This window comes from Cyprinus carpio, chromosome B8 (genome assembly GCF_018340385.1).
Source record: "Cyprinus carpio isolate SPL01 chromosome B8, ASM1834038v1, whole genome shotgun sequence".
NCBI lineage: Eukaryota > Metazoa > Chordata > Actinopteri > Cypriniformes > Cyprinidae > Cyprinus > Cyprinus carpio.
This window is the reverse complement of record NC_056604.1, coordinates 24,941,572-25,063,467: the sequence shown is the minus strand read 5'-3', so window position 1 is coordinate 25,063,467 and position 121,896 is coordinate 24,941,572. Positions and strand designations below refer to the sequence as shown.

Below are 121,896 nucleotides of genomic sequence, written 5' to 3'. Positions count from 1 at the left end.
CAAAAAGTGCTAGTTTTAGATGAGTGTCTGTCCATAAGAAACCCACCACCAGTGAAAGCTGGTGCCATATGAGAGCGAGTCATCAGAGGAGTTAACGAGGGCAGATTAAAAAAAATAAGCTTCATGGTACCGCTGTGAACACCAGAGATGGATCATCGCAGGTCTAGCATTGATACAGTGCTTTCTGTGATTCTAATGTGGTTGCCACCCTGAAGGGGGAAAAAAAAACAAGACAAAAACTATTTATCATATATGACTCATGAAACATAATGCTTATGTCCTTTCAAAACACAGGTAAATAACAGGTTGATGTCACTTACAGTAAAAGGAGGTTCTTTGGGGTGCGGATGAAAGCCTTTCTGAGTGCAGGTTGAGATTTCCTCCATGCCATAGTCTGTCAGCCTTAAGTATCCCGTCCTGAACAGGTGCACACGTATTGTAAAGATATTGACATCCTTTAATATACAGGTCCTTCTCAAAAAATTAGCATATTGTGAAAAAGTTCATTATTTTCCATAATGTAATGATAAAAATTAAACTTTCATATATTTTAGATTCATTGCACACCAACTGAAATATTTCAGGTCTTTTATTGTTTTAATACTGATGATTTTTGGCATACAGCTCATGAAAAACCCAAAATTCCTATCTAAAAAAAAATTAGCATATTTCATCCGGCCAATAAAAGAAAAGTGTTTTTAATACAAAAAAAGTTAACCTTCAAATAATTATGTTCAGTTATGCACTCAATACTTGGTCGGGAATCCTTTTTTTTGCAGAAATGACTGCTTCAATGCGGTGTGGCATGGAGGCAATCAGCCTGTGGGCACTGCTGAGGTGTTATGGAGGCCCAGGATGCTTCGATAGGGGGCGATAGCATAATCCAGAGTGTTGGGTCTTGCGTCTCTCAACTTTCTCTTCACAATATCCCACAGATTCTCTATGGGGTTCAGGTCAGGAGAGTTGGCAGGCCAGTTGAGCACAGTAATACCATGGTCAGTAAACCATTTACCAGTGGTTGTTGGCACTGTGAACAGGTGCCAGGTCGTGCTGAAAAACGAAATCTTCATCTCCATAAAGCTTTTCAGCAGATGGAAGCATGAAGTGCTCCAAAATCTCCTGATAGCTAGCTGCATTGACCCTGCCCTTGATAAAACACAGTGGACCAACACCAGCAGCTGACATGGCACCCCCAGACCATCACTGACTGTGGGTACTTGACACTGGACTTCAGGCATTTTGGCATTTCTTTCTCCCCAGTCTTCCTCCAGACTCTGGCACCTTGATTTTCCGAATGACATGCAAAATTTGCTTTCATCCGAAAAAAGGGCTTTGGGACCACTGAGCAACAGTCCAGTGCTGCTTCTCTGTAGCCCAGGTCAGGCGCTTATGCCGCTGTTTCCTTGGTTCAAAAGCACATGCCTGTGCACGGTGGCTCTGGATGTTTCTACTCCAGACTCAGTCCACTGCTTCCGCAGGTCCCCCAAGGTCTGGAATCGGTCCTTCTCCACAATCTTCCTCAGGGTCCGGTCACCTCTTCTCGTTGTGCAGTGTTTTTTGCCACACTTTTTTCCCTTCCCACAGACTTCCCACTGAGGTGCCTTGATACAGCACTCTGGGGAACAGCCTATTCGTTCAGAAATTTCTTTCTGTGTCTTACCCCTCTCGCTTGAGGGTGTCAAATGATGGCCTTCTGGACAGCAGTCAGGTCGGCAGTCTTACCCATGATTGCGGTTTTGAGTAATGAACCAGGCTGGGAGTTTTTAAAAGCCTCAGGAATCTTTTGCAGGTGTTTAGAGTTAATTAGTTGATTCAGATGATTAGGTTAATAGCTCGTTTAGAGAACCTTTTCATGATATGCTAATTTTTGAGATAGGGAATTTTGGGTTTTCATGAGCTGTATGCCAAAAATCATCAGTATTAAAACAATAAAAGACCTGAAATATTTCAGTTGGTGTGCAATGAATCTAAAATATATGAAAGTTTAATTTTTATCATTACATTATGGAAAATAATGAACTTTTTCACAATATGCTAATTTTTTGAGAAGGACCTGTATATACTCAATATAGGATTATTAACTTAAATGACTTTTCCAACTTTAAAAATCACAGACAACCTAATATATTTATATTTAAGATGTAAAAGATGTATCTTTAAGATGTAAAATTCCATGGACTTCCAGTGGGATGCCACGTGTTCGATCGGCATGGTAAAAACTGACTCTGATTTAGAGATTTGCGATTTGTTGAGGTGGAAGAAAAACAGCAGCTCTCAGCGCAAGCTGTAAGCTTTCTTATACAACAAAACAAATTGCTGCGCTAAAGTACTGATTATCTAGAAAATAAATCTTGGTAAAATAATATACAGATCTACTGGATAAGAGAAGGAACCGACTTCATGGGATTTGTGGAAAGGCTTTTGAAAGAGGCCTGCAGTATCACTGAACACCTGACAACAGTACAAGCGTATCGTACTTTATCAACAAAAATCCCCAATGAAATCACAACTAAGGTCCATTGTGGTCAGATTTTTGACACGGAACATGAAACAACGAGTGTTAAGGCTGATTTATACTTCTGCGTCAGACCTATGCCGCAGCCTTTACATCGTAGGCTATGCATCAGTTTTCATTCATACTTCTGCGTCGTTGGCTGCGTCGGCGTGCAGTACACATGCAGACCGCTAGTCTACAGTGTCCACGGGCATGTTGCTGGTGTAACTGCAGTACCACGACAAAAGCCAAAGATGGAGCGGCTTGTTGGAGAAGCCTTATAGCCGTGATGGCGGCAAATAAATATCAAATCATTAAATCGTTATTTAAAACTACAAAAAGGAGACATCAACGGAATAGGAGAGGATATGGCATTCTTTCAATCTCCACAAGGACTTGTACCACGGCAGACCAACGTCGTTTGTCACATTTAACTACTGATTTATTATGTTATGAAGTATAATAAATTATAAGACACTTGTTCTTTGCTTTGTTTTAATAGGATATAAGAAGGTGTGTAACATTAAAATATATTAAAGTGCACATTATAAACACACACCGAACTCAAGTACATACGGAGGAAGGGGTTCTAGCAGACCAATCACAGCGCTTGCGGTCCGCGTAGGATTGACGCGCGTGCACATTATAAACACACACCGAACTCAAGTACATACGGAGGAAGGGGTTCGGGCTACAGCATAGGGTGTGCATCTATGCTTAGGCTACGGCGTAGGTCCGATGCAGAAATATAAATCAGCCTTTACAGGCTGTCTGGACAAAGAAAGAGATAACTTACAGGGGGGCAGAGTATATTTTGATCAAGACTTTACAACAAAAATCATAGAACAGTGGAACTCTTTCAGATGGATGCACCAAAAGCTTAAAAAAAAATAATAATACAACAAAAATCATAGAACAGTGGAACTCTTTCAGATGGATGCACCAATTGCTTAAACTAAAATATGTTTATGTGAGGAAGTCCTTTTGGAATGTGGGAAGTTGACCTTTAGTTCAGTTCCGTTTGTTATGATACAAATTATTTTAAATGTGTATATTTCAACTGTGTATGTATGTTATTTTATTTTGGTGAATTGGTTCTGAAGATGAACGAGGGTATCTTATGGGTATTTTGAAGTATCTTATTATGACAGAGAAGATGAACGAAGGTCTTATGGGTTTGAGTAATTAATGACAGAATGTTGATTTTTGGGTGAACTACCCCTTTAAGTGTCCATTGCATCTCATTTTGGAGAGCAGACGATGGCAATGGACTCCGGCAGCATCATCTGTTATGAGCAGTGAGTATGCAGGTCAGCGCTGGACAGGAAGGCTGTTTGAGTGGGGTGAGTCTGTGGAGCAGAGCGACAGCGATATCTGAATGATGACTGCAGTAAGACAACTGTATTCTCCAGTCAGATGTCTTAATGCACTGTATTGGTAAAACTTATCCAAGAACTGTATTAAACTGTATTAAACTGTACCTATCTATCTATCTACCTACCTATCTATCTATCTTATTAGGGTAGCAAATATCAAGTCTTTCTGTGACAGGTCTCATAAGTACTAAACTGCTATGCATCTTCTCTATGTTCCTTTCTATTGTAACACTTTAGATTCTATATAGATTAAATGTTGTTTAAAAAACAAACAAACAGGAGAAGAATAAGAATGTATTGGATGAACCAGTTCACCAAATCGGATTGAACCGTCTTAAACATTTGGTTATATATAGATTAGAATTCTGATTTAGTAAGTAATTTTAGTAGATAAAGATTCACTTTCGGACGCCTGACAGTCACTCCGACTCGACATGAGCCGAAATACCGGTGTATGATCCTGTGATGCCGGGTTTTGCCAACTCATTCAGCGCTCCAGTTCCTCCAAAAGTCACTGAATTGAAGAAACAGTTTAGACTGAAGGACTGATAAGCTGCTGTTACGAGCATGTATAAACATGCCTGATATGCTTTTTTGACTCTCAAAGTGCTGGTAGCTGCTGACCTACATATTATGAATCACCAAATTTTGACTCTCAAAGGAAAATGGTTTCAGCGAAAATTTTTTTTTACTGTTATTTTGTTTGCTGTTCTCGAAGAAATTGGTTTAAGTCTTGGATGGCCTGAGCGTGAGTGCTGGTAGCTGCTGACCTACATATAAAGTTTAATGTTTTGGGGTGAACTACTGCCTCAGAAACAGCTGGGATTTATTCAAGCTTAAATCAAAGTCTCTGTTTATGGAAGTTTTTTTTTTATGGAAATTATTCTTTGTTTGTCTGTGTTTTTGGGAGATAATTTTTTATGGAATTTTTTATTGTTGGTATTAATATTGTTTTGACAAGCCTTTAGCGAATCATCCAGGTAGACCAGCCAGTGTCACATCATAATAAAGGAATGATGAATCATGTTTTTGCTGATAAACTCATAAAAGCATGTGATTGGGGAAAAATGGTTTTCATATCTCCTCATGTAAATGTTTTCTTTAGCTGCTCTGCTTGAGGATGAACATCAGCAATTCGGTCATACATCTCCTTTAGCTTCTGTGCTTGAGGAGGAACAACAGCTAAATTGAGGAAACACTAACTTTAGACAACCAATCAAGGTATCCTTTAGCTTCTGTGTGAGGAACAACAGCTAAATTTAGACAACCAACAAGGTATGATGAAAACTTGAGATTATCGATACACATACACAGCTTATATTCTGGGTGGTTTTTGAGTTTTTAGATTGGTGGGTTTGGTAGTTAAAAGGGTTTAGAGTTTTATAATTTTATAAGTAAAATATATATCAACACTACACACACAACGGAGACTCCCATTAAAGAGATAACCCACCCAAAAATAATTATAGCAATTTACAAGTAATTTACAACTTGTTCCCAACCCATTTTAATTTCTTTCTTTTGCAGAAAAACACTTTTTCAAGTCTCAGAATAAGTAGACAGACAAGTTTGGAACGACATAAAGGTCAGTAAATGATAAAAGAGCTTTCATTTTCAGTTTAGTGTCTGTTTAAAATGCAACAGATGGAGCGAGAGCATCATTCAGGTCTTCTTACGTGATGTATATGTTGTAGAGGACAAAGGCGTGCTCTGTGTTGCCCTCCTCGGCGTACACGTGGGGAGTGTGTTTGAAATGCATGAGATGGAGAAGTACCTTCACTCATGTCCACCGTGCTGCTCTTCTGGGTCAAGGCTCGCACCCGTTCATCTGGAGTCAAACTCACATCGGCGTAGTCCAACATCATGTGGCCAACGTCTTCAACCTACGCCTCCAACCCTGTGATATAAACGAGGACATGTCACAAACAAAACTGGATTTCTCTTGCACTTGTGAATGAAATAATTCAGTGTTACACAGATTTACTATGCAACTATATCAACTTAATGAAGGACACATTCGTTTACATATAAGTCTTAAAGGTACAGTAAAAATAAAAAAAAGTATTCTTACTTATTAGTGAGTATAATATAAACTACTAAGTAGTGAACAAGTAATACTATTGACTGTGCTGACAAATTAAATCACACAGAGATAAAATAAAGTGTTACATCTCCAAACAAGTGATATATCACATTCAAACTCACTTTACATTATTTTCTATCATATCACAAAATAACCAACAGCTAGGGCCGCCTTTATTGATTAATTTTTTTTTAATGGTGAATCGTTATGATACAGTATGATGAGTGTGAACTTGTGCAGTTAGTTGGCTAATGTTAGATTATAAAGCTTTATAAAGTCTTACCGTGGTAATAACGACAGTCTGTGTTTTCCAGATCACGAACACATTAGCTGGGGAAACTCGTCCATCGCCTTTAACTCTAGTTCATTGAAATAAAGGCGCGTTAAATTGCGTTATATGGCTCTGTTTCCATCCTTTTCGCTTTAATCTCCAGCACTCACTCACTTCTTCTTCCTGTATGACGCTCTCAGATCAGTTTGGTCTCCTTCTGCTGTTTCCACCATCGATCAGATTCAAGGTGTGTATAAACTTTTTACTGTTTACTTACGGCCAATAACCTATGAAGCATTCTTAAATAAATAATTTATATTGTTGTTGTTACTATTAGTAGTAGTAGTAGAATTAATGGGGTTGTTGCTGTTTAAAAAATATATATATAATTAATTAATTTATTATTATTATTATTATGTTACAATTAATGTTGTATTGGCGGACTTTCTCGGGTTTTTAAGGCCCCATTGTAGTAAATATGACTATTCTATGACAGTAAGTGATTATACGCCTGTGTTGCTGCAAAAGATTCTGTTCATGGATATTTAATGATCAGATCCGTTTTTATCAAATGACAGAATGCAGTAAATTATTGTTAAACTATTATTTATTTATTTTTACATTTTAGGGTTTTTCATTATTATTTGAACGTTTACATTCAGGTCAATCAATGCAAATTTAGTGTCATCGAGTGTCATTATAGTTTTTGTTAATAATTTTAATTTTATTTTATATTTCGTGTATTCATTCAAAATTTTAGTTTTAGAAATTTTGTGTGCTTTTGTAATTTATTTATTTATTTATTTTAAATACACTACCAGTCAAAAGTTTTTAAAAAGTAAGTTTTTTAATGATTTTTCTGGCCTTCCAGTACATTCAATGTGCTTACTCCACAGGAACACATTACACTGTGCGTTCACAGTTACACTGGCTTTCAGTGCTATGTATTAATTTTAAAAATTCTCATTTTAACATACAAAGCACTGCATGGGACTGCACTAGTGTATCTTTGCTCTTTATAAGTTCATGAGCTCGTTCTCGCTCCCTCCACTCTGCCAGTTCTCTTTTACTTTATCAGCCCTCATGCAAACTTAAGACTATGGGGAAAAGAGCTTTTTCATGCAAAGCCCCTAAATTATGGAATACACTTCCTTGCAGAAATGCACCAAATCTGGATTGCTTTAAAAATTTGATTAAGATGCATTTATTTAAGGTTGTTTTTAATTACTTCTTGTATTTTTGAATTGTTCTTTTATGTGTTTTAGTTTTACTGTAGCACTTTGGGTTTTAGAAAAAAACACATTACAAATAAAATGCATTATTATTATTATTATTATTATTATTAATGTTTTTTAAAGAATTCTCATCTGCTCACCAAGCCTGCACTTATTTGATCCAAAGTACAGCAAAAACAGTAAAAGTTTTCTATGAATATATTTTTAAATGTAATTTGTTCCTGTGATTTCAAAGCTGAATTTTAAGCATCATTACTCCAGTCACATGATCCTTCAGAAATCATTCTAATATTCTGATTTGCTGCTCAAAAAACATTATTATGTTGAAAACAGCAGAGTACAATTTTTTTTAAGTTTCTTTAACAGAATTTTCAGAAGAACAGCTTTTATCTCAAATAGAAACCTTTTGTAACATTTTGTGACACTTTTGATCAATTTAAAGCATCTTTGCTAAATAAAAGTATTTGTTTCTATAATTTCTTTTAAAAAATAATAATAATTATACTGACTCCAAGTTTTGAATGGTATAGTGTGTGACCACCCCACATATAGTCTGAATAACAAATTAAATTTTTGTATATATTTAATTTATATTTATGTTTATTTCTATTTCTATTTATATACAGTGGGTAAAATAAGTATTAAACACATCACCATTTTTCTCAGCAAATATATTTCTAAATGTGCTGTTGACATGAAATGTTCACCAGATGTCTGTAACAAGCCATGTATTGAAAACAATACAAATACGTTCAGAAATTAAGTTCTGTATAATAAAATGGAATAACCCAGGGAAAAAGTACTGAACACATGAAGAAAGGGAGTGGCAAAAGGGCATAGAAAGCCAAGACACCAGCTGACATCTATCAGTAATTAGAAAGCAATGTATTAGAAAGTTCATTTATTAAGCAAAAGAAGCCTGTTACCCATGAGAGGGCTTCAATGGGAAGCATCACAACTACTTTTCCTCTTGAACTCATTTCCATAGATTACAGAATTGCAAGTGAAAACAGCAGACTGTCAAGTGAAAAAGGAAAAAAATATTATGACCTTTGGTTAAAGGGAATCACTCTGTATCCTGGAGATAGAGGGCTTGTCCAGAATATGACGAGAAAGGTGGACCAGAAAAACTTAAAGTAAGTCTTACTGGGAGAAACAAATATAGGTCATTAAAGAACAACTAAATGATGGCAGAAAACTGCCCGGGACCTGTAACAAGTGTATAATGTTACTAAAGCTTTTTATTTCAGATAAATGCTGATCTTTGGATGTTTCTATTCATCAAAAAATCCTGAAACAAAATGTTAAAATAATAATAAAAAAAAAAAAATTCTTGAGCAGCAAATCAGCAGAATGATTTCTGAAGGATCGTGTGACACTGAAGACTGGAGTAATGATGCTGAAAATGCAGCTTTGATCACAGGAATAAATTACATTTATAAATATATTCAAATAGAAAACAGTTATTTTAAATACTAAAAATATTTCACAATATTACTGATTTTGCTGTATTTTGGATCAAATAAATGCAGGCTTGGCCAGCAGAAGAGAATTCTTAAAAAAAATAAAAAAAAAAAACAGTAAAAATATTACTGTTAACTGTTCAACTTTTGACTGGTAGTTTACATATTAGTTTTTATTTGTAGTCTATTTAATTTTAAATAAACTTAAGAGGATTATTTAGTTTTATTTTAGTACTTCAACCTACAATGTTGAATTAAAAAAAATGTATTTATTTTTTATTTCAGGTAATGTTTATTGAAGTTTTTAGTTGTTTTAGTTGTTTAGTCTTAGTTCACAATAATAACCAAGAAGAGACCAGTCAGAGGGAAAATCTAACCTTTATTCCATCTCTTTTCAGTGTAGAAAGAGTATCACTTGTGAAAAAGATTAAATAGTGATAAAAGATTGACCACAGTAAATAGGTAAGTTAAACCCCCCTCATATATTTCTACCCACGTAATAATTCAAAATAGGTCCAGAATTTCAAGAAAAATGGTTGTGCAAAGCCACTGGTTCAATGTCAAATCATCAATCACAGGCTTAACGGAGAATACAGCAGGAATCACAGTAGGGACAACGGTCTTTGAAATCACACCAAATAAAACATCCACAATATTTCCCACTTTTAGGATAAGAGGGGAGTATGAATATATATCCGTTTGTTTCTCATTCCTGGGCATCATCTAGATTTGGCACAGAAATCTTGCTTCATAAATCAATTATAATCCTACTGTACACCAAAAACAATCATATTTCAAATGCATCATTGAACTGGATGGCTTCTTTCAACATTAAAGTCACTTGAGCAGAACCTTTTAAAAGAATGAAAAGTGGAACTTGTCAAAATCAGGGCTGTAGTGTAGTGTCCAAATGCAGAAAACCACAACCGAACCACTTGACTGATAAATTCAAATACAATATAAACGGACTCAAACACCTCACAGCATAGATGGCCTGCACACTGTATGCAATTAAATTTGCAGTTAATTTCTGGCTTTTATTGCTTTAAACCCTAATAATTTACAGTATGTTTTGGTAAAGAACAATTTAATAAAAATAAAAAAAAATTATATATAGGGCCAGTGAAAGGGGCAATTATAAATCTGAACTACTGGTCTAACTGGGCCAGCAAATAAAATCCTTTTTGTTGAGCCTTTCAAAGCTAATTTAGCATTCATAGAGCAGTTAAGTTGCTTTCACTGTGTTTTGAACATATTTAACATAAGAACAAAAGCTTGCCACTTCTTTTTTAATCCACACCTGTAGAAAGAATTACCCTGTCCCAAAAAATGTGTTCGATCAGCTTCAAGAAGTGGTACAACAGCCCTCAGAACATTTCAAACCTCAATCATTCCCAGTCTCCCATAAAACGCCATTCATCATCTGCATGAAAAAGCAGTCAACATATACATATCGGTTCCTTCTGTATTACACATTTCGGCCAGCAATAAATCGAGAAAAAGGCAAAACAAAGACAACTACGTAACTCTACCAAAAAAGGCTCGGAAATCAAATAGAACGAGAGGCCACAGAACCAACATCTTCAATATGTACCGCTGTGTTCGTATTTCTAAACCTGACTGAAGATCCTGATGCCAGAAATTTTAGAACTACAAGAGACATTGTTTTCAACATACCCGACATGCTACGGATGGATGAGAATTTGTCACTATTAATATCATTTTGGACAAGTTGGAGACAGTCTCTGTGAGTGGTGATATATGCCTCATTATGGATAATTCAAGTTTCAAAATCACAGTTCAAATATTTAGATTCATCCACCGCTGACTCATCTGACTGGGTTTTCTCACTGGAAAACAAAACACAGAACACACAATTCAATTTCAATTCAAATGTAAGAGAATTGATTGGTTTAACAACTAAATTTCTACTGTAGTAAAAACTGTTACTTAATGTAATGTAATAGAGTGGCAATAACTGTTTTCCACAATCGGCTGAACGGGTTCGAAGAACGATAAGAACGTCTGCAGTTATATTTCAGAACGGGACAGTTTGGCTGATGGTGGACAAGGTGCAAAACCAGAGTGTTGTTCTCATGATTTCAATTGTGTATTTTGTCGCAGCTCAACATAATTAGGTTACATTCTATTAGCAAGCTTTTTGTTTAGCTGCATAACCGAGTTTAACTTGCATTTGGGTTAATGACAAATAAGCGTGTAACTGATAAAGAGAAAACATAGCTTAAAACATATCCTCGTCACATTATTTTCAAAACCTTTCATAACATTAAGAAACTTGCAATTTTCTAAAATTCCACATTCTCTCAAAATGTCATGTGGTGTGACCAAGTAAAACGTGAAAACTAATCATAATAACGACATATGTTCCTTGAACACCTTGAATATATGTGAGAATACATTTAAGTTTTTTTAATAAATCCGTTTTTTTTACAAATATAATAAAAGTTTCGGGGAGTTTTCACACTACATGATATTTTACTTTCTGAACTAACTTTGTCTTGTCATAAAAAGTCAAAGGAGGGTCTACACAGCTCCTCTCTATGAAATCATTTCCTGTTTTATGTTTTTCATTTTCATCCATGCATGTTGGTCGCAAAACATGACTGATTTAGCATACTTAAAGGGTTACTCCACCCCAAAAAGAATTTTTTGTCATTAATCACTTACCCCCATGTCGTTCCAAACACGTAAAAAAAAAAAAAAAAAAAAAAAAACCCTTCGGAACACAATTTAAGATATTTTGGATGAAAACCGGGAGGCTTGTGACTGTCCCATAGACTGCCAAATAAATAACAGTGTCAAGGTCCAGGAAAGTATGAAAAGCATTGTCAGAATACTCCATCTGCCATCAGTGATTCAACCGTAATGTTATGAAGCAACAAAAATACTTTTTTGTACACAGAGAAAACAAAAATAACGACTTTATTCAACAATTCCTCAGAAGAGCATAACACAGAAGAGCATAAGCTGGCTGCGTACTGCTCAGATTTGTTAAAATGGCGCTATGCTGATTTGGAGAGAAACAGAGGAGAGGAATAGTTGAATAAAGTCGTTCTTTTTGTTTTCTTCGTGTACAAAAAGTATTCTCATCACTTCATAACGTTACGATTGAACCACTGATGGCAGATGGAGTAGTCTGATGATGCTTTTACTTTTCTGGACCTTGACACTGTTATTTATTTGTCAGTCTATGGGACAGTCACAAGCCTCCCGGTTTTCATCCAAAATATCTTAAATTGTGTTCCGAAGACAAACAAAGCTTTTATGGGTTTGGAACGACATGAGGGTAAGTGATTAATGACAACATTTTCATTTTGGGGTGGAGTATCCTGTTAAGTTTTTAAAACACTACAATGTGGTTTTGTTAAACGTATAAAAGCTTTATTAAAGTGGTCATGAACTTAGAAATCAAAATTCCCTTGATCGTTTGACACATAAGATGATGAGGTTTGTGTTATAAAAACATTCTGTAAGTTTCAAAACTCAACAAACGCAGGTCTACGCAGAAACCAGACGATAATTTTTATGTGATGAACTTCCAGACCGTGTCAGTAAGAACGTCGTCCTTTGTTCACTTCATTTTACAGCATATCTGTTTACAAACAAGGCACAATTCGACGCAGGATTTTCAGAAAGATTGAAACTTAAAGACGTTGCTATGCTGACTATATTGCAACACACAAGTGTGAGTAACTGTTTTTATTACGTAATCACGATTGCTTTTCCTGTCGTTACAGATGGTTCAAAATCTATATAACATAAGTGGACCTCAGAGAACAGTATAAAATTAAAAACTAAGATGGTTTATGACCTAACTTTACATTTTTCCTTCAATATGATATTAAGACAGATTTATCAGATTTATTTTTACTTTATGCTTAATAAAAACATTATTTATAGGAATTTTAATTTAGAGTTTTTTTTTTGTCTTTTTCAAAAAAAATTTAATAAAATGAATAGATAAGAGTCTTAACTCGCTATGTGTGTGTGTGTGTGTGTGTGTGTGTGTGTGTGTGTGTGTGTGTGTGTACGTAATGCTATTTACATTCTGGTCGAGTTTGTGGTAATCAGATGTCTTGGGTCTCCGTGTGCCTCTTGATCGCCGGCCCTCAACGACGAAGGCAATGATCTGCAAGCAAAGGCGAAAGAAATGACTGTCATTTAATTGCTATTTGACATCTTTAATATACAGCAGCGAAAAACTAAAAACACAAAGTCTCCAGGATGGAAGATGGTGCATGTACAAACAGACCCACTAACCTTGCGCTTGTTGTGACTGGCGATATACAGCACAGCCACCAGTATAACAGCGCAGACCAGATAGGCAAAGAAGTGGCTGTTCTCTGCACTCTCCTCTTGTTGATAAGTGTTCACTTTATTGTCCTTCTTTTCGGTTTTGCTGTTAGATGTATCCTGTTCATTTGAAAGTTCATCAGCAGTATCGTCACCATCTTCATCTTCAGTGTCATTTACTGAATCACCATTTTGTACGCCTTCGTCTGCAGGGGTCTCAGGTCCAGGTGACTGCTCTTCACTCTTGCCATCTGTTTCATCTCCACCCTCTTCATTTTGTTCAGCTGTGGTCGGCTTCTTGTCACCCTTTTCACCACTTGTTTCACCTACAACGTCTTTATGCTCCTGTTGACCGGTTTCATCGTCTTGTGGTTGTCCTCCACCACCTTCAGCGGGTTTAGAGCCTGCTTGTCCATCATCTGCTATATTTTGTTCAGCTGTGGTCGTCTTCTTGTCACCCTTTTCACCACTTGTTTCACCTACAACGTCTTTATGCTCCTGTTGACCGGTTTCATCGTCTTTTGTTTGTCCTCCACCACCTTCAGCAGGTTTAGAGCCTGCTTGTCCATCATCTGCTATATTTTGTGCAGCTGTGGTCGCCTTCTCTTTAGGCTCTTTTTTTGGTGCAGCTTCATTTTTGTTTTTTGGATTGTTTGTTTCATTTTGGGAAAGTGCGTGCTGCTTGTCTTTAACATTTCCTTCATTTTTTGACTCCGTTTCATCTTTTTTAGCATTTTCCGGGGGGGTGTTTTCATTAACATCTTCAGTTTGGGTTTTACTCTTTGGATCGTTTGCTTTATTATTTTTGCTTTGAGTTTCTTCAGGAGTTTGAGGGGGATTTTCCTTATTGTCTTTATTGCTTTCAGATGGGTTCTTCTGTTCTGCTTTTGGTTTTTCACCAATGTTGTTATCTGGATCATTATTATTTGAAGCGTCTACGTCATTACTTTTTGGCCCATTTGCAGCTGTGCTCGGTAAAACACTTGTACCGTCTTCTGCATCATGTGGTCCAGAATTTTCTCCTGAAACTTTACTTAGCAGTGCTTTGGAGCCAACTGGAAAATATCACAAAACAGAAACATCACAATAAAATTTTAGGCATAACACACAGTTTAAGTTTATCTTATTATCAAAATCTCAAATGAAGGAATCGTGTCCCATGTCCTTAGCAGGGCTCGACAGTGCAAGCAGTTCACTCGCATTTGCGACTAAAAATAGGAAAAAGTATTTAGGAGCATGAGTGCGAATGCAATTTCTTAAACAGCCTAACTTACACAGTAGCCTATAGCAAACATATTAATTTCTTCAATTTATTTATGGAAAAACAGCAATACAGCCTCATATGGTTACTGAACTTAAAAAAAAAAAAATACTTAATTCAAATGAGCACAGATCAAGGTGGAGCGAGGGAAGGAGATTCACTGAATGAAAACCCCAGTAACCATGTAAACAATTGTTGAATAAAGTCGTTCTTTTTGTTTTCTTAGTGTACAAAAGTATTCTCATCACTTCATAATGTTACGGTTGAACCACTGATGGCAGATGGAGTATTCTGACGATACTTTTTATACCTTTTATGGACCTTGACACTGTTATTTACTTGGCAGTCTATGGGAGTCTCAAGCCTCCTGGTTTTCATCCAAAATATCTTAAATTGTGTTCCGAAGACAAACAAAGCTTTTATGGGTTTGGAACGACATGGAGGTAAGTGATTAATGACAAAATTTTCATTTTGGGGTGGAGTATCCCTTTAAGTTTTTAAAACACTACAATGAGGTTTTGTTAAACGTATAAAAGCTTTATTAAAGTGGTCATGAACTTAGAAATCAAAATTCCCTTGATCGTTTAGAGGCTGAGGTTTGTGTTATAAAAACATTCTGTAAGTTTCAAAACTCAACAAACGCAGGTCTACGCAGAAACCAGACGATAATTTTTATGTGATGAACTTCCAGACCGTGTCAGTAAGAACGTTGTCCTTTGTTCACTTCATTTTACAGCATATCTGTTTACAAACAAGGCACAATTCGACGCAGGATTTTCAGAAAGATTGAAACTTAAAGACGTTGCTATGCTGACTATATTGCAACACACAAGTGTGAGTAACTGTTTTTATTACGTAATCACGATTGCTTTGCCTGTCATTACAGATGGTTTAAAATCATCAAAAGCAGCTGCTACTTTCTGAACTGTGTAAATGGTTCACAGTCATTCAGATATTTATATTCACTTAATCTAACCTAAAACATGGCCTATCTAACCGATTTGTTATTATTTGGTAACACTTAAAGGGTTAGTTCACCCAAAAATTAAAATTATGTCATTAACGACCCTCATGTCGTTCCAAACCCGTAAGACCTCCGTTCATCTTCAGAACACAGTTTAAGATATTTTAGATTTAGTCCGAGAGCTTTCAGTCCCTCCATTGAAAATGTATGTACGGTATACTGTCCACGTCCAGAAAGGTAATAAAAACATCATCAAAGTAGTCCATGTGACATCAGAGGGTCAGTTAGAATTTGTTGAAGCATTGAAAATACATTTTGGTCCAAAAATAAAAATAAATACGACTTTATTCAGCATTTTCTTCTCTTCCGGGTCTGTTGTGAGTGCGTTCACAATACTGCATTTTGTAGTGAAATAGATGTAGTGTTCGACTTTATTCAGCATTTTATCTAATTGGGCCCCCTCTGCGCAGCTGTTGTCCCCACATCTCTAGGACCTAACAGTCCCATCAAAAGCTTTACATAACTCTAATCAAAGGCTTGCAACTGTCTTGCTTCTTGTAGTTCAATACTAGTACTAGCACAATACAAGTCTGCATACAGTATGCAGTTCACTATTTGATGCAAGATTAAAAGCCACCATAAAAATGTTCTTAAAGCAACACTATGTAAAAATTTTTACCTTAAAATAATGTTTCCAAAATTGTTTCAGTGGTTCATCAAGTCATAACAGGGTGAAAGGCACTTATGCCTCTGCTTTACGTCCCTATATCTGCTATTACCACACTATGTAAGATTGCCAGATCGGGTTGCGTTTCTGTAGTTCTAATGAGACATAAGAAACTACACATTTGACTTGCTTTACGTCAAACGTTACAATAGTCATTATTTTGTTTTTCTTCGTTTCTGATGTCGCAATACATCATACTTTTATAAAATCATGCAACATACTCTACCTTGTCTGTGCACATCATTCATTCGAAAGCCAGAGCTGGATAAACAGTCATATACACAGTATATTAAAATATGCCATATTCCAATAAATGACACTAACACTACAGAACATTGACACAAATTACCTATAGTTCTGTATTACCACCACTTGATTACGTATATTAGATACAATAGATTTGTGTGTGTGTGTGTGTGTGTGTAAGCTTCTCAAATAAATTGCCCTTCATGATGGGAATAATAAAGTCTGTATCTATGTCATTTAACGGCCAAAATTCAGTCTAAATGAACACATCCAGCTGGATTATTTTAATATTGTCTGTAACTTACATGCAGGTTGAGGTAAGCTACTCATTGTTTCTAACTGCATCCAGTACAGACAGGAGGTTGTTTTATTATTTATTTATTTTTTATTTATGTCATAATGGTCATTATGTGAGAAAATAATTTGTGTTTGATTTCTGTCATTAATAAATATTTCATTTTCTTTTTTGTTATGGTAAAAAAGAGCAAGAGAGACAGAGAACCCCACACAGACTCCCGGGAATGAAGCTAAGTCATTAACACAGTGTTGCTCCCCTTCTTCACTGGGACAGGGAGAGGTGCAGTTATGGGGAGACTGGGGTGCTGCTGACTCATCTGTTGTTAAGTCTGCTAAAAGTGGCATGGACAATGATTTAATATGAATATCTTGCTAAACGTTTCCCTGCACTGATTAAATGTTGATGAAATGCAGGCTAACACTAGCCTGCATATAGCTAGCTTATTTCACTCTGGACAACAGGTTAATAACACTCACAGACTAAAGGCTAACGTTACCCACCTTTCTTGGTGAAAAACTGGGATACAGAACGACACCCTTTCTTTTGTCTTTCCTCTTCCTCTTTTCTCTCTTTCCTTTTCTGAAAACCAGATTTAATTTTACTACTCAAAATTATGGTCTCTGAATTTCTAGCGCGCTGTGCATTGATTGACTGTCTGCAACTAACTAAACACCGTCACTGATGAGTGCGCTAAGGCAGGACCAAACCATTTCATGCAGATACAGGGGGGTGGTCGGTCAATATGGATGGTTTATTTTTTGGTCAATGGTGATATTTAACTTTTATTGCCAAAATAAGTAAAATCAAAGACATCATTCATTTTATTATTATTTGAAATATACTCAATGATGGTTTATATAGTGTATAATATAATAAAAATTTTAAATTAGTTTTTACCTATTTGTTGGGGCCCCTGTCAGTCAGGGGCCCTTGGAATTGTCCTAACTTTTCCCCCCTCATACGGCGCCCATGATCTTTGTTATTGGGAGCACCAGAAAACACGTCAGCAGCGTTGTGAACGCGCTCACAACAGACCCGGAAGAGAAGACAATGCTGAATAAAGTCGTAATTTTTGTTATTTTTGGACCAAAATGTATTTTCGATGCTTCAATAAATTCTAACTGACCCTCTGATGTCACATGGACTACTTTGATGGTGTTTTTATTACCTTTCTGGACATGGACAGTATACCGTACATACATTCTCAATGGAGGGACAGAAAGCTCTCGGACTAAATCTAAAAATATCTTAAACTGTGTTCTGAAGATGAACGGAGGTCTTACGGGTTTGGAACGACATGAGGGTGAGTCATTAATGACATAATTTAGATTTTTGGGTGAACTAACCCTTTAACAGGTTCCATTAACATTAGTTAACATGAATTAACAACGACTGCTTTTATTAATCATAGTTCATCTTAATTTCAACTTTCAATGATACATTATAAAATCAAAAGTTGTGTCTGCTAATATTATTCAATGGCGCTAACATTAACTATTTTTATTTAGTCAACATTAACTACTAGCTACTGCATATTGTTAGTCAATGTTAACCTGCTTTAACTAATATTAACAAATGGGACCTTATTGTAAAGTATTATTCTTTCGTTCATTTGAACGTTAATCTCTAATCTTGAAACACTTGTTTACTTTATATTTGTGTATGTGTGTTTTTTTAAACAAAGTCTTTCTTTAATAAAATGTCTTTAATAAAGTTATTTAACCTGTTAGGAGGACAACACTTTTTTTTCACTTACTAAATTATATATTGTGATACCGTGACAAACACTTCAACGTATATCGTGAAAACCGCCACATACCTAATGTGAGCTACATGTAATTTAATAGGACTAAACATAATTACATAAATAGCCTATTAAATAAAGTCTTGAAAAAAAAATATTTAACCTTGTGTACTTTCTGTATTCTGATTAATTCAATAATTGTGCTTGTAAATGTCTCCTTATATACCTATATGAAGCTAAAACACATAATTAGAAAAATTTGCATTGCGCCACTTAATTTTGTTTTTAAATATGTTTTTATTAGAATTTTTCAGTTTAGGAGCACATGTGCTCTTTGGGGGAAAGGTTAGCGTCAAGCCCTGCTTAGACTTGCAGAATCATTGCCAAGACGCATTTAAGCTGTTCTGGTGGCCTACACCTAACTAATAGTCTTCAAGTTGGTTTTCGCCTTATTTTGTTCATCTGTCTGTATATTTTTTTTTTTACCTATTTTTTAAGAGAATACTATAGGGAACGCGCACGCATATGGCAACATGTAAACAATGGCGACCACATCCTATTTACATAAAATTCAAAAGCAGGAATGTGCCTCCTAAGCTGTCACGCATCACAAAAGTGGGGAAAATATCGTACTTTAGGAGAATAATTAGACAAAAACATGTAGAATAATAGCAGAGATATGCTTTTTACTTTCAAATACAGTGCGCACCAGGAAAAGGATTTAGAGGTAAACATGTCACGAGATTTATCGATCAATATCGTCTCACAATCCCACAAACATCATACGAATATTACCATAACGAGAGTAATACGCTAACTCACCTTGATAGAAGCAGAGGACAACGATAAACAGCGCTGTTAAGCGCATCATGGCTTCAGACAGTGACACAGAGGCACGAGTTGACAGTAAAGCCAAAGGCTGTGTCCCAAAGTGATGTGCGCACACTTCGATGTGCGCATTTGAAGTGCGATCGCGTCATAGCGGCGCGACGAAGGCTGTCCCAAAGTGAAGTGCGCGCAGTCCGAAGTGCGCATTTGAAGTGCTATTGCGTTCAGGATAAACACTTCAGTATTTTGTCCTGCCGTGTCATATTTTCTAATGTTACGATTGCACCGCTGTCTTAATATTTTTCATAAGTGTTTCCATTTCCTCTTGTTTTAGGCCTATTCTGGAGAAAATGAACCTGCTGGGGAAGGACTTAAAAAATACAAAGTAAGCAAGTTAATACACACATTTTTGCAGAAATTCATTGTTCTGTTGTTGTTCAAAGGCATGGTTTTATTTGCTCTGTCCTGGGACAGGTGAGGGAGTGAGGGAAGACCAATCAATATTCCAGAGAGAGACAGAGGAGAGAATAGAGAGACAGTTTTCTCTTCTTGAGAGAATGGTTAACAAATAAATGATTTATTAGCCATTTTCTATTAGGCAAGAGAAAACAGTGGAAAAATTGGGTACATAATTTTTTTTTAGGTCACTTTGTCAATGAAACAACCTAATTTCTGTTGTTTATTTTTGTAATGTAAGTTAAAAATGTAATTAATATGTTGCAATTTTGTAATGTCATTTATTTGTAAATGAGCCTGAGTATTTTCTGTACATTTTGTATTTTTTGTTATGCATGTTCATATGTGTAAATAAAAGATAAGTAATTTTGAACATTGTTCATTTTTTTAATGCAGCTTATAATTTGTACACAAAACATTCTTCTATACATTTTTTTTTTGTCCTGTAAAAAAAAAAAAAAATAAATAAATAAAATATATATATATATATATATATATATATATATATATATATATATATATATATATATATATATATTTTGCACATTAAAATAAATTGTTCTATGCATTATTGAAAGTACTTTTTACAACTATTTACAACAGCTTAGGTTTAACATCAGACAAACAACAACAGTTTTGTGCCCAGCGCTGCCTCCATGTGTTCTGGGGTCTTCGTGAGGTGAATCTTGGTGAACGGCCAGCACCTCCTCAGAGACTCGGAGGATAAAACCTGGTGAGTAAATGATTACAGAAATTATTTTTGAGTGAACAGTCCATTTAAGTAAAAGTATTATCTTGCATGTTCTAATATACTTAAGGTATTAAAAGTAAAAGTAAAGGTATGTACAGTATTGTTCTGAAAAGGAACTCGTCATGATGGTTTTACATTAATATTACTGCTGCACTACTGTGTCTGTTGCATTTCACTTCTGAATATGTTCAAGGTTGTTCAATTTAAAGTTGCCTACTTCATATACTTTTGGGTAGTTTAATCTACAACAATGCATCTTGTTGTAAAAGGCCACATTTTTGTAGTGTTGCTGTCCTGTAGGAAAAAAAAAAAACCTTAGTAATTCACATTTGTACGAGAATGTACTTCCTTATAGTCCACCACTGATTATTTTGAAAATGAAACTAAAAACATTTATTGTCAGAATGCTAACAAATTGCTGTTAACTACAGTTGCAAGTTGACCAGTGGTGTAATGTAACAAAGTAATAATACTTTGTTACAGTACTTAAGTATTTTTTGGGAGTATCTGTACTTTACTTGAGTTTTTATATTTCAGCCAACTTTTACTTATACTCCACTTCATTCCCCAATGTATACTTTTACTCCGATACATATCCCATATCAAAAGCTGCATCTGAAGGATTACACAATAATGATGTAGTCACAAACGAAAAAGTTTATCATGTGCGTTTTTAAAAAGTTTCACGTATACACTACAACGTTTTCAAAACAATTCACGTTTACACACATCTGAGAAAACGGCCAAAAACCCTGTATTACGTATGCCGGGCCATTAGTTGGCGCTGTCACCTTGTTAGTAAACAGTACTTGTAGGGAAGTGACGATTATATGTTGTATAAGATGCGTCTCCACTGTAATATTGGTGAAGTAATCCATACTTTGCTGAAGAAGCGTTATCAAACTCTCGAGCAGCAACAACAGTACCATGTACTCCGCCATTGTTGTGTATGTTTGTTCGCACTTGCCTTTAAAATAGACAAGTACTGCGCATGTCTACATACATAGCACATACTACGCACGTGTATGACGTCACTATTTTCAAAGATTCCTGTTTTGGGTGTTTACACGGAAATGATAACGTGGTGATTTCAAAAACTTGCACTTTGAAACCCATTTTCAAAAATATGTGTTCAGTCCCAAAAACACCATTGTCATGTAAACGAACAGGCAAAATGCATAAAAAGTTGCTTGTTTTTGGCTGAAAACTTTGTCATGTAAACGGCCCCTCAAACCGGCCATACAGAGCACTGTTCAGCTGTGACAGCTGCCACTAAACAGCTGAACAATGTTCTATTTTTTTTTTTAATCAATACTCTATTTTATTTTATTTTTATTAACAGTTTAATTTCATGCTTAACTGCCTAAAAAAATCAGGGTTACAAACCTGTCTAAATATGTTCACCATGGGACACAGCTATGGGACACAGCTAATGCCAACGCGATTCCGGTACAGCCACATCCGTGTTTACACCATAGACTGTATAAAAACATGGACGTAGTGTCCGTGATGTCACCCATAGGCTTCTTAAGAGCGTTTTTGAAGCTCAAAGTGGGCGGAGGCCACTTCGTGTCACTCCCGGATAATCGAAAATGGGCGAAGAGGCGGGAGCTGGTTGGTGAAGCCACGCTCACCTAGCTCGACGGCAGTGTCAGCACCATAGACTGTAAAAAAATATGGACGTAGTGTCCGTGACGTCACTCATAGACTCCTCAATAGCGGTTTTGAAGCTCAAAGTGTGCAGAGCGAGCCGTCGCCATCTTGGCAGCGCGTCATCGCGCGACTCTCCCGGAAATTTGAAAATGGGCAAAAAGGCGGGAGCTGGTTGCTGAAGCCACGCCCACCTAGCGCGACGTTATTGTCAGCAGCGGCAATCCACCTGTCACTCAAGTGGCCACGCCCTTAATTATGCAGAACTTTAAGGCTTAATATAATTTAAACGGATGAGTTATAAAAAAAATCACCCCCCTCACAGTTGTCATGAAGGGCAAAATTAGCAATATAGACCAGAATCATTTTTTGAACCAGGCTGTAAACATGTTTTTTTCTGCTGTAAAGTTGGGCATTTTAACATGGGGAGTCTATGGGAATGACTCCCTTTTGCAGCCAGCTTCAAGCGGCCAGTCGATGAATTACAGTTTTAGTCACTTCCTTATTGGCTTCACGAGAGAGAGCAGGAGGTTGCCGCTCGGTCAGCACCGGCAATCTACCTGTCACTCAAGTGGCCACACCCTTAATTATGCAGAACTTTAAGGCTTAATATAATTTAAATGGATGAGTTATAAAAACAAAAAAATTCACCCCTTCACAGTTGTCATGAAGGCCAAAATTAGCTATATAGACCAGAAACCAGGCTGTAAACATGTTCTTTTCTGCTTTAAGTTGGGCATTTTAAGGCCTAATTGGGCCTAAATGTGACCCAATTCCGATTTTTTGCTCATATGTGACACAGATCGGGTCTGTTCTATGACAGTGTAAACGAAAATGCATGCATGCATTCGGATATTTCAAGATCGGGTTCAGGCCTCATTCGTATGTGGAAATAAGTCGGATTTAAATCAGATATGTGCCAATGCGACTGTCATGTAAACATGCAGATCGGATTTTCTGAGGCATTGCGTTCTGTACGTCATTATAACTGCGACAATTTGGTACCTCTCCGCGGTTTAACGTAATATGTGACCTGTGCTGGCAAAATGAGTGTAAATTAGCACGGGCTATTTTGGCGAAAAAAAAAAAACATATTTTTTTGTACATTTTCTCCGCTCGCTTCTCGCGCTGACTGTCATCCGAAGTGCGTGCATATAACGGCGCGCGATCCCGATAAATACACACATATATAGAATATATATAGACATAATCTGCTCTGTTTTAAGTGAACGCTTAGGGAACTGTTGAGGGGAAACATCTGTTGTGTAACATTATATTATATCCATGCATTACAGTATAGGACGTCTGTATCATTATCAGAATGTTAATCTAACAATAAAAGAGGGAATCACTCGCTGCACTTCAGTGAACTGTTTTTGTAGTTTTAATAATTTATTTGTAATGAACACACTTAAGTTATTTTTACATTTGATTAATTTTCGTACATGAATGCTTTAGTTTAGATATAAAATTATAAAGGTAATGCATTATTTCTTTCTAGGCTATTTGTTCAACAATCTTTGACTTCTTCCCTCCAAACTAAAGTAACTATATATATTTTTTTTTCTTATAGACATTCTATAAAGTAGGGATTAAATGTTTAAATGGATATCCCCCAAAAATGAACATTTTGTCGTCAGTTACTCAACCTGAAGTTTTTCCAAACCTGTATGAGTTTCTTTATACTGCTATTCATTTATAACTGCATGCTAAAGTAACAAAAATGTCAGTCCAAATGATTTAATAAATAAAATGTAATCAATAAAATTGTAAAATTAAGGTAACATTTTAAATAAATAAATATTTAAAATAATTATATTATTAATTCTATCAAAATAACTATTCTATCAAATTCTATCAAAATAACTATCAATAATAATAATGTATATATATATAATAATAAATATTGTTGAGAAACGAGGTGCAAGTAGACTCTGGACTGTAGAGGGCAGTGTAAGACCATGAATTTGTCAAAAGCCTTTTGTTCACTGGATTGTTTGTGTAACTGTGTAAGCTTTTTTCCAATGCAGCTCTCCCTTTTCCTCTTTCTCTGTCTCTAAAGAATAAACCCCTTTCATTTAGGCTGTACTAAACTTCAAATGCATCAAGAACTGTGCATGTGATCTGTCAATTAATTTTAATTAACCATCTCATTCATCACTGAAGTGAACACAATGTTAGAGAGAGTGCAGTGTTTTAAGACTGATTGAAGTTCAGCTCAGAACTCAGAGCATGCATTGACAGGACTCTCTAGAGACAGACAGAACAGACTCTGAATCTAGAATGAGCCAGACTCACGCCAAGTTCACAAATATGGCTTGAACGTGTTCCTGAGGAGAACACAAACCCAGAAGCAGTCCGAATCTGAGAAAGCAGAATGGTCCAGCAGATTTAGAATGCTTCCTAGTGTCTCTTTAATTTTAATAACAAAACTCAATGCCTTATGTTTCTCCGAGTCCTCTGTCTGGGTTCTTAAAGGAGTCGCTCAGCCAAAATGAAACTTCTCTCATCATTTGCTCGCCCTCATGCTGTTTCAAACCCGCATGTCTCTCTGCCTTCTGTGGAACACAAAGATTTAGCAGATTTTGCTTTGGTTATGTGGGAAAGCGCAGCATGAACATTCTGCCTGACGTTTTCTTTTGTGCTCCACACTGAAAGTCATACGGGTTTGTTACAACATGAGGGTGTGTAAATGTCTTATTTTTTGGCAAAACTGGCTCCCATGAAATAAAAACGCCTTTGTTTTTCATCAGACCACGTGTGAGAGATTATCTTTCCGATGTAAATATGTTCTACAGCGAAATGATTGGCCTAATCTTTATCTTGTATGACCTTAACTACTGCCATGAATAATTTGTTACAGCGGCCAAAGATCTTGCACAACATGCAAATCATGTTAATGTTAATCAATGTTTTACTCCTCAGCTGGAGACAAAACCCCTGCAGCCTCAAATACTCCACCAGGCCTAATTATACGCCTGACATTTAGTACCGAAAACGATCCCTCTTATTCTTCATCTGCGTTTCCTTCTTTAAGGTTAAATGGTCTTAAATAAAACATTAAGAGGTGGTTTGGGCACGTGGCCAGGTGATACCTGTCTTCACAAGAAGCTGCCAGCTTAGACGCTGCCAAAAGTAATGAGAGTGTTGAGCAAACGATCAATGAATATGTTAACAGGAACACACGTACTGTAAGTGTCCATCACTGAACATGGCAAAAGACTTTGCTGTTATCTACAGGTGGAACAACTTTCAGAAATGTGCTGATCTCCTTCATTTGGAGGACTGAGTCTTTGGCCAGTGGGAGACAGAAGGAGACCTCCTCCTTTGTGAGGTTCCCTACAGGTGGAAAGGATTTTAAGGTGAAGGAGCCCCAAATATGATTTTCCACTTATGAGGAACCCCCTTCCAAAATAATAAAGGCAGCTCAATATTTTCATTTATAAAAGTCAATTTGTACAGTCTGAGTAAAATATTATATTTGATTTTATAGAGATTAAATGTATTATTATTGTTATTATTATTACAAATTAAATTATTATTTTAAAAAAATCTGTAAAAATAGGGTACACTGTTCTGCATTTATTTGAAGGAATTTTCTAGATTTTTTTTTTTTTACAGGTATTTTACCTGTATATTGAATTTTACTGCATTGCGTTGTGTTTTAAAGTTAATGGAAATGTTCGTAAAATAAATGTATAATGTCCTGTGTAATGAGCTGTCAGTACTTTTTCTGTTGTTTTACGGATTAATTTTTACATTACTCGTAAGGATATATCATAATGAATATTTATGTGGTCACTACGTTGTATTATGTTTTATTTAAGACAAATTATTAAAATATAATCTTTTTGTGCAATAACCCAAAGAGAAAGATTTTCAGTTCAGTCCAGAGCAGTGTTAGCTAATACCAAACCCATAAAAAACCTTTTGTTGCTAAAAATAAAATAAACTTGAACTAAATTCAGATTAATAACCTTAAACATATTCTATTTCAGCTATTTTTCATTTAGTTTAACTTGATGTACTAAAATAATTAAAACTGAAATAAAAATTAAGAAAAATATACAGACATAATAAAAAAATGAAAATGTTAAACATGACTAAATTTACTAAATTACTTAAAAAATAAAACCAATACTAAATATTAATAAAGAATATAACATTATCCCAAAATGATAGTGATTCAGATTTATTTGTAAAGTGCTTTTCACTGTAATGTATTGTTCTAAAGCAGTGTTATAAAATTATTGTATTTTATTGATCTTTTTGTGTGTGTGTGTGTTAACACATCAACATTGGCAGACAGGCCTTAAAATAAATTGTGTGAAAATCTGAAAGCCTGTTATATTGATATTTGATGTGTATTCTTATTACACACACATAGTTCATACACACTACCAGTCAAATGTTTGAACACACACGACTGGATTTATGTTTCTCATAAGCTTAAATACTTGTGATCTATAAAGCTTCAGCTTAAAGATATACAAAGTAATTTGTTATTATTTTTATGTATTTTTTACATGAGCAGTAAAGGATAAGCAGCAACAAGTTTGCAGTATATATGTGAACAATGAGAATGAACACAAATGAGCTCAAGTCTGTCTAAAGAAAGACAGTCACAGATATAAACTCTGCATGAACTTGACATTGGACCGTTTCGATGAATCATCAAGTTCAAGCATTCAGTCATGTTTCCAGCCTCACTTTATAGAAAATGATAGATGGAGACATGAAAGGCCATACAAACACCCCCTCGCTCAACCTGAAGTCTTATTCATGTTCGGCCTTCAGTTACAACCGTTTTCATCAATCGCAAATACATCAGCAAAAACCACATATGAATCAACCACTCCGTGAATCAGCAAACTGAAACTTTCAGAGGCTGACAATCAGGCCACCGGTCTATTAATTTGGCATTGCACTCGAGAGCTCCTCAAGCTGATTTATGTATTCTTTTGTCTTAATATTGATTGTCGGAGTAGAGGAATGTAAACACAATGTCAAGTGATTCAGACACATCAAAGGCCGAACCTGGCACGAATTCAAGATCAAAGCCGGGCCCACCGGCAGACGCTTGGCCAGGGGCCAGTGCGCTCTAATGAGCTAAATTAACATGTATTAATTCTGACCTTGTGAGGAGCAGACAGATGTCTCTTATGAGAGAGAGTTCTTTGTTCAATACACACATTTAAAGGGGAAGGTCTCCTGCTGTCTCCCGCCGGCCGCATCTGATTATTAAATACAAGCTCCTTCAAATGAAGGAGTTCATAGTAAGAACAGGGTGCATGAGGGGTTAAATATTAGACAATGCATCACTTTATAACAAACAACAACAACAACAACAAAATCATAGCAATGAAAAATATATTAAAATAATGTATAAAATTATATTTATATTACCAACCCAAAACATTTGAATGGTAAAGTTACTCAGTATTAACTAAGCATCATATTTTCTAATATTAAATATCAGTAAGGCTCTGATTACCTGCATATATATAAAATTTTATAAATCTATTTAAATTGTATATTTTATTTCAATATTTGGTTTTACATTTCTAAACTAGAATATTGTTTTTATTTAATATTTAAATAAATATATATATTTAATTAGAGTTATATATTATTTAAATTAAATCATAGAATCATTTTAATACATTATTTTGGGGTTTAAATTTTTAAACACTTTAGAATCAATTATTTTCCTTCAGAATTAAACAGATTTATATATTGAATTATAATTACATAATTTAAGTATCATTTCAGAATTAAATTAATAATTAAATATTTATTTATTATATAAATATATACAAATTATTAGCGCAATAAAATATAAAATGTGCAGTTGCTGCTTAAAATACTAGCAAGGTGTAGGTCCTATTCAAGATAGAGTAGAAGATAGTTTAGAATAAAATGCTAATGCAACGAAGTGCAACACAATTAAATGATGTCTGAACTCATCAGGTAAACACAAAATTGTGCTGTGCCTGCAACTGGAAGAGTTAACAAGCACTTTTCCAAGAATTGACTTGGAGAAAACAAGCTTGGGAGAATAATCACAGATATCTTTCTCCAGCCAATCTCTCTAACAGGCCAGTCATATTAAAGTCACTCAGCCCGGCTCGCTGTGGGTCGCATAGCACGTGTGAGCGCTCTGTGTGTGTGTGTGTGTGTCGGTGGGTGTATGGAGAATAGGCCAGCGCATCAGAGTCCTAGCCTTAAGGAGCCAGGCTTTCTCTGTTGTCTGACAACTCATTACCTTTAATTTGGTTGATGGGTCTAGAGCTAAGGGTACACACAGAGACACGGGGCCCCAGAGAGCATTGCAGGGCCCGTGATGATGCAAGCCATATTTCTCGCTTCTCTAATGACTGCCAAGCAAAATAAAATATAAGCTTTTGTGTGCGTGTGTGTGTGCGTGTGACTGACAGGTCTGTACCTCACCTGAGGGCAGAGAGGGAAATGAGCACTCAACGTGTGTCAACCTGTCTGTCTGCATGCTCACACACACACACACACACACACACACACACACACGCACGCGGCGTGCCACACCGATACATCTGACAGAGGGAAATGCAACCGTATGCTGTTAAAACCGCTCATAGTTGAATCATGGGAACCAGCAAACACTGTAAGACATCATTAAGCAATTAGTGATAATGATGCGTTGTGTTTCTTCAAACTTGACTTGATTGGGTGTTACTGGCAGTGTGAGGTGCTTCGTTTACAGCTCTGGACAGAGCGAGTCTGAATCTTGTTATGGCACATTATTGCAGCTCAAAATTCTTCATCCAGTGAACACACACAGATATGTTCATGGGAGCATGGCTGTACCTGCCATTGAGGGCTCGTTTTTTCCCCAAGGTTATAATCAAAATGATAACTGCATAATATTAAGTCTAGTTTGGTGCTGCAAGTATTGAATCGTGTTTCTACTACAGGATTAAAAAAAAAAAAAAATCTCACAATTATGAGAAGAAAAAAAAAAATCACAATTGCTTGATAAAAACTGACAATAAACTTGTATTGCAACAACTCACAATTCTGCAGAAAAAATACCAAATTGTAAGATATAAGATCACAACTGCGAGAGAAAAGTCCAAATTTGGAAGAAAAAAAAAATACCTTAAATTTTTAATTCTGTGGCAAAATAAATAAATAAATAAATAAATAAAATTGCAAGATGTAAACTCAAAATTGGAGATAGTGTTTGAGATGACCAATCAAATCAAAGTAAAAAGACTGATTGCCAAGCCCCCAGTTTTGAGCTGTTTTACGAAAAAAGCGTTAAAAGATGACTGAAATAATAAGGTATGCAAATTAATCTTAATCTAATTTCTCTATTTTGAACTGAAAATATATAATTTACATGATTGGTGTAATGTAGCTACCTCGCAAGCAAGCTCAATTTTGAGCTTCAATAATTTTAGAGTAACTGAGCATCAGCGGGTCTAATTTCGCCCCGACTTACTCTGAGGCCTCGCGCTTGCTGAGATGTAAATTTCATGAGCGGGATTCCTTGACTTTAAGACTGAAGTGTAACCAGGGTACCCCTCAGGAACACGAGGTCTGTCAAGGGTGTCACCTCCGCCCTGTTCCCCAGCTGAGGGGAAAGTCAAAGGGACCGTTCTTGGCATCTCTGCCCGTTTCTAAAGTCCCTAAAAAGCAGAGGACTCTACCTTGTGTATTTTTCACTAATTGAAAAGCCTAATGAGCTCCCTGGAGCTCCATCCTATTACCGCGCACTTAATTACAGCGCCAGCAGCGGCGCGCCAAGCCACAAATAAAGACGCAGCGCGAGAACTGAGAGAAAACGAGAAGGCAGAGTTTGACCTGCTTTTTGTCGCTGTTTTGGGACTTTGCATTCCAGGAAGGAACAGATGTCTATTATTCTTTATTTTTTTAAACCCGTGTTTATTTTTGGCAGAAATTTTTGTTGCTCTGGCTCATCTGTTTATTTTCCAGTGCGGTTTGCCTAAATTCCACCTATTAAAGATTTAACTCTAATTCCTCTTATATCAGCAGGGTTTCTCGAGAAGATTATTATGCTATCATTGTGTGCTCTAGATGTTGTTTTTAGAGGAGTATTACAAAATCCCTGCATGTTGAGGTAACATTGTGGCGTTTCACACGAATACGGTAACCTACCATTTGTGCAACACTATTAGAACTAATCACCTATTTTTTTTTTTTTTTTTTTTGTCTGAAATATTAGATGCACTTTTATCAATCTAATAAACTAAAAAGTCGTAACACGTCTAAATGGTTACTGGTCTGTTTATTTGGAAAGTCTTGATCTCCTTTTGACTGTATCCACATTTAAACATATTGTAGCCTAATAACTGACAATGAACTGATATTCAGCTAGTTGTATTTTAAATGATTAGTTTAATTATCAAAACATAATATTCAGCAGTCTCACACATTTTGCATGCAGCTGTTACTGTCTGATTTCCCCCATTACAAAAAAAGTGTCCATAATTAATAGGGTGAGGAGAAGACATGAAAATAAAAGAGTCAAGTTAATACAGTCAATTATATGTCAAGAGATTTATGACTTTACGCAAAGATAAAAGCTGTGGCTTTGGATTTTCTATTAATCAAAGAATCCTGAAAAAGATGTATCACAGTTTTCACAAAAAAATATTAAACAATACAACCGTTTCAAGATTGATCATTATTAGAAATGTTTCCTGAGCATCACATTCTGAAGGATCATGTGACACTGAAGACTGGAGTAATGATGCTGAAAATGCAGCTTTGATCACAGGAATAAATTACATTTCAAAATATATTTCAATAGAAAACAATTATTTTAAATTTTCTAATAATATTTCACAATATTATGTTTTTTTACTGTATTTTTATTTTTTTTATCAAAAATGCCATGGTGAGCAGAAGCGATTTCTTTCACAAATATTTAAAAAAATCCTATCAACCCCAAACTTTTAAATGCTTGTGTATTTTTAACTCATTTATGAGAAATAAATGTATAACAATTATTACATATCAACATTTGACCCCAAAATAACTCACCCTTACTAGCTAAAATCCAGGCTACATTTTTTAACCACTTTTTTATTATTATTATTATTATTCTATATTTATTGATAGAAAAAAAGGTTTTAAGATTTGTTAATTTTCCATGACTTATTCACGGCTAGACAAATAAAAAAAGAAAAGGAAAAGACATCCAATGAATTAATAAACTTGACCCCAAGAGGACAATGACATCCATTTTTAGAAACAATTGACAAGTTTTATTTATCAAGTTCACACACTTCAAAACTGGGGTAGAGGGGGTCGTTGCAAAGAGGTCTAATAAATTGCCAGTACTATGAATTAAACTCCAAAACTACCATTAATTACAGGCAAGCTTAAAGTTTTTTTGTTCCTTCTTGTCTTTTAAAAGTAGTTTTTAATACATGTATTCTTTATACAAGTTTACTGAATAAATGCATCAAATAAGAAACCAGTTCCAAAGTAGACATTACAAAAAATACATTGTTTTATACAGACACAGAAAAGCAGATGATCAAATATTGACCAATTATATTTATTTCCTTTTCACTTATCAAAAAAGTTAACCTGACATCTATTTCTCCAAAAGGTAAAAAGCAATATACAGCATTATGTAAAAGACATTAAGAGAGAATTGCTTTTGAAGAGTCAGTCAGCTGATTTGGTTACCAAAGAGAGCGGCTGGGACTGGAACAAAGCATGATGGGAGTGAAGAGCGGCCTGATGGAACGGGGAGGGCGGAGACAAGAGAGAGGCATGCAGGGAAGCCAAGGGGAGTGGCCGAGACAGAAGAGGCGGAGTTGACTGTCTGCCTGAGGAGCTGGTTGGCTGGGAGGAGGAGGAGGAGGAGGATGATGAGGAGGAGGAGGGTTTGGAGAGCAGAGGGAAGTGATGGTGGCGGTCAGGTTTGGTGGTGAGTGACAGCGGTTGGGCCTGCTCAGAGTGAGTGGGGGCGGGAGCGGCGGGCGAGGCCAGGGCCACCGAGGGTGTGGCTGGAGAGTCCAGCATGCTGCCGTGAGACGAGGCCGGGCTGTCAATCATCTTCTCCTGAGGGAGGTACTGCACACACGGCTTCTTATTCCGTGCTGAGAAATCTGAAAGAAGACGGAAATCACGCAATATGAATGGCGAGGATTTCTAACTGTTCGGAGTTCATATATCTGTTAAACAACAGCAGAGATGAGACCAAATTTACCAAGAAACAGGGAGGTCATGATACACTCTCAAAAACCTCAGCTGCAATTTTTAATAAAGGTTTTTTTTTTTTTAATCTTTTTATTCTTTTTTAATCCAGAGATATTTTCAGGACACATTTTCCCACCAAATTCTCATTGGTGCAATGCATCTGAATATTTTAAGGGACGATATCAATACACTTTTCACTCCAATGACTTCTATTCATACACCTTAATGCTAAAGACTGGAAATGCAAGTTCACGCAAAGACGTTTCGCAATTCGCTACATTCCAAAGTTCAAGTTTGGTGAACTTGAATCTGAAGAAAAGATTGATATGCCAAGGTGTGATTTCCAAGAAAGCAGGTTTTTTTTTTTTTTTGCATTTATAATTATTAAATGTTGAATTAGTTTTTTAAAAAGGTGCCGAAGAATGTGATTTTAAACTTTTTTATTGCAGTATCCTAAGAAATTTCACAAGCTGTGAAAAGAAAATGGCAATTCCCATTATTCTGAACAATTCACATTACATTCTCAATGTAATAGCCATTTTCAAATGATTCTTTTTAAAGCAACACTATGTAAATTTTGGCGCTCTAGCGGTTAATAAACAGAACTGAACGCATCCCGCGGAAGAACATTCTAACCGGAGCTACTTCTCCAAGTTTATCTCTATGGCGATTCACGCAGGTATGTGTTACTCCGCAGCGGTGACAATAGTCCAAAAATGATCACTTATTATAAATGTACCGTAGTGATTTGGAATAGGACAAAAAGGCATTTTGGTAGATGAATTTATGATGTACTCACTCATTATATACATTTTGCAAATTTTGAACAGAAAAAGTTACATAGTGTTGCTTTAAATCAACAAATTGAATTAATTTTTACGTTGAAATTTTACTAAATTTCCCACCATTTTTAATAATAATAATAATAAAAACCTTTCCATTTTTAGAACTCCTAGACCAAATCAGATCATCTTCAGAACATGGCCGACAAACAAGTTGATTAGTCGAAACGTTCTCGAATAACATGCAAACGGAATTGACGAAGAACGCGCCAAAATGGATGTGAGGCTATATCTCTGCAATGCTTTAGCGTATTTAAACCAAACTTGGCATGTGTTATAATAATTATGACCTGAGGGTGTCTGCACAGTTTCAGCACAGCACCTCCTAGTGGTCAGGAAGGTTTTTGGCCCCCACAAAACTGCTGTCTTTAGATTTAATGCAGCATACCATTTTTGCATTACATTAAAAAGAATCTGGTGGGAAATGTACTTAATTGCCATGTTGCTTCCTTGTGCAAAATATTTGATTTTGGGGTGAAATATGACCTAGACATGTTCTTCTTTGCAGCTTTAATGAGATTCACCCATACAATACTCAACACAAAATGGAAATGGCGTTGTGTTCATTTATTGACGTCACTGTACTCAAATGGTGGACGCAGTCGTGGATGAGATCACAATGAAGAGTGGGCTGACTTCTACAGTTCTGACACTGGCTGTCTAAGAGCACACTAACATAGACCAGTCAAAATAAACACTTAACATGCTTATATCTCACTCCCACATCCATCAGATTGGTCCACTGGTTTAAACAGACACTGATTCACTGAACTGACATGGCCTCTCATTGCTAATGGCGCAAGATGATGAAAATACAGCAAGACGTGGTGCAACTGCCAAAGACGTCCATTTGTCGCATGTGTATGTAAACCAACGATTAAACAATAGAGGAAAAAAGACCGTATCCTGTGTGAACGGCCCCTAAGCCTGCAGACATACTGTACCTGCCTGTGCTAGCACTGGACCTCATAAGCTGCATGTTAGCAAGGAGGAGAGAGCGTGGTTAGAAATGGACAAGGCGAGAGAGAAAAGGCTGCGTGAGTGTGTGTGTGTGTGTGTGTCCTCACCCTCTGGTGTTGAGTCTGTCTTATTATCTCTCTTCCTCTTCTTCCGCTTGCCCTGAAGAGAAAAAAATAGAGTGAGAGAAACAGAGGGCGAGAGAGATGGAAATAGAGTTAGAGCCATAAATACAGAATGAAGTAAAATAACACAGAATGGACAAACAAAGGCATCAAAGAAGTGCAGTTATATAATATAAAGAACATTTGGCACTTTCCATGAATAGGGTTTAAAATTAGGCCTAATATTCTTAAACAAATGATCAGTGAATAGAGGTAGTGAAGCTCTGTCAACCTCAGGTGGTTAAAATGAATATTAGTTTGTTCATTTTCTATTAGGTTTGTGACTCTGCTAAATGCCAGTCACTGTGTGTTTTTTTTCTTTTAATTAAAAATCCTTTTATTCCTACAAGGATCAATATACAACAGATTTTCAAAATTATTACATATGATTTAAGATGAAGATCTGTAAGAGCAATACAGTAACTATTCTTACGTGATGGTGGTGTATAGATTTTTAAAGCATAACACACACACAAAAAAAAATCATGGGATTTGTTTCTCCACTGTTTACAAAAACAGCCAGTGAAACCCAACTGTACCGTATTGATAGAAACTGTGCCATTTGACAGCATACAAATGTGAGCGTAAGGCTGTGTGCGCACGTGTGCTGAAATGTCTGACTCACATAGTTATCTCTCGCGGACCAGCCAGGGTAGAGTTGAGAGTGCAGCTGCCTCTCTTTCCTGGCCAGCTCGTAGTATTTGGCCTGTTCCTCTCGAGATAGAGAATGCCACTGCAAACACATACACCACAGTCAGCCAAAGGCCAAACACACACACATATACTGTACACACAAACACACGCCATTTACACAACGCACGTACCAGTGTGACTGCACACCCATGCACTGTATGTACACGCAACAATCGTGCAAAAATAGTTACACACTAATCTTCAAAGATATTTAAATGTTTCTGAAAGTCTCACTAAGGCTGCATTTATTTGATCAAAAATACAATAATAATAATTTTGTGAAATATTATTACGATTTAAAACAACTGTTTTCGATTTGAATATATATTAAAACAAAATTTATTCCTGTGATCAAAGCTGAATTTTCAGCATCATTACTCCAGTCTTCAGTGTCACATGATCCTTCAGAAATCATTCTAATATGCTGATTTGCTGCTCAAGAAACATTTCTTCTTATTATCAGTGTTGAAAACAGTTGTTCTGCAAGCTGTGTATGTATATGTATATATATTTGGAAATAATAAATCATTTAAGGAACCAATAGCACAACGGTTGATTTACAGGCGAGTAGGCGATATGTTAATGTTGTAGGAAACATTAGCGTTTACACAACAAATGTATGTTTTTGACTGCATCCTAATTTTGGATCACATTTACCCCCCCCCCCAGCATTTGTTTCTGACCACTTGTGACTGGTTGACTCAAGATGGGTGTTCATACGAGGACTAAACGGTTTACTCACCCTGCGGCCGAGGATCTGGTTGATGGCGGCGCTTTCTTTCAGTGTGCACTCGGCCACCACTTTGGCCCTCATCTCTTTCATATAGAGCATGAAGGCGTTCAGGGGCTTCTTTATGTGAGGTTTCTTGTCCTCCTCCTTCTTAGTCGAGACTGGAGACTTTCTGCAAACACACACGACAGGTGGGTCAGCCTTTGTACCAGATGTGTGTGTGTGTGTGTGTGAAGGAGTGACGGTGAGAAAAACAGATATGGAGGAGTGTGTGTATAATGGTGGCCAGCTTGTAGACAAAACAGTGATAAACGTATTTTCTCCAAAATATCACTAAGTGGAGGTGAAAGTGTGAAGCTAATGCTATTAGCCACTAGTAATAAAACAGGATACCTGTCAGTTACCAAAAAGCGAAATAAGACAACATAAACCGGAGGGAAGTGTGTTGTATGCGTGTGCTTACGTATTAGCTGCTGGGCTGAGTTCTCCATTGGGCTCTTGTTTAATAGCCGGCGAGACGATGGCTGGGTGAGGGATGCCTGTCTGATGAAGGCCGTGAGGATGATGAGGAACGATATGAGGAGAAAAGCGGCTGGACACCAAACTGCAAAAAAAGAAAGTGGCGAATAAGCATCACTGCCTTCTGAAACCAATAAAACAAATCTTCGACTTCCTATCTTACAGGATTTTGGACTTTGCTAGACTTGAATCTGCATTTCCTACGTGAGCACCAAGGCTCAACGTGTGCAAACCACTAAACCATCACTCCGACTATATTTACACCTGTTCAGCTTGCACACCTTGACCTTTAACCCTTAAAGGGACAGTTCACCCAAAAATGAAAAATTTATCTCACGTCGAAGACTGAAACAGAAGAGAAGAAATAGTTGAATCAAGCTGTTATTTTTGTTTTCTTTGCGCAGTTGAACCGCTGATGTCACATGGACTATTTACTACCTTTCTGGGTCTTGAATGTGTCAGTTGTGTTGCAGGGTCAGAAAACTCTCGGATTTCATCAAAAATATCTTCATTTGTGTTCTGAAGATGAACGAAGGTCTTACGGGTTTGGAACAACATGAGGGTGAGTAATTATATGACACAAACATCCCATAATAATACTCAAAACTCAATGATAGGTCTTAAAGAAGCTGATAGGCCACCCAAAAATGAGTTATTTACTCACCCTCAACCTGCATAAGTTTCTTTCTTCTGTAGCACATAAAATAAGATATTTTGTTGAATGTTGGTAACCGAACCTTAGCATGGAAACTAACACTATGGAAGTCTGTTTGGTTACCAACATTCTTCTGTTTTTAGCAGACGAAGGAAACAACCTGAGGGTGAGTACATGACAGAATTTTCATTTTTGGGTGAACTATGCTGCGTCTAGACTAAAGCACACTCTTATTTCTATTCATGTCATATTCAGTCCAAATAGAGTACCAGCTGAAAAGCTCCTTTATTCGCTCCTGTTACAGGTGAAGTACGGGGTTACTGTGGTAACGCAAAAAGCGCGACACTCCAGACCAAAATTCCAAGGAAACCACTTCCTACAACGGGCTGAATGGGACACGGTTCTGATCCCAGCGCCTAGAGCTTCTACTGAGGTGAACGCACAATGAAGGCCTGTCATCATCCAGAACCAGAAAAACTGACCAATTTTCCCCCTTCCTCTTTGACTCTTTTATTAAATGAAAAAGAAAAAAATCTTAATTTCAGTTGGCGTAGGCACAAGGATACCAGGAAGAGACTTCATTAACTGCATGTGTAGTTTCCACATGATGACCGCATGAGCTTCTGCAGACTAAAAGCAGTCTCACCTCAAAAGGAGAAGTTAGACTGAAACTATGAATTTCAGTAGAAATCCATGTGAGCGGGAAGCTGCTGGGTTTGAAAGCGATTTCTGTGTGAGCTGTGCTTCATACATTTCTACACTATTGGCAATATACAATTGATCTTTTTTTGCTTGTGACATTTCAGTAATGTTAAATCATATGGCTGCCTTTACTATAAAGCAGATATTGTTTTCAATTCAGGACCAAATGGAAGGAGGGGTCGGATCAAACACACTCAAAGTAACTAGAGAAAGTGTAGTCCTTCTACCAATGGAGAAACGAGCAGGGCTGGGCTTGCTCTCGCTTGTTCTGACAACGGTTGTAGAGGTCTGGAGGACGACGGACTATTGATCACTATGGACTCTGTATGAATAATTCAAGAATCCCTAACACACACAACACAACAAGAGAAGCTCAGTACAGATCATTCTCATTTAATCCAGTGCTAGCACTAAATTACGAGAAATTCTTGTCGATTCAGATCCATTTCATCTTGAGTGTGTACAATTGTGGAATAAACTCCAAACCGACTCTTCAAAGCGTGTTTCTTGGTTTGGAAACAGCAGAGTTAAATGGTGCAGCTGATGTACAGAGGCATAATGGAAGACTACAGTAAATGTTAAAAGAAGAATCCCCTGCTAAGGTTATACGACCATCCAAAAGAAGAAAAAATAAGAAAAACATGGATTACGGCAGATTTTCTCATTTCTCACACAACTTAAAAATAAGACTACAGATTCCTCCATTAAAATGGTTACACTTTATTTTTAGGTGACATTGTTACAGTGTATTTACACAAATAAGTACTAATATTAATGACGTAAATGTACTTACTACAAGGATAAGGTTAGGGTTTGTTTTAGGGTTACTTGCTTGTAATTATGCATAATTTACTGTTATTACTATAGTAAGTACATGCAACGTGTGTAACACCTTAAAATACAGTGTTACCTAATTATAATGGAACATTTATCAATCAAAGCAATTTGTACTTGTTTTCAGGTTTCACCATTTTAATTGTGTACGTTGCGAATGCTAATTCAGGGTTGGGTTACATTATATTTTAAGGTGTCCTTGTTACAGTGTTTAAGTACTGAGTAATATTAAGTAACTACATTTACTTATTATATAGTTAGGATTAGGGTTTGGTTTAGGGTTACTTGCATGTAATTTATTGTTAGTATAATAGTAAGTACATGTAATGTGTAACAAGGACACCATAAAATAAAGTGTAACCCAGGGTTGTGTAACAATTTTGTAACTCTTTCACAAAACTTTGACTCTGTTTGGGGTTTTTTGTAAACGACAATGAAATGACAACTCACCCCATGTATTTTCTAAATGGATGTTATTAATTTTACTGTAAAGAATTAACCTGCACTTATTTTATTTTCTTTTGACCTTGTAATATAACTATTTCGTCCAGCCAGCTTACTTTATAAACCTCTGTTTTGTATTAAACGAATTCCAATCAACAACCGATGCATTAGTTTTTTTTTTTGATAATGTGTTACACTTGGATGAACATCACAACAGAGAATAAAAGATCTGTCACTGCTTCCATGTCATCACAACCTTATTGCTAAGCTAATATAACCTTTAAATTTATCCAGTTAAAATATATCAACAAACTCTGTGAAAAGAGTCCATGTGTTATAGGAGAATCAATCTGCAAAACACACACAGAACTCACCTGGACATGGATGCGTTCATGGCAAGAGCTTGGTAAGGGTGACGGAAACCCCCGGCGGTGATGGGATACATGGGTTGACCCTGCCTGAGATGCACAGAGAGAGTCAGTGAATCAGAGGGAATCAGTATGAATCAGGGTGTGAGGATAGTATCTATTAAGATCGTGGGATACTCACTGTGGGACGAGCCACCCTAATGGGTGAGGGATCTGCCCCATGGCCCCGGGGGACAGGGGGTAGTAGGGGGACAGCTCTGAGGGGTGAGGGGTCCGAGGAATACCTGAACCAGAGGAACACAGTCAGTCAGTCAGTAACACAACGGAGGACAAAAACGTGAAAATGAAAAATTCACTTAAAATGTTTTTCAGTTAAAAATGTGTAAGTAGAGTGTGCAGTACCTGTCTTTGGGTCCAGGATCTCCGGAGAGAGGTGGGCTGGAGGAGTCCCTGGAGAAAAGTGTTCATTGCTGTAGGTGATGAGGGGGGTCAGGGGGTGCATGTGAGCATGCTGGACCACCGGGACCTTATTAGACTGAAAGAAAGAACGAGAGAGGGTCAGGTCCAGACTCAAAAGACAGGAAATCAAAACGGACCTTTTAAATCAGTATTATTTGCAAGTGTAAGAATTACAATTAATTATAGCAAATAATTAAATAATTCTAAACTAAGTAATTCTATGGAGTGCAAGAGTGCCTGTCCACTTTTTTTTTTTGTTCCAGAAGTACTTTTCCCATTGAGGAAAAGTACTTCTGGGTAAAAAAAAATGGTTATAAAAAAAAAAAAAAAAAAAAAAAGTATTCTTTCAAGAGTTGTAAGCCATGAACCAAAACCATCCAGCTACAAGGGCAATCTTTTATTTAAGAAAAAAAAAATTTATTATATATATATATATATATATATATATGGAGATTTCCTTGCAGAATCATGGGAAATTTTGTTTTTCTACCAGGAATTCTGATGTTAAACACTATTATTTAAAAAAAAAGTATTTAATAATGTGGGCTGATGGTCTAAAAAGAAGATAAAAAAATAAAAAACCATATTCCGTTGATTAACAACCTCGTAGCTCACAGTATTTCTGTATTTAATGATTAATAAATTGTTCAAAATCAGTTTCCTACAGAGAAACTTAGTATTTTAATCTCCAGAATCCGACTCTTGCACTCTATTCACATTTGATTATTTTTGCTTTTTTACATATAATGTGTTATAAATGTATGACTCAAACTAGATACCCATAAAGCACTGTTTACTTAATTTGCATCTTTGTTCTTTTGTTTTTAGGCTATTTGCTTTATAGCTTGTAATGAGCTTCTTTGCTCTCTTTTTTACTGCCGACTATTTACTTGTCTTGAATAACTGAGAATCTGAAGTGGATACTTGAACAAGACTTAACTGAGAAATACTTGAAAGACACTTGCCATTGTTTTAATTTAATTAATTGTGCTGTGTGTTTAGCAGATTAAGTGTGTTAGCTGTAAAACTACACTGGTTCTTGTGTAAAAAATGGCTGTTTATGTATGAGAGGATATATAAATGATGAAGTATATCAGTATGTGTGAAGCACATGAAGCAATCTGTCCGTGCTCCAAGGAATGCTGGGAGAGCTCAGCCTTACACCCAATGCCACACCAAAGCCCTGTGTACACAGCATGTCCTTCACTACACTCACGGCACATTACACATCAGTAGTGCATGATGCACACGTACAGCATGGCATTATGACACTGTGTGTAGTGTAATGAAACCCGACTCTTCATGAATATCTGAAGTTGCACAAACTAGTTCACATTTGTCTGTTTGTTAGCAGAAGCGAGCGAGAGATGTTATGGTTCGGGCAGCACATCTGTAGGACTGAGGAATGACTGCATCAATATTTCATCTGCCTGAAAACATTGCTGAAACCACAGCGATGTGATTCTGGAGTTTGGGCATGAGCAGAACTGCTTTATACGGTGAGGAAAGAAAATCTAGACCATCTCACTCGTCACTCCACAACCTTTATTTCCACGACAATGTGGTGGCCAAAATAACGTTGAATACTGTCAAAATGGTACAACATTTTGGTGTACAACATTTTTAAAGTACAATGTTATTTATTTTCAATGTTACAACACCGATATTCCAGTGTGATATGGAGAAATATCCAAGTGAGACATTTTTTCCTTTTAAAAAAATACTAACACTAAGGAACACCAATATTAAAGTTGATCATTATTTGATATTATTATTTCATAGCCTAAAACTAATAAAATGGTCGTTATATATCTACAACATTGTGGAAACTATAAAACCAATTAGAAATCAAATGAATAGTTAATTTAGACAACATTAAATGAACAAATGGTTAATTTTGAAATCTGCTAAAATTGTTATTTATCAGTATAACAGTGGTTCTTATAAGCTTATTTAAAATGATTTAAAATAAGAAAAACAAGCATTAAAATAAAAAAAATAGTAAATAAAATGAAATTTTATTTTTTTAAATATCTCCGTTTTCAACAACAACACGATTCCCACAGTTTGAAAAACCTTAATATATGAGGAAGCCTCATTTCAAAATGTGTGATTTGTAGACCTGGAAAAGTCATAAATGAATACAATCCTAAACCTCCATGGGCTGTTTTATAATATACAATATCAATATACATTTTTCTAGTTATGCCCAGCTTTAAATTACTTTATTTGGAAAATAAAGCATATATAAAGCGAAAATAAAGCAAAAAATATTCTTATCCTTAATCCTTATCCAGTAAATCCTAAACATCTGGAAAAATCACAGGGCCTTTGATTATCGTTGTACACCGTGGAAGTCAAAAATGTTGAAAACCACTGCTCTAATTGACAACAAATGCAATTTAAATATGAAAACTGAGTGTGCTAATAAAATGCTAAAATGAGTATGCACAATTATACAATATTGGCCAATATTCTATATTGTACCAGAAAATAAATTAAACACAACACCTTTAAAGTCACAAATGCATTGAACTTTACAACATGCTTTTGAATGCAACAATGTTCAATAAAAGACTTAAATGGTTGATAAAAATTATATGACAGGTGGAGGAAAGGAAAGTGGAGAAAGCTATTTGGAAACAAGCTCTGATCAACTTGTGTACTATAAGACCATGAATGTGTCTTAAATGTCTTCATTTCATGTCTAATATCTTGTTTTCTGACATCTTGATCAAAATCCGGTCAACAGGGGGCAGACTACAGCGGCGACGGTCAATCTGCCCACACCCAACAGCTTTAAAATTCACTAACAAGCTGTCAATTATTTCCCAGAAGCCACTGCCAAGTTGAGGGCACTTTGGTATTCACTATATACAGGGCACTAGTGTGAGAGTATGTGAAAAATCAGAGCTGCAGAAAGAAAAGCTAAACGATGTTAGTGTGGGTCTGGAGCTGGCGGAGGGCTGTGGCGGTCTGGCCAAGAGGGCACGGCTCTGCTGGGAGAGGAGAGCGGCCTGCTGTTGGCCGTGGAGGCTGTGTTCAAGAGGGTAGGGGGATTTCACTCAGCCAAACATGATTCTCAATCCTTCACATCTGAGATAAATTACTAGGCAAACAGCCCCTGGGTACAAGAGTAACCAACAAACCAAACAACCTCCTGAGCCCTGTGTGTGTGTGTGTGTGTGTGTGTGGGTGTGTGTGTGTGTGTGTGTGTGCGCTGCTCTCTCCTTTCCAGTGGGAGGTTTTTCAAAAAAATAAAAAAAAAATAAAACAGGGACAGAAAAAGAAAAGAAGGAAAAAAGGAGAATGCATGGCATGCTGGGATAGCTGAGCCTTGTTTGTCACTGAGGCAGGAAGCGGATATAAGAGTGGGCAGAACATGACATCAGCATTTAGAGGGACACACACACACACACACACACAAGCAAAGAAAGCTTAGGTAGACTTAGTATTTTTAGTATTACAGCAGCTTCACACACACAGAAATACAGACACAAATAGAAAATACAAATATAAGAAACTTACATAACATAACAGCATTATTACTGAAATGTAATGACCTTTAATCTTAAACAATATTCACTAGAAAAACAAAAATGAAAAACAGACAAAAATATCTACAGATTAATAAATATCCAATAGATTCTGGAATTATTTTCAGTCATTTTCTGATGGGAAAACGAGGCAGATTCGAACCTGCACTTCCAGCATGAGCGTCACAGCTCAATGTTTTAATTTAAAAAAAAAAAAGATTTATACAAAAATTGTGAATAACCTCTGTCCTTCAAATCCTAAGATTTAAATTGTGAATAGATTTTTTCATTCAAATCCTAAGATATCAGTTTAATTTGTTGCCAAATTATGTTTATTTAATTAAAGTCATGAATAAAATTCAGTATTCACGAATCAGTCAGTTTTGTGGAGTGACAGAACCTTTTTTATGACAGCCATATTATAATGTAGTACCAACTGACTCCTGTATATTTTACAGCAATAGCACAATTTCAGAGACCAACTTTTTTTTTTTCCTTTAGATTTCTTTTCCTTGAGAAAATTTGGCATGTACTGTACCTGATATATATCCAAAATAATCAACATTGAATCAAACTGAATCGCAAGCTTGTGAATGAGAATTGTATCATGAAATTTGTGTCAAAACCCAGCCCTATTATATAGGCCCTATGAAATAGGTTTTATTTATTCTTTACTTCCGCTTTATTTTTAAAAATTTCAGATTTTTCCACTCGATTTTTATTTTTTTTTTGGACTTAAATTTTAATGGTTTAAATCATTTTTAATGATCAAAAATAATATCTAATCAACTGAATTCGTAAAAGAAATGTTTTGCTCAACATTATATTTAAATTTTTTCTAGTAATCAAAAGAAGACATAAGAAATGAATAATTAAATTTTATCTTTTTTGGCATACAAAGCATTACACAACAAATATGTACTGTTAAAATTTAAACACAAAAGAAAATTGTATGATTATTCCTCAAAACAAAATTGTAATAATAACAACAACAACTATTATTGTTATTATTATTGAGGTACATTCTACTGTACAATAGTGCTATACTTTACAATTACTGTCATAATTTCTTCAAGTTAAACTGAAGTTTTATTTGGAAAGCTGTATTGAAGAGCATTACAGAAATCATAAGAATCTACTGAAGGGCTTAAGTATGCAAAAACGGGTCCATGTGAACACAAAGAGCACGCGCACACACACACACACACACATACACATATATATATATTTTAGATGCTACTGACATCTCAGTGTCTTTTGTGCATGGGACTCTGGGTTTTTTAGTGCCTTATGCAACAAATCTCAAAAGTTTGCGAGAAAATGAGTGAAAAAAAAAACAGAGGATCATGGAAATGTATGGCTGTTCCTTACTTCAAGAGCCACAATTCTCCACTGTGTTGTACTGAAAAACTCCCACGCAATCGGTGGTTGGTTGTGTACAATATGGATCCCAATTCCCAAGCCACAAAGCTTTCCCATCTGAGGCCTCGTCGCTAGGCTAACTTAATCAACTGGCCTAGCTTATCACATGCTGACACACAGTAAAACAGTGAGTGCTCCGTTGCATTTACACACACACACAAAAGGTTGTGCAGCAAAATATCAAGCAAACCTGTCTCCTGAATTATTGAACATTCTGGAGTCAACAGAATAACACATTAGCATAGTGACCTTATGGGCTCAATCTGACAAAGCTCAGCATGCGAGTGTGTTTGTGGGAGGACGTGGGATTGGGAATGAAATAAAGGATGAATACTAACAGCGGATTGTCCTGTTTGTTTAATCCAGCTCTGCTGTTTTGTACAACTGTCAGAAGTTGGAGGTCAAATGTTCCATACCATGTTGGGTGAACAGAATCAGGAAATGATGCATGATGTTGCCTGTCTGAGCAACACAACACCTCAGATCAAAAGAAAACAATGTGGTAATTGTGAGTTTAAAATTTAGAATAAGTCACATTATGAGATTACAAAAAATGAAAAACAGAAGTTGCTTTTACAAGAAAATTATTTTTTTTCTTGCAACAGTTTCCAGTAATTTTACTCATGTCACTGAATCTCTCTCATAACTGCAGTTTCTTGTAATTGTACTACAAAATAATTACAATTCAGAGAAAAAGTTGCAACTGAAAAAAGTGGCATTCATGAGAAAGTTGCAGTCCTGAGGAAAAACTGCAAATGAGATATGTAGCAATTATGAGAAATAAAGTTGCAATTCTGATAAAAAGTCACAAGTGTGATACGAGGTAGAAATTTTGAGAAACTGTTTGCATTTCCGAAAAGTTGTTGCAACTGTGCGATAAAAAAGGTCATAAATTTGAGATATAAGGTAACAAAAGAAATTGTTGCAATTCTAATGTTGCAACTGTCATATATAAATTAGCAATTATGAAATATAAAGTCACAATTACAAAAAAAAGTCGCAACTGAGATATGAAGTAGCAATTATGAGTTTGTATTATGAACTTATAGGAAAAGTTTCAAAAGAGAGATGAGGTAGCAACTGTGAGAAATAGTCGCAGTTTTGATAAAAAGTCGTAACTGTGCGATAAAAAGTCACAATTATGAGAAAATAAAGTTGCTAATTATAGGAAAAGTCGCAATTGACAGATACGAGGTAGTGATTGAGAAATTTTTGTAATTTCGATAAAAAGTCGCAACTGAGAAATTAGATAATTGTGAGAAATAGCTGCAACTACAAAAAATATCTTACAACTATAAAATTTCTTTTTTTATTTTTATTTTTTATTTTTAACTGAAGCAAACATGAGCTTCCATATATTAGACTTCCGGTTGTGACAATGTTATATTCTAATGTGAGTTTTCATTGACTGAAATATATTACATTTAATAAGCTATTTAATAATTTAAAAAGCTGTTCTTATTGGCTGAATAAGCTGACAAAGACGTCTAATGATCAACCTACAGTCATGGATCACATTAGCACTGATCTCCATCTTTAGTATCACACATGTGATATTTTTCAGGTATGCTGTGGTGACTTGTTGTTTGGTGATAGTTTTCGCTCCCTGCGGGTCATATTCACGGCGCCATTCTCCTCCACAAATAAAAAACCTTAAATAAAGACACACCTGAGCTCACCCTTCAGTCACCCTCTTCACGCCCTGATGCAAATTCCCCTCATCGAGTCTGACATTCAAGATCAGATGTTTTCTCAAACAATCCTCCAGCCAACGCCAAGGTTAAGCAAATCCCTTCACTCCAGCTGTCGGCCGTAAAAAGGGCCAGAGAGGGGCGTCCGGGCGGAGGAATGCCACAGGAAGGAAGACTGCGCTCTCATCAAATCCTCAATACTCGCTGTTCAAGTACAGCTAATTTGATTGCCATTACCCGACTACATGTCGCATTTTCTGCTGATCCCGTAATGCGAGTGCATGCATTTTATAACGCAAATACAATAAAGGCCTAATGGCCAGGCTGGGCGGTGAGACAAGGCTCTCTGTGTTTTTTAAGGACAATCTCATGGTGTACTTGGAGGTTAGAGAGAGTTCAGGGGTTACTGTGACAAAGCGAGCCTGAGCCGGATAGAGGAGACTGAAACAAGCACACACACACGCAACTGAATGCCCTCTGGCTGCCGGAGACTCAATGATGACATTGTCAGTCATCCGTCTGCAAGGACGTATTTTGTTTTCAACATTGAGGGGGGGGTTAAGTGTGAACTGTTTTAGTAGAGTCCCGGACCATGCTCATTCATAAGGTTTATTTAATTGTTTGTTTGCTTATATTTTACTTTTGTGAAATTGTGTATTGTGCTACCATCTATGCAATGTTGGTGCAATAAAGTAACATCATAGTAAACCAATTACTTGTTTACATAGGATATATAGCCTATATATGTAATGTATTTTATATTATTTAGTCACTTATAGGCTATAGTTTGACAGTTGTTCTAATTCAACATGCCACGGGAAGTCAATCTGACTTAACACTTTCTTATATTGATATTATTTCTTACTCCTTAACAGTTCACCTGGCTCTTAATGATTTAATATACGCCATCTTTTGGAATATCTGAAGGCCATGTACCTTAGTTCTTAACTGTAGCATTGGCTATAATAAGACTAATGACTTTTTAATTAATCAATATAGCATTTGTTATGAAGAGACAACCGCCTGCACATTCAGAACCAATAGCTACAACATGCTACAGTTGTAATATAAATCTATAGGGAAAAATCTATTCTCTTAACAGATTATCTCATATAAATTCTAAAACAAGTTAGACTAAATTTTACACAATAAATAAGCCTACAATAAAACATGATAAATTCTAGTAAAGGTGGTCATGAGTAGGTTAAAAAAATTTTAATATATGTGCTGGTTCAAGACTGTTTTCATCTCTTTTCTTCAGTCTTATTAGTTTATTTGCCTTTTTTAGATACTGACTTTCTCCATAACATTTTAAAGTGGCTGTTTCTCTAAATGATTCAAGTAGATCACATATTTGACCATCAGCTTCGCAATAGGAATACCCTGCACAAATCTCATCACACTTCTCAAGCGCGCAGTAAACGCACGCAGAGTATTCAGAGATTCGTGCGACGCTCGTGAACTGTGCTTCATTCATATTGTGCTGATAACTGCTTCATTCGGTTTGTACGTGAAGTTAGCGCTTATAAAAGTGTGATTTAAATAATTAATAGCCTGATTTGAGGTTTCCATTAACCATGGTATAAACAATTTATTATGTGTCCTTGTCGCAGGGAGATTTCAGACTAAGTAAGAGCAACAAATCAAGTCATTAAATCCACTTATAGCCGCTAAGTAGCTGAACTGTTCTTTAAAGGCTGGGAATAACTGCTAATGAGGTAATGCTTTAATGTATTGCTTTGATTAGTCATACAACTTAATCATATTTATCGTCAGATTAAGGAAAAATCTAATTGTTTACAATGTCATGAGACTCTAATTCACATATTTTCATGTACCCCAAAAAGTATTTGGACATGAACGGCACACTTCAATTATAATATGAATAAAAATATACAAAAATACTTTGTGAAAAAAAAAAACTTTTCACAAAGATTTTAAGTAAAAAAAAAAAATTAAAATCTAAGAAGAAAAATGACTGAAATTAAATCAAATTTAGACAATTTAAAGAGTAACCCAAGTAAAAACTTTTCCAAATGCTTTGGTTTTATAAAATCCATTACTTCTATTATAATCCATAAACTGGTTACTCTAAATAAAAAAAATAAATTAAAAAATCTGATTTTTTTTTTCATTTAAACCATTTTTATTTCATTCATTTTATAAATTCCCACTATTTATAGTCTTATCTTTTACAATAAATAAAATTTGATGTGGATTATCCAGTTTATAATGTTTGTTAATTTTATATATATATATATTATATATATATATATATATATATATATATATATATATATATATATATATATAATATATATATATATATATTTGACATATATTTGACATTAAACAACACTTTTCTGTTCTTAAATTCCATGTAAACTAAACATTTTATAATGTCTGTTTATTTTATTACAATACATTTTACATTAAACAACACTTTTCTATTCTTAAATTCAGTATTATCCACTATACAATGTTTGTTAATTTTCTTACAATAAATTTTACAATGAACAACACTTCTATTCTTAAGTTCAATGTGAATTTTACATTTTATAATGTGTTAATTTTTTACTTTAAATTTGTCATCAAACAACACTTTTCTTATTCTTAAATTCAGTGTGGATTATCTATTGTATAATGTTTGATGATGATTTTTTTACAATAAATTTTACATTACTACTACTGATTAATCACGTATTAGATGTTTAAAGTTTGATGATCATATCTGCATACAGAAAAGTCACTCTTTCACCTACTCTGCTTTGAAACCGGTTTAGTACGGGTCAGTCTGCCTGGCTCACCCTCTGAGGTTCCTCATGTTGTGTGTTTGCATGTTTCATCCTGACACATTCTCGCATACACACACACACACACACACATACATTTACATGCTCCACCACAGCAAGAATGTAACGCTCTGGTTAAATTTATCACCTCTCATCAGCTCACCAGAGGTGAATCAAACCACACAGGTCGGCTGAGGACACAAACTACCATCCTGCAAACCTCCTGACCTCCAACCTGCCTGACTGGAATTCACACAGATCTGCCCAACAGGAAAGCTCGCTCTTATCCAGCAGCGATCACTGTACACTAAGGAGTGGCATATATGTACCACTCTTTCTGCTCTGAGCCAAATTCACTGAGAAAACAGATTTCATTAGTTGTATAACTGACTATGTACAGTATAAAATAAATTCATTTTATTCTCAAATACATTGAAGGCTGGAAACACTTGACTTTCTGATTCTTGCCTCTTCAGAAAAGCTGTTCTCATTGCACACCAAACAAAAGCAAATGCTTTGCATGGTCATCCACATCAATTACACAAATCAATACAAGTGCATCAATAAACATTACCTGACACAACTATTAAAAACACATCAGGGATTTGATATGGGAAAAAACAAACAAACATCTGAATGTGATTTGCTTAAATTCAGTGTGGCCTTGTACACGTCAACTAAAACAAACATGTGAATGAATCATTCACAACAAGATCATAAATAAAATACATGGAATTACTTTTCATACTAATTTCATACTGACTTTACAGGGATAGTTCATTGAAAAAGCAAATCCTGTCCTTATAAACCCGTAAGACTTTCATTCATGTGCAGAACAAAACTGGCAATATTAAATCCATTTAAACACTGATCAACGCATATAAACATAAAGCTCATCAAATATGTGCACTTTCCATTTACTTTATTTGTTGTGCTTGTATGTGCATTGTTCAATGTTTATATATGAATAAAATAAATTATTCTGTTCAACAAAGTTATTGTCTCTTTTCAGAATAAAATGCTTGATTAATATGGATTACATTAATGTACCCTAAAAATGTGATGTAAAACATACTCCAATGATTTTTTTTTACATTTACTTTTTTTTTTTTTCTCAGTTTGAAGCTTTTACATTTTGGTAGCATTGACTTTCAATAGATGCACAAAACTGACTGCACGATATAAACAGAATTGTGAGAAACGTAGAATTATGAGATAAATGCAGAAGTACAAGGAATTACAAGATATAAACAGAATCAAAAGAAACAATTACAAGATTAAATGCAGAAGAACGAGATAAACCAAATTATGAGATATAAATGCAGAAGTACGAGATATAAACAATTATGATATAGAAATGCTGAATTATGAGATATAAAAGCAGAATTGTCAGATAAATGCAGAGTTACGAGATATAAATGCAGAATTATGAAATTTAAACAACTGCATGCTTTAATTTCAGAAGTGTGAGAAACTCACAACTGTGAGATAGGAATTCACAATTCTGAGAAAAAGTCAGAATTATGAGATACAAAACAAAACTGAAATCTACAAATGTTTAATTCTGACAAGAAAAGTCAGAATTGCCTGATATAAACAGAATAATGAGATATAAATGCAGAATTCCGAGAGGAAAAGTCTGAATTATGAGATATTAATGCAGAATTATGAGATATAAAAGCTATAAAAGCTGAATTGCAAGCTAGAAATGCAGAATTGTGAGATGTAAATGCAAAATAAGAAAAAAAAGTCAATTATGAGACTTAAACGCAGAATTATGAGATATAAACAGAATCACAATTGTGAGAAACTAAAAAGTCAGAGTTGTGAGATAAATTACTCTCTGGCAGAAAAAGAAAACTGAGATACATTCTGAAGTCGTCATGGTGTTTGTGCCATCTGTCTGTACAATAAATGTCCATTCCATCTGATGCACTGACATATAAAGTGTCTGCATACATATAGTGGCCACTGTGTGTGTGTGTGTGTGTGTTAGTGAGATACTCACTAATTGTCCTGGAGTAGGTGATCGTGAGTCTCTGAGTGCTGCTGTGCCTGGAACGTCCAGAAGAGGCCATTTCATCTGAAGATACTGTCAAACACAACAATAAAACATCGATGAGACATCAACATCGCATTTTAATTAACATCTCTCTATCAAAAGTCAATAGAAAAGTTCATGCACAAAACAGGTGCAGAAACTTCACCTCAGTGGGTGGCAAAGTCAACCAACACGTTTTGTCAGACCTGTTTACAATAGCACCTTTAAAAACGGAGAAGTGTGTGTGTGTGTGTCTAGACAGGCCTTGCTGATGACTAACCGTCGAACTGAAAAGAGACTTAACAGAATCTTCCAGCATGAGATCTGCTTCTCAGAGGCTCATAAATAAATCGAATGGTCAGCAGAGAGCAATTCCACTCGCAAACACCTGTGTCTGTATCGTGTGCGTGTAACGGAGAGAGAGTGAGAGTGTGAAATCTGTGTTTGTCGGAGAATGTGTTCCTCCCAGAGTCCAGCTGTGGGTGACTATCGAGGGAGTGTGTGTGTGTGTCGTGTAGGGGACAGCTGAGAGGAAATCCCATGGAGAGAGGTGGGAAAACTGGACCGTGGTAAAAACACAGCCACATCTATTAAAGCTCAAGTGAACAGCCCTGCACTTTTGACCTCTCCCTGTATCACTTCAACTAGCGACCAGCGTAAACTTCGTGTGGCTAATGTGGGCCAAACAGGTGCGCTGATACTCACTAACTCACAATGCGCTTTTTAATAAATGCAGAGGTTGTGTTCAGATCTTCATGTTTTGCTCCATTTGGTCTTATGGTCATAGCTGAAGTCTCAGTGGAGTTCACTTCAGACATCTGGTTTGAATATCAGTTTTTAACTGCCGGATACAGCAGGTTTTCATGTGCATGGATTTCTTAAGGCTGCTCAAGAATTTAAAATTCATTAAAACACATTTAGTTTGAGCGAATATTCTCATACTAGTATTTGAAAGAGTGCTTGAGCAGAGCGCATTAAAGTCAGCAAGAAATCAAAACTGATCCCGTTTATATTCTTAATGCATGTTCCTGCTCCAAAAGGTACACTAAAAAAAAACAAAAAAAAAAACTAGGATTTAGTTAGCAATCTTTAAAATTAATAATGTATATAAACTGTGTGTTATATAATTACAAAACCTTTAACATCGAATTGAACGTGAAAATTGAAGTATATATATATATATATATGTATATATATATATATATATATATATATATATATATATATATATATATATATATATATATATATATATATATATAAAAAACAATCTAATAAAGCAATACATTACAGAAGGTTTTCTTTTGTCATTTTATATTAAAAATGAATAGAGCCAAAAAGAATAAAGCCAGAAAAAGCAGTGCCAACAATAAGGTGAAAATATTAAAAATTTTAACATCAGCTTTAGACAAAGTTCTATACAATTTTGTCACAAAAATAAATAAATAAATACTTTTTAATGCTACAGTTTTATTAAGGCATCACTTTATAATTGAAAATAATAAAGATGTGTATTGTTATTTAAATGGTATTACATATCATTTAATTATAAGCACAAATAATCAATAGTCATTGGGTTTGGCCAAATGTTGCCCTAATTTCCCTTTAATAAACATGATAATTGGATTTAATTAATTGGTGTTTATATTAAGACTTGGATGCCGCTCATGACTGGAAATCCAGCCGGAAAATGCAAGGCTTCAATTGAATTAATGTGGGGTCCGGTCCACTTTTGAACCTTTACATCTTCGACCTTGCTTTCAAGCACAGCGTTCATAGGAAGGAAGTTTACACGGCCGCGGTTAAAAATGGAAAAGACATTATAGCACAAAAGGAAGAGGGGAGGGAGCGGGAGGACAGAGAGAAAAAAAAAAACACTTTCAGGAATGAGTTTTGTCTGAACAGGCCAAGGGTATTGTTTCCTGACAGCTGGGGGACTCGGGGGGCAGAGCGGGCCCCTCATTCCCATCCAAAAGAGAGGAAATTCTTCGGGTTGACATCAGTCATCTCCCCCTACTATCCCTGCCACACACACACACACACACACGTATATCCCGAAAGCTGATGTTAGGGTAGGAATCCTGAGCCCACACAACTGCTAAAGAGAAACAGAAGGCAGCCATTATTACTCTCTTTAGCTGCTCATGTTTTATCCCACTGCAGGAATCCAGCCCAAGATATAAACACACACAGATCTACATATTAAGTCATAAAAAGTATTGTTAACATGACAACGGCTTCCAGTAAAGAAGCCTAGTTCCAGTAAGGGTCCCTAGATCTGTCTCCCATCATTACTAGTGCTTTAAAACAAGACTTTACATTGTTTAAACATTAAACACTGCAATCTCAAGCCTAAAAGCACACGGTACAAGTCAAAGTAAAATTTAAGGACTTAAAAATAAATAAAATAAAAGTTTTTTGGAAACTTAATTTTTCTTACATTTTTAATATGGAACTGTATTATTTTGGGGCCTTTTTAGTGCCATGTTCAAATGTGTAATTTTGTGTGTAATGATGTGTAACTTTTTTTTAAATGTTAAATTTGGTCGTTTTGGTCAATTTAAGATTTCTAAAGTAACTTTTTCAAATATATATGAATGAATGAAAGTTTTATGTATTTTTTAATGCAAGATTTCCATAATTTTCAAATTGTGTAATGTTACATAAATATATATTTTTAAAAAGCACATTTTTTTTATAATTTGTACTAAGTATACATTTTTTTTTTTTAAATATCTAGAGTAAGATTTCTGTAATTGTGAGTTTAAAATTCATAATTACAAAAATAATATATAACAGTAATATATAACTACTAATATATAATAATAATAAAAAAATAACTTTCAAATGTTAAATAAATAAGTTTATTAGTATTTTTTAGTATTTTTTTAATGTATGATTTTCATAATTATCCCTTTTCAAATGTGTAATGTTATATAAATATTTAAGAAATGTAAAATTTGATTTCCATAAGTGACTTTCAAATATTAAAAAAAAATTTAAAAAAAAACTTAAAAAAAAAAAAAGTTTAAGATATCCATAATAGTGAGTAAAATTCATAACATTACATAAATGTTTTTTTCTTTCTTTTTTTTTACCTTTTCCTTTTTTTTTAATTTAAGGTTTCCATAATAGCGAGTTTAAAATGTGAGTGAGTTTTGTGTAATATTTCTATAATAGTGGCATTTTAATATAATGTTCAGCAGGAAATTATGTGGGGCAGGACTTGATTTAGATTATTAAAAACAGTGGAAGGAGGATGAGATGTGTAATTATTCAAAGAACAAAAAGTTGTTTCAGAAATGGAGAAAGTTATCACATTTGGATTAAAGATTAAGAATGACAATACTACTCACAGGACGGTTTGCCTTCACCACCCTACACTCCCGACTTCAACTAAAATTATTTCTATTCTCATTTTCTGGCTTTTCAGCCATTTTCAACACCTCAGCCTAACACAATTCTCTCAGCATCCTGTCCATTTAGCACTTCGGCTCTATCTAAACACTGGTGCCGGCTGCCCCGCCGCTGCGGTCAGGCCCTGGCCCACTAAACCTGTCCTCAAGTTGGCTCAGAGGGTCAGCAGTGAAAAAACAACACCTCTCTTGCTGGTCAGCAGAATTCAGCTCCTAACGACAAGGTGGTTACAATCACAAAAGCGCTTTGGGCAGAACGAGAATGCAATCCTGTAGTAAGTGTTTACAATGACACGGGACTGGAAACACACACATAAACTCAATTTGCCAATTAGCTTTTACAGTAGACTTCAGGCGCTGGGCTAATGTGTTGCAGGTGCCCTTGAGCTGTGCTTAAAACAAGACAGAACTGGCATGAACTCGAGAGTGAGGAGAAGAGGAGCACCGCAAACATTTATCAACCACTGCATTGATAACGGCTTCAGATCAAGATTATATTGTGTCATATTCACACAACCTTGAGGAAAAACAACGTCAATACTATGTAGCAATATGCAGCAGTCACACGCAACAGGCAATGTGTTTATTATATTACTAAAATGGACAGCTCTGGCTTTAAAATCTGCAACCAGGTGCATTTATATAAACTATATTACAAACTAGAAGAACTGATTCGCGAATATAATTTTTAATAACACAATTTAATATTCTATTTTTTTTTTTTGCTCCGTAAAGCAAGTTGAATTTTAAAACCAGCAACAAAATCAAATGCATTTACTAATGTTACAATCATTTTTATTATTATCATTATCATGTAATTATATCATTACATGAATTATATCGTTATATTATATATACATATATATATATATATATATATATATATATATATATACTATGTGTTATATATATATATATACACGTATATGTGTGTGTATATATATATATATATATATATATATATATATATATATATATTATATACATATATATATAATATATATATATATATATATATATACACATATACGTATATATATATATATATATATATATATATATATATATATATATATATATATATATATATATATATATATATATATATACACACATACATACATACATATATATATATATACACACATACATACATACATGTATATGTATATACATATATGTATATGTATATACATATATGTATATGTATATACATATACATATATGTATATACATATATGATATATGTATATATATATATATATATGTATATATATATATATATATATATATATGTATAGTAATACATACATATACATATATATACATATATATACATATATATACATATATATATATATATATATATATATATACATATATGTATATATATGTATATACATATACGTATATACATATATATACATATATGTATATATATGTATATACACATACATATATGTATATAGATATATACACACACACACACACATGTATATATATATATATATATATATATATATATATATATATATATATATATATATATATATATATATATATATATATATATATATATATATATATATATATATATATATATATATATATATATATACATACACACACACATGTATGTATGTATGTATGTATATGTATATATATTATATATATACATATACATACATATATATGTAAATATATATATATATATATATATATATATCATAATATATTAAAAATGTAATTTATTTTAATATATCTTCTACACAAACTTTATTACAAGGTAGAAGAATTGTTTGTAGTAATTATATTTTTATCTTATATTATACTACATATTCATGTATTTACTAATGTTTTATTATTATTATTGTTTATACATAATTATTTAATATCTATTTATATTTAATATCTATCATGTATACTACAAAGTGAAAAAAATAGTTTATAGTGATATTAATTTATATCATACTATATCACACACATATACACATTTTATATAATGTATAATGATATATATATCACATGAATGTACTGTATATACTAATGTTAATATTATTATAAATGTGATTATTTACTGAATATCTGTGTTAAACTATTATAAGGTGGAATAATTTTTACACTATTAATCATATTTATATTATCTGTCAAGCAAAACTGAGTTTTAAAATCCGCTATATAAAATCAAGTGTATCTATTACTCTTATTGTTATTATAAATATAAGTATTTATTGATATCTGTGTTTTTTTATCATACTGCTTTTGCTGACACTGCATTTATTTTAAGTCGGAATCAAAAATTTTATGCATTTGGATTCTGGAACATTTTCCACTTATTAGAGACTCCATATTGTGCTGGAAACTTTCTCTCCAAGCAGCAAAGACTCTATGTCATGGCTCCCGCCTTCCTCATCCTACATAGAGTCTCTCAACTTCAAAACTAGGCCTCACACACGCCGTCATCCTCCAGCTATCTGATCCATTTCTCTCTCCTCTCTAATTGTCTTCCAGCTCTCTGCCTCGGCCTCCAACGCTCAGAGCGAACATCAGTCGAACGCTCTCCTAATGAGAGGCAGAACACAGATGCCACAAAAGGTGGCGGAGAATATTCCAGAGAAAAGCCAAGCACCGGGCCTTTGGTTTGGTGAACAGAGAGAATATGGCATATGCTCTTGGGCCCGCTAGGTGCCAGCGCCAGAGTCCAATTGTTTGCCTCCTTTCATGGAAAGAGACGTGAACGGGGGGCCAGGAGGCTTTGTCAGCTCGGAGGAGACGAGGCAGCGCTGCCAGGGATGCTGTGAGGCAGATGCGAGGGACATTTGTTACTGAGGGAGAGCGCGGCGCCTGCCAACAGCACCCAAATAGAAGCGGCCTGACAAACTTACAGCTCCACCGTGGAGGTAATGAGGGGCTGACATGCTTTCAATTGCTCGCTCGAGATCTGTGTCGCTCACTTTACCAAGTTTTTAGGCTAAAAAGTTTCATCTAAAAGCCTGGATGATGATGTTTTACTATCACTCTTTAATAATGCACGTTCCTTAGTAAAGAACTTAATTTTAGTAGTATATATTTTTTAAATCATTTAATAAACATCAGTTTAATAAATTAAAAAAAATTTATATGAAGTGGATGGTTTATATTTATAAGTGAAAGGCAAGGCAATTTTTTTTTAAAATAGCACATTTCATACAATGATAATTTAAATAAATATAATTATTACAAAATCAAAAAGTACATAAGAAAAAATTATTTGAAAACTAATAAATATCAGCTCAAAACAGACTACGGTTCAAAAATGTGTGGGTCAAAAACATTATGTATTTAAACAAATTGATATTTATTAAATCATAAATTGATTAAAAGTGAATGCAAAGTCATTTATAAAAATTTATATAATTTATAAAAATATCAAAAATATTTCTATTACAAATAAATTCTATTCTTTTGAAGTTGCAAAGAATCCATTTTCCAATAAATATTTAGCAGCAAAATCTGTTTTCAACATAGATAATAAGAAATGTTTCATAATCAAATCAGCATATTAGAATAATTTCTGAAGGATCATGTTATACTGAAGACTGCTGAAAATTCAGCTTTGACATCACAGAAATAAATTACATCTTAGAATATATTAAAATAGAAAACAGTTATTTTAAATTGTAATAACATTTTACAATATTACAGTTTTTGATCAAATAAAAATGCAACCTTAGTGAGCATATGAGACTTTCAAAAACATTAAAATATCTTTGAACATTATTCTGTAACTATGTTTGCATGTTTGTTGCATGTACATTTTTTTTTTTATCAAATAATAATGCAACTTTGGTGGCTTTTCAAAAAACAACTTACAAATATCTTACTAAAACATTAAGCAACCACAGTTTCATGGTACAATTACATAATAAAAATGACACATTTTACAGCATAATTTCATTCGGCACAGAAAATGACCATTACTCATAACCACAGCTGAACTCCACACATGTCCTCCACACCAGCAGACAATGCCAATCACCCAGCATGTGGCCTGTATTTATTTAGGACCCCCCGATGAACCCAAATGGGCCTCCCTGTGGCCGGTGTGTTAAAGTGTTAATCACATCTCTCAATCTGAGCAGCCCAGCACAGATAACACACACACACACCGTCCGGCCCCACATAACGGCCTATTGTCAGAACAAGCCGTCAGTTTAATACTAGTCATTTACACCTACTGTTAGTCCAACCTGACCACACAACCAGCGCTTACCACAGGCCACACACAAAAGAGGTGAGAACGGCCCGCCTGCTTCAAACCGGGCGCCTTTGTGTAAGTGCGTTGTGGGTAATTAAATAATTATACAAATCATTCTTACGCAAACAAGATACAATCATGCTAATTGGAGAGAGAGATTAACTATCAGTGAATCTGGGTGGACCTGAAGCAGCTCCAGTGAGATCAACATCCACAATGCTTGGTCAGACCGTCTGGAATGTAACCAGACTTCAGAGATTAAACTTGATCAATGATAGCGATTTAGGTAAAAGTGTATGGCATTCAAAGAAGAGGAAACCCAAATGTTAAACAAGTGCTCACTGGCACGCTAAGTTAATAATAATAACCTCACTAGTTTAACTTAGAATGTCGATAGATCCACATCCCTGAGCGGTTTCCCTCGACGGGAACACATTCTCATAGGTAAACGCTGCCACATTAGCGAGTCCGCTCAGCACGCAGGTGTGTTTGTTTTGGCTGTAGGAGTTATTTACAGCACGGCTAGACGAAACATTCCAATGAGGCTATTTATTTGCGTTTTTTAGACCATAACAACGTCTGAGGCTGTTTTCTTACTCAGTTCGATTGATTTTCCAAACCCAAATTCGATTCCACCGTGTTCTCCCTTGTTCTCACATTGTATCATCTGGGTCCGAATTGAAATTTGTAGTGCAGTGAAATGGAATTTACAGTATAATGCGGAATGTCACGGAATTTTGCCAAATTTGAATGAATAAATCAAAAGCAGGGCTGCACATGGAATCGAATCACCAGATGGAATAGTGTATGTTATTATTAAAGAACAATACTCAATCAACACAACTTGTGTACCTTGTTCAATGTCCGTGTGGTCTGTGTTATGTGGGAAAAACATCCCGTCAATTGAAACAAAGGATCAGTGAGAATAAGAGCTCCATTAGAGAAAAGATATTAAAAGCATTATGTAATGTAATGTTGTAAAGTGTGTCTGTTTGTTCAAGATGGGATGATAGTAACTCTGTCAAGATTTGAATTGTCTGATATTGTGACTTTACAAACATGATTAACTTTGCGTTTAAATGGTGTAATATCATCTGTTTGTAATGTTGTAAAGTGTTTTTATTGGATATATGAGCCCATGTTATTTATGATGTAGGAGTTGGTGATTGGTCCACATGTAATGTTGACGACACTCATTGGTTGGGAGTGTATTTAAAAATGTTTTGACTTTAATAGCATGTATATGCCTGATGAAGGTCAGTGTACCGAAACGTCGCTTTTGTAAATAAACGTCAATATTTAGCAATAGTGTGCGGGATTGCATAACAATATTGTAGAAACGTAATTTTCTGCAAAGCTGCTTTGCAACTATTTGTATCGTATAAAGCACTTTACAAATAAACTTGAATTGAATTTTTATATTTTGAATTTTTATATTATAAAAGAACAAAAAGACCACTATTGAAAAGAAGTCTGTATGTTCTGTGTCTCATCTACTGCACCTATTCAGTACTTTAACATTTCATTCTATAAAAGTATCATCAAATAATTTAACAGAAATGACAGAAATATCAATCGTACAATAGAATGCACTTTAAGTAATGCAATATAATAATACAGTGTATTAAAACAGTATAACTATTACAGTATTAAGGAGTATCACACATATTTTGTCCATATTTTAATTTTAACAGTAAACCTATTTTGTTAATCACTTTTTTTGCCAAAAAAGAAAGTTGTTTGATTTCATTTTAAAAGACTTTTAAAGTTTATGTATTGAATTTGTTCACCACCATTTTTGGTAGTAAAGCTGTATTAAATCATAAAACACAGAATCCAAAAAAAAAAAAATTGTAAAACAGACAGCACTACAATAAAACATTTCATAGGGTTCTGCTGTTGTTAAAATTAATAAATTATTATTTTATTACATTTTTAGTAAATGAATTTATTATTATTATTATTATTATTATATATATATATTATATATATATAATCTTAATGGAAAACACAAAACTGGGGAAAAAATAAAACAGGTTTCATATGACCCAAGGTTCTTTTGCATAATCAGTTTGAGTACCACACCAAATACTAACTGTAAACCAGTTTTACTGTGCTTTTGAAATCAGAGCTTCATACTTCACAAAAAAATTGTAAATATATTTAATATTACATTTGTTAATCATCATTAAAACAGACAGCTTTCAATAGTTGTGAACTACCTTAGAGTTCCATCTTTAAGCTGGCAGACAGAAGAGTGTCATTAGCTAACACTTTTTTTTCTTTCAGTTTTAATTTCTTATTTTACCACTTTTAATGACAGTAATAGTGGAACATAATAGTGGATTGTAACTGCATCCACATGAACTACACACTCCAGCTGACTAGAGGTCACTGTCAATAGGCTGATGGCTGCCGTATCTGAAGTATGTATCTAGCACTAAGGTAATGGCTGCCATGTTTGAAGTATTCCTCAGTCTTTGGGCCGAGTGAAGTTAAGTGCCTTTGACAAGGCTCTGCTGCTCTCATCGGGCGTCTATTGTGACCTGCGCGCCCTCCTTGCATATCCATTCATTGCCTGAAAACACTAAAAACCAAGTCAAAGGTCAACCTGCCAGAGTGCACACATCTCCATGGCAACATGGTCCTATTAAGGCCGAGCTCACGGGCCTCTTAACACGCTCTTATGTACAAAAGAACTATTAGTAAGGAAGGACGGACGGAGGTGCGTGAGAGCTTCTATGAGCGTAAGGGAAGCATAGAGACGGGGCAAAGGTTTAACCGAACAATTGAGAGATTCCAAGATCTGACCAGGACTGATGGATGGATTCGGCTTTTAAAGTAACCACCAGTCCATCAAACGGGGCCAGGACAGCATGGAGAGCCCATTTCCCACTCCATTGAAGACCACACTTGTTTATTAGCTACGAAGCAACACAAGGATCATTGAGAACGTTCCTTTAAAATGCATTCATCACACCGTAAACACAATCTGTACTCTTCAGCATGGAAATAAGAACCTACTTACAGTACATTCTTATTAGAAAATCAACAAAAACAAGATTTTTTAGGAAACGATGGGAAAAATGACATGCTGAGGACGTAAATGTATTGTCCACTAAAAACTGACAATTTAAACTGATTCATGGAAATTAATCAAACCATATCCAACTCTGTTTTTTTGTTTAAAAGTTTAAACTAGATACACATCTTTGTCTTTACTGAATTTAATGGTCCAATTAAAGAGAATTAAAAGCATTGCAATATTAGGGCCCTATGGGCCTAATATTAATAGGGCCCTATTTATTGTACAACACTGAATGTCACGTAATTTGGCAAATTTTGGACAGATACATTAAAAGCAGGTCAGTACACTTCAATCAAAACACGATATAGACTAGTATTTGTAAATAGTAAGCCATAAAAAGACCACTTAAATATAATTTGTGTGTGTCTCTGAATGAATGAATGTCGCAGATGCGCGGTTTGGTTTAATACACACATACTGAAGCATATGTGATGCTCACTGTGTTTATTTACCCTGTTGCCTCAAAATATGAGTACATGAACATAATCTCAAAAACTGTTTTTTTTTTTCACAATTATACTGTCAGCCTAATCACTGTGAATATGTCATTATGCAATTAACTAGTGAAGATCTGCATGAGTTCTAAATCTTGCATAATTTAATAATTGTTGGAAACTTGGACAACCAAAACCAATATTCTGCTCTGATAGCCACAAAAAATAAGCTATATTTAAATTTGTGCAGTTAGGATCTTTGTATGCCCATGTTATCATATTAAACCTGTTTCAGCATCCTTTTTCGTTCTTTTTTAGGTGTCCTTATGATTCAGTCGTCAACTGTGACTTCCTCTAGAAGCGAATCAGAATAGATGGTGGAGATTATATTTTTTAAATGGAGAACAGTATAGCTGGAAGAATACCATTGCATTGCCCATGGACAGGCTTCTATTCACACCACACTCGTAGAATGAGAGACAGATCTGATGGAGTCGAGCGCGATGGAATAATTGAGCTATTGTACTCAAGAACACAACGCAAGGTCAATCGAAACCTTACACATAATTAGAAGCACAAGAAAATAATCGGGGCATCTGCCGAGAGCTGGCGCTCTGTCAGCGCTGAGGGCAGGCGGCCATATTGTTTCAGTCAATTACCAGTGTGTTCTGAGGTTTTTCAGTACCTGGCATATCTTGTTACAGATTCTTCTACAAATATTAAACTCACAACAGAGGCAATACTTTTAACCACTAATGCTGATGGAAAAAGAACTTTATATTAACTGCCTTTACTCAAGCTCTTTAGGGGACTTAAGCTTAAGAAACTCTTCAGCCTGCCAGAAATTGGACTCAAACGTCATCATAATAAACCCCAGAAACTGTAGCTGTTGAATGGATGACTGGATGTTTACTGTAAAAATATTATAACTGAGGTGTGTTTATGGGCTGAAACATGCTTGTGAATGCAAACACTTCTAGCTAAAAATCATGTATCGTTACGTACCAATATGTGTCAGAATGTGATTCATAACACAAGTATGAGAACCATTCTCACTATGGATGATCAATATATTAGCATTTAATCAGTTTCAGTCTGATATATTTAAATGTGTTTATAAGCTTATAAGTTATATGCAGTTGATCACGACCCTGCATTATTTTGTATTATATATATTAAAATGAATTATTTGCTTAGAGCATGCAATTTATTTATTTATTTTTTATCCATGGCACATATGCATTGTTTGTTTTCTGCTATTTATGTATGCATTCATACATGTAGCTATTTATTTATTATTATTATTAAAATTTTGGTAACATACATTTTGGTAAGTATAAGGTCTATATAAGATCTAATAAGGTCTCATTTGTTAATGATAGTTAATGCATTAGTTGAAATGAACTGTCAATGGTTAGGATTACAGGTTTTATAAATCTTTATTAACATTAGTTATTAAAAAAATAACTTAATTGTTCATGTCAGATCATAGTGTGTTAATGGTAACATAACTTTTGATTTTAAAAACATATTAGTAAATCTTAAAATGAATAATGAATGCTGTATAAGTATTTTTTAATGTTAGCTCATGTTTCTTTGTTAGTGAAACTGAACATTTATAGTCTGTATGTAAATGAAAACAGATCCTGGTAAACAGATCCATCACAAAAACACAAAAATTAACTTTAAGTACATATATGACACAACAACATACTTCGTTTTTATTGGCTCTGCATGCTTGTAAACTAGCATAGAGTATGTTTCTGCTATAAAATCTGTAAACCTTCATTTACAGTCGGACAAATTCTGTCCAGATGTGACGTATGAGGCACTGTAACTTCACCGGCTCCATTTTACAGGAGTGTTTAGTTTATATAGCTGACACAGAATTAAGATTACAAAATGAGGCACAGGTATCACTTTAAACCCGGCCTTTAAAAAGCTTTTTGCGGCCGAAAATGAGAAAATAAATATTTGCTCGGGTGTAAATCTGATCGTGCAGCTCCTCAATAAGGGCTTGTGCTACAAGAGGCTGAACACACACTGCTACCATTTAAACCGGCCTTTTCATTGCCATGACACATCACTTTAGAGAAAGAGAGACGGACAGAGAGATGGGGGAAGGAACAGACAGGGCTAAATTAAACACATTTGTTTCTGCTCACACATACCACAAGCCTTATGAAAACAGAGCACTGATTGTGTTCGTTCTTAAGCTGCTCTGACAGAAACACACACACACAGCTGTCTATAGAGGGCTGGATGTATGTTTGGCTCAGCAGTAGAGGCATATAGAAACAGGCCCGGACCTCATGTGTGTGGTGACTGAGCTTTACAACCTAATACACCCTCTACACATCCTTCTTCACCAAGAAACATGCATACACACAGCAGGGAAGCTCCCTTACTGACTCAAAAATGTGTACTTGCAGGCACGCAGTCATGACAGACAAACTGTGCGCACAAATATAAGAATATTCCGACGAACACAAAAGGAGACGTTTCGCTGAATGTCCAAGCTGCTCTTTTACCATATAATTAAAGCGAAGGGGGGGACCATGACTGTCAAGCAATGTTTTCAGTAAATAACTTACCCTACAAACCCTACTGCTTTCATACTCAAAGGCTCAAAGGTTTATCAACATGATCAATTTTGCTGTCGTTTGATTGAGTTTATATTTTTAGCAAGTAAAAGCCTTTTAGTAAGTCAGTACAGATAAAGACACAGCAAAAAGACACATGAACCACAACCTGACTGACATTTTTACAAAGTAAATGTAAGAATATTATTATTATTTACAATATTTTTAAATGAATGAATATTTGTTCATTGCTCTGCAATGATTGTATTGCATTGCATTATGTTTGGCTCCAATAAAACTACAATAAAATAAAAACTAAACAGCTATAATCATAAAAGCATTTTAAAATAAGCATTTAAAGAGATTATTGGGAGATATAGTGACAACTTATAGTTATATGCATTTTATGAAATGTAATCTGCTTTACTGTTAAAAATAAGATTTCAAATCATAATTTCATCACATAAATGTTAGCAATTGCACCAAAATTGCATATTTGTTGCTTAGTTTGGACCTATAAAAAAACTATGATGAATCATATGAATTAAAGGCTTCATAAACTCTTCTGTCAGAAAATAGATTTTTCTGACTATTATTTTGCATGTCAGGTCTTGCAAGGTTAACTATTAATCTGTTCCTCACAAAAAGCTATAATATAGCTTCATAAGACTAACAATACAACATTTGAGTTGTATGGACAGCTCACGATGCTTTTATAATTATTTTTCTCCCTTTTTGGACCTTGACGGTTTCTGGTCCCCATCCATTGTTATTATCAAGAGCAGCATGAACGTTCTTCAAAACGTGTTTTTCTTCTTCCACTGAAAATCAAGGTGAGGGTGAATAAAGGATAACAGGATTTTCAATTATCAGATTAACTTCTTTTGTTACCCACTGATTGCTTCATTCAGGAGTAAGATAATCTTAATTCGTAACGCCCAGGGCAAAATCTTTGGCTTTCAACACCAGTGAGCCTTCTTCAAAACCCGTTCCATCATCGGTGTTGTTTTAGCGCAGAACAAACAGAAAAGCTTGCAACACAATAAGAAAAGCAAACAGCATCCAGCCCCACTGACTGTGTGAAGGTTTTAGTCCAAAGACAATCTTCGTAGCGTGGCTGTGGACCGGGTCGAGGGTCCGAGGGGTCAGGAGCCCCCTCACCTCCTCAACACGGTTCAAAAACTCACCCTGAGAAAAGGATAATGGACGGAAAGCCAAACAGAACAGGAACCAGCTTTTTCGCTAATGGAGCGACTGTGTGCGTGACACGTTGGAGAAATTAGCTGGACAAGTTAAACTAACAAGCTAACAAAGTCTATTGTTTTTATTCACGAATGAAGACTTTGAATGGGATTAGAAGCCTAGCGTTAGTGGAAATTCATTGTGTCGCAAGGTGGATTTGAATGGTGAGAACGTTTGGAAAACAAACGTTATGTTAGCCTTTTTTTTTTCGTCAAAATAGAGACTTTGCAAGTAGTAACCACACCATAAACTGTAAATGGCTATTAAATATATTTACCTCAGCGCGCTGGCGTCTTAAGGCCTCATAAAAAAAGCTCCCAATGCTCTGCTCACATGTTGATAACGTATGTTAGGACTTCCAACTCAAATAGCAGGGTGATGTCATGTAAAGGTGGAATTCGTTTTAGTGTAGAAAAGCAAGAATGTGTCACACTATTAAAATGAGGTGTGAACAATGGAAAAGGAATTAAGATTTCTAGGAGCTTTGATACTAAATCTCCTCAACACCCTCTTACGGCGACAACTACGGCCACTTATGACTGCACTGGCTCGCAGGTATTTAAACCAAACCCATCCAGAGAGTCTGACTAAGAGAAAGAGTATGAAACACGCAATCACGCAAAGTAAGGAAAAAAAAAATACGCTTACAGTAGAGGATAAAACACAGGTCACAGAAGACAAAAAAAGATCAAAGATGCATGATTTGGTCAATTTTGGACAAATACAGTCATTGTGATTTGAACTGCATTATGAGAAACATTTAAAATCTTGTTTTTCTCTTGCTTAGGTATCAAGGGTAAAAGAAAAAGGCATAAAATCATATTGAAACAGCCGATCTCATGATAAAAACTACAATCGAGTAAGACAAACCTTTCATCTTCAAATAAAGTCCAGTTTTACCCATTCTTCTAAAGCCTGGAGGAACTTACTCTGTAGGGATATTCCCTTTAATAATAATAATAATAATAATAATAATAATAATAATTATTATTATTATTATTATTATTATTCATCTTATTATTAGCAGTAGTAGTAGCAGAACACGACTTCACTTCAGAACGAAGAATCGATGACATAAAACAAACATGTAAGCCTTTATATGAACTATTAAGATGGATCTTCAGGGTCAAGGACCTGTTATTGAAAAAGCAAGAACAGTTTTCTTCTAGAAGGCTTGCTGAACTGCAGTGAAGAGTTATATAAGAGAAAAGTTCGCAAATATTAGTCAATTGCAAATCTCTACCAATCTAACTTGGTGCTGAGGAAAAGCCTTTGTGGGAAGCACACGTCTCCAGAAACCCACTCAGCTTTTGACCCTGAACTTTGACCTTTCACCGTTAACCTGAAGGGCAAACACAGTATTGAGTGACAGCTGAAGCAGAGACGTAGTGTGTTTGTACACAGGCCCAAAGCGAGCCGTTGGCACCGGAGCTCTACGAGGTGTTGCATTACCCCACGGCCCCAGTTCTCACTCAGTGAGACTAATTCTGGGTCAAAGTCTCTGTGCCATTTAATCACATTTGTTTGGCAACTATTCTGCATTAATCGAAACATGTCAGAGATTAACCGCTAAAGAACGAGGAGAGAAACAGGAACAGAGGATGAGGGGAGAGAGGAATGAGTTGTTATTAAAACAGTGCTGGTTCCTGTTTAAGATTTTTACTGAGCTTAAGCTAATATAAGTAATACCACAGCAGGGGACTGGAAGGAAAAAAACTATAAAACACAAGTGTGTACACACAGACTCAGCTGAACACACACAAATGAAAATAGTTCATGTGTGCTGTAATCTAAAACTACAACATCTCAAGAACAGTCACTATAAACTGATTTTATACACACACAATTCCTGAACGATATTTGCTCAATATATTTTAAAATGTTTGCACTGATAGCCTTATGGGCAGTGTGCTGACATACAGCGTCCCGAGTTCGAATCCCAGCTCGTGTAGCTTTCCCCATCTGCCCCCCATCTTTCTCCCGCTTTGCTTCCTGTAATTACACTGTCCTATCTAAATAAAGGTAAAACACCAACTTTTTAAAAATTACTTAAAGATATTTCAAAACAGAAAATGGCCAAATAATTGTGGCTGATTAATCGGCTAACTGGCAGATATATCACTATTATATACATTAATACAGTACTGTTCTAAAGTGTGAGGCAACTTTTATTTATATATAAATTAATATTTCTGTTCATCAAGAATGCATTTCATGTAAGTGCTGTTCTTTTGAACATTCCATTCAGAAATTTTTGAATTTCTAATAAGAATTGCTAAAAAAAAAATCAATACTTTTTTCCACAAAAATATTAAGCAGCACAACATTAATAAGAAATGTTTCTTGAGCATCAAATCATCACATTAGAATGATTTCTGAAGGATCATGTGACACTTAAGACTGGAGTAATGCAGAAAATTCAATAAATCATATCTGAAAACATTAAAATAGAATATTCTGAACTGTAATATTTTACAGTAGTACTATTTTTACATTTAAAAAAATATACTGATCGAAAACTATATATATATATATATATATATATATATATATATATATATATATATATATATAATATATATATATATATATATATATATATATCTATATATATATATATATATACACACACACACACACACAGCATTTGCATAACTCCACGAATGTTATATACACACACACACATCTACATACACACACACATTAAATATGCAGCAGCAATCATTAAATACATTAATATAATACATTAAATATACTACTATATTGTAGTCAATTCAATTATTGTAGAGAAAAAATGATATGAGATCAGGGAACAATGCAGTCTGTACTCCAACATGCATCTCCTGCATGCACTCCGCTGCTCAAAGCATCATTACACTTCAACTTTATATCAAACAAAACTAGATTTTATCAGGCAATTTTACTTATTCGATACGATTTAAGTAAAACAGGACATTTAATGAGTTTAGGATGGGATTTGATTATATCCATCAGGACTTGATTCAATCCAAAAACTGAAAAGTACTATAATGTAGACAGATGGCTGGACTAAAGCAGTTGAAAAATCCAACAAGGATGGGGGAAGTCAACCAAAGTCATTTTATTTTTCCTTTGGATTAACATGCACTGAATCAATAAAGTCTACCGACTCAGTGTTGATTAAACTAATAATAAACAATTCCATCCAATGGCAAAAGAAAGGAGCATGAGGTCTAGCTGAATATGACAGCACATTCAAGAATGAGGCATAGAATTGCTATATAATTGAGTGAGTAGGAGTGATGAAGAGATGCACGAGGAGAAAAAGACGCAGTACAAGCAGTAAAGTTTAAACGAGAGTAAGGTGTGTGTGTGTGTGTGTAGGCCTCAGCTGTAAGACTCTGAGCTGCTGCTCTGGTTCCTTTGTCCTGTCACACATGCCAGTCTAAAACTCTCAAAGAGCCCATTCACTACTAGTGCTGCACTTGCCAACACACACACGCGCACACACACACACACTGTCCTTTCCTCTCTACAGTCCAATGTAACGCACACATTCCTTCTTAAGTGCTGTGCGGACAACACACCATGGCCGCCTCACTCCTGCTCTGCTAAAATGATCTTAGAAACTCAAATGCAGGCTAAACCCATCTTAGAAATTAACAATGGAGAGTCACGTGTGCGGGGAATCCCAAGGCCTGAGCTCACAAGCTAAATCAAGTCTGTTTCTGTTCTTTTTTTTTCTCTGCAGTTTGAGAGGAAGAAATGGATCAATTGTAGGAAAACTAATGAAAGAAATCATAATACCTAATATGTCAGCTAGAGACACTCACCTTTGCATTCAGTTCATTTAGCATGATTTGAGATAAATGTATGATATACCATTGTTCTCAGATTTGGAAATGACTTGAAATACGATGAAATACGATATTAAAATAATCTTCTTAGTGAATTATGGGCTTGTGGTGGTGCTTGAGACATTATTGGTAATTCAATGTTTCTGTAAAGACTAACAATAAAACTAATAAAAGAATCACATGAAACGTGCAAAATTCTGACAGATAGCTTGGTTCATCGATATTAATCTTGTTGTCTGTATTCGCTAAGACTGATTTGCTAAAATCAAAAGGTGGATGGCGATAGGTGAGCATTAATGAATGGGATTGCCAGTTTCACATTATTGCTTGCTCTTAAAACCTTCGGTTTACGTAATATGCTAAAATAATAAATTTCATACTGAATTTTCTACCAGTTAACTGTAAATCCATTGATTGGACGCCAAGTAAACCACCTTTCCTTAAAAAGACTTTGGCTGGGATCAACACAAGCTATGTGTCCATTATAGATTTGCGTAAAAACTTTGCGATATTTTCCAAATGTCAATAAAAAACTATTACAAAATGACGGCATTTATATTACAAATGTGATGTGACTATAAGGTCATTTTTTCCTCTTGTGACTTTTCCATTGCACTTTTGCGAAATATTCCTTTTTTAAATTTCCTGAAAAATCACCTCATGCAAGCATAAAAACTTATTTGCGATATATCAGAGTTTTTGAAAAATGTACGCTTCTCCGCTAGGCATATTTTCAATTCGCACAATTTGAAGGGTTATGGAAACACAGCTATTGACAAGATGTGTGCGATAGACAGAAACAAGACATTTATGTTGACCTTAGAAGGGTTATGGTTTTTTTTTTATTTTATTTTTTTTTTATTTATGCATTTAGCAGACACTTTTATCCAAAGTGACTTACAGTGCATTCAGGCTAACATTTTTTACCTAACATGTGTTCCCTGGGAATCGAACCCACAACCCTTTGCGCTGCTAACGCAATGCTCTACTACTGAGCCACAGGAACACTGTTACAAATTGGAAGTAGGAGCTGTATTTGTTTGCCTACCAATATGGCCGCCAAGTGAACCACCTTGATTTAAAGGGACTTTAACTGGGATTAGCACAGACAAGATATGTGTGACAGTCAGAAATGACATTTTTGTTGACCTTATCAACAAAATTTTAGAGATATCACAATGTTACTCGCAAATGTTTTAACCAGTCAGGTGCTGTAATTAATCTACAAACTGGAATTAGGTGAGAAAAGCCAGTCTGTTGCTGGGTCTTTATTAAATCTAGCAAGACGGTGGAACATTGTGACTATCTAATCAATTTAGACAAGTTTACACTAAGGTTTGTTCAAAGGTTAGGTGGATTTCATCTGGCCAGAGGTCATCGTAGTAACGGAGATGTTTAGTTGGGTTACTCTGGATCCATTTCACCTCATTCAGACAATCCTGATCCAAATCAAGAGACTTGTGATGCCATCCAATGTAATATAAAAAGGTTCTTTTTACAGATTCTCAACTACTTCTCCAAGATCTCACGGAGCCAATGGAAATGGTGACTAGCATGGTTTTATACTTCAGAAAGCTGTACAGAAAACTAGTCGAGTGTTTGGGACTGTTGTTGTTGCAAAGCGCCTTGCCTGGAGCGGCCTTGTTAAACGAGCTAATCGTTTACATCTGGAGTTCCGCGCAGAGGAGGGGAAGGAGTCGGGATTGAGGGGAGAAGCAGGAAAAACAGAGCAGGATATTCAGGAGGTGCTACACAAGCACAGGGGCATATCCTGTGACGATAGGACATACGTGACCTACCGAGAGCAAGACAAAACAAATAAAGCTAGAGGGGAAGAACAGCTTCGTTCGGTCTTGGACGTGTAACGCTGGAGGTGTCATCTTATCATTAGCATGCCGGCACTGCTGTGCTTCAGCTGTCTATATCAGTGCCGTGGATCACGAGTGTTTTTGTGGCCTCTGTCTGACCTGTGGGCCGAAGCAGGGCCTTAAAACAAATATGATAGTGATCAGAGATCCTCATCTGGTTGCGATGGTGTGCAGCGGCCAGAGGGCCACGTGTATAAATACAAGGACCTGCTCATGCTGGGCAATGAGACAACACTGATAATAGTGAAAGTAGAGGTCTGGGGCTTATTAGGTCAGAAACATACTTAAAACAATATACAAGCCAATGCATGGCATAACAAGTGGACCAACTTCTACTTAACGCATGCTCTTGCGTAACTGTGTTGCCAACAAACCTCAGGACTGATAGAGTTACTTTCAGATGCCTGTACCATTAAACCAGTATATATGCATTGTAACTTTTTCAAACTGTTGCTCCATCATGACAGTATTTGACCTGATGAGAGAACTGACCGGGATGATGACAGTTTATGTTAATGTCTGACAAAAGCATACAAAGAATTGGATTATGAACGGAGCACAACAGTGACCACCCACCTTTCAGCAGCTTATTTTTCCACTAATTTAGGGATTCATTAAAGTTTTATGCCTTTACCATCATTATAAACCTGGCTTTTAAAAAGTTTTTTAAAAATATATAAAGACTGAAGACTGGAGAAATGATGCTTTGCATCACAGGAATAAATTATATTTTAAATACAGTAATCAGCTTTCGAAGTGGATCAAAAAAGTTAATCAAAGTTGTCCTAAGACAAGAACGCATTTTGGTTTTAGGACAACTTTGAGGAAAGGTTTTGATCCACTTCAAATGTGTATATTAAAATAGAGAACAGATATTTTAAATTGCAATGATATTTAACAATATTACCGTTTTACTGTTAAAAATGCAGCCTTCGTGAGCATAAGGACAACTTCTGAGTTGTACGGTTTAAGTTGCTTAAAGAGAGTCTTATTCAATAATATTCACAATGCATCATGGGAGTTGGCGTTTCGGAGTAGTTGTTTGGTATTCAGCTTCTGTGATTGGTGGAATTCAAGGTGTTGCCCACTTCAGGATTGTGGGTAGTTCAGATTAAATTCCAACATATTATCATCACTTAACTTAAGCAAATCAGTTTGATCCATCAACTCAGGACAATATAAAAATGTCAAATATGCAGACACATTTACGCATAAACATCTACCATCACACCCAGTTTCCATTTAGAAACAACTTTGTCATCCCATTTTTCATGCAACAGTGAAACAACTAGGTGTAATATTTCTTCCATCCACACTTCCACTTTTCCTTTCGTTCACCCCCTTCTCTTTTACTTATTTCCTTATCATCACTATCACTTTTCCCTCCTTCGACCCACCAACTGTGCAGCACGTCAGGCCCACTCTGCCTCCTCTTTCCAACTCTCTCCACTAAGCTTTAACTGAAACCATCTGCTTGGAATACCAGACTGATGAAGGTCTGGTTGGGAGTTGCCCTCGCTCACACCCCCCTCTCTTGCTCTCTTCTGCACAATCAGATTTTATTAGCATACACTCCAGCACTTAGTGTTCTGGTTTTAAGAGCACTGATGGCTCTTAATGTGAAATAAAACCCTAGTCTCCACGTGAGGGGCCACACATGATCCGGAGGGGACCCGCTGTAGTCGAGGGGGTGGAGGGGGTGCAGAGCCCTGCTATCAATCAGCCAAAGAGCCCTTATCACCCTGAAGAGAGATGGATGACCCCCACACCCCACAGGGGGTTAACCTTGGCCTGCCGGTTGGGGGCTTTAACCTGGACTAACACTGATACCACACAGCCTAAAGGGGGCAAGTGGGTATTAGTAGGACATATGATAAGTGCATGCACACATATTTGTATTCTTAAAGTGCATGTGACGAGACGGTATTAGTTTGACATACAACAAGCATGAACTCTATAACATGCACAGACAAACAGGCCTATATTTCATCATGGTCTGATTTATTTTTGACCTGTGAGCAGCTGTGATTTCTTGTTGGACCAACACAAAGTGCATTGCATTGTTTTCTCAAGCATTTTCCACATTGTAGAGGGTTAGTGTTTAGGCCGAGTCCTTGTGTACCGAGGTATACATTTCCCAATGGGTGTGAATGGCAAACATTCATGCTGGTGTAGGCCAATATGACAAATTGAACATATTGTTCTTTCATCCCTCATAACCAGTGACATTGGTGTTAACTAGATCTATTTTAAAAGTTTTTATTAATTGAAAAAAAAAAAAAAAAAAGCTGAAATAAAATCTACGAGAAATAAAAACTAAAGCTAAAATTAGAAATGTTACCTTGGCAACTGAAATAAAAGTTGAATGACTAAAAATACTAAAACTAATACTGCAATTAAAAATATTAATACATATGTTAAAGCTAAATAGAAATATATATATATATAAAAAGGGCAAAAGTAAATAAACTGACAAACGAATGAAAATGAAAACTGAAAATAAAAAGGTAATTCAAAATATGAATAACTACTAAAATAGTAAATAATTAAAAAAAACACTTGGAGGACCTCACTTTTAATAGTAGATGAGCAGAATCACTTAAAATGATCATTGTTTCTATTTTTAAATTTATATATCTGATATTTGACATTAGATAAAACTATTATATTCATGTTTAAAGATGTTGTTAAATGAGTTTAATGAAACTATTCATAGATCACTTTCAATGCATTTAACAATTATTTGACAAATAAAATGAAAAACAAAAGTTTTTTATAGACAGTTATATCATTTTAAAAAAATATTGCTGCAATTAATCACAACTGAAAATTTAATATTAAGTAATATTCTATTGTTTCCATTTAAAATAAGTGTTCATGCTTGACTTAAAATGATAAGTTTGGTTAACTTTTTTATTTGGATATTTAAGTTATCTTCACAAATGTTAAGTTGTAACTAATCGCAGGAGCATTTTTTACAGTGATGTAACACTGAAATATCTTACATATGTTATAATACATTTACTTAAATTTACTTTTTCTTTGAACACATTGATAATTAATTGATTCATTGTTTTTTATCTTAAGCGATAATACTATTCCTCCACATATTTGTGTTCACATTACTTTGAATATGACATCATTCCTGACTAAGGTCTAAAAATTCAGAGGAGTGTCACTCTTCAAATCACACTCAATAAATGCATCACTCTCATACAAAAGTCTCTATAGACTGCTAACAGAGACACATCTGGAATATTCCATCAGTGAGACGGGGCCAGGTCTTTGAGAGCATACCATCACAAGAAGTAAACCGTTTGAAAACAGCCACCACACCACCAGCTAACAAATATAGACACTGAACTAACAAATCAACTCCCACAGTAATGAAGGCCCCTCTAAAGTCACTGTATCCTTATGCAGCCATCCTGTTTTTAGCCATAATTTTTAATGTTAGATCATTGTGGTTAGTGGGTGTATTTGCTGAGCTAATGTTGATTTTTGCCAGCTCCCCTAAGTTGAGCAAAACTAACACGGAAAAATAAGTGAACAGTTAAACTGTGATCACATTAGTGACAATTTGGCGAAATTTCGAGGGCAAGAAGGTCCATTGTGTATTGCCAATACTGTAGCAATGCATGTAGGGTCTGTGATGCAGAAAATGCGGACGGAATTGCAAAATTCGGTAAAAAAAAAAAAAAAAAAGCGAATTTACTGTATAATGTGGAATGTCATGGAATTTGCCAAATTCTAAATCAAATCAGCCTCTGCCGCCTCAAAATATGAACTCATGAACAATCTCTTGAACTGCTCTGAGTCACATCATGAGCATTTTACAGTTTCTTTTGAGTAAAACTATCATCATATAACTTACAAAGGGAAACCTAAAGTTTTTCACAGCAACCGATCAAAATAAAAGTTCGGTTTAACTTGAAGAAATTGTGACAGAAATATATTAGTGAATGTAGCGATAGTACTACAACTAATAATAAAATTATTATTAAAACATTATTTTCAAGGAATATTTACCGGAAAAAAATATTTACCAGAATTTATTTATCAGAAAAATTTAAAGAATGTAAAGGCACAACACAGCATTTACTTTTTTACTTTCCATAAATTGCTGTTAAATTGTGTATGTTTAATGATTTCAATTAAGTAGACATGATTTTTGATTAATAAAATGTATTTTAACCATTAGAGACTAGAAAACTTAAAATGGAAAAAATGGAATTTGGAAAAAAATAGAATGGATTTCATGGGGCGCGGAAAAAATGGAATTTGGAAAAAAATAGAATGGATTTCATGGGGCCCTAAGTGTATAGGACATTTTTTTTCTTTTTCATATTGAACATAGCATAGCTGTTTGATCAAATTGCGCACTTCGCTTATCCAGCTATGGATAAACTGGTATACAGGCAACAGAGTGGCGACGTCACACACACGCACTCTAACAGCACGGCTCAGAGAATTCTGGGCCGAGAACGGTTTGTAATCGTGCCGCGCCGTACCAGGCTCACTTGGAAATTCAACTGTAACCGTAACTGTAAAAAAAAAAAAAAAAAAAAAAAAAAAAAGGCGATATTCAAGCATGTTCAAGAAAAAAAAAAAGGAATATTAGAATCTCAAAATTTAAAATCGAATGCCAACCCACCGAACGAATATTAGAATAATCGAATATTCTGGTCCAGCCCTAGAATCTATTTATGCACTTGCTTATGAACAGCTGGTTTCAGGCAAAGAAGTTCTGTACCAGTCCCTGATATATATATTTGCTTATGAACAGCTGGTTTCAGGCAAAGAAGTTCTGTACCAGTCCCTGATATATATATGTGTATTACTGGAAATAAGCACCACAGTCCGCAGAGAGTCTGATATAGCCTTTAAAGATTGAATAAACAACTTGTGTCTTGTCAAAAACATCCCAGCGCGGAATTGAAAGTGGGCGTCTCAAAGTGCCGCTTCTGCCTGAACCTGGCTGACTCCGAAGCGTCTGCTTCAGATTAATAAATTTATGAAAAAATACATTTATACACATGCTCATCCCAAAAGCTTCAAAGGCCTTCTCATTGATGTCACTGAACATAGCGAGTGTGTGTGTGTGCATTAGGAGGGCTGGTTGGTTTGCCAGTCCTCACGGGGGGTTGAATCTCTCCTGAAGGGCCCGGCTCATGAAAAGCCAGTGAAGGCTATAAACAGAATATGTAATGGCAGGGACGGAACAGAGGGAGGGATGATGGGCAAGATATGGGTGGCAGAAGGGGTCGACGCCAACTCCCGCTCTCCTAAGAGAAAGGAAGGAGGAGGGAAGGCCAAGGCTGGCAGTGTTTCACACAATTCAAAGAGTATAGAGCACGCGAACAGGCTCGCATGATGCACTGGTAGTTTTTCTAGGACACGAGTTGAATGGTTGATGGGTTTAAAGAGAGTTTATGTTTGACAAGAGCCTTCAACATGACTGAAAAAAAGTTTCTTCAACAGAAGTTTGCAGCTTTGTATTGTGCAAGATCTTTTCAAAAAACTCAGCGCTTTCAGCGCTAAAGTAAAAATCTGTGAAGGACAGAAATGCAACCTGTTTATTGAGCTTTATTCATTATTTGAGACACTCAAAAGTCATTGTTTACTCAATGTCATTCCAAACCCATATTTGATGCGTTCAGTGTATGTGAACTGATCAGTGCTTATATGTGTGAATAACAGTTAATTAAATCTGTTCAGCGATTTAGAACACTTGCTCGATTCATACAGATCTTTTTGTACTTTTTGACGTGTTAAGGTTTAGATTACGTGTAGTTTCAATGGATTGACAAAAAAGATGCAAAAATATATTAAAAAAAAACCTTTATCTGTGTTTCAAAGATGAGCGCAAGTCTTACGGGTTTGAAAAAACATGAGGTTGAGTAAATGATGACAATCTTAATTTTTGGGTGAACTACTCCTATAACACTTTACTCAATGGATTTATGAATGTAATACACAAATTTGATAAGCTTGTGTTTTATAGAGGAGGCACAAAACTGAAATATGTATTTCCACTGCTGGAATAACCAGCTTTGTAAGGCTGCAGTCTTGTATCTGATCCAAAGTGGACCATCTAAGACCAATAATAGACCACTTCCTAGTAATTTATACTGGCGTTAGGTGGTCAAACTTTCATTTAGTGTGTGGTTAAACCGTTAATGACCAACTAATGACCAGCAAACCATGTTCCACGACATAAACCAGTTTTTCCAAAGGGTCCAAAAAATTTACAGTGCATAATAAAATCACAAGATTATATGTGAAATAGGACTTTAAGAAATCCCAACATCAATTTTATCCCTCACAGCCATTTATTTGCATCAGTTGAAATACTACTCCGACTAAAATTCTACTAGTTGTCTCCTCAAACATTTAATGGAATGAAGAAAAGCATGACCAAAAACATTGAATTATATTCCAAGAAGTGTTCCTTTAGTCACAAATTGATCATAGGAAAGTAGATTGTTTTAAAAGGTTGGAGAAAACAAGTAGAAATCAGCCAAGACTGTTTACACAGTTGTGATACCAGCATTAACAAAGAGAACATTTGGCAACTACATTTCAGGTTGCCATCAACAGATTTCTCTGTCACTCACTGGTGAGCAAACACACACGTTTGGGGTGTAAGCATAACATTCAGTCTGTTGAAGGTACAGTTACACTCAAAGTAGAGGCAGAAGACAAAAAAACTGTTCATTATTTACTCACCCTCAAATCAGTCCAAACCCAAGCCCTCTATTTATTATGGATTAATAAAAGCAGATATTTAGATGAATGTTCATGCTGCTCTTTTCCTATACAGTGAATGGTGACCAGGGGCTGCACAAGTCCAAAAATGTCAAAAATCACCATAAAACATAACATAGTACACATTACATGTGTTGTATTCCAAGTCTACAAATTACTTTTACTGTGTTTTCTGTTATTTTTGGAGCTCGAGAGCATCCGTCCCCCTTCACTTTCATTGTATTGAGCAGATCTGCTAAAATTCTGCTTTTTGTGTTTGATGGAAAAAAAAAATAATAAAATCATAAGCGACAAAAGGGTGTGTAAAACTGGCAGTTTTTCCTTGAACTGTCTTGAATACACACTAACAGTTTACTCACACAAGAAATGGGCATAAAAAAAAAACCCACACACGCACACACCAACAATAGCACGATTGACTCAACAGTGTCTCAAAGATTTTAAGTGCTAAGAGCAGCTGGCAGAGTGAGAACACCTGAATGTGGAAAAATGCCCAGCGGAGGCCTGGAACGCCGTGAAAGACATGTGGCCTGAGCTGTGATGACATGCTCTGTGTGTTTGTGTGCGCGTGTGCCCTGTGCTATTCTTCCCCAAAAGACAAGACTAAACAGTTTAAAATGTGTTTCCACTGAGGTGTGTTTGTTTGCCGATGTGGGCGCCGCAACACAAAAGCCACAGTTACAAGGTTTGGCGAGTCTCTTGGTCCAAAACCCGACTGCGTTAAAACAACACGGGATTGTGCTGAAAGCTTCTGCGCTGGAAGGTAGAGACCGAAATCAAATGAAAAAGGAGTCTGAAAACCGATTACGACTAAGTCTTTCAATGGCTTTTCCAGGAAAGCGAAGACTTGACCAGAAAATCATTTCAGCATGTAAATGTGCATTAAAATACAATGTTAGGAAACGCCACAGGCCTGTGAAAAACATTTAGGAATGAATCCATTCAGTGTGTTTGCAACACATTATTACGCACCGTGTCAAAACCTGTCATCAAAATGAAGAGGCATTGCTGCGGTTTGTGCAGGGAACAGGTTTTACTTTTAATACAGCACAATGACTGTTTATCTTTAACTGTCTATACTGACAGAACTTTAGTTTTTGGCTTTTTGGTGTGTTGCGAGCTGGATTGGAACTCATTTTGCCCAATTGAGCACCAAAGTTCTTAAAAATCTTATGTGTTCAGAATCTCATATGTGACCCTGGACCACAAAACCAGTCATAAGGGTCAATTTTCTGAAACTGAGATGAATAAATAAGCTTACCATTGATGTATGGTTTGTTAAAATAGGACCTATTTAAAAATCTGGAATCTGAGGGTGCAAAAAAATTAAAATATGGAGAAAATCGCCTGTAAAGTTGTCCATATGAAGTTCTTAGCAATGCATATCACAAATCAAAAATTAAGTTTTGATATATTTACGGTAGGAAATTTAAAAATATCTTCATGGAACATGATCTTTACTTAATATCCTAATGATTTTTGGAATTAAAGAAAAATCTATGATTTTGACCCATACAATGTATTGTTGGCTATTGCTACAAATATACCCCAGCGACTTAAGACTGGTTTTGTGGTTCAGGGTCACATATCTGCAATTTGCAACCAATGAAGGATTGACACTTTTCTAATGCCACACTAGGAACTGTAATGGACACATGAAAGTGTATTTAAATAATCATAAGATTCACAATGTAGATACACATTTTGCTCAAATAAGCACCAAAGTTCTCATATGTTCACAATCTGTCTCATACATAAGGAAGGATTTTGACACTTTTCTAATGCCTCACATTTTTAGGAAGCCACATAAAAGTGTACTTTATTTTCACAATGTGGCTAAATTTTACTTAGCCAACAAAAGCATTGTGCATATACTTTGAATACTCAACATATCAAGTTCTCTCCATTTCCAACACCCCTAGCAGACAATTCCTCGAGCCAGGCTTGAGCATTCATCTCCGTGACAAGCACTGAGAAGAGTAGAGCTGGTTGGCCGCCACACTCGATCCTTAAAAACAGTCCCACTGGATTATTGAGGAATGTCAGCTCGGAGCAGGCCCTAAATCAATTATGGGAAATCTGCACGCCTGTGTTTCCCCACATCTTTCCCTTCTGTCACTTCATACCTCGGTTTCTTTCCATCTTCCACTTATTTCGGTCCTCTTCTCTGCTCTTTTTCACTGTTTTCTTTTCCATTTTTACTAAGAGCGTCTCTTACACAATGCTTTTCAAAGTTATCTGGACTGTTGCCCTCACCGCTACATGAATAGAAATTTAAAATGTCAAACAAGAAATGTGAGGTCTGAACTGCTCAATGGCTAATCTTGTGGATCTGACTATCAGGTATCAAAACACTTAAAGAAAAGTTGTTTTTGGTGGGGGTGGAATTTTTTTCCTTTTTTTTACGGATTTATTTCATTAATATGTGATGAAGGCCTTAAGCATTCACAACTGCATTCAAGGTTAGTTATCTGAATTAAAGTGTAGGTCTCAACACACACACACACTACCCACCTACAGATGCAACAGCATTCAGACTGATATTTAAATACCCCAAAGGAGCGACGTGCAAAATTACACATTTCAACATTGACTAGTCAGTTACCGTGTTTACATAAGAAAAGTTCTTGTGCTCAAAAACAGCTCTGAATGGAATCGTGTACTTGTTGTTAAAGTTGATATATTATTAAATACAAATCAGAATTTTTTTAGTTATTCAAAATTCATAATATTTCGTTTTTAAATAGAAAGCAAGGAAATCCACCTAAAAGACTAGTTGATCATTGCATCAGTTTCTATCCCAAAGCACATCATACACTAAATATAATACAACAACACAGCACCCAACAACAATAACTTAATTAATCACAATGTCACATGTGTGCATGCCCACATATATGTTACTGTCACTAAAGAATGTTAAGAAATTCTAAGGATTACGCAACGGCCTTTGTTTGCACTTCTTAACTAAAGCCACAGGTATTCAAAACTCCACATTCCCTTTGGCAAATCTTTCCTCCCTACAACTATAAATATTACATGAAATCTATGAATTCAGAGGAGCTTTTCAATTCCACCTCAGGGATATCAGAGCAACAGCACAAGAAACGTACATATTAGTTTAGAAGCGACATGATTAGAAGTTTACTCTATTTGTGACTGCTTCAGGCTTTACTTTGGCATTCAAGGCCTGGCTTAGCAAGCATTGTGTATTCTCAGATTCCTGTAATATGATTTGTGCGCTTTATGGTAGTAACCAAACAGACGGTTTGGTTAGAAAAGCGTCTGCTAAGAAAATAAATATGAAACTAATCTATGCAGCGAACCTGAGAATGATTTTTATTGCATTTTCACTGCTACAAATACATAGTGCACCATATAAAAGCAAGAGTACTTCAGACTTCTTTTTTTAATATAAAAGAAAAAAGAAAAATTGCCATGAAAAAAAAAAAAAACTTTTCTTCTGAAACGGACTCAATTTTTCATTTTTCATCCCATGGTAGAATTTTAATGGCTTTCATTCTGACAAAGAACATTCTCTGAAGTCTTTTATATTCAATCCAGTTCCCCAGATTTTCTACTTTACAAAACATATTGAACCTGTAGAATACCTTTTAGAATGGCATTGTCAAATTAGTCAAATTCCGAGAAAAAGAAAAAAACAAAAAAGGAGGATACAGCATAGACTCATGGTTTTCCCTGGCAAACGTACTCTAAATTTGTCTATTTGTTTGAGCGTAACACAGAAGATCATTCAGATTCTGATGGGTTCCTCAGCTTTGTTTGGAAACTTCCTTATGTGATTTTGACAGCTGTGACTGAGGCTGTCTCAGCGAGAGCTTAAGATTAGTGTGTAAATATCTGAAGTATGCCAACCACTCATTGTCTGACGCTCGGCTCGCTCTAGAGGTGCCGATTGACAGGCTAAGCTCATCTGCCTCAATGACCTCCCATTTGACTCTTAGATGCCTCTTTTTCAAAACAGGATGAGTCTTGCGAGGATATTTGTCTCACATCTGGATGTATTCGGGGTCATTTTCTCTGGGAACCAAATCTTTTGACGGTCCCCAATCAGCTAAACGAATTTAAATAACTTATAATCCTTATCCTGAATGACATCATCTGAATATTTGCTAGTGAGCCCATATTAGCCTTTGGCTGCTTAATGTGTATTATGCTAGAGTTAACAGAGGGCTTCTGTGCTCGTGAGATGTGCTTGACATTGGCTTAATTCACCATTTGAGTCTGCGATGGAACGATTTTTGCAAAAGAATCGTAAGGGGAAGTTCGCTCATTGCAGGTACAGCCTAAGGTGATTTTAAAGGTGGGATGAACCATGCTCCTTCAGGATAATTTAAGCAATAGGCTCTTCCCACAGCAACACTCTATAGGCCGAGGAACAAAAGAGGATGTGGGTACCACAACTACTATGCAACTAGTCTGTAAGGAGGAGCCATTAGGCTAATGAGGGCCTATGGAGATCCCAATGAAGCCATCAGCATTCACTCAGAATGACAATGTAAGACTAACGCCTCAAGAACTGAATGGAAGGGATTGGGAAGGAGGGAGAGCTCGTACGGACGAGTGAAAAGAAACCAAGTAAAGAGGCCAAGTAAAACTTGCGCGAGTGTCTAGAGGGAGGAGGCGCGGGAGAAAATGCAACTTTTCGCTCAAACGCTTGGCCGGGTCCAATCAAATCACTTTGTGAGAAAGGAGGAGGATTTGAGCTCTGGAATAAACAATGGCTGTAAACCGTGTTGATTTGGGGAGATGGCTCACGGTTTAGCCAAAAAACACTCCTGGTTGAGGCTTTCAAAGACCCAACCGTTCATTCTCTTTTTTTCTGTAGAGCGCTGACGCATAACACCGCGGCAAAGCCATACATGAATGCCTGCTGAGTTCTTTGCAAATTGGGTTGAAAAGACCCAATGCTGGGGCAAAAAGGGCAGTCAACCTTTCCCAGACACGGACACAAAACTCTAACACATCTATAGGGAGAGAACAGGCAAACTCTGCAGCCCTCGGACAAGAAGAACGAACACCCAGATAGAATTTCACTGTGACAGACCTCAGACTAATCTTATTTTAAAGAAGGCTAAACAAGCAGCCTGAAACTGCTTAATTACAGCCCAGTGGCAGACAGCACCGAATTAGATTCACTGGGTATTAGATTAATTAGCCAACCATTTCACAGACAAACATGAGGAATCTTCAGCGTATTTAGACACCGAAATGTGGGGCCAAAACACCATGAAGTACTTTAGATGCAAGATTTTGGCAAATCTGATCCAGTAAATGGTAGCGATAACTAGACATGATCTCCTACACCACAAATAAATGAATAGAAATCTGTCAAATACAAGTCAAACAGCTGAAGTGCACAATTAAAACCAATTAAACAGTTTAATAGTCTCAAACATGTTTAACTGATGCTAAAATTACATCAGCAATCCACTTCCACATGCATATTCCTTAAATAACTTCAAATTACAAAAACTGGTGAACTACTAAATCTTAAGCAGTAAAACTCAATAAAAAGAGGCCGATTTTTTTATGCTCTCATCTAGCTGACTGAGAATGATCATGACTGCAGATTCTGAAGGCGACACGACCTTACAATATTCAAAATAGTGGTTGATGAGTGCAGATTTTCAAATGGAATCCTTTATAAGGAAACATGTTGGCTTCATTCTGCATGAGGGCCATTATAAACTCTCACATGATGTTTCTCGGTGCCTCTTAAAAAACTCTGAGGCACACAGTGTGTTCAGTGGCACTCACCGTTCTTGCGCTTGGAGACAAGGCGCTGTTGGACAAGTAAGGATTGCCCAGATCTGGGATCATTAGAAACGGGTAGCCTGGATAATGGGGGCTCTTAAAAAATCCTCCATCTTGCTGTCTTCTCAAAGCGACAGTGGAGAGATGAATGATTAGGGATCAATGTGTGGACACAAACGTTAAGTAAAGAACAAGTATGGCAAGCTGTTTCAATGTTTATTCGTATTACTGATATTTTTACTTGTACTAATATGTTTCTAGTAGTATTTTTTATAATTTTTGTTTCTAATCCAATATTGGTTAGTACTTTTTTTTAATATCACTAGTAACTATTCATTAAACACTTGTACCCATTAGTAGCAAGTAACTGTTTTTAACTGCTACTGGTAAAAAAAAAAAAAAAAAAAATGCACAGTTTTCCTTTTGAATTCTATGTAAACTTGTGGTTGAGATATCATCTGTTCACTTCCTACTAGTATATATTCTAATGGTTTCTGCTAACAAGTTTAGATTTGCCAGTATTTGTAAATGGCATAGTAGAATTTATTTTTTATCTAAATAATAGCATCTATTCCAGAACTTATACTAGAACTTACTGGATATTAACAGTAATAGTAACTAGAAGTAGGCTACTGAAATAGATACTTAACTATTTGAGTAGTTACACTATTTTTTAAAAACCACTGTTATATAATGAATAGCTACGAATAACATTGAAAAAGATACTACTAGTAACAAAAATAGAACTAGTTTTTCATGAATAATTGTTAAATCGGCATGCCATAGCAGCAGTTTGTTCGTACCTTCAGTGAAATACTCTCGGGCTTTCTCATAACTTTCAAGATCAGCTCTTGGTTGAGGGCGCCTCTCGTTTTGCTGAAGGAAAGAACGAGGAACGGAGAAAAACAAAACAGAAAAGTTATTTTTCCGACGGCAATAACCACATCCATGCGTCTGTCAGCACGCGGTGGTGTCTGGCTTACCTCAGAATCGGATGAACTGCTGTTATTTTCCGACTCGTTCACTAGAGAAGACTTCACGTCGTCCAGATCTCTTTCGGCGGACACGTTCTCGGAGATTTTCTCCTCTTGTTCGCCCTCATCTTTGAATGAGATCAGTTCATCATTCGCCCCCAGCTCATCCCCTCCGCCTCCGTTAAGCTGTGGCATGTTTACGAGCGTCTTGCAACGGTAACAAAATCAAGAGTTTGTGTTGACTCTGAAGTGCACGAGAACGTCGCAGTCCACTCAACGCACGAGGATACACAGGAGCTTTCAGAAATAATCCTTGCCACATGAATTTAAATCCAATTTGTCCATGATTACTTTAAGAAGCGATCACACGAAGCTCGACAGTTTCCCTGCAACAAACTCTGCAAACTCAACTCCAGACGTGAAGCGCTGTGTCCTCCGCGGACAAACTCACCATACACGAATTAAAAAAAAAAAAAAAACCGCTTCTACATTCCACACTCGAGCGCAAAAGTTGAGCGACTTTTTCTTTAAAACGCGCAACCTTCAGTAAACGCGCGTGCAGATTGCAACAAAAGTTGCAACAACGGTCGCGGCGCCTCTGTGGTCTCTATCCCAAAGACGTGTTTCAGTCACAAAAAAACACAGATTCCTCCCCAGATCAGCTGCTCGTTTCTTCCACATTGCGAATTACAACCGTCATGTTTGATGAGCTGAAGCACGAACACTGAAAACGGTGTGTGTTCCGACGCGAAGACGCTCCGTTTCCCTGCGCGCTGAGCTGCTGATGGGGAATGCGCAAGCAGCAGTGTGTGTGTGTGTGTGTGCTCTGGACGAGCAGAATGCAGAGGAGGAGTTAAGCGCTGAAAAACGACACTCCATTCAGCACACACACACACACACACACACTCAGAGAAGTTTAAAGGAACAGTTTGTTCAGGACTTGATTCTTGAAATAGTTCAGTGACACAGGGTTTGGGATTGCGTTAAGCAATAGTCTATCACAAGAGCAGTTCAGCACGGCTGTAATCCGTTCGCATTCAGTACAACAGCAGGATTGTTTTTTTTTAAACAGTTCAGTTATTAATATCAAGTAACTTACATCTCTTACAAAATTGTCATGGTAGTTTGTATATATTTTTTCTCCATGAGTAAAATGCTCTAAATGAAGCTAGAGCGTCCTTGCCTCACCAAGCAACAGAGTGAAAACCGGACTGGAACCGCTGTGTGAGTGGACCGGAGTTCACCGCTCCATTCGAAGCGTTCTGTAATCGCTCGAACTCCACTCCGGGTTTTCCGAGAAACCCGCTTTGAGGCTGATGTAGGCCTACCTCTTGCAGAAATATCGTAGGCGCTAATTATGAGTTTGGTGACCACTTGAATAATCAAGGAAAGTTGATTTACAAGTGGGCATTTCATAAGTGTAGATTATACCCAAGTTGTAGAGTTGTGGCTTTGTAAGGGGCGTGTCAGTGCGACCCATGACGGCAACAACAGACCTGAATGCTATGCCTTTGCAAAGTTTTTATTTCTTGCTGTATTTCAGTAAATATATGGCATTACGTACTAAAGAGGTTTTAATTAACAAGTGTAAAATTAATCAATCACATCTCACGCTTTTCTTTATGCAAAATTAAAGTTTTGTTAATATGTTTTGTGAAAAATTTAAGTTTTGTTTGGGTGCATGAATGTTTACCTTTTCTGGAGGGCAAAATCCCATTATTTCAATTGGAGTCAACACAATATTGGGAATTTCTTCTAAAGGTGAAACAGTTTTCAAAGTAGATTTCGCAAACAGGTTCAAGTTGAAGAGTTCAGAAATATGCATTTTGAAAGTGACTTTGATATGCATCACATTATTGGCAATACATAATGGATGATAATGTGACTACACCTTTTGATAATACGCAGAGAAAAAATAAGTGATTTCAAAAATATATTAATTAAAATAATACAAAATGTAATAAAAATTAAATTAATTTTTTCATCTTGTGATGCCAGAGAAAACTACGGAGCCCCACACATAACACACGGGGGGAAAAATTATACATTGTGGCCATGAATGAAGAACTTGTTCTGATGACTTATAAATTCATGGCCACAATTTACAAATATGTTCCCTTGTTGTTTTAAATCTTGGCCTTGTTTACTAATTTATTTCCTCCTGTTGATTTAACTAAAACGAGTGAACAAATTATCAAATCATGGCTACAAATAAACATATTGTGGGACAGAATTCTTAATTTGTGGCATTGTATATATTTTTCCCAAAGTCAAAACACTGACAATAATATTTATATTATTATTAAAATGTATAATATTTAAGAATATTTATTAGACTTTTCTGGCATTAATGTTATGGAGTGAAACCCAAAATATGGTGGTATACAGTTATAATAATTTACATGTAGTTGTGTGTCTTTATTGCCAAAAAATATTTAAACAAAAATTATTAAACATTGGCACATAACTTTTGTGTTACTGACATGAGTGATGCCTCAAATCGTGCAGCTTGTGTTTTTTTTTTTTTTTTTTTTTTTTTTACATTTTTGCCTTTGTTTGGGACATGAAAGTATAGAAAATTGACAGAAATCAAATTGGAAAAGAGAAGGGGATGGAATCAGGAAAGTACCTAAAGTTGGGACTCGATTTTCTATTGCCCTAAATGAGTCACTACACTGTAAAAAAATAAAAATAATAAAAAATTCCCAGATATATATAAACCAAAGATCACTGGAGTACATTTTACAAGAAAATACTATTTCAGTCAATCTACTAAGATTAATTCAGTGTGTTCCTTGCTGTTTCTTTATAATTATTTGTGAAAATTACTAGCAATTTCTGAGTGAAAATGGCTTCAAAGTCATTTTTTTCAGTGACATGTTGGAGCATTGCCCAAAAAGCTTGTTGAGGAGAGGAGTGCTATTACTTTTCTAAGCCATCTAATTTATGAGTTTTGTGGGGGGAAAAATTCCCACAAACTTACATTGAAGGAGGCATGTTTTTATTTTTTATTTTTTGGATGATGGTCAATAGCCGTAGCTCCTAATAAAAGTGAGTTTTTTGTTCACTTGTAATGGTCCATTGATATTTGGGCAAAAATCAATGATGTCATGCTTTCCCAGACTGTCAGTCCATGTGTCACTGGTAGCCCCCCATCACTGCAGATCACAAAAGAACAACTAGGGCGTAACCGTCAATGAAGGACCCAGACCTCAACGTTCACCCCCATCCAAACTCTTAAACAAGCTTCAGCAGCCAGTGCAGAATCTGCACCCGCAGGATTCACTGAAAAGATCTACAGATTTCCATAGAATTGCAGCGCTTATCATTTGTAACATCCTAAACATCTCTTTGCATGCCATTTGCATGTTCGCTTGCTAAATATTTTGGCTAATTTGATTATGCTTTCCACCACCAATACAAGTCTAATAGTCTCAGAGACATTTAAATTATCTCCAAAATAAAAATAAAATAAATCCTTATTAATATACAATAATTAAAAGCATTTTAGTCATTTTATTAAGACCTATGAAGTCATATTTCATGCTGATTTGATTTCGAAAATGCTAAAAAAGAGAATTATTTTCCATGGCTGAACACAGACAGGCTCTTGCAGCACGATTCATGGTTTTATTTGTTTGTTTTTCTTCTTATTCAGTCAACTTTAATGCTCCCTGTCTGTGAGGGTGTGATAATAGGAGTCTGTATAAGTCTCTAATGACATGGTGTTGTGGTAATTGCTGGTTACTGCTGTGTGGGGCAGTGTGTGCATGTGAGAGAGGATGGAGTAGTAAGGTAGGGCTTGTTGTAGGGATGAATAGGTCTGTTAGGGAAGGCTTTACCCTCGTCACTGATGAAATCTCATCTCAGAACAGAGTGATCCCCAAACCTCCCACTGAGAGACGGCCCCAGGGCCATTCACACACACAGGTACAAAAAGTTATGACCTTCTTCGGAATGATGTGTGATTTTTAAACTCAATTTGAATGCTACTACTACTATATAATAAAAAAAACTGGGGGTAACAGGGTTTACAGTTACCTTTTATATTTAAAGTCTTGTGGTAAAGGTCATGAAAATACAGCATGCCTCTCAGAAAGTAAAAGAAAAAAGAAAAAGAAACACCAGCTTTTTAATATAAAAATGTAACTAATTAAAAAGAAAACAAATATGATGGCATTTTAGGCTTTACTGGTTTGTTAAAATCAGTTAAAGTTACAGAAAACAGTAAAGTACTTCATAAAATGATATAAAATATATCTAAAATCGTGGTAGAAAGGTTGACATTTTAAGATCATTACTTACAAATGTAACCAAAATGAGATAAAGTGCTCAAGAAGAAGATGGTTTAACTTGGAGTCAAGTCTTTTTGAAAGTATGCGATGTAAGTATAATATAAAATTATTCACTGTTAAAAATGGTATATGATAAACAATTCATGGCAGCATGTTTTTACATTACTTTAACTCATCAAATTAACTGAAGCTTTTTCAACTTAATTTTTTGAGTTAAACAAGATTCATCTTGATTTTTATAGTCAGTTTAATAAAATTTTAATTTAAAATCACTTGTACATGCAATTTGATTATACTGTATGTTTAAAAACAAACAAAAAAGGCAGCAACTGGACTTAAATTTTCTAGACAAAGGAAGTTGAAGTAAGGAAATTGTATAATTTTTTTTTTCATATATCTTTATTTTATTCAAATATGCATATTTGTTAATACAGAAAGAAGATTTCAGGCCAAAAAAAAAAAAAAAGACATTCACGTGATGAATGAAAAAAAGCGAGTAGATTTTCATTGATTTGTTTATATATATATAAAAAAAGAAATAATAAAAAAAAGTCTGCATTAACACACAATTTGGTGTGAGTCATATGTATTTGAGGAGCACACGTTTTTTTTCCAGTTTTGCAGAATCACTCACTTTGATCTGCTGGGCATGAACATAATTCCCACATATGAAAACAGAAAGGCATGATAATAAAAGTTAATTCTTGTAATTAAAGAACTTACTGTGTTATGCAAGCACACCTACTGTGACTCACTGTACATTCAGCTCCATAATACAAATACAAAGAAAATATGTCACAATACGCGTGTGAAGTCAAGCACATTCTCAGTTACAGGCTCCTCCTCTGAGCTGCTTTTTATGAAAGTAAATCTGCTTAAGAGCGATGATGGGAACTCTCCCGTGCGGTTTTAAGAAGCTAAAAATGGAGAATAAGCTGGCACAAGAATCCGCCTTCCCAAAGAATGCAGCGACGCCGCTTAGTTTGGACTAACTGTTACAAATGAGCACTGGAGGGTGCGTCTGAGTGCAAGCACACAAACATGTGTCAGTGCTTGGGTATTTTATTGTGTTCTTGTTGTATTTGCGTCTTCCAGTGTTTATATCCGCACTGCGTGCTGATCTGTGCTTCAGGTGCACGCTCAGCTCTGTTCTTTCTCTCTCTCTGCTGATGGGGTGTTTGTTGAGGTGATTACTCCGTATGGGTCATTAGTTCTTGAAGCGTGGTGCTTCTTTAGCAAATCCAGAGCATTCTGTGTGTCCAGGCCCATCACCGGACTGCTTAACTCAGCCGCAGCTTGAAGACAAAGCTTCAGCTCACCAGGTTCACTTATTAGACCGAGGGAATGAAAGGAGGCCTCTGATGAATGATTCATGTTGTTTGGTTTTGTTTTTATTCTAGTTTTAACAATGCAATATTAAGGTACCCAGCTCAATGGAATAATGTTATTTTTGGTCAAGATCTATGAAATAAAAAATAAAAAATATATATATATATATATATATATATATATATATATATATATATATATATATATATATATATATATATATAAAGCTTCATCTGTCCTGATGTCATAATGAGGGGAAAAAACCTTGAAATGAAAACTTACGAAAACCCCAAAAAAGCTTCATCTGTCCTGATGTCATAATGAGGGGAAAAAACCTTGTAAATAAAATAAAAATACATTTAAAAAATAATAAATATTTTTGGTCAATAATTATTATTTTATTATTTTTTGTTTTTGATAAAAATATTTAATTTGTAGTGCAGATTTTTTTGGTAAAAAAATAATAATTAAGTGAATTTTGATTTTTATTAAAGGTGTAAGGAAAACATGAAATCTTAATTTTTAAAACTCTTTAGTGCATTTCTAGCATATGAACCTGGCACATGCTTTTTTAACTTGATTATTAAAAGATTTTTAAGATCTTGCTATATTTTTGGCAATAAACGACATGGGGAATATTTTCTCCTCCCTAATTATCTGCTTTGCATACATTTTGGTATTAGCCTTTTTTTTTTTTTTTTTTTTTTTTGCATTGACCCAATCAGCACAGACCTGTCCCACCGGTTGAGATCCACTGCTGTAAATATTCAGTAAAGCAGTGTTTGTGCCTCTCCAGCACGTTTCCACGTCTCTCACATGTCACACATTCTTCCTTCCCAAATCACAGTTTATTATTGTCCTCCTTGGGAGGCAGAGAGTGACAGAGCGCATTATTAATTGAATTAATTTGAGTGTCTCTATAATCCTGTCAGTAGTTTAGCTGAATTAAACCGAGCGGAAGAGACAGAAGCAGCTCAATGCTGTTGTCAGCCATGTGTCAGCATGGTGCAGCCTGACTGACGGGGACCAGCAGGGCCTCTCAGGGCCTCATTAGGACACCATTCCCACCCCGTGTGTGTGTGCTTTCTTATTATGTGTATACATACATTTGTGCATGTGTGTGAGTGTCTCGATGCAATCTGGCAGGTGTGTACACTCACACCTCTCTGCCCAAGGTGGATCGTTTGCCTGAACAATACAAGTCAGCTCCAGCTTAAGTTGCAGGCATGTGAAAACTAGCCCGTAGGGACAGTTTCCAATATCTGTTCACACTGCTACATTTACTGCTGAAAATCTAATACCTTTTATTGTATTCAAACCGTCAAACCAGCACGCTCTGCTATTCTGTACACGTAATCGATCAGCCTTCCATTTTTGGCACTCCCTCCAAGCGTTGTTGATCGCACAACTGGACAATATCATTTACATTAAACCATACTCAGCAAAACCATCAGGTTTGGAAACGTAGTTACAAGTATTCTGGGTCGTACTGGCGACTTTATGTCTGTATGTTTAAATAAGCATGTATATTTGCATGATCATTACATATTCGGTCCCTACTGACATCATTACCTGCACACACACACACACACACACAAGCCACACGAGGGATCCTGCAACTTATATTTTATTCAACAAATCCAATGTTTCATTTCCCCTCAGGTAGTCACTCATTCAACAGACATTGCTCTTAAATTATGAATGTCTGGTTTGTCTCTTTAACACACACACTGGCAAGAATACACACCTCCGTCATTGCCAGAGACGTGCTCATAGAGAATAAATAATGCGCTGGTGTGAAGTGACAGTAGTGTGTTAAAGTGGATACCACATACCCACTGCTGTGTGAACCACTGGGTTTTACCTCTAACATGAATATAGTATATTCAAACATCGCCTATATATATATATATATATATATATATATATATATATATATATATATATATATATATATATATATATATATATATATATATATATATATATATATATATAGTTTTATATATTTAGAGTTATATATATTTAGAGTTAACTACCAGAATAATAATCTGATTTAATATTGTGTAAAATGTGTAAAAACAGCATACTTGGAATAAATTTCTCAAGCATTTGTGTCTGCTTGTATGTTTACATCCTTATTCTCTTTAGTCGTTTTTTAAGGTAAATAAGTGGCCAGGAGAGATGCCAAAGGCTGAAATAACATTTATTTACTTCAACAATGGCCATTGATTTACTTTTTTTTGTACTGTACATAACTCTCATTTCTCTGGTGTGACAGACAGGGTTTTTTCAGAATTAAATACTATATTACTGTTTACTGAAAAGTTGCATACAACTCACTTCACAGTAATTTGTGACTTTTTTGTGAATTGGTGGTGAATTTGTATGATCTCATTTGTATGTTTTCTTACACCCCACAGAAGGTTTGGTTTATAGCTTCATGCACATCGTATAAAAACATATGAATTCAGCGTCTTGTAAGTTACTGTTGGTTGGTACATACAGTAGCAAAAATTTTCCACAATGAGACTGCTCATATTTCAAACTGTAGTGCACTATATTGTTATCACATGACCTCACTATGCTCATCACACTTAAGCATGCAAAGTCCATTTTCTTTTTGGAAATGATATGGGTGAATTTGTATTTTTTCCTATTTTGTGCAAAATTTTCTAAACTCTTGGTGGTCAGATCAAATACATAGTCAAGTAAGAAAAATTAATCATGACTGTTATGATTTTCTATTCATCCATCACACTAGAAATGGAAGGTCAAGTTGAGTACATTGCACTGTGGGATACCATATTCCACACTGAAATGTTTGGCAAATGTATAAGTTCATTGGGGATTCTCTGCATACAGAAAAATTGCATAGTGTGCACAGCATACTAAATACAGCCGAAGTCTACTGATAGTGGAACATAGTCTTTGTTTGTATGTGGCAGTGATGTGGTTTTCAGTGTGTGTGTGTGTGTGAGGGATGAAATGTGTGCAAGTGTGCACTGGAGAGAGTGACAACGAGTGTAGATCCCTGTCTCTCACGGCTGCTCTTTCATGTGTTGCCAGACTGAACTGATGTAGGTCTCCCCATCAAAGCTCTGTTTAATTCAGTCTTAATGAGGGGTTCCTGTCCCTGCCCCTCTGCTTACTGTGTCAGCAACCTCCACGGCTCCCACATTAAAATATCTGCTCTAGGTTAACCCATGCTTAGGTGTATGTATGTGCGCATTGATTACGACAGAGCAAGAACTGAACCTGAAGCTTACTGAATGCTGTTTTTTTTTTTTAGCATGTTTAGACCTTTTGGAAAAATTTTAAAATAAGATATGACATGTATTGCAAGCTGAATTCAAACTTACATTGCTGAGCACTCAAGATCCTGTTCAATCAACGTAACTGGGACTGCTCACATCACTGCAAATGGACTGAAACCAGTGTCAACCCGCATGAGAGGCAGGTGCACTCACAATGTTAGAGACTGTAGTAGCCGCTAACGTCATTCACTAGCTGGCCTCCAATAAACTCATCCCCTAATCCTCACTACCATACGGGTCATGGCACCAGTGTACTTATGGTCTTACTTGCACCGCTCCAAATAGGATTCAAACCACCATCAACCGGCAAGGGGAGATGGTCCTCGCTGTAGAACACAAGATTCAGGGGGCGAGGTTGGATCCAGATCCAACTCCTCTCACCTTAAATATCCCTAAACCCACCCGTCTCCACCCCCTGATCCCTTAACCTATCCATCTCCACCCCTAAACCTACCCATTTCCACCCTCTGGATGTGGATGTAACCTTGTCCCCCGGATCTTGTGTACTGCAGTGGGGGGCTATTGGGCATGGGAGGCAAATGCACTCACAAGGACACTAAAGGCACCTACTAGGGTTATCTGCTAGTCTTTGTTATACTCACCCCGCTAAACCTCACTCCCATCTGGATCATGGCACCAATGTGCCTGGACCTAATTGCATTGCTCCAAATAGGATTCAAATCCCCATCAACTGACATGGGAGGCAGGTGTGCTAATAAGGAATGCTAAATGTCACAGCCCACACTAGCTAGCTTCTGTTAAACTTACCCCCCAAACCTCATTTACATCCAGGTCATGGCAGCAATCTAACTGGTCCTAATTGCATTGCTCCAAATGGGATTCGAACCAACATCAACTGGCATAGAAGGCAGATGATCTTACAGGGACAATAAAGGCCACAGCCTCTAGTGTTACTTGCTAGGTGGCCTCTGCTACACTCACCATCCTTAACTTCACTTCCATCCGGGCCATGGCACCAATGTAACTGGTCCTAATTGCACTGCTCCAAATGGGATTCGAACCAGCATCAACCAGCATGGGAGGTAGGTGTACTAATAAGGAAGCTATAGACTGCAGTCTCTAGTGTTAAGCCGCTTTTCCACCAAAATTACCTGGAACAATTTGTCCCAGGAACCTTCTTCCTGCAGACCTGTTGCTGTCTGCGTTTCCCTTGCGATCTAAAGTGCCGTAAAGATTAATGGTCTGGTGATGTAGGTCTGCGGTCTTTCTCAATACAAAGTAAGCAAATTTCACATCCTCGGTAGTTCAGACTTCACAAGTTCGACTCGGGAGTGTGAACTTCTGCGGACGGGATGATGCAAGTCCGGTAAATCTGAAAATGGAACAGCAGCATACTTGTAAACGTCAAGTCAGCTCACCTTGACTACTGCAATTTTTCTCACCGTATTTACAATAAGATGAAATATGATATCAAACACCACTGCCTCTTTTCGTTTTCATTTAAACATATTAATAGCCACAAAAATGTAGTTCAGGAGCACATTTTCAAATAGATACTGTCTTTATAAATAAACTGCAGCTTTGAGTTTAAAACAACTACATTCTCACCTAAAATACTCTTAAAACTACATTTCATGACACAATAACAGTAATATTTTGAAAATATGTGAATAAATAGTGGTTGAAATACAGTCCTGCGTGAACTCAATCAATCAGCATGCTCAGTGCTCAAGTCCCATCCTTGAAAGTTCCGGACCTTTGAAAAAGTACTACCTTGCGAGCAGGGACTTTCTGAGGGGCAAATTTTTACTCAAAACTTTATTTAGATCCTGGTTCCTACGGTGGAAAAACACAGAGTACTGGCCCAAAGTCCCTAGTTCCTGGGGAAAATTCCTGCAGTGAAAAAGGTCCTTTTGTTGCTAGCTGGCTCCCATTACAATTACCCCCTTAAACACCCTTCCCATCCGGGTCATGGCACCAGTGTAACTGGTCCTACATGCACCATTCAAAGGTTGATTCACACCGGCATGGGAGGCTTAAACAAGATATTACACATTACTACCTTAAGGGTACATATTAATACTCTAAAGTAGTAATATGTGCTCTTTATGGGTAAAGAAGGTACAAAGGTGTCCCATTGAGGGTACCACCCCAGTGACAAGCAATTGTACCCCTATATATACAAATTCTGCACTTCTTTTCTGAGAGTGTTACAATGCCATTTTACTGTTTTACACTGTAAATTGGGTGTAAAATCATAGTTTTTACTTCTAAAACCCATACTGTTATTTTACAGTAATATTTCATGTAATGATGGTAAAACATTTATACTTTTTCTATGAATGGTAGTTATCTTGGTTAAACAATTATCAGTTTTTACAGTGTTTTTCTGTAATTTGCTCATTTGGGTTACTGGTAGTAAACTATACTATACAACCTAGAGTTACATATGTATGTTAATCAGTTATAGTTCTGATAGCTGATTAGTGTCAATGACATCATGCTTTGTTTAAACATTGCATGAAAACCAAATAAGCCAATAAAACATTTCCTTGCTGTGCACCTGTACATCAGTATCTCTTTCATCTGAGCTTGAAGGCTTTTCCTTCCTGTCCTTTCTAAAGGCTGAACTGCAATCATGAACTGCAATCATGTGTTTTATTAAACAACTTCACATCCGTTTCACTCTCAGCAACCCAGACCTGTGGGGTTTTTAACATTACGAGTGTCATATTAGATGACAGTTCTTACAATCTAAAGGGTATGAGAGAAAACTGATTAAAGAAGATAAAAAAGTCCAGTTTTATCCTCAGGTCTGACACTGCGTTGAGTGTGTTGAGGCATGAAAAGCTGTATTTGGGTCCAACATGTTGACATGTAAAACTGCTGAACCACAATGTTGCAATGTTTTAACTTTAGAGCATTTTGATGGTGAAAACAGATGTTTCTGAGGTTAACTTGAAGCTTATTGAAGCTGAAGAAATGTGTTAAATCTTACAACCACAAAAGAAAAGACCAACAACCTTTGGCCAAATGTACTGAAGCCATAGAGAGAGAACGAAAGAAAGAGAAAGAGAAAAAGAAGAAGAAAAAAATAATAAAATGAAATAATGTAGGTTTGCCAGTAGTTTTTCAGGGTCTCTTTGATTGAAACACAGGTCTGTGCTCCTCAGAGGCCATGTGCAGCTTTTAAGATACATTATATTCTGGGCTTCAAAGCTTCGCAAAATGTAGCCTGTGTGCGAATGCAAGGACACTTGAAAACATTCCTGTGTTTCCAAATGGACGCAAAGAGGTTTGAGCTGCTTTAGCTGCAGTCTTGCTAATGCGCTCCCGCAGCTTGTTTTCCCCGAAAACATTGTGCATTGCACCTTGCCATGTGTTCTTTCACCCAGTTCCTCTATTAATAGCTACCTCCTAGTAAGCCAGAGTAGGTTGTGCTCTTTGAAATATTGTTAATTAAAATATAAATACACATTAAACAAACAGAACACACGAAGAATTCATTGAAAACAAAATTAAAAGAAAATGACAAAGTTATTTGAGAATGCTTTATATTTGTGTTTATATTTAAGTCTTTCATGATTAAAATAAACTGACTCAAAGGGATAGTTAACCAAAAAATTAAAAATAAATAAATTCTGTGGTTATTTACTCACATAATGACTTCTATGGACAGAAGCAATTTTGCTGCTCTGCTCCATACAATAAAAGCTCCAAAAAGGACAAAATAGTACTCCATATGATGTATGTTGAAGTCTTCTGAACCCATACAATAGCTTTATGTTGTTCACCTAAAGTTCTGTCTTCCCCTCTTGCTTTCAAATTCATTTGTCATTGTGTTTTTGCAAATTCTTTATAATGTTTATTCTAAGTCATTATATGCTTATATGCATGTGGCAAAGAGCAGCGTGAACATTATTTAAAATATTTACTTTGGTTAATTTTTAAAAAAATGTAATTTCTTTTCTTTTCTTTTGATTTAAATTTCAATTATATATTATTGATTTTTAATTCAATTTTTTAAATGTAGTCATTTAATGTTTTTTTAAGTTTAATTTATTTTAAATAATCTAATTTAATTTCAAATGTAATATAATTGAATTTCTAATTGCAAATTATCATTTGCAGAAGAGATGTTTAATAAAGTTTGTCTCATGCTCTGACTTGCCACATAGTTTCTGTCACCACAGACAGCACTGATGTAAATATTCTTGTCTATTCCAGCATCAACTACATCTGTGTTTTCTCAGCTGAGCTCATTCTATCTGAAAGTTGCCAAGGGATGATGGCAAGAGGTTATCGACCTTATCTGAATCCTGTGCAGAACCTCACGGGTCTGACATACACAGGATGTTTGGCATTAACTAGTGGCCATACGTCCGAGCGAAAGCATGGTTGATGGAGGACAGCTGGAAGTAACGTTATACTTCTCTCTCTCTCTCTCATTCCTTGGCTCTGCCACTCTCTCTTTTTTCCCATCGCCACACTTATGAATTCACCCTTTGTCTCAGACTTTAATGGCTATGCAGATAGATCCAGAGTATGGGTGATTAGATCATCTGATCTTCCTCCCTGTGAGATAAGCTGATGAACCCTGAAATGGTAACAAGATGTTTCTTAGTTGACTTCTTTCATCAGTGTTAAAGCCATAATAAACCCTTTCACAGTTTGCATAATCCCTAAAGTCAGCATGAAATGAAAAAATCACTCGGTCTATTTTTTAAATGCATTTCTGGTCCTTATTGTGAATGATTTATCTGTGCTTCATTTTGTTTAAAATGTTTAGGATTGGAAAAGTTTAATGAAAATGTCATAACTGTATTTTGCTGTGAAATGACAGACTTCTCTCTGGTGACATGCTGGCATCATTTACAGCCACTTTCTCCAAGCTCCTGTTCATCTGCCTCTAATTTTGTGAATGAATTGTAAATTTTAACTCAAGTCCTTAGTAATCCATTTAACCCATACGTGCATCACAATATAGAAGAAAAGATCTGTCGGTACTTCCCTTGGATTGTTCTTCCTTAGAAGTTCTACTGGCCCCGATATACTTCAAGCTAAATTGAAGAACAAACTGGTGTGACATCATTAAAAATAAAAAATAAAAAAAAAATCAGGAAAAACAACGTAAACATTCTTGCCAAAGTGAACTTTCAGGAAAAATTTCCTCCTGTTTATTAAAACCATCAAACTACCATTGATCCATGTTGATTAAGTCATATTTAGGTGTGATCTGGGGCATTTTTTATGTGGAAACCTTCTGTGATTCATTTCTTCTGGTCAGTTCATTATGGAACCCTTTTCCATTATGGAATAAAAACATTTTTGAAATTATTACGAATTTTTATCTCACAATTGTGACTTTTTTTAAATTCATAAATAAAAATAAAAAAAATCAGAATTGCGAGAAAAAAGTCTTAATTTTCTTTATAGAATTCTTACTTCTTTTTTGCAATTTTGACTTTTTCCCAGAATTGCGAGATAATCTGTATAGTATGAAGTCTAAGATATAAACTCAATTCTTAATCAAATGCAATTATAAAGATTTTTCAAAGACAGACACAAGTAAAAAATTTCTAGTAGAAACTGAAGTTGTAAATTTAAGAGAAACTTTAAAACAGCATTTTTTCATGTTTATACACCAGGCACTCTTGTCGAAAATACCTAGCTGTGAGCGCCACGTTTTTTTTTTCCTCTTTATTTTTCAGTTGAGAGTTTTTGACTGCTATGATACTGAATATCAGCAGAAGTGTTACTAATATCCGATTTTGCAAAATCTTGATACAATATGAAGTACTTGCTCTGGCCCTTGTTTTAAATGATTTTGTTCCATTCCATCATGCTTCTTGTTGTCGACTGCTGCTGTTGTACAAGCAGGTTGTGATGGTTGGTTGCTTTGGTTTTAGTCCTGCCCCTCCTCCTCCACTGTGATTGGACGGCCAGGGAAAAAGTGACAGTAATGAGTGCTGCATTGTACCCAAAGTTGAACATTCTTCCAGTCTCTGTGCTGGGAATAAAACACAGAGTGCCTCATCAACCTCCTGGCGTAACAAAAAAACACAGCGAACCCACTTAAAAAAACTGAAAAAAACTAGCCTCGGGGAAAAAAAACTTTGGAGGACACATGACCTAAATGTGACGTACTGAACTTGGAGTGTAGAGATCTCTATGATCAGATGCTTTCTTAACTGCTGTTTTCCCATGCTGTCATTTTTGTTGTGTGTTTATTTTGTTATAAAATGATATATGTTTGTATATGTTATATTTACATATTCATCTCAAAGACGGTGTTGGGTTTTGCACTAATGGTGTGTGCACACCAAAAGCTAAGCAAATACTGGCATGGCATTTCTCGCTCTAGATTACTCACGGGATCGGAGGTGTCAGTAAGCTCTTTGCTGGTTGGCTTGTGTTACAATGCATCATCCAATTTTTTGCTAGAGTTGTGCAAAAGACCTGATTAAGGTGAATATCGCGGTTTGTGTCGCCCAGTGCGTATTCGCATCTGTTGGATCTTTGCATTGACTTTGTATGTTAACTACTGATGCAAATAATTACATTTTCTTTTGGTGTGCACACACCTTAACAGTAAAGACCTCATGTAGCTCTGTCCAGTTTCAGCGCCGCCCCTTGTTGTCTTCTGTTTTCCATTTGTATTTCCACAGCGCGAACGTAAGGTCATGTAAATGAATCGCTTATTTTAAAAATTTGTGATTTACTGACAGTTGTTATGATATCCGCTTCAAACATTACAATGCTCATGATAAATTTAATTAACTCTACAATATGTAATTCCACTTCACCAGATCATTACTCTTCAGCAGCAATGCTACAGAGCTACCACCAAAACGGATGTTCAAGGACAGAAATCTAAAGATAGCAGCGCGCTTGTTTCTCTGACGCATAAGGTCTATATCGTTACTCAGGTATTTTGAATTTCTTTTTATTTCACCATGAGTATATCAGAGCCTTTAAACCACTAGTTTTTCCAGCGAACTGATAAAAAAACCCATGCAGCCTGATTCCTGGAAAGGACCATTGTATCTTTTGTGAATAGCTCTTGTGAAACAGTTAATGTATGGACCAAATGAAGGTATATGTCTAGCACATTGAGGTCCCGACACCTGCCCTTAAGGTCAGCACAGGGACTCAGGTCAAGCACAGAATTGAAGAACATCCACCTCCCAGCTGGCCTCTCCACACACACACACACACACACACACACACACACACACACACACACACACACAATGAGCTCTGCTCCTCATCTGTGTGGTCCTCAGATTAGCTGTTTCAGACCCGGCTTAACTTCCTTTCAGCCCTCCATTCTTCTCCTCGCTCCTACGCTGGGTTTAGCTTTGCAGGATACGTTTGGACGGTCTGTTTTAAACATTGAGACAGGAGCCCCCCAGGAGGCAGTTGAGGGGATGTCAGGAGGGCAGTTGAGGAGGTCAGCGAGATCCAGTTATTCTGTTTCCTACTGCTGGTCTTGGGAAACGCTGAGCCACCACCACATCCTGATGCCTGTTCCCATGCTCTCTCTCTCTCTCTCTCTCTCTCTCTCTCCGGCTCTCTTTTACAGCATATCATCCCCAACATACACACAGATCTGCCCTATAAAGCAGCGTGTCTGGAAACCATCATTTTTATGTGTTGCTGTGTTAAAAGTCAAGACCATAAAATTACAAGATTACAACACAACCATTTTCAGGCATCAGGCAGATTGAGGCCTAGTCCTCTTCTGAGAGCACTTTCTGTTCTTGCGGGTGAGAGCTGGAAAAAATATCAGTAACCTGTTGCTCTTTCTCTTCTCTGAGAGTTATCGTTCTGGAAAAGGCTAATGGGGACAGAACAGGAAACAAACATTGCTCTGATTATATCACTCGGGCTATTTTTGACACACGAGAATAAAATGCTTTGTGCAAAAAAAACAAAAAAAAAAAAACAAAAAAAAAACACATTGCTAATTTGTTTTCTTTGTCAGTGGATCTTACAAAACCTTTCAAGAATATGCTGAGGTCCTGTTTCACCTCCCAAAAACACAACAAAGAAATATGTTATATTTAGCTCAAAGTAAAGAAAACCTATTTGTGTACAATTGTATTATAAAATATTTATATTATTTAAAATATTTATTCTGCTTCTCAAGTTAATTTATCTTGTTTAATGGATGCTTAAATAGTTTTGCAAATCAATGAAATAATATAAATTATAATCATAAATATTATAATACATACTATAATTAATAATAAATGTATTTATAAATTAAATTATAATAAATTCTAACATTGTAAATTTATCTTCTTTTATATGTTTACATACAATTAGTTAAATAAATACTGATAACATAATAATACGTTAAATAATAATTTATTATTATAATAATAATTATAAAAATACAATAAATAAATGTTGTAATTATTACAGTGAATTACAATAAATATAACAAAACATTCTGAGATTTAAAAAAAATCCCTAATTTATCTTGATTATAGGATGTTTAGATGTTTAGTTTAATAAATTAAATTTGTATTATATAATAATATAATAAATATAATAATACATTCTGAAATTTAGGGGGAAACAAGTAAATTGAATTTGTTTAGATAAAAGATTAAAGTTAATTAAATACACCATTCATAACAAATAATATTATAATGTAATATATGTGTTATAATAATATATAATAGAATTCCCTTCAGCCCTTTCTTTTTCACTTTTATTCACTTTCAATATTATATAATTAATTAATGTTTTATTACAATGAATTATAATACATTAAAAGTGCTGAGATTTAGAATCAATTTTCTTTTACAATTTTCTAAATAAATTTTCTAAAAACAAGAAAAATTTTGTTTAAGGAATGTTTAGATATTTTAAAATAATAATGTGACTTTATAATAAATACAAAAATAAATACAGATTTTTAATAAATTAATTTATTATTTAATTAATTTTGTTGCAAGTAACATGGGTAAGTACAAAATTTTATTGCATAGCAATAAGCATGCAAATTGGGATGCTACCATACTGTAAAGCTTTTTTAATCTTGCATGACTGGTTGTTATTGCAACACATGAGATGCTCTCTGTGAAGTGTCTGCCTGGTGAAACCCAACACCCATCCATGAATGAGAGTCAGACAAATGCAAGCAAAATCAGGCACCTGAAGACAAGCTGCTCTGTCTGCCGATCCCTCAGCCAAACCCAGCATAAGAGCAGGATTCAGACAGCCTTTGTGCAGCTGTGAAAATCTGCATGCAAGAATGCAGATGAACAGGCCCAGCACACTCATCTATCACAGCACCATCGGTCAGTTAGCCTTCATGAGGGTGCTCTGTGTGTGTGTGTGTGTGTGTGTGTGTGTGTACAGGTGAAGAAGGAGTGGTAGAAATGGGTGTGAATTAGACTGTGTAACTGCCAAGTTAACAAAGTAGATTTCACCAAACCTCCCACTGCAAGAGCTGCAAGAAATAAGCTAAAAATAAAAGCTAAAATACAAATTTCACTTTACAAAGACATATATATATATATATTATATAATATATCATATATAGATATATATATATAATATATATATAGATATATATACACAAATACTATGCGCACGATTTAGCAAAAATCGAGGGGAATGCAATAGTAAATCGAGGGAATGTAATAGTAATCGTGTGCACATTTAGTACATTGAGGATTACGAACGACATCTTAGTAAATCATGCGAAAACAATTTAATTATATTTTTTTCTTGCATGTCATGTGCAGGGCTCCGTAAGAAAGAAAGAAAGAAAGAAATTTTTTTTGCATGTCATGTGCAGGGCTCCGTAAGAAAGAAAAGAAGACTGAAAAAGAGAGCTAGAGAGAGAAGAGAGAAGAGAGGAAAAGATGACGAAAAAGGAGGAGAAAGGGGAGAGACGAAAGGAGAACGAAGGGAGGGAAGAAGAGAAGAAGAAAAAGAAATCGGCGGAAAGGAAGAGAGGAGGCGAGACGAGGAAAAGAGAGTGATGAGAAGAGACCCAGAGGAGAGACTGGGAGAGGAAGAAGGAAAAGAAAGAAACAGAAAGAAAGATAAGAAGGAAAGAAAGACAGAAAAAGAAGAAAAAGAAAGAACAAAGAAAGAAAGAGACAAGAAAATAGAAAGAAAGAGAGAAGAAAGAAAGAAAGAAAGATTTAATATTATTTGTTAAATATGATATATTTTTTTTCAGCAGGCAGGTGGATTTCACATATCCTGATCATGTTTCTACACAAACACACACACATGAAAATAAACTAATTCTAATTAATAAAATAAAAGACAGAAAATAATAGAAAGAAGGAAAAAAATTATATATATGTATGTAAATGTATATGTATATGTATATATATATATATATATATATATATTATATATATATATTAGATATATATATATATATTATAGACATACACACATACATACATACACACACACACATTTATAAATTATATATAAAGATTTATAATATAAAATAGAATCATAATTTTCTTGTTTATTATTATAACAAATAAAATTTTAAGAACTAATTATAAGATTTTTTTGTACTAAAAAGTTATTCTTATATTTAAAAACAACATGATCGAGTGTTTTTTTTTTTTTTTTTTTTTTTTTTTTTTTTAAATGGTATATAAATTACATAAATTGCATTTGGGCACCACAGCTCAATTTGTAGACATAAGCATTTAGCTAAAGTGATGAATAGAACTTCAAAAATTACATTTCATATTACTTCAAGTCGAAAGAAAACCATCCTCCTACTCTGATGTACCAAGGATTATGGGCATTTTTATCAAAAAAAAATAAATAAAAAAATAAATAAATAAATATATATATATATATATATATATATATATATATAATATATATATATATATATATACTATTAAATATATATATATATATATATATATATATATGCACAGATGCACAGTTCAATAATCCAGTAAAAATATCATCAGCACCTTTGATATACTATTTTGACTAATTATTATTTAGGATGGATATATACAAATTGCCACACATCATAAGTCTACAATGCGATGCAAAATGGAAATATGCCATTTAACAGAGAAAAAAAAAACATTTTATCATTAAAACACCTGAACGTTCCCAAACGAGTCGATCCTAATGAGAGTATTCTTGATTCTCACAGCATCACTAACAGCATGAGATGGGATTTCTGTTCAGGTGCCTCCAGAAAGTCAAACAAAGGATTTTTCCATCAGCTCTTCTTCTTTATTTTCGAGGTTCAGTCAGTCTGCAGCAGCGCAATCAAAATTCTGAGAAAACCTGAGTACCTGCCAATGAAAACAAGCCATTTTGGTTGGCAAACGTGTGTGTCTTTATCTCGCTTTCTGTCTGTTCCTCTGTGCAGCTGTGTTAAACAAACAGCCTAGTGCAGCTGGACCCCTGAACATGGCCAAAGGGGAATTTTAATCCCCTGTTTTTCTGTTCTTTGGCACCAGGCAGATTTATGTGCTCATAAAACCAGGAGAAAATCAGTCGCTCTATCCGCAGCGCTGAGGAACTGACCCTCGCCACCGTTTGTGTTTGTTTGAGGAGCTGGACAGACGTCGCAGGAAGCTTTTGGATGCGCTCGTCAGCTCCAGACTAAAGACACCGTGATTTCAGAGTCAGGCGACTTAATGGAGTGATAATTGAGCGTAAGCTGAGCTAAAGACTCATGCAAACAGGCAAGTTCTGTCTCAGCGACTTACGAAATATCCATCACTGTCAGCAAAGCGTAGAAGCGACGCTTGCATAACAGCCAGATCTTTTTCCTCAGAGCTGATCTGAAAACAAACTCTGTGCCGCACACCAAACCACTTCCAGCTGTCCTCCAACCCACACAAACACGCAGTGCAATTACCATCCCATGCCAGCGGTGCCAGATTAGGTGATATGTTAAGCCTCCAGCCAGATTTTAGAGCGAAACTCTAGTGGCTCTCATTGTGCTCCAGTGGCCATATGAAACCAGCGCACACACTGAGATCTCTGTGGCCTCGCCATACACATCACCTCATGCACGCTTCTCCTGGGAGCTCTGAGGCTGGGATTTCTGATGGTCTGATGATGAAGGTGACCTGTGTGTTTTTTAGATGTGTAGTGGAGGTTTGTGCTAAGCTCCAGACAACTAAGAATCTTAAAAAAGGGGGTGTCTAAATTTGATAGCATTTTCATTAACCTAGCACAAAAAAAGTTAGTTCTTTTAATATTAATTCATTAAGCTGAGAAAGATGTTAGTCAAAAAAAGAGGGAGGCATGGGTGGGAACTTGGGAGGAGGTTCCGGTGGAGGACAGACCCCCGGGAGGGGGCCAGCAGACAGAGACCACGGAGGAAGGAGGGACCTGGAGCAGGAGGAGCCCAGCAGGACCCAGGCCACAGCCATAATGACGGCCCAAGGTGGAGCCGACGGTGGGAGAAGCCATGGAGGAGGAATGGCCACCAACTCCAGGGGGCCGACCAATGGCGGCGGAGCAGGTGGAGGAGGAGCCCGAGGCGGAGAGCTGAAGAGCCAGGGTGACGGGGAGGATCGGGAGGTCCTAGGAGGAACCAATGGCGCCAGTGACCGACACGGAGATGTGGATCCGCAGGATGGTCGACGCCAGACCAAGGCGGAGCCAGAGGGACAAGGGAGCCTGGCAGAGCTTGTGGACTGAACATCAAAACATCGGGGAGATGGTGGGCTGGGCTCTGGGTCCAGAGTGGCACTGGAGATCAATCCCTAGGAACAGGTGGGGAGTGGAGATCCATTTCTTGCCAGTGTCCACTCCACGAAGGCGGCGAAATTCGCTCTGGGACCGTCCTCGGCCGACGGCGCTCTGTGCGCAATGTTCAAACTGGCGTCGCAGGTGAGAGGAATGACTAAATTAATGGGGACATGGAACACATGGGGAAGAAACTAGACACACCTGGAATCAAATTAACCAACCACGGGAGACAGAAACTGGCTCACAGGGGCAAAAACACACATGAGTCCAGGGGTGTGACAGTCTGATTAATTATTTACAAATAAATGCATTCATGCTAAAATACCAATTCATGTCCCATTTTACAAACTAATCACAATTAATTTAATTTATAAATTGGCATGTCAAGTGATTAATTTAATGATATTGTTTATTTGATCGATAGTCCTATACTCACTCATCCTATGAACAGACTCTCACTCTGAGAAACACAACTTAACAAATCAGGGCACGTGTTGCATCAGTCGCTGGACATCCAGTCCAAGGGTACGTCTTACAGGAAGCTCCCAATCTCCCAGTAAAAAACAGCCCATCTGGAAATCAAACAGCCCTCTGCCATAAAAAAGATAAATGAGGCTTTGAGGATGTCCATATTGAAGTGAGTCCTCAGGGATCACGCCTGCAGGAGGTCTGCTGCATTCTGGGATACGTGCTGCTTCTGAAGCATCAGGTGCTTAAAAGTGCTCCGTGAAACTCCACAGGCATCTACTAATGCTCTACCGTAGGAGAGAGGCCCACACATACACACACACACTCAATGGCTTTAACTAGTGTCAGAACTAGAGCAAAAGGTCCCAGCAGTTTCCCGTTTACAATCCCGCTGAAGAATTATTTGCCTGTCAATCAGTGCCACTGTACATGTGCACAAGTCATTGTGTTTAATAATACAAATATTTATTTACTTACTTGCAATGTGCGATGCTCACAAAGATGATCACAAATGCTGTTTCATAACATTTGTACTGGAGTGTGTGTGTGTGTGTTTAAGCTTAAGACAGATTGATGAACACACTCCAGCGGTATATTTCAACATTGACAACATTCATGGCAGGGATAATAAATGATGATCTGGTCTGTTCACGACTATGATGGAAGAGGCTTTGAAAGGCTAATAGAGAAAGCACATTGCCAGGGCTTGCCTACACATGGAGTCATTCAACATTTAGTTGAAGAAAACGAATCTGTTTGTTTGTTCTTTTCTTTACTGTTTAGTTAGTTGTGATGTCTTAGTAATGGTAGGATTACATTGTGTAAGTTCTTTGTTGAAAATGTATTAAAAAGAAAATCACATCTACTTTAATTGACAAAATTGACATTTTGCTCAACACGAGAATGCAAAATGAAACATCTTTAAATTCATGTAAAAATATTTTGACATTCATCCTTGTGAAAACCTGGTCTTCTGAAATAACAGCACTACTATGAGTATACTTTCACAAAAGTGTTTTGAATATTTGATAAATTTTGATAAATTCAAGTTGAAAAGACATGCATAGGCAAAATAATGGGAGTAATAACTTTTGATAAAAAAATCTCATATTTTATAGGAATATTGATCTATAATTTCTTTTCCTAATATGCTGTGTGTCCTGCTGTCCTCTACATGTATGAAAATGATGCCCTGTTTCATAACAAAATGTCATATTACAAACAATTTGAAAATAAGTCAGAATGCTGAAGGATTGTGTAGAGATCCTCTGACGGAACATCCCTGAGCGGTGTTGAACTTCGATGTCTCTCATTCATTCAGTGCAGGTCAAACTACTCTTCATGTTCCTCAGTGGGAAAGCTGATGTTCGTCCCTGTGCTCTGTGTGTTATAATAAAGACATCCAGCCGGCACGCAAGGAGAGGGAAAGCGCTCAATACAATCTCAGGACTGACTGTGGCCCGTCAGGAAGTTGATGGTGAATTGGTGAGTTGTGCTATTGTGTCAGAGGAGCCCCTCTTTTTGTGCTCCTCCAGAACCCCACCCTGCCGTCCTCTTGAAAGAGCAGAATCTGATCATCAATGAAAGAGGAAGAAAAGCGGGAGAGACAAGAGTGAGAGAAAAAGAATACATTTTTTCATGGGGGGCTGGACAGGCCTCTTTATCACGACTTGCATCGCACCTCTCACCTCACTCATTGAACGCTTTAGAAAAACTCCCTGACCTTTGGCCTTTAGGACAATAGGGAGCGGGATGTTTCCCAGTGTGCGCAAACCTGGCCAACAACAGGAACACGAGGGTGCTCATGGGAAAGCAACTGTTTACTGTGAGACAGGATGAGAAGACCTCTCTTACACACACACGTCAAAACACACTTTTGCAAACTAAACAGCTGATATCTATGGCTAATACAACACAGCTACAAAACAAATAGCTAAACTAAAACCAACTAGCAATACAAACCAGCTAATATTTAATTGCTAAAACAAAACAGCTAATAAAAAAACAGCTGTTAATGCAAAACACCTAATATGTAATGGCTATGGCTAATAAAAACAGCTAATAAAAACAGCTTTAGAACACATAATGGCTAATGAAAAACAAAAAGCATACAAAGCATGCTAATACAATTTGGCTAATACGTAATGGCAAATGCAAATGTATATAAAGGCTAATAGCAAACCGCTACAAAATTCCTAATGCTAACAGGTAATACAAAATTAAAGTGTCAACATGTTTGTTGATGTTCTGAATAAAAACATGCCTGGTTTAAAGGAATAGTTCACCCAAAAATTTAATTTAGCTATAGAAAAAAAATTCACTATTAGGCCATCTAAGATGTAGACGAGTTTCTTAATGGAAAACAGATTTGGAAAAATGTAGCATCACATCACTTGCTCACCAGTAAATGCTCTGCAGTGAATGGGTGCCGTCAGAATGAGAGTCTACACAGCTGATAAAAACATCACAATAATCCACAAGTAATCCACAGCACTCCAGTCCATCATGTCTTGTGAAGCGAAAAGCTGCATGTTTGTAAGAAACAAATAAAATATCTGCACTATAAACACATGCTTGCAGGTCAAAGAGTCAGTTCTCATGTGACATGACCTTACAGCTAAAGCTATATATAAATGTATTCATAACAGCAATACATTGCGACTTTAAGGAAAGGAATTTGGCTTTCTTGTTGCCTTATAAATCTGCTCTTTTGTCAGTGGATCATTTAATGAGTAAAATCTTTCTCTGTCTCTATCTTCTTCTTTTGTTGACTATATCTAATAAAGCACAAAATTTCTCCCTCCATCCGTTCTGGATTTCAAGGGCACAGTCAAAAGGGCAGTCATGTCTTTTATCCACACATAAAGCTTGTTTTTGTACAGAGCCCCTCTTCCCTCTGATGAAAGGAACAGTGCAGAACCCTTTCAGAATACAGAGTGCCACATAATCACCGTCTTTCACTGAAGTACAGTTTCATGGCTCGTTCAGAGCGCCGGGCCCATGCACTGGAGTTCATTACATTACAGAGTTGCAGTTCAGTGAACATTATACTCATAATCTGTGCGTCTTCCCTAAATTTTACCAGCGACATGACCACACATGTGGACTGCAAATGTTTGATCATGTGTAATTGCGTTGCTGTAATGAATGAGTGTTTTGTTTTATGCTGCAGTTTGTGTGTGTGTGCGTGTGTGTGTGTGTGTGTGTGTGTGTGTGTGTGTGTGTGTGTGTGTGTGTGTGTGTGCACGCGGAGGAGGATTTCCGGCTTTTGTTTCTTGAGGAAGCTAACAGACTGTATGAGCTCTCTGGATGACCTGTCACTCAAAGAGCTGAGCGGCAGAAATACTACAGTGTTTAGTTAGAAATAGCATCACTGAGAATCCTTGTGACAGAGCAGTGCATATAATTGTGAGTGTGCGTTTGTACTTCAAATCGTATAAATATGTGTGTCTGTCTGTATGTATTCAAAGGGATACTCCATCCCAAAATGAAAATTTTGTCATCAATCACTTACCCCCATGTTGTTCCAAACCTGTAAAAGCTTTGTTCGTCCTCGGAACACAATTTAAGATAATTTGGATGAAAACCGGTAGGCTTGAGACTGTCCCATAGACTGCCAAATAAATAACAGTGTCAAGGTCCAGGAAAGTATGAAAAGCATCGTCAGAATACTCCATCTGCCATCAGTGATTCAACCATAACGGTATGAAGCGACAATGACATACGCTCTTCTGTGTCCGCTGCGCTGATGCGTTGTTTGCTTTCAAACCAAAGCGTAAATACACGTAAAAAAACGTATCCTTGTGGCGCGGCTGACACAGAAGAGTGTACGCCATCTGCGTACAGCTCAGATTTTCCAAAATGGAAGAGACAGAGGAGAGGAATAGTTGAATAAAGTTTGTATTTTTGTTTTCTTTGTTTACAAAAAGTATTCTGGTCGCTTCATAACGTTACGGTTGAATCACTGATGGCAGATGGACTATTCTGACGATGCTTTTACTTTTCTGGACCTTGACACTGTTATTTATTTGGCAGTCTATGGGACAGTCACAAACCTCCCGGTTTTCATCCAAAATATCTTAAATTGTGTTCCGAAGACGAACAAAGCTTTTACGGGTTTGGAACGACATGGGGGTAAGTGATTAATGACAAAATTCTCATTTTGGGATGGAGTATCCCTTTAAAGCTCTATTTCTAGATATTTTCATATAAAATAAAAAGCCACTTAAGTGTATATAAAGAGAGTATACTTTCATGACTGTTTCTTAACACACTTAAGTGCACTTTTAAGTACGCTTTTTGTAATAAAACCAAATTATAAGCGTTGGTTTAAAGTACAATTTAAATCATGTTTTAATAATCTTTGGTTGTGCTTTAAAAACTACACTTGTTTGAATGTGTTGACTAACAACTAAAGTACTCGATTAACTGCATTGTTTTTTAATATTACATTTAAAGTTAAGATATTTTAAATGTACTGAATTGCAAATTCATCATTAAAAGTGTGTAATTATAAATATATTTAAATGCATGACATACAAGTTTCGATAGAAATGACAATAAAGTATACTTTAGTTTACTTAAATTAGTTTACAATGCTTGTTAGTAGATTCAGCAGCAGTACACTTGAATCATATTTCAAAGACAATAAAAGTAACTATGAAACTACATAAAGATGTACTTAATGCAACTAACTGCAGTTAATATCAATTTAAACTACAATACCTTTTCATTTAATTGTAAATAACAAGCAAGTAAGCATTACACTTAAGTATATTCTATGAAAGTATATTGATTCTGTAATAAGTACTATTTTTAAAAGTATCCTAATGTTAATTTCTTTTTCACAAGGGAAGTCTGATTCTTTTTAGCAAGTTTATGTTTCCATAAAACAGTTTGAAACTGATTTATCAATTCAAGTAATCACTCTTCTTTTTATTAAAGAGATATCCATACAAATACCGTATGATAATGTTAAAAATGTAATAGTTACCACTGATTTTTAAACTGCATATTAGTATGCAAATCAGCGTATTAGAATGATTTCTGAAAGATCATTGACACTGAAGACTGTAGTAATGATGCTGACAATTCAGCTTTGATCCCAGGAATAAATTACATTTTAAAATATATTAAAATAGAAAACAGGTATTTTAAACTGTAATAATATGTCACAATATTACTGTATTTCTGATCAAATGAATGCAGCCTTGTTAAGCATAAGAGGCTTCTTTCAAAAACATTAAACAATATAATTATATACAATTAGGCTTTGCATATACTCGTTTCTGCTAGTTTAATTTTAAAAACATGGCATTAGCTGCAGTACCAGTGTAGTCAAATAAACAAATCATAAATTCTTCTAAAAGATTCCAGTATTAACAAGAACTCAGGAAATCTGACAGAAACTCTGTGATAAATCTGAAGGGTGTACAGCAACGAGTTCAAACTAATTGTCACATAATCAAACACACTAATAGCTAAATAAACAATCACACCCTCCCTCATTATGTCTGCTATGATAATTTACTCTGCTTTGCGACGTTTACCGCACATGTCATTATGGATTTGAAGAGAAGCTGTAATAAAGCTTTTGTTACAGGGTGTTGCATTTCCTTTTTCACATGTTCATACCTGCTCCTCAGCCAGAGACAAAACCCAAATGATCGTCTTCTCTGAGTCACACAGTTCACGAGTCGCCGAGTAAAGCAGGGAGTGAACAAATTAATGAGCGATTGGATGAGTGAGAACGTGTGCGAGAAATGTTATAGTCTCTTTGTGATGATGTCAGTGATTATGTAAGCAAGAGCAAGACAATAGGGCTCTGTATGAGCCAGTAAGGTGTTAAAAGTTTTCCCTATAGCACTGTTTGGGTTGGACAGCGCAATAAACTTCCATCTTTTTACAGTTTTACAGTCGCCTGTGGCACCACAGGGAAATGTACACTAAAACATATGTTTATTCAGTCCCAAAATGCAAAATGGTTTCTGAAAGTTCTTATCAAACATATTGAAGCTGATGATCACATCCTAATAAATGTTGGTGGCTACAGGGTATGAATAATTTCCCTGTCATGAAGCTCTCTTCCTCCCTTCACTCATTGCTGGAGTTGTACAGTAATGGTCCTCAAGTGGTTTTGCAAAAATGTGATTTTAAATCTTGCGACTGTTACTTAATTTTTTTATGCGTTGCAAATGCTATTTTATTTCTTTATTTCTCACAACTGCACCTTAAAGAGTGACTTTGTGTGTGTGTGTGTGTATATATATATATATATATATATATATATATATACTTAATTATATCTTAACTATAGTGTTTTTCAATATTACATTTGATATATATATTAATATAATTTCATGCCCCTTGAAGTACATTTTGAAATATATTTTGACATCTGGTGGTTAAAATGAAAGGTTTTCACTTTGAAAAAATGTCATATTTTTCATTAACATATGTAGATAATACATAAACATGTTTAATTCATTTATATGTAGATTGACAATGCCACAAAAAAAAATTCTGTATTTCTGGATGACGAATATTTCAAATACAACCTAAGAGAACGGCTTTGTGAAAATATTTTTCAAAGTGAAAATATATTTTGTTTAAACCTTCAACTGTCTAAATTTCAAAATGTACTATACAATATGTTTCCAATTTGGAGATATATTTTGTATTTGATGGTTAAAATGAAATGTATTTGCATATTTTGTCTTTTATTGTCATATTTATTTTTCTCTAATATATATAGATAATAAATAAACATGTTTATTTTTATATATTTAATTAATTTATGACAATGCCAAAAAAATATGTATTTTCTAGACAAAACATATTTCTAATATAACAAAAAGAGTATGGCTGTATGAAAATATTTTTCAAAGTGAAAATATATTTTGTTTAAACCCTCAACTGTCTAAATATATTTAGATCAACAAGCCCAAACACATATACAGGTGCTGATCATATAATTAGAATATCATCAAAAAGTTGATTTATTTAATTAATTCCATTCAAAAAGTGAAACTTGTATATTATATTCATCCATTACACACAGACTGATATATTTCAAATGTTTATTTCTTTTAATTTTGATGATTATAACTGACAAATAAGGACTGAAAATTATATGACCAGCACCTGTATGAGGAAATATAAGTAACTGAAGTTTATCAAAAATAGCAAAATATTTTAGCCAATTTTTTGTATATTTTGAAAAATATAATATGGGTCATAAATTTACCTTTACCTCCTAAGTTTTGTTTTTTGAGGGTTTGTCAATTTCAAGCAACCTTATAGCTGTCTAATTTGTTACTAAATGACAGATGCATTTTCACCAAAATCTTCTTCGATGTTAAAAAGCATTTCCTTCTTTTGCTGTCTTTTGTTTACTATATATGGCTAGCTGTTTTGTATTATTTGCATCTAGCATTTGTTTTTTCCATGCAATCTGCAACTCTCGTACAACAGACCTGCGAGTCACCGGTTGAAAACCACTGTTTTGGGTAGATGGCTGCACAACAGTCTATTGGTAGGTTTACACGGCTTACTCATATCAACAGTGGTGCATGTTAAAACCATGCTTAATTATTCCGTGTTTATTTTGTCTGCGCTGTGATTCACAAATTCCAGCTGTAGCAGGTTTCCCATCAGAACACAATAACAATCGCTCTCGAACACTCTCAGACACACTAATGAGGGTTATTGATGGCTGGTCATCTGTGACAATACATCCTTTATGTGGCACAAAGACGCTGCTTTACTGTATGTTAAATCACAAGCACGTCGGAAACTCTGACGCATAATCAAGTACTCCGCAATTATCATTAGCTCGCACATAGTCATATATTAAACACAGGGGTCAAATTCTTGGCCGAGGCTCTTTGGCATAGTGCTGACATTCATGAAAGGATGGCCATCTACATCGCCTCCTTATAGAGCACATAACTCATGCTAATTGTGTAAAATGAAGGAAATGAGGAGTTATTAAATGACGACCCCCCGCCGCTAAATCAGCTCCCTTTCTCAGCGCTCAACCACTTAAGGCAATTAAGCAGTGGGTGGAATTGGTGCTGGTTGTTAAAGCTGAGCGGTGTAGTTTCAGTGGCAGGACGCCCCGGGCTGCGTGTGTTTAATTGGCTTGACTCATCAGCATGCTGTGAGGGGCCGCTAGAGCTCATTCACAACGCTACAGGACTACAGTTCCCAGCATGCCTCAGGGCAACGCCGCCCTCTATGGACCATAAAAATCAGTGTAGCAGAAATTTCATCTGCTCTACTAGATTACATGTAAGACACGGCAGAAGTTATGTTGATTACTTGGGTTTATTCTGTGTTTTTGTATTCCTTTTGGGCCTTGACAAAGCAAATTAAGTTACAAAAAAAAAAAAGAAAAACAAATGAACACTGGCTTGCAAGACTACATTTTAAACATATACTTGCTTAAAAGAAAATAATACTTTATTCAGCAAAGAGGCATTAAAGTGACAGTAAAGACTATTGATACAAAAAAAATAATAATAATTAAATAAATGTTCTTTTGAGCTTTCTACTCATCAGAGAATCCTGAAAAATTATTTATGGTTTTTATTAAAATATTAAATTACATATTAGATTATTTCTTGAGCAATAAATCAGCATATTAGAATGATTTCTGAATGATCATGTGGATCATTCCTGTGGAGAAATGATCCTGAAAAGCTTTGTATGACAGGAATATATATATATATATATTTCTTACAGACCCAAAAGGATTTAACAGTTTTAGCAAAAAAAGCATGAAAATATAGCCTATGATTTTTTTATTTAATTATTTAATTATTAATTTATATATACATTTATATATAAAACTAATTAACAAAAATAATCATAAAATAATAATTTAATTGAAAAAAAAGTAAGATTATTAGTACTATTAAATAGGTTTTCTTTTCAAGAACTCTTTTTTCTTAATTATGATATCAGGATAGACATTTTCAGGTATGTATGTATGATTGCATGAACTGTATATTTAATGTTTGTTTGTTTGTTTGTTTGTTTGTTTGTTTTAATTCATAGATCCAGGCAAAATAAAAAACTCAATGTCAAACCTACTGTCTGATGAGGAAAGGAGCTTGAAAATAAAAGAGATTATCAGGTTAGATTGGATTCTGTTTGACTCTGTTTCCTGGTAATTTGATACCGGCTCTCTACAGGGATTGTTTTCATTCATACTGATGTTTCAAGTGATTATGACACACAATATAAGCCTTACATTTTGCTGCAACCACAACACATAGCTAGTCACCAAAAATAGTTCACACTGCTCTTTCCAATACAACACATACAGAGATAAGTCCCAATAATCTTCTTATGAAATCTCATCTGTGAGATGGCCATTCAAACTCGATACATCAGGCCAAATTGAATGTGAATGACACTGTATGCCATTTTATGATGCCTTTCCTAAAAGAGCAGCATGAACATTCTTCAAAACGTTTACTTTTGTGTTTTACATATGACAGAAAGTCCTATTATAAACTATTATTGAGTGCTATGAGTGTGTTTAAATGTTTCCTATGGCTCAGCTCGGTCGTGGGCAGGACAAAGGTCTAGACATACACACACGAGCTCCAGCAAACACAATTAAATCACAGATAAAGGAAATAGGTTGAGCAGGCATGACTGCAGTTCAGAGAATGAAGCCTCTTCATGAAGTGCCCCGCGGACAGCCTGACATTGTGCTGTGAGCTGCTGAGCGCACCATAAACATGAGAACTGCTCTTGCTCTTATGAGCTCATAATCAAATCAGTCTCATTGATAAGAGCTGTGGACAAACCGCTCAGTGTGGACGCAGAACAAAGGCGCTGTAGCTGCTCTTCTCCGCTGGCATGACAATGGGCCCAATTTAATCAAACCACCATTAAAACCAATGCACAACATGCCAAGCAAAATATGATTTTCCCACAGGTTTTCTTGCTTATGTGAAGCTTGGGATATATTAGCTTAATCAAATGTAATGGCATATACAAAGCAGCCCAAGAGTTTGGAGATTGCTTGAGTCTAGACATTTCTACTGAAGGAGCGTTTGTCATTTGACATTGTCAGTTTAGATCACTGAGGCTCAGTTCAAGCTTTTATCAGTGATTGTGAACTCGTGAGCTCTGTTTAAAGTAATGCAACTACGTTTAGGTAAAATATATTTAAACACATGACAAGTTTCAATAATAATGACATTGAAATACATTTGTTTGCTATAAATGCTTGTTATATTCAGCAGTTACACTTTAAAAATATTTTAAAGACAGTAGAAGCAATTATGAAATTACATATAAAGATATACTTAAGTTTTACTTAAGTGCGTCAAAAACAAAAAACAAAGCATTTACTAAACAATTAGCCTTTAAACTATAATACATTTTTATTTAATTGTAAATAACATGCAATTTAATGTCTGAAAACATTACATTCAGTTCACACTTCAGTATATTCTTTATTCTTGTTGTATGTTCGGTTCATATAGTTAAAAAAAAAATTCAATTAAAACTTACTAACTCTAAAAATGTCATGTGGTGTAACAATTAAGGAAAAATTAATCAAATATTTCCCTTACACCGTGAATTTGTTAATATTTTCAAAAAAGGTTTTAAAATATATTTTTCTATTGTAAAAAAAAATATTCATTACCAGTATCTTAAATTATTCATTCATAAATATTATTGAATTTTTAGTGAAAGTTGCACAACATGACATTTTTTTCAGCCTGGACTTACTATCTGATTTTTAAGAGACATATTGACATTGAAACACAGTCATGATGGTCTGCAGACTCGTTTGGGTTTTTTCCCCCTAGAAATAATAATTAAAAAGTTATGCTAAACTACTAGATTTTCAAATAAATTTTACTTCAGAAATTTAAAAACAATGCTAATCATAGAAGAGGTCTATTCAAGCCATTATAATGTATGTATGTGTTTAATTTTAATGTATTTTTATAATTAACAAATAAGGACAATAATCATAATAACCATCACATGATTGACCCATGACTTGCTTTCTTCTGAGGAGCACAAATGGAGATATTTTGAAGAATGTTGATGCTGCTTTTTTTCCATATGAAAACTTTAAACAATAATACTTGTATGGAGCTGTTTTCTAACCTTTTCATTACATGCTTTTGTTGTATTAAAAACTTGTCTGATTTTGTGTTGCTGTGTCAATTATTTGATTTTTAGTTTAATTTAGTTGGATGAAATGCATTCACTTATCAAGCAAGCATCTGGTCCCAAAACAAGTCTGTGAAAGATCTTCAAACAATAATGCTACTACAACAAACAAGTAAACATGAGGACAGCTATAGCATTTGAGTGTTGAACTTTAAGGTCTCTGAAAGTTATAAACTTTCTCACTCAGATATTGCCAATGGGCCAAGATCAGCCACAGGCCCTTCTGTTCACATTACAGTGCCACTTTCAATTGTGTTCAGTGTGAGAGAGGTCAGGCCTCTCCTATCACACACACACACACACACACACACACACACACACACACACACACACTCATACAGCACCCCAGGACCTGGGGGCATCCATCATTACCAGGGTGGTGAAAGTAGACACTCTAAAATACTGCAGCGTGTTTGGTCTAGGGTAACCCAACACTGGCAGAGAGCGAGTGTGAGACTCTCTAATTTTATGAGCGCTCACACGCACACTCACACACTTCTCTCGCCCCCTTCCCAGGCCTGAAGCGCTACTGAAATCAGCCACGAGCGCAAAGAAATCCCTGATAAACACAAGCCTGGCAAGTGCTTCAGTCCGTCTGGATTGATTACATAATGGATTTTTGGCTGTCCACATTTTTTCCCAACCTTAAATAAGAATGCTGTTATTGATAAGATGTTATTAATACTGATCAATAAACAAAAAATCTAATCAACTTCACTGTCACATCATTGAACAACTATAAATTGCAATATTTATTTTTCATTACATGTTATATTAACAACATCATTTGTGAGATACTGAATTGAAAAATAATAATCCAGCATGATTTGAGATTATCCAAAGAGCATCTTGTGCTTCAATAGAAGCTTGAGAATCTGACCGTCTGAAATATTTGACTATATTTCAAAATGTAATTTATTCCTGTGATATAAATCTGGGTTTCAGCATCATTACTCCAGTCTCCATTGTCACATGATACTTCTAATATGCTGATTTACTGCTCAAGAAACATTTCTGATTATTATCAATGTTGAAAACTTTTTTTTTTGGAATAGCATTTATTTAAAATAGAAATCTTTTGTAATATTATGAATGTCTTTACTGTCACTTTTGATCAATTTAAAGCATCCCTTCTGAATAACGCTATTAATTTCATTAAAAAAATTATTCTTACTGACCCCAAACTTTTGAACGGTAGTATATAAATTCTTAGCGGTCTTAATTTTCCATAATGCATTCCCACAGCTTTTAATATGTTAAGCTTAAAAATATCTGCTAAAATTTCTCAAACGATTTTCTTCAAACTAATAACACTGAAACTTAATAACCACAAGAATCTGATTAAAAATCAGACACACACAGACCTCTGCAAAGTCCCAAAAGTTATAAAAGCATGGAAATATTTCAAATGGGGACTTTTGGACTTATTAAGAAATCTCCTCTAAACGTCTGCAGAAGACACACGTGAGGTTTGGTTCTCAGGAGACTCTGAACTGCCTTTTAGGAGAACCAACTGAGACTGTAGCGATTTCATCTGTGATTTTCTTTCCAGTGGAAGTATCAGTAACGCTCAGAGACTCACGCGGACTTCCTGTTCCTTCTAACCGTGCCTTAAGAAGTGACGGGCCGCTCTGCACTGCATCTGACTCCTTCAGGACACTGGAGTTATTCAAAGAGCAGGGATGAGCCCTGACAATGCCATATTATCAGCTGGAATCTCTAGGTCTGCAAAAGGAAAATACTCCTTCTCAGTGTCACACTGAAGAGAGATCCCTAAACCTGACACTGAGGAGAGCCATTTAAGAGCACTGAACAGTGCCAGCTATTCATGCAGGCCTGTGAAGAGAATGGCCACTCTTCTGTCCTCGCCTTGCTTAAAACACAGAGAGAAACTCATGAGGGTCCGAGAGACAAGGCAGCGCAGAAACTCGAGCAGCCAGCTGACTCACACATGAATAGAGGCAGCACAATGATAAAGTAATCACCCTCACAATCCCCCGGTTTATCAGCAGTGTGCCTAAACAGATAATGAAATGAAGTATCGCAGGCCTCACTAACTAATGGAAGACAGGCTATTATACATGCTGACTGAGAGATGATACATACATCTGTGCTGTTGATCAGCAACACATCGTTCAGATATGCACTTATGTCATTCGAAAAATGTACAAATCGAATTGAGTTGTCAGGGGACTCTTAAGAGAGTTATCGCTGGTGGAATTTGAAAACGCAGCTCATTGGTTAAAAGTAATAACCTGGATGTCTGACATTAAATAAGCAGCAGGAATGTCAGCTAACACAATTCATGTGGCAATATGAGATCCATATTCATAGATATCCCATGTTGTCATCATTTACACACCATCATGTCATTCATAGAGTCTAAATTGAGATCGGATCCCTTTGAATTTGATTGTATTGACAAAAAAAGATTATACAGTAAATATGCTGTAAAGAAGTTATTAGGCACAACAAAGAGCTGAAGATTATTTTTTATAACTTCATGTTCAATTAATTTTTCCAGGGATTAAAAACCCAATACCTGAAGTTAATTTACTACGTATCCAAAATAAAAAAAGAATTACATGCTTAGAAAAAAAGTGAAAAAGTGAAAGTGACGTGACATACAGCTAAGTATGGTGATCCATACTCAGAATTCGTGTTCTGCATTTAACCCATCCAAAGTGCACACACACAGCAGTGAACACACACACACACCGTGAACACACACCCGGAGCAGTGGGCAGCCATTTATGCTGCGGCGCCCGGGGAGCAGTTGGGGGTTCAGTGCCTTGCTCAAGGACACCTCAGTCATGGTACTGCCGGCCCGAGACTCGATCCCACAACCTTAGGGTTAGGAGTCAAACTCTCTAACCATAGGCCACGACTTGGTTGCTACTAGAATGGTTGCTACTTAAAAATAAAAATGAAAAATAGTAATAAAAGTATTATTTAATCTAAAAAAAAATTAAATAGTATTATTATTATTTAAAAAAAAACTCAATTTAAACAGTATTTATTATTATTTAAAAACAACAGGAATTTTCTGGGTTGAATAAAAGTTCAGCTGAATTGACAACACCACAAAAATTAATTTCTACTTTTTAATGTTCTTAAAATTTTTTAGTAAAATAAAAATCT

At 35.7% G+C, this 121,896-nt stretch overlaps 2 protein-coding genes and 2 long non-coding RNA genes across 6 annotated transcripts; 1 reads left to right on the top strand and 3 right to left on the bottom strand.

Moving 5' to 3' along the window:
* Positions 1–9,281: 9,281 nt before the first annotated feature.
* Positions 9,282–19,464, bottom strand: LOC109052069 (trans-Golgi network integral membrane protein 1-like). 2 transcript variants are annotated; one of them, XM_042730247.1, is made up of 5 exons: positions 19,299–19,464; positions 13,665–14,291; positions 13,204–13,511; positions 12,989–13,072; positions 9,282–10,772 (listed from the first exon to the last, which is right to left on the bottom strand). In XM_042730247.1, the coding sequence occupies exons 1-5, from the start codon at positions 19,345–19,347 to the stop codon at positions 10,770–10,772; spliced, it is 1,071 nt and encodes a 356-aa protein (XP_042586181.1). In that variant the 5' UTR covers positions 19,348–19,464; the 3' UTR covers positions 9,282–10,769. The 2 variants fall into 2 exon arrangements, with proteins under 2 accessions (XP_042586181.1, XP_042586180.1); XM_042730246.1 differs by having other exon boundaries at positions 13,204–14,291.
* On the bottom strand, positions 16,808–17,844 carry LOC122138282. 2 transcript variants are annotated; one of them, XR_006155468.1, is made up of 2 exons: positions 17,233–17,844; positions 16,808–17,063 (listed from the first exon to the last, which is right to left on the bottom strand). It is a non-coding gene; the product is annotated as an uncharacterized LOC122138282 (long non-coding RNA). The 2 variants fall into 2 exon arrangements; XR_006155467.1 differs by having other exon boundaries at positions 16,808–17,060.
* Positions 19,465–19,520: 56 nt separating the features above from the next.
* On the top strand, positions 19,521–27,700 carry LOC122138281. Its single transcript, XR_006155466.1, has 3 exons — positions 19,521–19,689; positions 20,364–20,493; positions 25,402–27,700. It is a non-coding gene; the product is annotated as an uncharacterized LOC122138281 (long non-coding RNA).
* Positions 27,701–31,407: 3,707 nt separating this feature from the next.
* On the bottom strand, positions 31,408–86,568 carry LOC109094448 (transcription factor 7-like 1-B). The gene is made up of 12 exons (XM_042730245.1): positions 85,458–86,568; positions 85,279–85,350; positions 84,478–84,606; positions 51,193–51,276; positions 39,687–39,819; positions 39,466–39,568; positions 39,291–39,374; positions 36,226–36,366; positions 35,775–35,934; positions 34,965–35,072; positions 34,286–34,337; positions 31,408–32,285 (listed from the first exon to the last, which is right to left on the bottom strand). Exons 1-12 carry the CDS (start codon positions 85,641–85,643, stop codon positions 31,840–31,842), a joined length of 1,698 nt encoding a protein of 565 aa, XP_042586179.1. The 5' UTR covers positions 85,644–86,568; the 3' UTR covers positions 31,408–31,839.
* Positions 86,569–121,896: the final 35,328 nt, after the last annotated feature.

Bases quoted from the DNA above. Each gene is read 5' to 3' on its own strand.
- LOC109094448 (XM_042730245.1), bottom strand. From the start codon at position 85,643: ATGCCACAGCTTAACGGAGGCGGAGGGGATGAGCTGGGGGCGAATGAT. The intron at 51,277-84,477 runs GTGAGTGCCACT...TGTGTTTGACAG, and splicing joins TGTCTCCAAGCGCAAGAACG to TATCTTCAGATGAAATGGCC. The intron at 32,286-34,285 runs GTGAGGACACAC...GTCTTCTTTCAG, and splicing joins GACAGACTCAACACCAGAGG to ATTTCTCAGCACGGAATAAG.
- LOC109052069 (XM_042730246.1), bottom strand. From the start codon at position 19,347: ATGATGCGCTTAACAGCGCTGTTTATCGTTGTCCTCTGCTTCTATCAA. The intron at 14,292-19,298 runs GTGAGTTAGCGT...GATATTTTCCAG, and splicing joins TGTCCTCTGCTTCTATCAAG to TTGGCTCCAAAGCACTGCTA. The intron at 13,073-13,203 runs GTTAGTGGGTCT...CTTTGCTTGCAG, and splicing joins CCAGTCACAACAAGCGCAAG to ATCATTGCCTTCGTCGTTGA.